This window comes from Diplotaxodon limnothrissa, linkage group LG8, assembly GCF_057381915.1.
Source record: "Diplotaxodon limnothrissa isolate DT_005_m linkage group LG8, D_limnothrissa_male_GT1.1, whole genome shotgun sequence".
NCBI classification, from domain to species: Eukaryota; Metazoa; Chordata; class Actinopteri; order Cichliformes; family Cichlidae; genus Diplotaxodon; species Diplotaxodon limnothrissa.
The window spans coordinates 29,159,694-29,275,189 of record NC_140603.1 but is presented as its reverse complement, the minus strand read 5'-3'; the positions used below and the strand labels follow the sequence as shown (position 1 = coordinate 29,275,189).

Genomic DNA, 115,496 nt, shown 5'->3' with positions numbered 1-115,496 from the left:
AATAACAACAAAGGGACCTTAAAAGTGACAAAAGCTGTAGACAGACAAAGTGGCTACAAGCAGGAGGATTCATGTAATAACCTTCACATAAGTGACCACAAAGAGACAAAAAAAAAACAATCATAAAGTGGCAAAACCAGCTACGGTGAGACAGAAGAAAAAACTATGAAGAGATGTCAACCAGACATAAAAGACACAATAGACAAAAGAGAAATTGATAAAAGGACCACAAGAAATGACACAAAGACTATAAAGCAACACAGGCAGTTAAAGTTACAGACAGGAAGTGACTAAAAAGAGGTGCTGGACAGCTACCAAAGACACAAATTTACAATGAAGAAAGACAGAGGGACTACAAAGAGATATACAGTGCAGACAAAGTGGCTACAAAAAGATAGAAAGCAACCAAAAATGCATAAAGAACAGCAAGAAAGTAGCTCAATGCATCCACAATGATAAGTCATATTACTTAAAAATGTTAGTGTTGCAAAAAGACACGAGGCTACAACATAAAGAAACAAAATGACAAACTTCAGCAGAGATGGAGGACCAGAAATGAAATGGTTCGACACCAGCTGATAGACTTCCTCTATCAGCTGTTTTAACAGAAGTTTTATATGTGCTGCATAATGTAAAAGTTCCTGAGATAATAAACTCATTAACACTGAATAAATTCAAGCACAACGCAATAAGAATTTCCCCTTTATTTTACGAAAAGATAATAACGTTTGTGAGTGCATCATTACAAAAAGTTCTTTGCCAACATAAAAAGGTACATTCATGCACAGTCGTACTGTGGAGTGCAGCCGGCAGCAGACCTTCAGCGTAACCAAATAGCTGCTGCAGTAACCTGAGATAGCGGCGTTATCTAGCACCGCTCTGACACCTCATTGTTTTACTGTTGCGACACTGTTTGTCACTCCGTCTGCGGCTACATTCATACATCACAAATATACTGTTCAGTCACCACTGCATATGTGCCATGAGGTAAAATAACATTTAAATGTAAGAAAAGTGTACAATAAAAAAAACACACATATTAGGGTTGAGGTTTAGGTACATACAGGTGTCGCAGCTTTCCCGTGAAATTGTCATTACTCCACCGACTGTACAGCATCACTGCATATACATCTTCTTATTCAATTACATGAATAATTAGGTAAAATAAAATTACATATAACTGTAATGTGTAATGCCACCAACTAATATTTCTTACAGGCCCATAGATTTAAATTTTAAATTGATATGATAAGTCACCACTAGATGGTGCTGTTCAGGCATAAAAATGCTGTTTTCTGCTCAGGTTGATCTGGGGTGAAATATAAAGAAATAATGCACAACTTAGAGAACTGCTATCATTAAAAGCTCTGACATTTTATTAATACTGCACTAAATATTTTCTATATTTCTTTTTGCTTTTTGTATTTCGAGCAGCAAATTGCATTCAATTCACAAAGCTGTGGTCCTGATTTCAGACATATGGGCGATACTGAGCTTCACAGCTCAGTATCTTCAATGGCCTCTGGTTCATCCAGAGTATCCAAACGTCTCTTACAGGCATCCAACAGTTTTTTCCTGGGCCCTAGAGGGATGTGGATACTGGTGAGGTCTGTATCAGAGCATAGCAACAGAGCTTCCAAGTCGATCTTCTCCCTCCTGAATATGGGCATGAACTCACTGAGACTCTGAGAGGCCAGGAAAGTCTCCAGAGGATTGTTCTCTGGCTCCATGTCCTCATCCAGCCCAAGCTCAGTCTCCTCCCAGGGCAGCTCCTGCAGATTTCTTTCTTGCAGGCTCAAAGCGCTGCCAATACTATCCTCATCGAAGCTGGGCAAGTGTCGAGGCAGTTTTCCTCGCAGTCGGACGTTAGGCGCTCTCCCCACAGGTTCACTCCCTGCAACGCTTTCCTCTACCCCAATTCCAAACATGCCTCCGCTCATATAGTTCCTCCTGAAAACCATGGTCCCGAGCCCCGGTCGAGTGAACAGCGAGTCACGCCCGGAGTCTGCGCTGATCTCGGAATAAGCCGCCTCGTGGAGGCCTGGGTCACTCATGGCTCGGGAGATGGTGTCAGCATCGTCGTCAATGTCACGGGGAAACATATCACGGATGTTGAGCCGCGACCGCTCTCTGGGGTTGGTGTAGGTGCCCTGTTTGAGGAACATCACGTCATTGCCTAGCTGCAGGCCAGACAGCGAGCGCACGCTTTTCCTGCCATCTTCGTAGATCTTGAACGTACCGTCAACCTGCTTCTTTTTCTCGAGCTTCTTCTGTATCTTGGCCTTGCCCTTGGCTGTCGAATGCAGGGTGGCCTGAAAGGGACAAATCAGACACTGTGGATCACCCAGGGGTCTTTCAGATGATGTAAATAATTACTGTAAATGTCAAACTCAAACAGAGGCAAAGTCTTGCAACGTTTTCAAGTTTTTTACTACTCGTGTATCTGTATGTTCTCACTGTGGTCAATTATGGTCACCCACCCTCCCGCTGAAATCTCAGTCTTTACAATTGACTAGTCAATTGGGGAAAGTTAGCTTTAAAAGTTTTGTTTCTTCTGACAGGGGTTGCATTAAAGCACAGCAAAAGATAAATAAAGGTTGTTTTGAATTGGGATTCACGCAAAATTACTCTAGTAGAGTATAATAGTGAAAACATGGATCTGATAATAGATCTTCTTTTAAAAATAAAAAGCTTAACAGTGCCATTTGAGAAGCTAAGTATATTGTTTTCAAATGACTAAGACTAAAAGGTTTTGGGGGTTAAAAGGCTGACCATCAACTGCAACTGAGTCCAGGGACAGTTATTGATCTAAGGTAGAGCTTTAAATACTAGCTAAAATGTTCCCTGCTCAGTAAAGCAGAAGTTAATACTAAATCAGGGCTTTTGAACACAAAACCAACCACCTGCGAGTATGGCATGTTGGAGGTGACAGTGTTGAACTTGCGGCTCAGAGTGCTGCTGCTGGTGTAGCTAGAAAAGCTAATAGCGTCCAAGTTGTCTAAGGCCGCAGACTCCTTCATGAACTTCCTTGACATGCGTTCATGGTGTTTCTTCTGCAGCTTTGCGCACTCTTTGATCCGGCGCTCCGCGGCGCGAAACGCCCGATCCTTGAGCTTGCTGACCAGCTTTGGGTTGATGGTAATCTGCTTGGCGGCGATGGAGTCCAGGTAGCGAACGCAGTCCATGTGGCCCTTGGTGGCAGCCATGTCCAGCGGCGTGTGGTAGTCATTGTCGAGACACCACACGTTGGCACCGAAAGCCACCAGGAAGGACAGGCAGTTATGGTGGCCGTTGGCAGCTGCCAGGTGGAGCGGTGTGTTCCCCCAAATGTCGCATTTGTCCGGGTCACCTCTAGAAGTCAACAGAGGAGACGCCATGTTGAATTTATACACAAAGTTTACACACTTAGACTGCTTCTAACTTTATTTGGTGCCCACTCTAGAACAGGTTCCATCCATTTCCACCAAAGATGACCATATTACGGATATCACCTCTTTATGACATCATAAAGAGCCATGCGTAAAAAATATAGGCTGAAACCAAGTGTTTAAAGGAGTTTGACTACTCGCATACACCTGGTGGTTTTATGAGCATTCACCAATGTAACTGTGCATATGGAAGACACATATTTAAGTCTGTACCAGTATTTCGCTGGAAAACAGCTGTCATATAGATATTAGTGAAGCATCTGAAAAGCACAACTCTAATGTAGAGCAACAACAACAACAACTCCACCTCCTGCAGCTGCTGCAACGGTGACTCGTGTTAATCTGCTGTAAACTCTCCTCCTCTTCCTGTTTTCCCTCCTCCCACACGGCCGGGTCCTGATCAATAATTGAAGCGCAGCAGGTTAAACATGACAGAGGCGACTCTGCATTATTCATCTCCCACACCCAGACTCTTTTTTTCACAGACACCCAGCGACAGTGTTACCACGCACCACAGCAGGGTCACCACCTTTATTGGCACCAACCCTGATTTCAGTTCACATCTGCGGTGCTGCACCCTGAGTGTGGACTTGAAATCACGTATATCTGAGACGAACCATGTGGGTGTTTATTTACCTGCCAGAAAGACCAATTACATAACAAAACTGAGAAATCTCTATGTCTGGACCATCACAGTCACTGCCTCACTGGTTTCCACATCCCGAAGTCAGGATTTAAAACACACATTTCTACTTTATCTGAGAATGTTTTAACTTGGTCTGAAAGGACAAGAAAAGACAATTCTGCTACACAAACTTTCCCTTGCTACAAAGTCTAAGGAAGTCCAGCAAATGCTGAAGTTACACCAGCACAGTTTCATTTTGAAACCATGTTTTTTATCAGGTTTAGACAGAAAAGACAACTATACTAAGGTAGAGTCATGTGGACTCCAGCCAGTCACATCATATGAGCAAGTGTCAGCACGATGGTGGAGGGGTGATGATTTGAGCTGGTTTGTACCTGGGCACCTCACAGTGCCTGAATCGGCCATTAGCTCCTATCTATACCAACGTATTGTAGAGTCAAATGTGAGTCCATCTATCCAACAGCTAAATCTTGACGCACACCGGGTCATGCAACAAGACCAACCCAAGCACAGCAGCAAGTTACAGCAGAATCACTAAAAAAAGAAACGAATGGAGATGCTGCAAAGTCCAGACCTTAACCCCACTGAATGCTGTGGCAGGACCTTAAAAGAGCTGTGCATAAATGAGTGTCTGCATACATCAATGTACTGAAGCAACATTGAAAACAAGCACAGGTCAGGTCAGGGTGCCGGTTTTAGCTCATAGTTGAGAAAGTTGACTGCTGCTGCTCCACGTCTTCTCCTTCTCCCGGCTTTTGTCTCCATCTTCACTTAATAATTATCTATCACAGGTGAAAGGTGTGGGCCAGAATTCCTCCACAGCAATATCAGAGACTGATAAAGGGTGACGGGGTCAGTCATTTGAGAGAAGCTTAGAGTACAGCTGATACTCCTCTTCATCAAAATGAGCCACTTGAGGAATCTGACAGGGATGCTTCCTGGGTGAGGAGTTCTGGGTATGTCCTACTGGGACAGGGGTTTAGCCTGCAAATGCTGGAGAGATTATATTCCTTGGCTTGTCTTTTGAAGCAAGCAGTCACAAGTATCAGAAAAGCATAATAGAAAAACCACCCATATGGGAAAATCCCTTAAAGAAGAGTCAGGTTTCATCTCCAAACAGGTACCACTAGTTCAGAACGTAGAACCCATTCACATTTTGGCAGTTAATATAACATGTTTTGTCTTCTTGGTGTCATTTGTCATTGGTGCTCTCACACAGCAGCAGTAATACTGGGAACTGAACAATAAGTGTCCCATTTTACAGACAATGACAACTCATGACAATCATTATGGACATTCAGAAGACTCTTTGTTCAGGATTTGGGGCGTGCTGACACCAGCTGCTCTCTGGCAGAAAGCATCATGCCCTTCCTGTGTTTTAAATGCACTTGAGAACAACATGCAGCAACACCATATATGAGCGGGCAGAGGGAGGTAAGGGGTCTTCACCCCTTCTCTAGTCGCCATAGGAGCGGGGAGCTGGGAGGGCAAGTTGGCCGTCTGGTCAGTCTGGGATGCAGGGCCTCCCTGCTGCTGCAGGACTGGGGGGTGGTCTGCTTGTCTCCACCTCAGGGAAAAGGGTAACAGGGTCCAGGGAACCTGGACCCGGGGTATAGAGTGTGTTTGTCCATCTGTGTTTGTCTCCACGTTGGGCGAGTGCCCTGTATTTGTATATGTGTGCATGAGGGTGAGAATGCATGTTTGTGTCTGTGTGTGTCTGGTTGTCTGTGTCTATTTTTCAGGTCAGGTCTTAAACTCCACCTCTCTGGGAACATCTCTGTCTCCCCTCACCACACTCCCTGCCGGTGACTGAGGCCCTCAACTGGCGGTGCGTTGGTGGTTTTCGGTGTCCGGGGCTGGGCCCTTAGATATGTACCGTCTCATTCCCGGTGGCTTCTTGGCAGGACCTGGCGCTCGTGCCTCGGCCGGGCCCCTTCCGGGGGTGGGGGACCTCGCACCTTGGGCCTCTGGGCCAAGGGCTTGGTCCGTTCTGGCGTGGCTGGCTGCTGGCTTCTGCACCGTGGCTGCTGGGTGACCCCACATCTGGGGTTCTCCTCAGCTCTTCCCAGGAGGGTGGTGCAGTTGCCCCTCCGATGGTCTTCCTTGTGCACTCATTTAAAGCAACATAGGCACTTACTTTTGCACTTATTGTCTATAAATGTATTTTCATTTTACAGGTCACCAGAACACAAAACTATATTTACATTTGCCCAAAAAGAACGGCTCTAAAAAGCCCTTTTCAACAATGGCAAGTTGACTTCCACCATTACTTAAACAACTGATTTAAATTCTTCATATGCAATGTCTGAAAATCATCACAACCTGCTTAGTGTTTGTCTTAAAGGATTTAAAGGACTCTGAGAGGATGAGGAAAAGCATTTTGTGCTGAACTATTCAGTGTCTGTGTCTGCTGAACAACAGGCTCTACACTTCATCTGCTAACACCATCCTGACAGTAAGGTAAGCCAGTGGCAGCATCCGCAAAAACAGAGACAGGAAACTGGCAAGAACTGAGAGAAGGCCAGTGAAGTGATGGTCATTGGAAGAAAGCTCTATGTCAGGGTGCAGAGACCTAAGACTGAGAGGATGGTTCACCTTACAGCTGCACAACAGCCCAAAGCAAACAGATGAGACAACACTGGAGCAGTTCCAGGACAAGTCTCTAAATATCCACACTTCAATCCCACAAACCTCTGTGGAGAGACCTGAACGTGGCACTTCACAGATGCTTCTCATCCATTCTAAGCTTTGACTGATCGGTAAGGAATAAAAGAAGAAAGCGCCCAAATCCGTGTGCAAACCTGCAGTGGCCCAAGAACCAGAAGCGCATTCCAAAGGGGCTTTGACATAGTACTGAATACGTAGTGCTAAAAGTGCTAAAGTAGTAGCACTAAAGTGCACTAAAGTAGTGCTAAAGCAGAGAGAGATCCAAGTTAAAAAATACAGTATCATTATCATTTATCAAGTGTAAATATAAAGTGAACAAATTTCTCTTTATTTGTGTAAAATGGCAATGGCAACAAAATAAAGTAAAAAGATTAATAAAAGCCAAAAGACAATATAACCAAACATAAATCTGGACTTTCTACAGAAGATATTCTTTTCAGTTCTTTGATTCTAATGTCTGATTTACTGAAGAGTCTCTTGGTCTCCAAAGACTAGTCTCAGTCTTTACATATAAAGAAATACATGGAATTAAAAATGTTCCTATCTCAGGTATTCCTGGCCAATAAACATAAATGAACCTAGAACTCTCAAAGGGGCCCCCATGAGCCCAGGCTTCGTGAGTGAAAGTCCTGTATGTGATTTATGTTATAACCATCTACATGTTTTTTGTTTCTTTATAGAAATGTGTTGCATTTTACAATCAGGAAGAGAGTCCTTGTTCCCTCCCTGATTTCTTCATTTTTTGCATTCCTGAAAAGCTATTTAAACCTACCTGGCCTAATGTGAAAAAGTAATTGCTCCCCAATTCTAATAACTGCTTGTTCCACCCTTGACAGCAAGAAGTGCAATATACTGGTAATGAGTCTTTCTCATTGTCTTTCATGGCCCACTCTTCTTTTCAGGATTGTTTTAATTAAGTCACATTTGATGGATTTCCTGCATGAACGGTCCGTTTGAGGTTATACCAAAGCCTCTCAATCAGATTTAAGTCTGGACTTTGACCAGGTCGCTCCAAAACCTTCATTTTTTTAGACATTCAGAGCTGCCTGTGCTGGTATGTTTTGGATCAGATTTAGATCCCCAAAAGTCTTGAGGGTATTTTTTTTATTGGCTTTTGGGTTCTTTCTTTGAAGCAGTGGTTTTCTCCTTGGAACTCTCCCATGGAGGCCACTTGTGCCCACTCTCTTTCTTATGAAGTCTGACCTTAACTGAGGTGAGTGGAGCCTGCAGTTGTTCAGATGTTGTTCTGGGTTCTTTTTTGACCTCCTGGATGAGTCGTCGATGTGTTCTTGGAGTAATTGTGGTAAAACAACTACTCCTGGGAAGGTTCACCACTCAGATTTTGTCCATTTGTGAATAAGGGCTCACATTGTGAAAGCTTTGGCTATGTCCAAAGAAATGGCTTTGTAACCCTTTAAGCCTGGGCATAGCAATGAAACTGAACTCAGCTTTCAAAAAAAGTAGTTAATCACAGTCAACTCATGATTTAAGAAGAGGGACAATTACTTTTTCACACAGCCCAACATAGGTTTGGATAACTTTTTTCCCCTTAATAAATAAAATCATTATTTAAAAACTACATGTTGTGTTTACTCATGTTATTAAAATGTGTTTGTTTGGAACATTTAAATCTGAAATGATGAAATGATGCAAAAACTCACATCTAGGCTTAAATGCTGTTTTAGCTTGAATAGCACAAACTGGGCCAGTCAGGGCAGTGCAGTCAGGTCTGCATCTGTAATCGGAGCCATATTTGTTCTTTAAATAATGATTTTGCCCACTTTTAGGTACAGTTCTTTTGTAAGCTCAGTGTCAGTGGGGTTGATGAGTGTAGATTTATGACTGTTCCTGTTCCTGCTTCTTAAACTGCCCTCTTGTTGTCTTCAGTGTCGTTCTTGTTGTAATGCCCGCTCTGCTGCTCAGCTTTCTTGTCTCTGCTTCGCATGCACTCGATCCATCACTCTGACCTTTGCAGTACCCTGCACTTCACTGCACGCTTTATAAAGCTTCCGCCAGCTGCATGACACAGTGCACCTCGCCCTGCTGTTAATATGCTCCTTCTTAGAGAGCAGGAAGCAAACACGCTGCTTTGTTTGGGCCCTAAAGCCTCCGCACGGTGCTCTCGGATAGTCTACCTTACTCTATCTGTAACTTATCTGCCCTGAATATAGCCTTACTCCTAAAACCTGTTTGTGATTGTCTCCGTTTTCTCCAAGCTTCCGGTCAGTTTCAGTAACTGAGCTGTGTAAAAATGGCTTGTGTATAATGGCTCAATCAGATTTAAGGCTCTGTTGTGTCACAGATCAGCCCAAGCTTCATCTGTCAGATTTAATATATAGCCAGCACACACAAGTGACCTTTGTATGCAATTAGGCTGTTTATATGTACAGCCTCCATCTCTTGAAGTGCTGATTAGATTAGTGATGGGGGTTGGAGCAGTTTTATTTTCTCAGTTAAACACAAACTAAAGAACGTTCTACGCGGTTAGATATTTTTGTAAACTGTACAGAAACGAATTCCATTTTGTCCAGTATAATACAGAAATAACTTTAGATTACACTGGAGTTTTGTGGACGGTTGCAGCACTCTTGTGTATATATTGAATCCACAGTCACTGTCTTTAATAAAGGTAGAAATCTGGCTGGAATCCACACCTGGAGACCAAGAAGTGATCAGGTAAGGTTTGTTATCTTGTCAAATGAGCAACCCATTTTTAAATATTCACTACCTCAGATTTGGGACTATGTCTCCTTCAACTGTTCATATTGTTCTTACAGTAATTTATAGTAATTTCTTACTTTCAGCCACTAGACTGTGGTGTTTTACAGTGAACCTTGGCTAACAGACTTGAAGCAGTAAGATTTACTGCTGACGCCATTAGGTAATCATTAGCTATTATTAATATCTAACTGTCTTCCGCAGTGTGTTTTTTTTCCTGTTTTCCTACCCTCACTCCCAAACGGTCGCCCCTCCCTGAGCCTGCTTCTGCCGGTTTCTTCCTGTTAAAAGGGAGTTTTCCCTTCCCACTGTCGCCAAAGAGCTTGCTCGTAGGGGGTCAAATAATTCTATAGTTTTCACCTTGTTTTGATTTGGCGCTAAATAAATAAAAAAGAGTTGAATCAAATTGAAGCCCATGGGTAAGTTACATAATGACCAGAATGAGGATGGAAAATTGTTCATTTAAGATAGACAGATGAATGATTAGCTGCTGTGCTTCAGCATCAACTCATTGCCATGAGGTAATTAAAATACAAGAAAGAAAAACATACAATATCCTATAATATTTTGAATTTTATTGAAGTATAAAAATCATATGAAGTAGATATATATCCATCCACCCATCCATTATTTTAAGTGGTTTTTAATATTTTAATTGTGTCGGGTTTTTTTGTATTATTTAATAATTTTAATACTGTGAATCACAATTAAAAATCTTAAATGTATGACCTCCATATTTCCAAAATACATTCTATCTATCTATCTATCTATCTATCTTTCACATATCTATTATTTTTAGACAACTTTTTGAGTACTTTTCTCTATTTTGGTGCTTGTGGTTCTGAACTCACCCTCTGCTCACGATGAGCCGGAGCGCCTCCAGGTTGCCGTGGTAAGCGGCCCATAAGGTCGGTGTCATCCCATCCTCGTCCGGGGCGTTCAGATCCTTCCGTGTGGCCTCCTTTAGCACGTCCAGGAAGCCGTCCCGGGCCGCCCGGTGATACCGGTCGTTCATGGCGACACCTCGGCTCAGTCCCAGTCCGGTTCCATGGAAGCCTGGATGTGGAGGTAACTGTCACTCCGGGAGTCCGGACGGCCTGCAGCGGGACGTAGCGGCGGACTGACTGGTTGCTGGGAGACGAACACCAGGCGTGCTGGTTGTCAAGCGGGGGGCGTGGCCCAGACGATCCTACACACCGCCTTTCCTCATTGCTCATTACGAGCACAGAATTACTTAAAACTGAAATCTGCGAGAAAATAGTTGCCCCAGAGACGTGGCTTTGGGGCAATTATCAGCAATTTATTTATTTTTGATCGAATTTTGAATACATTTTTTTTTTTGCCCTTTCAGCTCATTCATCATCCCCCATTCTTAAAATATTTCTCCATATTAAATATTTTTTATTCTTTTATTTATTTAGAGATCATAAAAGTAATGTATTATTTCTTTAATGTGAAATAACAACAATAACTATATATCAGTATTTAAAAAATAATTATTGATACATTAATAAATAATTCAAATGGATTTTACAAAAAAACATAAGCTCTCAATAAAAGCTAATTTAAAAAACCAATTTAAAATTTAAATTTAGAAAATTACTTTCAAACTCAAAATGGCCATCCCTCCCCTCGGTTTTGGGATTAGCTTCTCCATTTAGCACTTCCTTGACTATGGTCCTTCGAGAAAAACTAACGCAAATTAGCCACGGTGTGTGATGGAAGGAGCTCTCTGATTGGTTACAGAGACTCAGGCTGACTACCTGGGTTTTGTTAAGGTGCTTTTTTTGTACCGATAACTTTGTATTGCTAAACATATATAAAGGGCATTCAGTCTCGGCTTTTACACTCTGAACAACATGGAGATAAGAAGTATATGACGGGACTGCAGAGAAATGGAGAGCCGAAGCTCCGAGTGTTGAAGAAGGTAACATGCTAACATGGCTAACACTAGCATCACCTTAGCTAATGAAAATATTACGTCCCAGCAGTTCTAGATAGGTACGTTTTTAGTAAGCTAATATGCTCTTCACAAATAAAGCTTGACACCGTTCAGAGCAAGCGCTGAGCCCTGTTACATTTATACACATATATAGAGCAATGGCGGCAACCTACAGCCTTTAAACTCGTGATTAAAATGCTGTCTGCCCAGATGTTACCACACACCTTTCTGGTAGTTAAAGTTAATAGAACTAAAACATCTGCCAAGGCAAAGAGTAGAGATGACACGCTGCTGAATTAAGTTCATTTGTTTTAATTAGACGAGTGCACACATTCATTCTAAACTGGACATAGATGATCATCAAGAGCCACGTTCACCTAATCCCAGCCTCTCTGACACAGTATGTCAAATATTCGCATTGAATATTCAGTATATTGCAATGACTAACTGCACCTACAGTACCTATATGCAGTCAAAAATACACATGGGCAAACGTAGTTATTAATAAAATATATTTGTATTGAAAACCAAGGCTGAAATTGATTCAGTCTATTAATTTTCTCTGTATGCTCTGTAGGGACTGTCCCAATAAAGGCCCTGAATGTTGAGAGCAATACAATAAATGATGTGGAAATAATTTTCACAGAGGTCATAAAGTTAGTAAATCCCTGCTGATATTTTGGCTGATGTTTACATTTTCAATTGATTTGTGTTTGTAGGTTTGCTTGTTCTTGACAACTTGGACTCCTCTGGGTGATAAGGACACACCTGCATCTGTTCCATATCATGTTCATGGAGGATGTTATGGCTTTGACAGCACTTGGTGTTAGCTTTTTGGCATCTGGCACCCACACTGGAAAACCTGCAACCTGGACTTCATGCAGGAGAGACCGCCTCAGTCATGTTCGACTCTGCGTCCTCTGCTTTACCTCCTAATGTCTTTCTGCTTTAACGCACAATTAAAAATCATTCAAAAATGATAACTTATTTCATGAGTTATATTTCAGAGGAGTAAAGGTTTTTACATAAATGAATGATTGTTTTCTTTTTTTTTTTTCTTTTTTTCCATTTTGCATTAGATCATACATGTGCAGATCGACCGATCACTAGTCATACTGAATTTTAATGTACAGAGCAGGTGAATGTGACTACTAAACTTTAGTTATATTCAGCAGACATCAAAGAACACCGCTGTCAAGCTTAACTGGCATTTCTTTTCAGCTTATGTTCTCAAACTCCCAAGAATAATGCCTGTCTGAATAATAATTTCTGTGATGATTGGTAGATAGTTTACAGTGTTTGTTTTTCTGCTTGCTAAGGCTGAAAATAATGTGAGAGAAATAAAAAGAAAATCAAAAAATGTCTTATTGAAATAATTAATTTCCAGGTAACAATATGCCCAAAAGTTCAGTTCCTCTGGACATTTTGTCAATGGGAGAGATCACTCATCAAAGAAGAGTGATCAAATGTTTCTACCAATGATAACCATTGACTCCAGTAGAATTAAATCAGCTATTTAAGATTTTAAAAAGAGCTGTTAGATGCTGAAATGCTGCCTAAAGCTGTGGGAAAGTTAAGATTCTTGCAATATATGTGAAAATCACCGCTTTGACTGGTTACAGATCCTCCTAACAGCTAAACCGCGTTTGCTGTTTGTATTTTTAATTTCTGCTACTTGAGATTAGTTGGACCTTGTAAGTATAAGAGCTCAGGATCATCTTTGAGCACAAAGACGTGGTCTCATACGAGGACAATGGGTTTATTTTACAGCATAGTGCAAAGCTGCCATATTGTAATATCCCCATATGATGACACATGGTCTCAGACAAATCATACATGATCCAGCATTTTACAAAGAATGCAAACTTTCTTCCTGTGTGCTGGTTGACCCTGCAAATCTTTACAGCACTCGTGTTACCAAACTTTTGATGACTGGTGTGCACTTCCTGCTTCGAAAGTGTAAATTTTTTATATTCATCAAGATATCTGATTTTGAAGAGGCTGGAAATGTTACACTTGTGTCATCTCTGCTCTTTGCATTGTCAGAGGGTTAATATGATCTAATGAGCTAACAGGAAAGGGACACGCAGTGAGGAAATGGATTTGCAGATGAGGAGTGGACTCACCATTTTTATGTCACAAATAAATCTTTGATTTTTAAATCCATTTACTTATTTCTCTTTTTTAAATTGGTTTTTTTTAAGATCTTGAAGTTCTGTTTCTTTTAATGCTTTATGGAATTAGGTTTTTGTGGAGAGTTTAATTATTTTTTGTGAAATCCGTTTGTGATTTGAAATATTTAGTAATGAGTTAATACATTTGTAGGCTATTGTCTAAATGAAGAATTAAAAAATGTATTTAATAATGCACATGCTTTGGCCCTCCATGCACAGCAAGCAGACAGCTTTGTGTCATTAAACAGTGAAAATAAAAATAATCAGCTGATCGGGTTATCGTTCCCACTCAACCATTACAGCAGCTCGAAGCGGCGAAGCGATAAGAATGGCGTCACACACTTAAGTCAGGTCCTGTTGCGGCTTGTTTGTAAACTCTACTTGTTGGCAGAGGGCAGGTTCATACATTTCAGTTCTGTAATGCTGTGTACTGACAAACACCACTTACAAGCCTTTAGATTAGATTGTTAGTTTTTTTAAATTAATAATTCATTAATTTTTCTATTAAGTAAACTTTGTCCGAATTGCTCAGCAGGTGAATAAAGGACCAGTTTGCAAAGTAAATATGATGCATTTCCTGTGTAGGTGTGTTAAAATCATGACCACACCTACAGCCGTGTGGGAGCCGTGTGAAGGCGCATTAGAGGACTGTCGCGCCCTGTCAGACGCATGTCTCCACGCTGAACTTCAGCTGAAAGGAAAGGAAACAAGTGTCTTTTGAAGACAAGAGGAAGAAGCATGAGCACGGATCGTGATGCTGGAGACTTGGAGCTGGATACTGTCTGTGGGACACCTGAAAATCCCACTAGTGAACCTCTCCAGAGCTCAGACCATCATCAGACTCATGAACAGGAGCTGGACCCGGTGCTGCTGTGGGTTCCCAGTGGGAGACGCCTAATCTCTGGTTTGGTGGGTCTCAATGTGGTTCTGCTGGGAACCGCTCTGGTGATCGGCGAAAACTTCAACCCTGAGGGTCTGAGCCACCAGGAGCCTGAGGTGTTCCTGCTGGTGCTCATGGGGATCAGCCTGATCTGGATGTTCTGGTACCTGCTGTGGGCCAGGAGACATCCGGATATAAGCCCGCACAGAGACCACCACGCCGGGGGGGTCCCTGTCATCCGTAAGTTCCCGTGTTCGATCTTTAAAGCAGACTGCTCACAGGGTGTGCTTGGATTTTCTAACAGCGCTTTCATGTCACAGTGGCTCTCCTGCTCTTTGCTGCCTTCAGCCTGCTGCTGTTTGTCTTCACGGTCGGTTATTTGATGAGTACGAGGGAGTGCAAGCCTGCTGCAACGCTGATTTCACCGTTCATGGAGGCTCCTTTTCTCACTCTGCAGGTAAAATCCGAAGGCAGGCTGAACTGGTGCAAGTTGTTACTGAGAGTGCAGGAAGCTAAGTGCTGGAGCTAAACAGAAAAAAGTGCTTATCTTTTCTACACTTAGACCAATCAGTCATCTCATGAAAATGAATATTTTATTTCATTATCTGATTCAAAGACGTTCAAGTAATTTGATGAAGAGAAACTGAGTAAACGGATCAAATTTCTAAGACTTTCTCATTTCTGTGGCCAAGGCAGCACAGGTCAGCAGGCATTCTAGGGATTATTTCACCTGCGCTTCAGCCAATTTTACCTGTTGACTCCAAATCAAGAAAATGGTGAGATTAGTCATTATATTCCAAATATTGGACGACTGGACAGCATTTGAAAAGCAAGTTTTCTCCAGAAAAAGTAAAGCCAACATTAAGGAAGGTGTTTCTGTTGGTGCTTAAATCCGTGTCCTTGGCGATGGACAGGGATGGGATATTCACGTTTAGAAGCGCAGGTGTTTCGAAACACCGCTCCGACGCGTGGGTCAAAACGCCCACGACACGTGACCTTGGAGTTTCGACAGGTGAATCAATGCCGGGGAGGTGCCCAGCACATCCAGGGGTCACAGGAAGTCTGAATATTTAGTCAGATTGTTAAGAAGTGGGAAGAAATGGTGCGCAAACCACAGTTTTCAAGCTCACGATAGGCGGTGAAAAGTGGAGCTCATAAAAAGTGAAACATAATCTTGTGATGCACAGTTCTTCTGCAAAGTGGAAAAAAGTACTCGGACTTTTTACTCAAGTAAGCATTAAAATCCCTTTTAAGTAGCGTAGCAGTTCACGGGTTGTATATCGAAAGTGACTGTACTCGTGAAATGACACTTCATGTACACGATGGGCAGTTATTGGGCTAAATTTATGAATTTATTGATGTGGGTATATCTTTGATGTTGCAGCTGTGGATTTTTTATTACTTTAATATTGTATTAATTGCACTCAAAATACTTGTCAATTAGATATTAAGACCTGAAACTGATGAAATGAATGATTAAAACTTGATCTCAGGTCCAACATGAAGTGAACATTATGCTCATTTTCTCTTACATGCAGATGGACTTTTCTATCAGGGAATAAAGGAGAAGTGGATTTAAGGCACTTTTGCCTTAGGTTTAACTTTAGAGTAATCATTTATGTACTTTATGTGTAATTTACTGTGCAGTCACAGGCTGTAGGAGACTGCAGCTGTTCCAGTGAGTGAGCAGATATTGCTAATAACCATCTAATTATTTCTGTGACCAGATTTATTCTAGCTCCATATTTTCACTCTTGAACTCTACTAGAGCTTTGCATGAATTTGAGTTCAAAATAATCCTTATTATAAGGAAAGGCTTTTGGGTCCACTGAGTATTCTAGTAGAAGGATGCAGCTTTGACAGCTTTGACTAAACTTTTCTCGTTTTTTGCTGTTCACTTTAAGTCAGGTGCTCTTCCTCGGGCTCATCTTTGTCCCTTTCACGTTAAGATTTCAGATCATATGTCGGCTATTTTCTGTTACATACCTTCACCTTTCCTCTCCACCCTCCCTGACTTGAAAACAAGCTTGCCGTCATTTCGGGTGTGTCCTTTTTGAATAACCAAACTTTTGTTCCTTTTGTAGACATATTTACTGTGGGCTCACTCCAAAGACTGCATTCACAGACACAAGATAATCACAAGGTGCGCATTACTAAATTTGCTATATAAATCATGCATTTTTTTTCATACACCTGCTACTTTGAGAAAGAGATTTCTAACTTTAGGTTTGCAGGTCTGGACTGATGATGATCCTCTCCACTGATCTACTGCTGTGGCTGAACGCTGTGACAGAGGACAACATCCACGTGGAGATCGAGCTGGGAAAACGAAACGGCCTCGCTGATGACGACACACCTGATAGGGACAGCTCAGACTTAGCAGGTAGTTACTGCAAGAAAGGCCACATTCACTCAGGATCCTAAGGTTGTATGGTTGAGCTCACTTTATTCAATTATGACATACGACTTACTAATGTAGCTGCAAGATGGATGCAAAACTAAAAGGAATGTATTTAAAGTTCTCTTCCTTCCTGCAGGGAATTCAACCTGTCAGTGCAACGCGAGCACAGCCTGCCTCGCCTTCAGGAAGGGCTTTGAAATCTTTTTTCCCTTCAACATAGAATACTACCTGATGGCAGGCTGCTTGATCTATGTGATGTGGAAGAACGTGGGCCGCATAACGGGTCCAGATCACCACGTCACAGAGAAGAAGACCCTGTATATTGTGTGCACAGGTGGGATCACATTGGGCCTCGTGTTTGGGGGCCTGGTTCTGGCTGCAGGAGTGACTGCCTTCGTTCTCTATCAGGTCTATGTGAGCCAGCCGGAGTTTCGCCTCACCGCCTTCTTCATATTTTATGGCTATCATTTAGTCGTCATGCCCATCATGTCTCTCTGCTCTCTGGTCGGGCTAATAGTCCAAAGGTTAGAGAGTAGGGCACGCGAAGTGGGGCCTAATCCCTCTCGTAGGCTGGATGTGGTCCTCCTGATGGCGGCGGCCCTGGGCCAGCTCGCTCTGTCCTACTTCTCCGTGGTGGCAGCTTTGGGCATAGGCACCGATGGCCCTCTGGGGGAACTGGATCTGTCCTACTCCCTCTTGAGTCTGCTGGAGCTCATCCTCCAGAACATCTTCATCATTGAAGGCCTCCACAGACACCCACACCTCAGCATCAAGAAGAAGAAGAAGAAGCAGATGAGCAGTATTTTCAAAGTATTTTTTTTCTTCATATAGTAGCTCTGAGGTGTAACTCAGAAGTACTGAAGTTTCATTTTTAATATTGTTACATTGTCCTAAATAACCTTTTCTGAAATATTGTTTTCTCAAATGTCATCTTAGTTTATATATTGTATATTGTGGGGTTTTTTTTGGTTTCCTGTCATGTTTTGGGATTATTTTTGCTGCTTTCTTGTTTTTTTTTTTTTTGTTTTTTCTTTTCTTAAATATGTTCTGAAATGGTTCTTTTTGTGCACCTCAGAGCCCCTGTACATTTTACTGATGTGTTGAAAGGCATTAAAATTTTTCATATTTATATTAAAACTCTTTTACAGATGAAGAAAAAAGCACAAGAGAACAAAAAGACAGATATATCTCTACTGGAGGCCAAAATATCAGCGCCCCCTACAGTCCAGGAGCAGGGGGCAACAAAACCCTGGGCCAAAAGAGTGAGACAAGAGATCTGCGCTTTCCTCATTCTCTCAAATATCATGGTACTACTGTGTTTTATGAACCTGTTTTGAAAGAATATTTTAAAATGTTCAGTATTTGAATAACACGTAGATGTTCCCTCTTCTTTAGCTGTGGCTGATTCCTGCATTTGGAGTCCACCCGCAGTTCGAGAACGGCCTGGGAAAAGAGTTCTTCGGCTTCACCACTTGGTTTATTATGATGAATTTGGGTCAGCCGCTCAGCGTCTTCTACAGGATGCACTCGGTGGCAGCTTTAACGGAGCTGCTCATCTCTGCATGACACGCACAGACTCCATCCCTGTTAGACTACACGATCCAAAAACCGGATTACTGAATACACAAACCAACTCAAGAACAAGCTCGCCCCTCATCATAGAACTTCATGTTGTTTAAAATATGGAGATGACAGCACCTCGCAGTCTTCTGGCCTGTGCGTCCTGATATATGCACGTTTTTAAAAAAAGCATTTTTAAAGTTTTAGGCAGATATATTGGTAGAGCAGCAGATTCAGGACCCCGGGGTCTCTGATGAGATTATTTTAAAGACTTTTACCTTCCTGTCGTCACACATCGGAGCAACAAGCACTCACGTTTTTGGCAAAATAAATAAATGTCCTACAAAACTGCCAGATATTAACATTTTTCCTTTAATTGGACACATTTACACATTCTTCATCTTTACATTACTTGGCATCAAGAATGAGCCGTCCTGATTTTTAATAACGGTTCAGGTGTGAGGAAGATAAACCAGCAGCTCCTCTAAATCCTCTGGATCTCAAACAGCCTGATGTCGGTGTCGTACCAGATCGGAGGGTCAACATTACTGCGGGAAGAAAGAAAAAAACCAAAACGCTAATAGAGGAGTTCACTGAACACATCCCAAAGAATACAGGCAGGTTTATTTACCGTAAGTAGATGACGCCCCAAATGTATGTGCGGAACCACATGGCCGTGCCAGCGTTGGCTTGGTACTTCCTGATGAGGATGGGGTGGGGGACGGGTAGGAGACCCACGAGTGTGCCGTGCTGCAGGAACTTGAGGATTTCCGACTCGTCAGTCAGACCCCTGAGGACGACAATAAACCGCGAGACACTGAGAATAAATCTGACGTCTAAATGCAAAGAATCAATAGTAACTTTTATGTGATAAATCTGTAAAAAGTGCTACTGTTTAAATTAACATGTTTGATGCTCCACAGAAATGAGTTTATTAAAGTGAACCTGTTCTGCAAAAATAACTTTTCAATCAGAAGTGCAACAAATTTCATTTCTTCAAAGAAAAGTGCACGCTCGTTGTATTAAATGTCATACAGACACATAAATGAGGTCATTTATGTTTAATTTATGTTTTCAGAGATCAAATATAGAAGTGAAGCTTACAGGTCAAACAAAACAACTGCAGGCAGAAACGAAAGCTTCACGATTCAATAATTACCTCGAGGAGGAGGTTGTGTTTGCAGGTGTGTGTCTGTAAACACGATGGCTCAAAAAGTTCTGAATGAATTCTGTTAAAACTGTTAACTGCTCATGTTAATCTATTATAATAACATTCCAGGTCACAGACAATAACTTTGCATTAAGACAGTTTTGGTTCATTTCTTCCAACCCTGCCTGGTGCTGCTCATTAACTAATACAGGTATTCATTAGTTATCACATAATGCATCGTTTAGTTTAAAATCTGAGGGATTTCCTACTTGTCGATGCAAATCTTCTCCACCTGAGGAACCAGGACTTGCAGCAACCTCATGATCGTCTGCAGGGGAAGTTTGGCCTTCCACGAGGAGACCTAAATGATGGAGGACGTCACATGACAGAAAATACACCCACGGAGCAGAAGGTAGAAGGTAAATGTGAGCAGATGAAGGATTTGTTCTGACCCAGTCGGAGTTAGCGCTCCACGCAGCCGTTGATGAGACGCTCGACAGTCGACTCCTCGCCGACTCCGACTGCGTGCGGTTAACCTAACACCAAAAAATAAACCACTTTAACTGCAGCAACTAAACTTCTGTGTGTGTGTGAGAGAGACGAGCCATCTGCTCACCTCGTGATCTCTCTCAGACTCGCTGTCGCTGGCTCCGGCTGCGATGCTGCTTTTAGACGTGTGCGGAGAGTCCAAATGTGGCACAGTGATCATCGTTCCATCCTGACTCACCTGAGACTTCTCTGTTATCTTATCGATTCCTACAACACATGATGACATGAAGAAGGCCTTTAAAGGAACAGTTCGATGTTTTTGGAAACCCCAGATATAGACTAAGTAAAAATCCTCGTTATTTGAAATTCTACTTCTTACTTCCTACCTGGAGTGGCCTCTAAGCTGGCTTTGAGTGTGCCGGGCTCGGCCGGTACAGCAGGTCTGGAGCCCTCCATGGACTCATTCTCTACAGAGTTCGCCCTAGAGATTCCCGTCCTCCTCTTCTTTTGCAGGGCCCTCTGAATAGACGTGGTATCGGACGGCAGGTTGGCCAGCTGGTGGAAAACGTTTCGCTTACGGATGATGGCGTACACCAGGTTGAAGTTACCTGTGAAAGGAGGGTTCAGATTGTTATTTGGGCAAAAGCCGTGACCTGCAAACCGATGAGCCTGTGTCTGCGTTCTCACCATCAAACTGATACTGGATGATGTTGTTGCAGACCTCCAGCAGGAAGAAGACCAGGTGGTGGTTCTGCAGTGAGGAGAAGAGGAACCAGGGCGTGGAGAAGGCCTCCAGGAGGTGAAGCAGTTTGTTGGCTGCCACCATGGACAGGCTCTTCAGGTAAGGTGAAACTGTGGAAGCACAAAAGGTCATCCCAAGGCTCAAGCAGCTCTGTTGCTCCTCCACCAGGGGGGAGCATTTGCACTGTAATACTCACTGTTCACTATGATGGTGAGCAGGCAGTCGAACAGAGGCTGGAGACGCTGGTGTCCGCTGGAGATGATTTTGTGGAAGATCTAAACATGACAAAGTACTTGGAACAAACTCAGTGGAGACTGAAAACGAAAGTAAAAACACTCAAGCTTCCATCACAAAGTCAAACCACAAAAAATATCCTGTCTGTCTTATAAAAACGCAAAAAACTATGATGTCCTGAGATCTTTAGGAGAGCGTTTAATTGAAAATGCAAGACCAGAATGTACATGACATTTAGCTACAATTAAAAAGAGGGAAAATGTTTTATTCCAGGTCAAATAAAATGTTTTTTTGTTTTTTGTGGTTGTTGCTGCAATTTGTCTTTCTGCATTAATTAAATACCTGCTGCAGTCACAGGAACCATCCACAGATACTGGTAAAGCTGAAAGTTGGAGGATCGGACGCTAGCAGGCACCTGGGATCTACCTCCCTGCAAGGCCTGAGCTCCATTAACTGGAGCCTCTGAACTCTACACTGCCAACCCATAAATGCTTTTGGTACTTTGTTATCACCAATTAAATATCTGTAAATGTGCATCGTTAACCAAGTTTGCTATCGTTAGCTGATAACTGCATAAGAATCCTGCACACATCCATCTTTTATATCCAGTCTGGACCACAGGTGTCAAACTCCAGTCGTCGAGGGCTGCTTTAATGACCTACTAAAATTAGTAGGTCATTAGCAAGACTCTAATGAAGCTGACTGCATGCTGAGGATGCAGTTCAGCCACTTGATTCATGTTACAGACGCCCAGGAGTGAATGAACATGGTGCAATAAAAGTACTTTTAGAAGTACATTTTTCCAAACTCTTACATCTATTTAAATGTACTTGAGCAGGGTCGGGTGTTGCCACCTCAGCATGCAGTCAGTTTAATTCAGGTGTGCTGCAGCAGGGACACATGGAAGAGTTTCAGGACACCGGCCCTCAAGCACTGGGGTTTGATACCCCTGGTCCAGACACAAAACGGACCGTGTCTTTCTGGATCTACTACAGAGGTTAAAACTTGCCTGACTGAAATGTCCAGTTAGTACTCTGTAGTTCTCAGCACTATCCAGAAAGCCAGTAAAGCCAGGCATGTTTTACCAGGTGACTGATAATTCGCTAACCCAAGAGTGCGCTCCATCCCGTGGTTTCTTTCTGCCAAACACAGGATTTTCTGCCTTCATTCGTAGATAAATGAAAGAAATAGATTCTCTCATTTATTTCACGCCATAACGTCTCACCACTATGAGCAGGTCGGCGTGGGTTCCTGTGAACACAGGAATGTCCATGGGCACACGGAGAGCGTACGGCTTGTTCAGACGGACGCCAAAGTTTCTTTCTCCACTCAGCAGCAGCAGGATGAAGACGCCGATGTGCATGAGGCCGAGCCGGGCTGCAGACGCACACAGGGGAAATGTTTTGTTTTTAACACAGGGAGCGATGACAGTTTATACAGATTTATATTTATTGTTTCACACGCACGCGCATGCACGGAGACGTGACTCACACTGATCCGCTCGGGCATCGTTCAGGTAGAAGAGGATGGGAATCAACATGTCCAACACGTCGCTGCTCTTCAGGACGAAGAAGAGGAATTTCTAAAACACAAAAATAACAAAATCAGGTTTGGCTTGTTTGCTCCACTTCACTCCATCACACATACAACTTCATCAGCCCCACACACACCTACGAACCAGGACTAAGTCCACATTAAGAAAAAATTGAGAAGGAACCAAATTTTTCAATTATTCTTGTTTATTTTGAGAATAAAGTTTTTTTTCACAAAAAAGTGAAATTACGACTTTAATCCAGGATCTTATTTTTTATTACTACTATTGTTAATTTCATTATACTAAAGTCTTCAAGATTAACGTTGTAATAGCATTTTAGGAAATAAAATGGAAAAAATATTTTCAGTTAATTCTCGAACTACTACAAAATTTATCTTGAAATGAACACCAATCATAAAAAGGAAAAACACAGAACCATGATGTGTTTTTGTAATCACAGCCTTCACCAGCAGGGGGCAGCATTTTACCACAGACTGTGTCGAAATGTTCTCATTTCTCCTGATTATTTCCTTTTCCCCATTCTGCCATTTAAACACTATGTTTTGAATGAGGGTTACATGTGAGGGCCACACTTACGCTTGTTTATCTATTTAGCAGTAAGAACTTCAGTCAGCATCAGTAATGTCCCATACAAACACACTGTCCTCTCCACATTCAGTTCACTAGGACCTGACCACCGTGGTTGCACACGAGCAGCTGTTTTTGTTGATGAAATATTCTCATTTCCTGAGAATCCCTTGGCTTCCTGTTGCATTTCGTGCTCGCACCTTGTTGAAGTCGCAGAATTTCCAGAAGAGGATCAGCAGCTCCTGGTGGAACTGGATCTTCTTGGTGGATCGGGGCAGATACGTCTGGATGAGAGGGTTATTGAGCAGCCGAGCCAGACCTTTAAGGACAAAGCTCAAGTCCTGATGAACAAACAAGGAGAACACACACTCATAAACATCCCAGGGGATCATGCTGTTAGCTGCTGAACGGCTGGATGTTTCAATACCTCCTCTCTGTGTATCCTGGAGAGATAATTCACAAACAGGTTGTCAGGTCCACCAGGCTGAAAAATAAATCAGCATCAGTGTTTATATTTTAAATCATAATCTTAAAAAAAATATACTTGTATATATGTGGATTAATTACTCACTGTATGTACCTCTTGCTCCTCCTCCTCAGCTGAGGGACATGTTGAGGGGTCCAGGGCCTGGAGGGCGGCGCTGGCGGCTGAGCCAGCCTCGTGCTCCAGGGTGACGATAAGGATCTGGACCGCCTGCTCCACCAGCTGCTCCCGGTAGTCTGAGAACAGCAGGTGGTTGTACGGGATGCCGTAGCCCACGGGGTCGTAGGCACAAACCACATTGAGCAGGGAGGTGAACAGAGGCAGGGCGTGTCTGCGAAAAACAGGTGGAGGTGAGTCTGCACAAGCTTAACGAGGATGAATGAAAGGCTGTAGTGATGTATACCCCTGCTCTGTATGTCAAATATTACTGAACACAGACCTACAAACACTCCTTAAAATGAATTCCCTGTTTTTAGTTTTTAAGACGGATGAATTCACTGTCACAAAGGTTTTGGATTTTCTAATAAATTCAACGTTAAAACAGAGAAGCAGAGAGTGCAATTCAACAGGAGAGAAGTTATCTCACTCCGTCTGGTGAGGTGTTGTCAGGTATAAAGTCACCTGTTGGCTGTGGAGCAGAAGAAGGAGATCCAGGGGTTGAGGACTTTGTTTTCAGCGGAGGGAGGAAGGTACATGGCTTCAGAGAAGCAGGTGAGGAGTAACTTCAGCAGCTCTGTCCTGGAAAGGGCGTTAGCACAGGATGGAGGGATGTTAGTAGGTGAATTCAGCCTGATACAAACTGAATTTGCGAGATAGCAAAAGAATGATTATAATCAGGAATCTGTAGTGATGTCTAATCTGGGGGTTTCATCATTTTAGAAGATTAAATTCAGCAGCACAGCTTTACTTATTACTGCATACAGAAAACAAACATTGTTTCTTCTGTTAACGGCAATTAAAAAGAAACGGCTCGTCGTCCAGGCTGAAGCTGTTAGAGCACAAGCAGGAGCGCTCAATACTGATTTGTTGTTCACGTGAGGTTTTTTTCTGGTCACATTCATCTTTTTAATCTTCACTTGTCCTGCTGAAACCAGCAAATCTGGATCGGATGACAAAAACAGAGTATAAAGAGAGAAAAACTTTGACGGCCTCTTTGGGGCGAGTGTGGATGCAGAGGTGGAGCTAAGACTGGTTGGATATCGATGTGACTGACTTCAATGAAACAGATTCATCCAAAATTTCAAAAAGACTCCCGCACGGAGACGCTCAGCCCAGGCACATTAATTCTGATTACATTTCTTTTTGCAGTAGTTCCACATGTGCAGGAGCCCAAATCAGTATTGATTACATACATGTAAGCTCAGACATGAGCCAACACTGCGATGACCAGCACTGAAAGGATGCTGAAGTCTCACCTGTTCAGGTCGTGGACGTAGTTCAGAGGAGGTGCCTGAGCGAAGCCCACGCCGGCCTCCCAGATGTACTCACAGCTGTCTATGGCTCGTATGTCATCAGCTGTATCCTGCAGCAGAGACAACAGGTAAAACATTCAGTGACATTCCTCCCGAAGGTCCCCGAGAGCTGAAATTACTAATGAGCTGAACTCACGACAGGTTTGATAATCGATTATGAATTGACTTGAAGCTGAAAGTTCTTTGCAAACGTGACCTCTGCAGGAACGGTCGTTCTCGAGGCGGGGCCACAGAGGTCACTGAAAGGTGGAGCTTGACTCATAGGAATGTATTGTCTGTGTGTTTGTGACGCCAGGAGCTTCTCTCACACACTCAGCTTTCCTCCCCCCGCCTCACACCTGGAGGGAGAGGCGGTGTGTGGAGTGTTAGCCTCATTTACTCACAGACGTGGATTCTTGTCCACAGCTAAAGCTGGAGGTCTAAACAGAGCTCCGGGACTGAGTTCACACTTACTTCTACCATGCAAGTCATCAAATGGACCAAGCTAAGCCCTCCGCTGACAATATCTGCATGTAACACCTCCGCAGAGATAACTACAGCTTTATGAATAGATGTGACAAGGTGCTACCGCTGTAAGTGAACTGACAGCTCCACGTACGCCACACAATGAAGTTCACTGGTGTCAAACGCCAACCGCAGTGAACTCTGGTGTTCTTCTTGAAGCGTGGGATACTCTTTAAAAGCAAAAGCTTTGCATAGCCGTTCAGCACAAGTCACTTTCTTTACGAAAGGAAGTTATTTTAGACCTTTGAAGAAGTGTCCAAACCAAGTATGGGACGGGGACCTACACCAAACATCTGAAAGTGAAACAAAAAGGAAGCAGGTCACTGAATCCTTTTACTCTGGTGAGCATAGGATACGCACAGACTGTATGTGAAAGATGGACATAGCAGCCCTCATGTCACCCACTGATTAGTGTATGCACTGAGAAGCCTCAAGCTGAGCAGTGTTGCTCATTCTTTTTGAAACCTGTGAGACCGAGGGACACTGCAGGCTCACTATACCGTAATGCATACCTTCCTTTATTGTCTTCATTTATTCTAAAAAGAACCACAATAAAAAAAACATTAACTTCTAATAAATAAAGCTTAAAACTCATAATGGAGACCATAAACTCACTAGGAAAGTGTTTACTCAGGTCACAAGACAAGCAAGCTTTCTGCATGAGTACATTTATTTACGTGCTGTGCATTGTTTTAGCCGCTCGTGTCACACGGGAGGGTCTGTGGATGCAAGCAGGGGCTTTTGACCTCTGCATCACTAAATCCATACCAGGAAGTGAAAGCTGAAATTCAAGGCACAAATGAGGTTTCCCTCCAGCCATGTGTTTCTTTGTGCACACGCCTGCTTCACGCCTCAGAGGTCACTGGGGCAGGTGGGAACAAACAGCAGCTGCTGGCTATTTTCCACATTCTCCTGCACAGTTTCCTTGATTTTAACATTTCCTCGTGAGGTAGCAAGGAGTAAGGAGTCATCCGATGAGATCACCTCCCAGTCTCTCAAACGTCTGAATGTTTGCGGAGCACAATAAAGACGTTTCCACCCTTTCCAAACATGGCCCCTCTCCTCGCGTCCCACAGAGTCACTCATTAACTTGAGCTACCGCCCGAGAAGGTTGTGTTAAGAGATAACGGCGCTAAGAGGTGCTGCCACGGGAGCAAATAACAGGCTTACTTCTTTTATATGAGCTGTAAAGTGCTGACACGCCTGTCGATTCAGAGCTAAAACAAAGCAAACAAACCACGACTCTGAAAGGCATAACTCCAAACCACCTTCAGGTCAATATTTTTATATGTCTAATCCTCTATCTACCTGAACTTTTTGTTTTCAGTGTTAATTAACAAAAACCATGTTAAGACCCTAAAAGCCCAGAAAATAAATATTTCAAACCCAACAATCAAACAGCCTCCTGTGAGCAAGTACTCGCTGACAGTGGGAAGGAAAAAACACCCTTTTAACAGGGAGAAACACAGGGCAGAACCAGGCTTACGGAGGGGCAGCTGTGACCAGCTACATAATGAGTAAGGCTACTTTTGCATGGTCAGTGATGCGGGGGGTTGCCAGACTCACCGGGCTGTTCTTCTTGTGGCTCTGGATGGTGAAATCTGGACAGAAGAGCAGGTCAGCAATGGCCAGCAGCAGGGACTCAGCCAGAGGCCGACCTTCGTCATCAGCATCGTGGTCCAAGTGCTGGAGGGAGAAGAGCTGAGGCTGTGACTCTTATGGTACTTTTACTGTATCGTTGCTGGTAAGTCAATTTGTTGTTTTTGTGCCGCTCTGGATCCATTTCAGAGTTGGTTTTTATGTCACTTAAGTCCCAATTAGTTGCTTTAAATCACAGACTGTATATAGAAAGTAACATGTAGCGTAAAGCCAATGGCCCATCAACTTAAAGTTGATTCTTTATTATGGCCAGCAGGGGGCGTATACTCCGGTCAAGTCTAGTCCTATAGAAACCTTTGGGAAAATTACCCTCATTTCCTTTGCTATATCAACTCAGCGATATTATTCCTGATGACATTATAGGGTTAATTGCTTGCTTTACATTTTATTGACTACAGCACAATGATTATCTTTGAAATTATGGTCCCCATAAGAACAGGACAGTAAAGCTTTTCTGTGTGACAGACAGCTCATCACCCCGTGAGTGTAGTGTGTCAAAAAAGGTCTAATTCTTTTGTTTATTTGGTGGACCAGCTTCCAAAAATGTGCTTTTTTTCTCTCATGTCTTGAGTTAAAAGATGAGTACTGCTATTGGTTAACTCAAGTCACTGGCTGACTCAGCAGGATCCCTGAAAATGGAGGAAACACCTGGAGTGTAGCTGCTGTCACTCCAAAAAGCATGCATAATCTACATAACCCAAATAAACCAAAAGTCATTCTTATTACGTCTAACTTTGTGTCCTGGAAAGATCAATTATGAGTTAAACTGACATTTTATGCTATACTTTATTCAAGGCTAAGCTACCTAGCTGCTGGTTTTAGCTTCATGTTGAGCAAACAGACAAGAAAATGATGGATGGGTCATCACATTTAACTCTAAACCACATACACAGGTTTTTCCAAACACTGTCCACTTGTATCTTTCCACAGCATAAATCCATAATCAAATATAAGAGTTCAACCATCCGTTAGCCACACAGAGTCGTTTCATTCATACAATACTGAGTAATCAGCCTGCTCCAACCAGCAGCTGCTCTGCACTTTATTTCAGTCTCCCACTTTCATTAAGAGACATTCAATCCCTTCTAAATTCAACCGCTGGCCAGAAAGAGCAGGAGACACAATATGGGCAGTGTTTGGACGCAGTCCCCTGCCGACCGGGTAACCAGAGACCCAGCAGCCCTAGGTGGGAAACGGGGGGAAGGCAGGGAGAGGAGGGATTTGGACAGACACGTCAAAGCATCAGCAATCTCATCTCACACTGCAGAGTCTGTTCTGAAAATCAGATGGACCCATCGCTTTGAACCGGCGCAGATTATTAAAGGTGGAGATATCAGAGAGGCTCAAGTCCTCAGATATCCGCAGAGCCGACAGATTAAACCTAACAAACTGTCTGCAAGCTAAAAGATTTCCTCCAAATGCTTTTTCTGAGACGTGGCAGGAGTTCTTAAATAACTTTCTCCCTTTTCCCCTCTTCCTCTTCTTCTTTTGCAAAGATCAGTTTTATGAACTATAGATTCTGACTTTTCTGTCTCTACTTTTGTTTGAAAAGTTACTAAAAGCATTTAATCAGCTACCAAACTAATACCTGCAAAATATATAAATATCATCATTTCAATGATATGTGACAATAAAGCTGCAAATATTTGGTGTTTTTACTTGGAATAAATAAAATGGCCAGTATAGGTAAGACTAAAAACAGCCACGTAGATGAATACATTAAAAGATGTCAGTGCCGTACCCCCGCTCGGCCGGGGATGGTGGACCAGAAGAAGCCCCTCCAGTCGGCATCCTCGAAGATGTAGGGCAGGATGCGGGTGAGCAGGCGCGTGCAGTTCAACACGGTCTGGCGCTCCTTCTCAGAGGGGCAGCCGGAGTCTGCTCCCCGGACCAGCCTCTCCACTGCCTGGGAAAAACCAACACAAGTATCGTGCAAATATGAGATGAAATAACCAAGACAGACAAAAGTCTACTCTTATTTATTCACCCGAGGTGCCGGTTTTACCTGTCAATCATCATTTTATTTAAAGGCCACAAAAAGTGTTGGAAAATTCTATTTTCACCAGGCGACTGAAGCATCAAGCTTCTGATTGGTGAGTGGACTCATTAGTTTGAGCTTGTTTTTATTACAGCGGCTCATTCTTCTAAACTCTACGTGACTTCATCGTACTTGTAAGTGTAAAACTATGTCAGCAAATTGGGTTCGGACCCCAACCCCAATCAGTGTGACCATCATGCATGACAAATAAATGCAGAAAATCTTCAATAGCATATCTTCTGACCAGCTAGCCTTTGTAGCTGCACTAAAATACATTAATACTTGCAGCTGTTTCTGTCCAGCAGCTACTTCTTTGAGGTTATGGTGAAAAGCATGGGTCGTTCCACATGAACCAAATAAAACCTCAGGAGTTTTTAAAAGCACATCTTTTTGTCACATGACCTTCAACCAGTCACCAAAGCAGCTGTCTGCCCTTTAAAACCTTAAACTACCAAATGATCTTCAGACTTAGTTTCTCTGTTTTTCTGCATTTCTATAAATGACGTTTGACCTTTGCCATCAAACTGTGGGAACAACAAACAGCTGCATTCCTTTGTCTCCGACTGTATCCAGGATGGACAAAAGCTGCTCTAAAGCAACGTACAGAAGTCCTCGCAGCTGGTGGCAACAAAGATCAGACAGAAGATGTCCTAAGAAGCCTTAAACATGTGAGAGAGGGCTGACACAGGGCAGAGTGTTTAAGGTTTCATTCCATGTGGGAGTAAAACTGATTTATACAGCAGTTTAAGACTGAAAGTAAGTCTGTGCAAAAAACTCTAAACTGACTCAGAAACAAGACGATTACACCCTCAGTCCTGATACTGAGTCACGCTTGCCCCAGTCCTGAGGATGTCAGGTTACCTTGTAGCAGAGGGTTGCCAGGTTTGACGGAGACTCCTCTCTGACGGCTCTGATCTCTGCCGCAGGAACCAGAGCAAAAACATCCTGAACCGTGGTGGAGGAGTCCACCCAGAACTGATCCCAGAACACGTCGTCTGAGGCTTCGACGGGCTGCAGGAGAGGAAACGCACACTAACATCAGTGTGTGTGGGTGTGTGTGTGTGTGTGTGTGTGGCTCATCTGCTGCTAAATACATTGTGTTGATGAGGAGGTACGATCTTTCCTTTTTGCTTCATGGCCGACAGAAAACATAACCAAGGATCAACAAGCTTATCCAAATTATTCACATAGAGTAACACATTTAATTCTCTGTCAATCAACTGAATGAATTAACAACATTTACATTATTGATAACTTAGTGATTTTATTTTCCCATTAACTAATTAACCATTTCAAAGCTAAATAAAAAAAAGCTGGACATAAAAAGATCTCAAACGTTTTGAGTCACCCTTCATTTCTTCATAATTTCCATAGGAAATAGGAGCAGTGACCTATGGAAACATCTGCAAACATGTTATAAGAGGCAAAAACAGAGTTTGACAGTAAATATTTGGTGTTACTGGCTTTATTCCTCAGCACAGCCTGAACTCTCTGAGGCAGCTTTCTGTAATTTATTTCAGGAACAGCTCTCTAAGCCTCTTGCATCCCAAAAGCTCTTCTTTTGTTCCATCCTCTGTCAAGTTTTCCAAGCTCTGGGGAGGCTACTCCATCACTGATAGTCTAGCCAATCAGAATGTACTTTTCTGTGTTCATAATCTCATAAATTCTCAGTTCTCAGTGTACAACACCACAGAGGGATGTAGCTGATGAGCTGTAGCATGAAGATATGGGACAGAGTTGTTGAAGCTAGGTTAAGAAGAGAGGTGACGATCAGTGAGCAGCAGTAATGCCGAGAAAGAGCCCAGCAGAGTGCACTTCGAGAGTATTGATGGAGAAGTAAAGAGAAGTTCACAAGGAGCTTGGCTGTGTCTTTGTGGATCAGAGAAAGGATAAGGATAAGCGAGGAACTGTGGTGCTGAATGAGGAAGTCATGTGAGACAGCGGTGAGGTGTGCTGAAGGAGCCAGAGATGGGATCGAGGTGGGACGACATCACAGATGTGCTCTGAGCCCCAGGCTGACAGACGAGGTCAGGCAGGAGTGTCTGTGGACTCTGATGTCTAAGCAAACAGTTGATTAATCAGACAAAGTCAGTTCTTTAAAGATCTCCTTCAGTCTGACCAACACTGAAAAATAAAGACGATGCAGGTTTAACCCAGGATAAATATACTTGAAAATTGATTCTTTTTTGTCTATTTTAGCTAATCAACCAATCACTTCTGCTTCGAACACAAGAGACCATATGAGCCCATAAACACCCAGATTCCAGCTTTACCAGCAGCTGACCTAACATCTGTTTCACGCTACAGCAAACCACCACCCACACACCACCTGGATCAGTTTCGATCACTCGACCAATCGATTAACGTTGCAGCTGTCCCGTCCAGCCCTGTTACCTTTAAACACACCTGTCAGCCAGAGAAACAACTGCTGGCCCAAAACTGATGCAATCTTTAATATTCCCATCTGCATATTAAAGGATCACGTCACAGACAAAGTCCAAAATGACTGTTTGGAGTCCCTCAGACTGCATAAGAAAAAGAAGAAAATCCGTATTCTGAGAGGCAAGCTTGCTTTCTGTTTAAAAATCCTCGTTTATGAAATAACTCCAATGATTTTTTTCAGGTTTTTCTCTCCACTTTGTGTGACGTACGCTGCCATCTGGCACTCCAACTTTATCTCCACATCTCCACTAACGCTAAAAGCCAAACGCTCAGCGGAACTTTCCTCATGTCACCTTTTAAAGAAAACAAACCCCGACCTGAGTTTTGGTTGTCAGCTGGACCACCGCTTTCCTGAAGTGAAGTTTGCTGTCTGCGTTTCCCATATTTCTGTCTCCAGCCACCTGCTGCCTGCCTGCCTGGATCCACAGGGAGGATAATCTGCCTCACCCACAGCGCTGTGCGGCCACTGCGTTCAGGTGCAGCTCGGAAAAATCACGCTCATGCTGCTTCCAGCGTGTGTTTAATTCAAACACACATTTCATTATTTGTTTGTACTAAAAACAAGTATGAATATTTGTGAAAGTAAATGATACATAAATCCAGAGTAAAAATCAGCCTGTGCAAAACTGGGAGGAAGCTAAAGCCACGTATAAAGCCCCCTCGAAGAAACCCAAGCACAATAAAGTGGAATAAAATAACCTACACTTCAACTTAAATCTTAAATAAAGAAGCTAAGCTGCTTTATGAAGAAACAGGGAGATGCTGTAATATCCGTGTATGCATTTTCGTAGGAATATTGCAATATGGATTTTTTTCTTATAATTTCATGGAAAATTCCCAAACATTTAGTAAACCTCCCAAAAAGAAGAGTTTTTGTAGGACAGACACGAGAAGACAAACTCTTTTATAAGCCGTTTCATAGCAAACTGAACAAATGAATAAAATACTTTATTTAAAAAGTTATTTTAAAAAATGAATAAAATAATAATGAAAAGTTTTGTGGTTAAACACTGAGAGAATTGGAAATGGGAAACATGGAAATTATCCGAATATCTACGAATGCATTACAAGCACGTTAGCTAAAAAAATGCCACAAAACAAGTAAACAAACAAATAAATAGATTCAGTATTAACGAATTAAAGGCACATTAATAATACCAAATAAACAATAAAACAATAAGGGTTTTATATGCTAACAAATATAAATAGAAATATATGTAGATAAAATAAGAGAAAACCAACCGAATATCACAAAGTAAAATAAAAGATATTCAATAACATTTAACGGATAAAACATGTAAAACCATTCTGGATAAAAATGCACATTTAATACGGTATCAATCAAATTATTGTTTATTATTGCGATATGTAATTAAAATCAGGATTTTCCTAAATTAATAGAATCTTTAATTAGCTCCTCTGTCTCAATAAGAGTTGTAGCGATTACCTCGAGTCCCTGAAGGCAACATCAGCCCAACAGGATCCAAACGAGGCGACTTCCGGGATCCTAATGTACATATTTGCTTTCCTGCTTTTCTCATTCTTCTTCAGTTTGCTTTCGTTTACATATGAGGGACATTCAAGAGACCACAGTCACCTGCATCTTCATGTCACCTGAAGGCAGGAAAGTGATGCTCGTTAACGTGCACCGTTAGCGCGCACAGAGACCCTTCAGGTCCAGTCAGGATAAATGAGTTCTGGCGTTTATGGAGCAACAGCGACATCCAGTGACTTCACTACAAAAACAGGCCAATCACATACAATTAATGTCAGTACTGTTTATATATATATCGAGTTATTTTAACTTAAGGTTTAAAAGCAAATTATTAAATTTAATAGCAAAAATGCGTATATATTTATTTGTTATAAATTAGCTTCTGCGCAAATACATATGTTATTTTAACTTATATACTTTAGAGAAGCTGTGACAATGAAGTCAATGCTGTAAATGACTCAGTGACAAACTAGCTCAAGGCCACTTTAGCTGTGTATGATCCAGTTTTGCAGCTTGGTACAGAGCCCGCCACTGTGTTTTTGTAAATCACTTTGCAGTGATGGTACTCAAGTAAAATTTGATGCTATCATTTATTTTAAATTGAGATAGAGCACCGTGAAATCTGACTTTTTTTTTTTTTTTTGGAAAAACGGGTATAGCCCCCTGCTGGGCGTCAGAGGTAGTGCAGGTTTAAGTCTAACTTTGTAACATGGGGCGAATTTGGACATTTTCTAGTTTCAGGTCTTGCTAAATACAGCAGGCCTGTGGTCTGCAACCAGAATGAAAAGAGACAACAACAAATAAACTATAAAACACGACCTGTTTGACCAATGAACCACCAAATAAATTCGTAGTCTTCAGGAATAGTTCTCCAGGCTTCTTGAAGGACATTTAAAGCTCTTCTTGGGACGTTGGTGGTTTTTGTTAATCATCCCATCAAGCTCTAAAACACCACTGGCTGAAATCAACCCATGACAGAGTCTACACCATGTTGAACAGGTTTCACACTGTTGTACTTCTCTTCTGACCTCATCCTTACAAATTTTACTTTTTTTTTGTAAACCAAGAAATGTCAGATTTAGAGTCATCACTCCATAAAACCTGCTGCCACAGGTTTCAGTCCAGTTCTTGTGTAGTTTGGCATAGTCAGCCTTTTTCTCCCAGTTTTTGTTCCTTGGAAGCAAAATGTAAAGAAATGAGGGTTGACTCAAGACTTTAGCACAGCACTGTATACACATATATACATATTTGTGTCAGACCACACCCACTAAAATCCCCAAACCATTTCTTGGTACATCAGTAGTGTGAGTTTCCCAACAGATTATGCTGTATGGAAGCAAACACAGTGCAGTAATGTGATATTCAGACAAATATGAACATGTTTTATTTAATCAAACATCCTGATTCATTTAAATCCAATTATAGTTACCTTCAGCATGTAAACACCTGCAGTTCTAGACTGGCTGACATACCACAGATACTGATATGCTCCCTGAAAACTGATGGTGTGGATTACCAGTGATGACTCATTCACATGTACTGTAAACAGCTATTTCTTCACTCTACATCTAGTGGGTCAGCCAGCCAGCTGTCAGCCAATCAGGACTCCTCCCTCCACTGAACAGAATAAACCCCGAGGAGGCTGCCACTCTGCAAGCACGCTCATGCAAAGCCTTCAAACCGAGCCGAGAAGCATCATGAAAACAATGAGAAGCTTTTTCCTCTGCGCGCTGGCCTTCCTGTCAGCAGCTCATGCTGTGAGGACAATTATTTTTATCTGTTTTTATTTTTTTATTAACTCCAATTTTATGTTAGTCTTCTTTCACGAGGCTTTATTTAACTTTTTAAAATGTTTTCAGGGCCTGCTGGATGAAAGGAGAAGGCGTGAGTTAGCTTTTTTCCCCCACTCCTCCTCTTCCTCGTCTTCGTTCTCCTCGTCCTCTCAGCGTTCAGGTGAGACGCTTTTATTCATCTCCTGAGCATGAAATGTGTAATTTACTTTGGCAGCAAATAAGCAAAGCTGTATTTAGACAGCACACTTCATTCCAGGTGGAAGCACAAAGTGCTGCTCCTATGATTACCTACAATACTGTGCAAAAGTCTTGAGCCACCTGTATTTATTTATATTTTGCCAGCTTGAAAGTCAATATTTGATGTGACTTCTTGTTTTCCTCAGCACAGCCTGAACTGAATTAGCTCTCCAAGCTTAATGTAGGAGATTCAGCGCTTTTGTGTGGCTGTTGGCTGCCGTCTGTTTCATGATCCCACACTGCTTCAGTAATGTTGCATTCTGGGCTCTGTGGGAGGCCAATCCATGACTGTATGACAGGAAGAATGTGAATGTAGGTCAGTGGCTTAAGGGGCTTAACAAACAACAGCAAACATTGTCAGCTACAAAGACTGGACTGAAAACAAATGAAACAGTAGCTTTAAAATAATTAACAAAAGCAATCACTGAGCCTCCCTCCCATCAAAAAAACAAACAAACTAAAATAAATAAAATCACGCAGCAGCAGAAATAAAATGATCATTTGACCCATAAATAGAGTGCTGAAAGGTGAGTCACCTAATGTGAGTCACTGGGTCGTTCCTGTGGTTTGGAGCATACAGCAGCTTCACCTGTACTCACCTGGGAATAACCAGACAGGCTGTTCCAGATTACTTGTGGCTGGTTCACCGCTTACTCACGTATCAGAGAGATAGTGCGTGACCTGGATGTTACTGAGTCAGGTTAGGGTTAGGGTCCAGCCCAGGGTCCAGACTCCCGTTTGCCGTCAGAACTTCCTTCATTTTTGCTGACAAAGATTCAACAAAGCGCTAAAAACATTCCTCAGAGATTTAGTCCGTGTCGACATGATATCATCATGGTGCAAATTTCCTGTTCCACCACATCCCAAATTTTATCTACTCGATCTGAGGATTGTGATATGGCTACTTATCCCCCTGGAGGCACTCGTTATAAGATGGGCACACTGTGGTTATAAAGGGATGGACGTGGTCAGGTAGGCGGTGAAACTGCTGTGATTGGCTGATTAGATATTTCTTCTTTCTTCTAATGAACTGGCCTGTCAGTCTTACTGCTATACCTTGTATTATATGACCTCTTATTTTCCAGCCACATTTCATAATCATAAAATATGCTGTCGATGTGGGTCTCAAAAGTGTCGTCAGCTTTCGTCTTATTTTGTAGGTGAGATTTGTCTCAACGGCGGCACCTCGGTCCCAGCGCTGATTTCTGGTGCACACCTGTTCTGTCGCTGCACTGATGGCTTTGAAGGCACACATTGTGAAACAGGTGAGCAGCTCAACAGCAAACCAAACGTTACTGATAGTTTTCAGATTTTCTAATCGCCCTCACCTGTCATACTGTCACTTCAGTAAAAGCGAGTCACTGCTACGAGGGAGTGGGACTGTACTACAAAGGCACAGCATCTAAAACAGTCAGCGGACAAACATGTTTGCAGTGGGACGAGGAGACCAGGAGGCAGTACCTGCATTTGGACATCAACGCCGGGAAGCACAACTACTGCAGGTCTGAGTTTGGATCTTTGAAGTTTCACATTCCTTTTGCAAAATGTTGGATAGTTGGAAGAAAAAAAATATCAGTGTCTCCCACTAATCAGCTGGGCTCCTTCATATTTTTAAGCGAGTGTAAAAACCACAGCACTTTATCTTCAGCTGTTCTAGCAGTCCGGCTCTTTTAATTCAGGCGTTCATAAACCATAATCTTTAATCGAATAATCTAAACACCAAACATTACAGTTCATGCTACAGATTCCAGTTTTGTGACCAACTAGTCTCAGCAATCAGAGACAGTGCTCATATCAAACCTGTCAGTGTTAGCAGAGACGGTTAGAAAATGTTTTCAGGTCTTTCATGGCCAGATTCCATCATTTATACTCCAACCATTTGCATATGTTCGTCAGGCTGGACTGTTTGTTTACTTGGATGGTTTGTTTTTTATTTTTTTTATTCAGAAATCTTCACTACAGACGTCGTCCGTGGTGTAACGTTTGGAAAAACCTGCAGCTGGTGTGGGAATACTGCGACATGCCGCTTTGCAATTTCAAGCCACGTAAGTGTGTTCTCTGATAGGACTGTTATTAAAGTCAGTGAAGCATTTTTCATTGATGGTGCATCAGTCACTGGAGCAAAAGGAGCCAAATTTATGGGGACCAGGAGGGAGAATAAAAGTCCAAAATCCACCATGGATTCAAAGTATAGGGGTTTTTCCAAATGCAGATGAAAATGTAACTGAATTCTGGAAAATTGGCAAAGAAAAAAAGCTAAATAATCTCTTATTTTGTTTAGAAGGGCATAAATATATTTTCTCAGCAGTTCTTTAAGTCTCACTCTGCTCTGGTGCTGGAGACTTTGAGACTTAGAGTATATAAAAAATCTCCAATGAGAATTTAAAAAATAACCCAGAATTTAAAGGGTTAAATGTTCTGGGAAAATCAAATCTTTAGCATTAAAAAAAACCATTTCTGTCTTATAGTTCCACCTGTGGCTTCACCTGTCCCCACCCAGCCAGAGCATGGTGAGTCCTCACTAACGCCTGTGAATCCCATTCCTCGCTTCTCTCGGCGACACTTTTAAACTTTTTTTCATTTTCCAGTTGCAGAGATGACGACATGTGGCCAGCGCACCAGAAGAAAGCAGCTGAAGATCGTTGGCGGAACAGTTGCCACTGTGGAATCCCACCCGTGGATCGCTGCCATATTTTGGCGCCCTAAATCCAAAGAGAAAGTTTTCCGCTGCGGGGGCAGTCTGATCTCCGCCTGCTGGGTCCTCACAGCTGCCCACTGCTTCCCCGACGGGTAGGAAGTGAGATCATTTACTGGAAATGCAGCAGGTGCTGAGAAATAGCTGTGACTGGACTTGTTTTGTGAATTTGTGTTTCAGAAATAACACCATAGCAGAGCGCTTCACCGTCACCCTGGGGAAAAACGCCCTGAACGAGAGCAACCCGAGCGTGGAGCAAAAATTCAGGGTGGAAAAAATCTTCATCCACGAAGGGTTTGATAATAACGAGGGGAACTTCAACAACGATATTGGTGTGAACACACAAATTAAAACATCTTTTGAAACTAAGTTTTTAATCAAGCAGAGCGTTACTCTAGCCTCACTGCCCACAGTTGCAATGCATCTGCAAGCTGCTTTGCAACCCACTTCCACCCCAGCTGTTGTTCTGTGCGTTTTACTGTCAGGTGCCAAAACAGTCAATCCACCAAATAGAAGTTTCGACAGTTAGAAATAACACTTATCTTTGACTATAATTTAAAATATGGAAAAAATATATATTTATAGCAATACGTGCTGGGGGGGTTTTTCTCAAAAAACTTGAAAAGAATGTTCCGATTTTAGTCTGTTTGCCTCTATCAGTTAATGAAATCTCAACAAAGAGACACTCATCCTTTTTTTAAAAATTGGTTTAGGGGTTAATGTCTTTTTAAAATAATACTTGGCTGCTTAACACCGAGGCTGATACTGCTTCTGATCATTTCCCATTAAAAGGGAGTTCTTCCTCCATACTCTCAGCAAGTGCTGCTCAAAGGGAATCATGTGATCAAGTGTCTCAAATGGTTAAAAGTTTGATTCCTGCCTGAGACATAAATTCCAATTGGGGTTGTGTTAGGAAGAACATCTGGCGTAAAAACTCTGCCAAAATCAAACGTGCAGCACTTTGGTGACCCCTTGTGGCTTTATTTACTTTACTATGGAAACGCTCGGACCCTAAGAAGAATCTTAAACCAGCATCCCACATTAGATGGATTTTAGGATCTAGTTACCTGACAAATTTAGTCATTCTGCAATAAGATTTTAGAATTCTCTTGAATTTCAGAGGCCTTTTTCTTAAAGCTGTAATTCAATCAAAGGTGTGATTGTTGATAATTGTCTTGCAGCTCTGGTGAAGCTGAAGACCAAACTTGGTAAATGTGCTAAGGAGAGCAGCGCTGTGAGGACGGTCTGCCTGCCGCCACCTCAGCAGAGCCTGCAGCCAGGATTCACCTGTGACATTGCCGGATATGGGAAAGAAAGTCACGGTGAGGAGAGTCCTCTGAGCATTGTTCTTACATCTGACAGAAACAAACGTATATCAAGTATGTCTACACTAAAATATTACACCTGTAAGTGAAGCCTGAAGCAAATCGAACATTAACTACTTGCAGATTTATGTGTTCGATCCAATAATAACTTTTGTGCTGTTTCAAGTTGAGCTGATCTGTCCACTGAATGTTTGCACACCGGCTACAAAGTCGGGAATCATTGACACACTCTGAACTTTGTGCTCATTTTTCTTTTGTTATGGGAATATTATTGGAAGCCTTACAAAGACAAGTCACCAGCTATCAGTGTAGCAGAACAAGTGAAGGAAACAGAGGCTTATTTAAAATGCCTAATTTCTGTAACTGCAGCACATAATTATAATTATGTTCACCCTTCAGGGCTTTAACACTCCTCTTCTCTCCAGCTTTGTGGTACAGGTCTCAATACCTAAAAGAGGCTCAGGTGAACCTCCTCGCCGACAACGTGTGCCGAGGGAAGGATTATTACGATAACATGATTACTGATAACATGTTTTGTGCCGCTCGTCCCGACTGGAGTCAGGATGCCTGCGAGGTATTTGCACACGTCTGGTCTCGACTTTGATTCCAGAGGTCGGTTTGTCAGTTTCCTTCAGCGCTGCTTGTCTTTTCTTCCCCCGCAGGGAGACTCAGGAGGCCCTCTGGTGTGCGAAGTCGGAAGCAGGCTCTTCCTGTTTGGAATAATCAGCTGGGGCGACGGCTGCGCCAAAGAGCTGCGTCCCGGTGTTTACACCAGAGTGACCAATTACAACAAATGGATAGAAGCGAAGACTCACCTGGGGTCCATCACCGCTGGAGCCATGTTTCCTCAGAAATGACCTTTAAGGCCCGCCCACATGTAGAGGCATTTGCTGGAGAATATTTCAGGTTGTGGTTATGCATGTAAACCTCATGTTTTGTTTCCACTGGTTGCAGTACAAATTGTTGGTGGTGGTGCTGTTTTTATTGTTCTAGTAGTTGTATAGCAATAATATGTTTATTATTCGTGTGAACAAATCCCAAGACACAACAAAAACTGGCGGTAATTGTAGCCTACGGCCCTATATTTCGGTCTGAGATGTGGGAGTAAGCCACAGTATTAGTACAACATCAAAACATGGAGTCAGAAGACCTGTGAAGCCTTGGACTGAATGCGGTTTTCTAGCCAAGAGATGTTCAGTCAGAAAGAGATCAAACACATTTGTCAAGTGCTGTAGCTGTGGTGTAGCTTTAACACAGCCAGCGTCGGTGTAAATATGTAGCACTCCAGCCAGGTGGCCAGTCAGAGTACTGACACAGAGAGGCAACCATTCACACTCAGAAACCTGTGGGAGTAAGCCACAGTATTAGTATCAACATCAAAGGTCAGAAGACCTGTGAAGCCTTGGACTGACTGCGGCTTTCCGGCCAAGAGATGTTCAGTCAGAAAGAGATAATTTGATACGTAATTTGAATGGTAACATCCATCCATCCATCTTCTTCCGCTTATCCGGGGCTGGGTCGTGGGGGCAGCAGCCCAAGCAGAGAAGTTCAGACCTTCCTCTCACCAGCCACCTCCTCTAGCTTCTCTGGGGGAACACCAAGGCGTTCTCAAGCCAGCCAAGAGATATAATCTCTCCAGCGTGTCCTGGGTCTGCAGACCCCGGGGCCTCCTCCCAGTGGGACATGCCCGGAAAACGCCCAGAGGCGCCCAGGAGGCATTCTTGTCAGATGCCCGAACCACCTCAACTGGCTCCTTTTGATATGGAGGAGCAGCCGCTCTACTCTGAGCCCCTCCAGAATGGCCAGCCACCCTTCGGAGGAAGTCCATTTCCGCCGTTTGTATCAGCGATCTCATTCTTTCGGTCACTACCCACAGCTCGTGGCCATAAGTGAGGGTAGGGACGTAGATCGACCGGTAAATTGAGAGCTTCGCTTTTACACTCAGCTCTCTCTTCACCACAATGGACCAGTACAGCGTCCGCATCGCTGCGAAACATCTTTCTGAAAATTCGGCCATTTACCATGTGGCTTAAACATAATCCAGTGCTAACCTTGGAACGGTCGCCTGGACTGCAATAACTCAAAATCTTACCAAGTATATTTGTCTTATTTCTCATCAAAATTATCTCATTACACTTAAAATAAGACACAATCAGCTACAGAGCAACATTTCAGTAAGATTTCGAGTTAACTCGAAATTTTGAGTAAAGTAAGTCAAAATTTCGAGCTACTTTTCTCAAAATTTCGAGTTAATAAGTTGAAATTTCAAGTTATAGATGCTTTTTTTGTTGTTGTTTTTTTGTGGCAGAAACGGGCTTCCATACACCTGTGACCTGATGGATGTTAGCATTAAACACAAGAGACACTAAAACACATCATGAAAAACATGATTTAAGCCCTACAACAGAATAAAAGAAACAAATATAAGAATTAACCCTTTCACACATAGTGGTCACTACAGTTATAGCTATTCAAAGGCTGTGTTCTTGTATTTGTGTCAGTGTTGATGGTATACTTGCACATAAACCACTACATTGGACACTGATGTGTCACTGCATACCCTGCTACCCACTGGTCATTTAATGTTACTGTAGATGTGTGACGTGTTTCACTGTAATTATTGTTATTATTGTTATTTTTCTTAAGCATTTTTATTCATCTTTTCATGCCTAAAGATGATTAAAAATACTTAAGTAAAAAATCCTGATTGAGGTCGTCTTAATTCATGCATGAAACGGTTAAAAGACAAATTAAACATTAAGCGGTTAAGTTAGCATAACAACACCACACAAGTACACAAGCTAACACCAGTAAGCAGTGTTACTTGCTTCACTTGTCAGTGGTTTTAATGTTGTGGCTGACTGATGTGTCTCATGCAATAGAGTGAATACACACTCTGAGTCTCCTAATATGAAAACATGTTACTGTTTCACAAACACACGAGTAAGCAATGGGCTTCAGACTGAGTTAATGTTAGTATTAAAATGAGAATTCAACAAGTTCATTCTTATCTTAAGAGCCAGTGTTACCAGTGTTTTTGCTGGTTTTATCATCTTCCAGTCAGGTTTACCTTAGCTCAAAGTTAAGCACTTTAGAAATCACTCCTGTGCTTCTGCTAGTAAAGTGTTTTGTGTGGAAACTTTAAATCTGCTGTGTTTAAATGAAATGCTGATGTTTTTAGAAACAGAGTAATGTGTAATGCTGTGTGATGGTTATTGTATCTGTATCTAGTCAGGTCCACACCTACTTATTCACTGGTTTCATTGTAGAAGTTAAGAAATCAAAACTATGTAGTCACACAGATACCGATGACAGACCGGGACACTATTGTTGGTGTGTTGCTCAGGTTCATGAGATCATACCTTGAATAATTTGAACACGGCTCTTCCAGTAGCTGAAACCTGTTAAAATTCAGGAATCTAAAATGCTTCGTTTACACTTGCTGCAGGCTACATCCATGTGTCATACTATATATATTTTGTAATTCAAAGGTCTTCATCTTTGTTCTACACGAGGCTGAAATAAGCAGGTCTGCCCAAACCTGGTTACTGTATCATCTCGAGACATATTTTTGAATTTTTATGGATTCGTCTGCAGATTTTCTTCAGATATTTTCTTCTTTAAATGAAATAAACTTTATTTTACTGTTTTTCTAACATTATTCACTGGATATTATTGAACTTTGGGAATTTCCCTGTTGATGCAAAAACACAACTTTCTGTCTGTCAAACTTTGTTATCTTTAACATTTTCATAGATTTAATCAAAGAAACTGGAACAAATGCTGTGTTTTTCCAACAGACAGATAGTAACAAAGTGCCTAAAGATGCAATTTAAAACTGGTTCTTTGCAGATGGTGAGGGGTTATCAACCAGCGTACTCCTAGTGCTGGTCTGAAGTCTGATAAATGAGGAGCACTGCACCAAGCAGAGCATCGGCATAAAATCTTTACCAAATTAAACATCTGGATTATCAAGAATGGGATTACCTGATCGATCAGGGACCAAGTTAGCAACAACAACTGCTGGCACCAACAGGGTGCCAGTTGGTCAAAGATACAGGTGGAGGAGAGGGGGATGGCATATTTGGAACTAGTGAAAGAACATGCTGGTAGGCTCTTACATACTGTGTGTGCAAGAGCCTACTGTAGGTAGAAGGAAGTAAGGTAGGGAGTATGGCAAGCACGAAGATGCTAAGATTTGTGATCCTGAACTGCTTATCCTGAAGTGGATAAGCAGTTAAGTAAAAGGAGGTCTCAAAATAAAACAGAGCTATGATTCAGGGAATTTCCTGGACGAGCCCCCACTTATCTTACAAGCCTCTTGCATGTAAAAAGCCTAGGAGACACAGTGAGTGTAAGATAAAGTATAGGCAGTACTAACTATAGACTGAGCCTCCGAACAAACCTAACCATGTGTCAAATGAATTTATTTTACAAATTACGGTGGAGTATTTATAATTATACTACATTATTTAACATAAATAGGCAAGAAAAGAAAAAAGGAAAGAAGTTAAGGCCAGGGTCTCCAAGACCAAAATAAGCAACAAATAACCCGACTCTTTAGAGAGTAAAGAAACATATTTCTAGGTTAAAACCAAAAAATACTAAATACAGATAAACTTCCCAGCTGGCCACAAAACAGGAGAAAAATGCGCATAAACAAAAACGGTAGAGAACTCCTCATCTAGCTGCCACTAACAAGTAAAACACTTTACGGACACTTTTTACTGGGGCTATATACAAAGTTACACACAAAGATCTGAATACTGTTCAGCTGTGGCAGTCAGGTGTGAGAAACCTGGAACAGCAGCTCTCTTTCAAAAAGAGGCCAAAGTGTCAGTGAACCTAACCCAGGGGTCCCCAATCCCAGTCCACGAGGGCCGGTGTCCCTGCAGGTTTTAGATATCACCCTGGATCAACACACCTGAATCACATGATTAGTTCATTACCAGGCCTCTGAAGAATGCCAAGACATGTTGAGAAGGTAATTTATCCATTTAAATCAGTTGTGATGGATCAATATAAACATATTTAAAACCTGCAGGGACACCGGCCCTCGTGGATTGGGACTGGGACCCCTGACGTAACCGATTTAAATTTAAATTGAAACACTGGTTTGAATCAGAGCTCCTGTGGTTGGCGTCGTGGTGCAGTGGGAACGATTTTACACCGGATGATCTTCTGCCACCTTTCCTATATGATCTAGCTTTGAACTGGAATGAGAGTACACTGGTGTGTCCCCCCCCTCCAGTGGATGAATTAATGGATATAGTATAAAGTCATTAAAGTTCATAGAATGAGTGTCAGGAACACTGCAAACATGATCAATTATCATTTAAAAAAACTTCTTACTTCAGGACTTTATACACACAGTGACCACAGGATGGTGCTACACACACACACACACACAAATAAGACTGGCAGCAATGCAATTATCATTTATCAGCCTTCCACCTGCCTTCCTGTGTATTATAATCAAATACATAGCTATGTAACCTCCAACTGCATACAGAGAAACTCAATACAAGTCAGCATTAAAACAACTCTTCTAATACATATCGATTATAGGAACGTTAAAAAAAGACTATTAGTACAGATTTCCTATTATAGAACAATAACCATTTATGAAACTTTTTTCTGGTGAAAGCACTACATGTTCATGTGTCACACCTTATCAGTCATTCAAAGAACGCAACATCTGGGGCTCAAGGTGTCTCCTGAAATCTCCAACAGGCTCATTTTTTAGTTTAGCATTCGCTTCCATATAGCAGACCTGCTATAGGCCTCACCTTCGCTATTTGAAGTCACTGAACTGAACCTCACAACTCTGCTTGTGCTGTGTTTTACTGACAGTTCAATAGATCTGTGCTTCTTTCAGATATTTTAGTTCTAGTTTTAATGTTTTTATTAGTTTGTCCTTTAATTAGGTCACACTTGTCTCGGTGCGCTGCAGTGTTAGTTTAAAATAGTTGATAGGTTCTTTTACTATCTTAAATCCAGTAGTCCCACCAGTGGTGACCGCCCCACTGTCTGTCTGTGGTAGAAAACTTAAGAAAAGACATACATGGTAATCGGAGCACTAGGTGCAGTGACTCCCAAGCTAGGCGAGTGACTCCAACAGATCCCAGGAACAACAAAGGAGATCTCTGTCCAGAAGAGCGCAGTCCTAGGTCACTTTGTGCTCCATTTCTATTTGGTTCTCATTGTTTGTCTTATTTGTACTTTTGCATGTTTATGCAGTAATTCTGCTTTTGTATTGTCATTCTGCAATTATTTGTTGGGTCACAGCAATCTGTAATCCCTCTTTGTGTTTTTAGTCATAATATGTCTGAATGTGAACTGCTGGGCTGGTAACTTTTCTGCTTTCTCACTTCCAGTTTTTGCATGTTGGGACAGGCTGCGGATTCAAACATCAAGGACAAACAAATATTTAAACATCCAGACCTTTAAAAAAGGGTGTGTTGAATTCATTTGTGTCCATGAATCATGAAACTGTTGCAAGAATGTTAAATCTCCTGTGAAGAGACAGACTGTGGAAACCCCCCCCAAAGAAAAGCAGAATTTCATGTCAGCTGCAAAGATAGACCGGTTCAGGTGGTTTAAGGATCGTGAGGTTTTGGGTGCAACTCTGCACTCGTTACCAGATTCGCAGGTACATGTGAAGTGATCACATACTGTTTGATTGAAAGCAGAGAGAAAGAGAAAGGCACGCCCACTTAACTGAAGCTCATGTGTTAGGTGTGACAGAGAGGGCGTGACTTTAAACTCATCTCCAAATCGAAGTCCGACCTGTTTTCAGAGGACTCTCTGCCATCCTGTGTGTGTCACCTAACGCGAAGTAAGTGCTCATTTCTGCAGGTGTTTTTGTCAGTTTGTGAAATTAGTGAATACAGATATTTAATAGTGACTTTTTGGCTATATGTAATGTTTCGTGTTTACTTCATCTTCAGTTCATATTCCAGTGTTTATTTCAGCAGGACAGCTAAAACATTTCATGACAGAGCTTTGCTGCACTTTGCACGGCTCACACCTGTTTTTCTTGTAGCCGTTACCAGCAGTCGTCACCATGGCTGAAAATGCAGAGGCCCACTCCACCACTCTTACCACCAATCGCAACTGCACCATGGAAATCACCAACATCACCACCGCCTACTGCCTCGTCAACCCAAAGTAACACAGCCCAAACTATTTCTCTTTTACTCCAGCATAAAGTTTTTGATTTCTTTGCTTATGTAAGAGAGCATTTATTGTTTGCAGTTAAACAAAAAAAAAGACATTTATCTTTTAAAATTTCAATGCCCGTGTGATGCAAAATTATCAAAAGTCAGACAAAAAGACCTGTCTATCACTCTTTAACACAAGTTATTTCTGCCATCCATCATTTGTTACTTTGTATCCTTGTGGTTTCTTGTGTCTGCATTTTAATTGTAACCAATATTTTTTTACTGATGTGTAAAAAATGGCCAGAATGATATTTGCATGTCCTTTGATATTTAAACATTAGTCCTGTTGAGTCTGCAGTTGATGAGCTTGCACCACCTCCAGCAGTGCCAGTGTTAAATGTCTGATGGCATCAACAGTCAGGAGGATATTGCACAGTTGACTGTTTTTACATCGAGGAGCATTAATAAACCTTTGATCGTTTCCTCTGCCCTCCTTCCTTTCAGGGTTCACATGGAAAGTGGCTTCGCCCACAGCCCTCCGCAGCCCACCGTGCGCACCACTAAGACAGAGGTGTGCTCTTTCACCAAGGATGACAACACAGCATCAGGTGCTGCGGGTGTGCTGACCTATGACCTGTTTGACATGCGCAGCCGCCGCTGCGATGGCATTGTGGCCATCATGTTCTCCGTGCCGTTCGACTACAACTTCTACAAGAACTGGCTCGGCGTGGGCGTCCTTGATAAATCGAAAGCTGTCGACAGCAAGTTGTTCAACTACATGTACAACGACAAGAACTGCAGCGACTTTGTCCGCTACGAGGCCAAAGGCTCAGGGCTGGTGTTCAGAGGCAAGACGGTGGATGTGAGGGCATGTATGTCCGATGAGGGCAAAGCTATTGTTAAACTGGAGCTGTATGACAGGATGGGCTAAAGAGTCTGGTTGTATTAGGTGTGAGAATAAAATGTTCGCAAACAAATGTGTCGAGTGTATTTGCTGATATTCCTGAAAACCAAAGTGCAAGTTGTCATCCTTATGGTTTAGAGGTGCTTTAAACAAATAAAAAACAATTCAACTGACTTGTTGTCCTCTGTGTTTCTTTGTTCAATCTAAAAATAAATTGTTGGACATGACTTCAAATGTTTGCATGCAAAAGTGAATAAAAATGTAGCTAATCATTCTCAACCCTTAACCCAGCCTGTGACTTGTCCCACTATTTTCCAGTTATTTACTGAGGAATTTCTTCTAAAGTTAGGGTTTAAGTTCACTGCTGACAACACTTCCTGCTTACTAATGGTACGACGGAACAAAAGAGTATAAAACTGCAAAAAATACTATAAGTATTTTAAAATAATGAGTGTTTTAAAAGAGAGGAAAAGGGAGTTGGGATCATCATTAGTTCTTCCTCAAATTGTAGTCTTTACTTTTATCTTACTATCTAACTTATTATCTCATCCTTAAGACATCGTTTTCACTGTTGTGAGCCATTGTTATGAAGCTAATATAAAAGTTTTCAAATGATATAGTATTGAATAAGTGTCCTAACCTCCCCAAAAGTATTAAGGATGCATGCTTTATTCTAGAGCATCCTAATCTCTAATCTAAATGCTATTTCCCTGTAAAATCATCAGATGTTCATCTCTGACATGCTGCTCCTGTAATCTGCTCTGGACAGTCACACAAATACAGGCCACTAACATTACCCTGCTGTGGTATTTTGTTTGGTCATTGCATGTAATTTTATTGAGTTATTTAATATATCTTTTTAATAAGTTATGTTTAATGTTTAGTGCCTATGGCCACGGTGTATCACATCTTTTCTTATCTTGACAAGGATGAATAACTCTTCCTGTTCTTCCAATGGGATTACACAGTAATATTAGGAGTGCAGGGTCTATTATAAAGTATTATAACCTCTCCTTATTGGAATTTTTTAAGTTTAAAGTTAATTTTCTTGTTGGTTTGGATTGGGGAATAGGTTATTCATCAACCTTTCAACAGACATGTTTCAAACTGTCTAAGCCCTCTGCAGAGACGAAGCATGTTTGTTTCCTCATGCAGACAATGGAAAAACAAAATCACAGACCCAGAAAGAAAAGGTGTAGTGCAGAAAAATCCCACAAACCTCAACAAACCAGTTCGTAGTTTCACAAATTGACAGCAGTGTGAGAACAAAAAGACTACAGTTATCCTGTGCTGTTATTGTTAGCTACACCCTTTGCTTTACACCTCTGCAGACATGCGATGGGAAGCAACATGGGAGGTGGATGCATGCTTATGGGTGGAGACACCTTTGGGTGCAACGCATTCCCCAACGAGACTCATGTAAGAGCTGAACTCAGTGTCTCAAATCTGTCCAAGCACGAGTCAGCTACGTACCAGTGATCCCGACAGGTAAGACGCTTCATTCCTGCTCAGTTATTTGAGGGTTTCAGATGGATTTGCATTTTTATTTCAATTGGTTAAACTCATTCACAGATCTGCAGTTTACACTTCTGTTCTGTCTGTCACAGCCTTTACAAGCCACACCATGAGTGAATCTGCAGAAGCTTTGGCTGCCGCTGTCGAAAGCCGAAGGAACGTCACCATAGAGATCACTAACCTCACCAACAACTACTGCCTGATTGACCCTAAGTATGTCCAAAATAAATACACTTTTGCTCACTTTGTCTGTACAGATTAAAGTTAGAATATGCTTTACGTGCAGCTTGACAAATATCCAGTTAGGAAAATTCATTTTCAAATTTTGCTTCCTGCTTTCATTTTTTCCTCACTTTTGCTGCTGTTAAAAATTAAAGGCTTTTCCTGGAAAGTGGCAGCTGCCGCAGCCCCCCACAACCGACTGTACGTCCACAAAAGACTGAAGTGTGCAACTTCGGCAAGGGCAAAGCCAAAGCCACTGGGGCAGTGGGCGTGCTGACCTACGACCTGTTCAAGAAGGAGCTCAACAGAGCCGATGAGACACTCGCTATAATGTTCTCTGTGCCATATGACTATAACATGTACAAGAACTGGTTTGCCTTGGGAATCTACAAGAAGGGCAAAGAGTGCAATGAGAGCCTGTTCAAAGAGATGTATTACAACAAAGAGCAGGTGGGATTCGTGCGGGTGGAGGCCAAAGGCTCCGACCTCACCTTTGAGGGCGGGAGCCTGGACATCAAGGGTACCATGTCCCCCCTGGGCAGGGCCATCATGAAGGTGGAGATCTGGGACAAGCTCTTCACTCCCCACATGCAGCAATCTTACTGAGTTGTTGATTCATGTTTGTCAGAGTAAACCTGCTTGAAACACCACCGTGTAGCCAATTGTACACCTGTGCTACTGTATTACCTGTAAATGCAATAAATTCTTACTAGTCTGATGTGATAAAACACAAGTGTCAGTGATCATTTGACATGAAATACACACAACGACACACCAGTTGGGTTTAACTTGTGGAGCAGGTGACTGAGTCTGTTACTCATTACTTTGATTGGGGCATGAAGTACAAACAAAACCAGCAGGTTTGGGAAGTAATTCATTACAGTTACTCAAGTACTGTGTTTGAATATAATTTTAAGAGTCAAGCTTTACATTTTTAATCATCTGTGGAATTTTACAACATTTTGATTCAGACAGTGGAAGCTGATTTAGGACACAAACACTGCAGCAATGAAAATCTTTTCTATATTGATTTATTATAGTTACTGTCATTTTCAGGTGCACATATTAACACATACTATGTGCTGTTAGATAAATCGGATATACTTTATGCACCCAAAAGGGAAAATTAGGACATTCCAATTTCTCAATAGTAAAAAATAAAAGAATAATATGTAGTAATATAGATGTTGCATGTAAGAGTTGGAGTCATTGCCACTTTTTCCTTTGGGGCAAAGATATAGAAGTTATAGATCAGGTTATGAAAAGTTTTCTTTGATACTTCAAGTATATTTGGCTAACAAAACATCTGTGCTCTACTTTGGTAGGAATGTGCATTGTTGTTTAGTACCTGAGTAGTTCTTACACCACTGATCATTATTAGTTATTTAGTGAATCAGAATCAGAATATGAATTAGTTTGATACATACATACAACTTCAGCCGAAATGTGGAGCTACATGTATTGCACAAGGACACCACCTAGTGGTTTAAAGTGTTTTGTGCATACTTGAACTCAGCGGCAGCGCGTTGTGTATGAGTCATTTCAGTAGTGGTCATTAATATTTGCACTTTGTGTTATTCTCCTCACAGAAATGTGTATATAACAGCATTTATGTATCATTTATGTATTTTCTGTGAGGTCTGATCCGGTGCACTGCTCATAAAACACACTAACAACAGTATTGAATCTGTCCTTCAAGTACATCTCGAGTGTTTCTAGGGACATATTTCTCACATCATATCCCCTGAATTGTTTCTTAACCGTCTTATCAACAGGCACAATCTCCTCGCTGCTGTTGGGGTCGTTGCGTCCGATGCCCGCGTACGTGGGAAAGGCGTTGGTTAGCTCTTTTGGAAGACTTTGGTTGTACTTTGGACAGCAGTAGGCAGACCACATATACTCAGGCACCGCCACGCGGTGATTCTTGAGCCAGTGCTCGTCATTGCGGTAGGGGATGATGCCCGTCACGACGTAGGCATCTCCGAGACAGTAGGTTGCTAAGGTGTGATTCACACTGTGCTCCAGAAGTTCCCAAGGCCCATCATTAGAACCGTTCTTTTGGGGAACCACGTTGGTGAGGGTGAAGGTGGATGAGCGGGTGTCGTGGCTCATGTGGTGGAGGCTGGGGTTCAAGTGGCCACGGGAGTAGGTGGAGTTGATGTAGTCCAGCTGCACTGCCTGGCTCTCCACGATGTTCTGATCCAGAGGGCCTGGGGGGAACTGTTCCATGTTGCCATCTCCCCCTGGGTAGGCTAGCTGTTTATCAGCAAAGGAAGAAACGGGGTTTTATTACAGACTTTACACTTCACTGATTTCACAAATGACTTTAAGCTGTTCGGCTAAAATGTTGTCGACACTCCTAAAGCTGCATTTGTACTATTATCAGCAATGCTTCAATGGAAGTACCAGGACTATGCTTTAAACTTAACCTCCCGGTCATTACCAGTCCACCTACGGTTGAGAGGGATTTGTCCTAGCCTCATGCTAAATAAGCAAATATTCACAAAATAAAAGATGCTAAGTTATGAAGTTTATTTTGGCATTGCCACTTGATACTGCCTTTAGTCCAAGACTATAAACATGTTTTCAGTGTGGCCTTCACGTATATGTCACTTTTTTTTACTCTGGGACTAGACAGGACATCAAGCAAGTGTCCTGTTAAAAATCCTTAAACTGACCAATCTGCAGAAATGAGCAGAAAGCTAAAACTCCACAAGTTGATTCTGTTCATCTGGATGTAGCGTTTTCAGTGAGAGAAATGTTTCTTCACTCATCCAAGTGACTTCTTCAGTCTCAGCTGACTGCAGGTTTCCCCAATCTTATAAACAGTACATTTGCATAATGACTGAAACCAGCCCACTGAAGAAACAATGGGCTGGGAGGTCCAGCCCTTTGTTTCTCCCACTGAAAACGCTACATCCAGATGAACAGAATCAACTTTTGGAGACGCAGAATGCTAAGGGTTTTTGCACAATGTCAGCGTCCTAATTAGAGAAACTACAGAAGCATTGCTTTATATTATTATCATTGCTGTATTTACTAAAGTAAGATCGTTTTTTTCTAGAAGCAGGTGTAAAAACGTATTTTACATGTTTAGCTCCAATTGCTCCTTCTCATTGAGAAGTGCTCTTGCTAGTGCCCCCTGCTGTTTGTCTGGATAAACTGCAGCCCATTTCTGTACATTCAGAAGTGTGAAATGCAAAGCAGATCATCACACTGAAATCAAAAGTGGGGACATAAATTAGGCAAATAGAGTCACAATTTCATTTCCGCCTTTGACTAATCAGAGGAACAGGGGGGTTTCCGTTTAGGGTGGAGGAGTGGGGTATCTCCTGCTGCACATGTGGCGCTTACTATGTTTATCGTCCAAAGAACTTTCAGGCTTTTCGTCATTTTATTAGTTGGGATGAGAAATCTTAACACTTTTATTTATTCATATCACACGGCCTTTAACAGGATGTCGTGGAAAGTTTTCTTGATATAAACAGTCAAAGGGTTACAACCACCACCCCCACTTCCTTACAGTCTCACATATTGAGCCAGTGTTGGATATTTTTGACATTATAAAAGCGAGAAAGTGTCCTACAAGAAATATGCGGCACAAATAAAGAAAAAAAAAGAAGTGTTATATCCCCTTTCAACCTGTTAACTGTACCGTAAAACAGATATGGCCCAAAGGTTTGGAAGTAGCACAAAATTTGAGTTTCAAACACTTTAACACTTCAGTTTTTATTCATTTATTTCTCTTTATTCACGTTTTTAGTATGGCCAGTCCTCAGAAAGCGATCAGTTTGCAGCACTGATTGAGGCAGGATCAATCAGGGTTTACCCTTGACACAGATCTCAGCCGTGCCACTGAAAAGTGTCCTGTTAAAAATCCCTAAACTGACCAATCTGCAGAAATGAGCAGAAAGCTAAAGCTCCACAAGTTGATTCTGTTCATCTGGATGTAGCGTTTTCAGTGGGAGAAACGTTTTGTCACTCATCCAGGTGACTTCTTCAGTCTCAGCTGACTGCAGGTTTCCCCAATCTTATAAACCGTACATTTGCATAATGACTGAAACCAGCCCACTGAAGAAACAAGGAGAAAGGTCAATACTGCAAATGCTGACTGTTTGCATTAATTTGCTTTATTTGTCAGTAAAAGTTTGACTTTTGGCCTTGACTTTGCTGCAAGTGAAAATAGGATTAGATAAGCGTACAAAGAGCTTCACATAACATAACAAAAACAAACTTCACAAGAGGAAGTTGGGAAAAGCAGCATTCAAATGAAATATTTGTTCTTCTGCTTCCCACTCCAACTCTACCAAACCATCACAGTCATTTTATTTTGCCTTCCCCATTTAACTCTTGTGTGACTCTTATATTTTGGGGTTTTACAGTGGAACACACATTTTGTGTGTATTCCAGTAATTTTATCAAATTTCTCCTTGTGGGACAATTAAAGGATTTACCAAGTCATCTTTTATCTCGTTCAAACATGCAGTGTCAAAAATATTGTGTACCAGCCAGCGCTATAGTAATTATGTCAACAGTCAACTTCCTCCCATAAACCAAATTCCTCTTGACTCACATGCTCGACAATCACATGATTTTCGCTGGCATGTCAACACACTTGGAGCGGTTAACAGTTCTGAGACGTGAAGTGTGCGGCGTGTTTGCACGCAGAGCTGACACAGCACAAAGTCTAAGTTCTGCTTAAACTCGGTTTTTTTCTTTTAGTTTAGTTTAATTTTTGTGTTTTGTTTTTGTTTTTTACTTTGGCCTGTTTCCATTCCAGCTTCAATAATCACCATGATGCATGCTATCTATTACTTTTGTTGTTCTTTTTAATATAAACACACACGGATTATTCAAACTCTCACCTGTGGCTCAAACTTCCAGGATGCTGAGGGTCTCTTTCCCGCAGGTACTGTGTACAAATAGGCGGAAAACCAGGGCGAGCGGCGGGGTCGGCTGTACAGGGTGGCGAACCGATACTTGTTGATAAAACGCTGGCAGATCGGCGTCCCTGCCAGACCCTTAGGGGGCCAAGACCTGTAAAAGAACTGCAGGCACGGAGTGAAGGTCCCGACATCCGCAGCGCACAGCGAGCAGCCTGCAGCAAAGAGCAGGGCGAGCAGAGCGCACAAACGAGGCATTTTACCGGTGGCGAAGCGAGTCTCTTTAACCTCCCAGAGCCTTTTCATACATTCACACAAAGACGCGATGCCCGGAATCCACTCGTGGTTTTTCCCTTTAGATCAACACGTGACCTCCTTAAAGCAGAAACAGTTTCAGTGATAAAAAAAGAAGTAAATAGGATTACAGAATCTGTCCACCGTGTCAGCGCCATCTCAGTAAATTCCAGCTGATGTAGAACATCTGTTCAACCATGTCAGCGTTTATTTGTGACGTTGTATTTAACAAGAAGTACAAAAAATAAAAATAAAAAACATCCATAAAAGCGTAAATTAAAATAAGAACACGAAACACCTCATTGCTTTACACAGGTAGAGAATAGTTTTAAGTGTGTCTGGGTTGGAGGTATGGGATGTTGGATTGGCACATCAAAAAAAAAAAAAAAAAAATTTAGAACAAATTTTAAAGTCTCATTAGAGCCACCATCACACAGTAGAAACAACAGTTAACTTTACTTTGCAAAGAAATCAACAACTCCTCAAGACAGCAAGTGATTGATGTGTAATGATCAGCTCTTCATAGTGATAAACGTAAATATTTTATGGAGTGAGCCCAGTCTGCAGCAGGGACTGCAGGTGTTAAAGAGCAGCTGTATTTGACCCCGTGGGAATCAAAATGGCTCTTGTCATGGCTGACTGAGCACCTTGGGCACTATTCTGTGAAAGTCTGAAAGGAAACCTTAAAAAGTCGGGCCAGGTCTCATTTACATTTCACTTTCAGCAACAGACAAGAGTGGATGGACACAGATTACCTTGACCTTATTAATGCTGTGAGCTGCTCAGTTATAAGATCATCCAACCAAAGCATCAGCATCAGCATTCACTGTCAAATGAGGACAAAATGATCAACCTTTCCAATGAAGAGCTTCGTTAATTGATAAAATATTTTCAACACAGCACTTCTAAAAATACTAGTTTTCTTTCAAAAACTTCAATAATTTGTATTTATTTATACACAATACCAGAATTATTTCAGAAAAACAAAAACTACCATGATCAATATAATCAGGTCTCAGGAGATTGAACCATGGCAAAAACCACTGCTGTTCAATGATGCGCTTTGACTTGGTAATGTTCAAAGCCAGTCTGAGCGTTACCTAAAAATGTTCTCACAGAATAAAAAACCCACCAAGGGTTTGGGCTATAACATTAAAAAGCTTTATGCCAAAAACAAAAGACATCAGTTTAGACTCAAGAAAAAGAATCGTTGACATCCACAAAGCAGAAAATAGATATATAAAATTATCTCAGTCTTTCCAAGTGTCAAGAACTGAAATAAGATGTATCAAAATCAAGAGCCACATAGTACAGAACACACCTGGCAGCAGTGCTTTAAGTGGGCCGGTACGCGCCGGTACTCAGTACCGCCACTTCTAAATATAGCTCTTGAGAGTACCGCCACCTCTCCATGCGCCCAGAACGTGCTTTTAGCGTACCGGTACTCTCATTTGCACATCTGTTATAATCGTTTGGCTGCGCTGCCGCTTTTCAGAGCGCCCTTCACAAGCACGCTTCCTAATTCGTCCCACCGAGAGCAGAGACTACATTACCCATACACCAATGTGTTTTACAAGTGAAAAGCGCATGCGTCGCTTTTGCCGTTGTCATGTCAACAACTCAACGTAGTCCGGAGAGTGTGTGTAAAACGCGCAAACAGCTGCTCGTTAAAATACAAAAACAATGAACACTTAATATGCTCTCCTGGCTTCAGACTCTGACTAGTAAAAGAACAAGGTCAGAATCAGAGGACTCGCTGGCTGACACCCCACCAAGCCAGAATGATATCGCTGCAGGTCAGACGCAAGCTAACGAAAGCTGCACCTAGTGTCGCAGCCGCGGACGACGGCACTTTTGGCGACGACGAGGACGAGAATGACACCATTTCTACCGACGACAACAGCCGCGTTAGCGAGCATGAGTGGCCAGAATGTTGGTCCCAAGCACAAGTCCGGTATTTCTCCACAAATTACAAGTGGCTGATCAGCAGAAATCAAAAGTTGGGTTGTAGTGTGTGTAGTCAAGTTTGTGCTCGCGTGGACATGCAGCAAGGGCAGAGAGTGTCGCAGGAGTGGAGTGGGTGCTTAATCTCGTCTTTTGGAAGGGACAAGGCTGCACAACAAAACTCACCACGAAAGAAAATAAAAGAGCACAGAGACTCAATTTATCACAAGAAAGCAGTTGAAATAAAAGAGAAGGCAACACAAAATACAATGCAAAAACACATTGAAGATATGAGAAAGGCTGACTACGCTTCAGCTTGCAATGTGTTTAGAACAGCTTATAAGATTGGCAAGCATGGGCGTCCCTTTACAGACATGCCAATAGATGTCCAGTTGCAAGTCTTAAATGGTGTCAAGATGGGCAGAGTTTTGCACTCTAATAACTCATGTGCAAATATACTGGATCACATTGCAGCTGAAATGAAAAAGAAGGTAGTCAATGACATAGTGATGAATGAAAGAAAATTGTGTGTGCTCATTGATGAATCCACTACAATAAGTGGAAAGTCTGTGCTTGTCGTGTGCCTGCGGTCAGCTATTTCCAGTGAAAATCCAGACACAATACTTTTTGAACTGATTGAGCTGCAGGGGACCACAGCAAAGGACATCACTGAAGCACTGTTAGGATGTCTTCATAATAATGGCTTTGACCCTCACTACCTACAGGAACATTTGTTGGCATTTGCTTGTGATGGAGCCTCAGTGATGCTTGGGAGGAAAGCAGGAGTTGCTGCACAGCTTTGTTCCAAATTCCCTTACCTGTTTGTCTGGCATTGTTCCAATCACAGACTGGAACTGGCAGTTTGTGATGTTTTGAAGGAGGTAGGAGGAATCAACCACTTTAAAATATTCTTAGATCAGCTTTACTCCCTCTACCATGCATCACCAAAAAACCAAAGGGAGTTAACCGAGAGTGCTCACAATGTTGGACAACGTCTCCTTGTGATAGGCTGTGTTTTATCAGTGCGTTGGGTTGCTTCAAGTGAGAGAACAGTGAAAGCAGTATGGGAGAACTACCAAGCTCTGCAGGTACACTTTACAAGTGCTGCTGCTGATAGCAGCAGTGACTCAAGAGAGAGCAAAATACAAATTAGTTTATAATTTATTTTATGTACATTTTGTTAAAAAAAATTTCAATACCTTTTTGCACATTTTATTTATGTTCAGTAGCTCTTTCTAGCCCAAGCAAATCCACAAACTAATAAAATGATTTATTATTTTGTATAAGGTTGTCTGTTGACTGTTGTATATAAAACCCATTCAATATAGTTGTTGTTACCTCAGGGGAGGCGGAAAAAAAAAATAGAGTACCGGCACCTCTTTTGGGCCACTTAAAGCACTGCCTGGCAGAGGGAGGAAGTACAAGATTTCAAAGACTCTGGAAAGAAAATTAGTGAGAAATGTGTCTAAAGACCCAAGAACAACTTCAGAGACAATGGTGCATGGCTTAGCCCACTGTAGCCTCAAAGATGACAATGATTAGAACCCTGAACAGTAATAGACTGTCAGGTTGCAGACCAAGAAAAACTCAGCTTCTGTAGAAGAGACACCTTCAAGCCAGACTGAAGTATGTGGACAACCTGGAGAAGAGAGTTGAAACTGGAGACCTTTGCTGCTTATTCATGGAGAAAGAAGGCAGAGGTGTACAAGCCAAATAAAAAGGGTGAAACACGGTTGTGGAAGTATTGTGCTGTGGTGATGCTTCAGTAGTGGGATCTTGTAAAGGTGGCAGGAATCATGAAAAGGAAGGATGTGAAAGTTGAACTTTCTTGACTGGCCTACACAAAGCCCTGACCTGAGTCCTACTGAAAAACTGTGGGGTGACTAAAGTCCATGCCATAAGAACTTCAAATATGGAGGAGCTTGAGAGGTTGAAGAAAGAAGAATAGGCTGGGATTGCTCAGTATGTAAGACTTGCTGAAAACGACAACAAATGATTGTGGGCTGTTATCCAGTAAAAAGGTTACACAACTCCCTATTAGCAGCAGGGAGGCTAAGAATTGGGACCCTGGTATTCTTTGTGGAATAATTTAGCTTCTGTCTGCAAAGTTAAATAATATGAGCATCCAAAATAAAACTTGGGTGTTTGGAAGAGCCATTTGCCGCTCATTTGTGAGTTGTGACTGTGAGTCCAAATTATATATTTATATATTTATATTTAAGATCCACACGCCTCCCACCTTATGCAACACAATAATCAGGATTTGGGTTCTTTTCTTATGTAATCTGAAGTTGAGCTCCCCTCTTCCACACTAGTCTGAAAGTACTTTTCTCCACACGCTCGAGGATTGAAGGTAGGTTCATACGCCCTATGCTTCACATTAATAGTTAATTGAGTCAAAATGCTTACTTAGCAACTGTCATGCAGACAGGAAACAGAATACAAGGGTGTGTGTCTTCTTGTTGTTCTTTTAGCTTATTAGAAAGTCCCTGCTACACGCATATGATGAGATTAGAGACTGCAGGCAGGACATACCCCCCACTGGACCGTGATTTGTTGCAACATTTCATGTTAACTGGTTTGGACAGTGTAGCTGTGTGTACAGTGGGGCAAAAAAGTATTTAGTCAGCCACCGATTGTGCAAGTTCCCCCACTTAAAATGATGACAGAGGTCAGTAATTTGCACCAGAGGTACACTTCAACTGTGAGAGACAGAATGTGAAAAAAAAATCCATGAATCCACATGGTAGGATTTGTAAAGAATTTATTCGTAAATTAGGGTGGAAAATAAGTATTTGGTCACCTCAAACAAGGAAAATCTCTGGCTCTCACAGACCTGTAACGTCTTCTGTAAGAAGCTTTTCTGTCCCCCACTCGTTACCTGTATGAATGGCACCTGTTTGAACTCATCATCTGTATAAAAGACACCTGTCCACAGCCTCAAACAGTCAGACTCCAAACTCCGCCATGGCCAAGACCAAAGAGCTTTCGAAGGACACCAGGAAAAGTATTGTAGACCTGCACCAGACTGGGAAGAGTGAATCTACAATAGGCAAGCAGCTTGGTGTGAAAAAATCAACTGTGGGAGCAATCATCAGAAAATGGAAGACATACAAGACCACTGATAATCTCCCTCGATCTGGGGCTCCACGCAAGATCTCATCCCGTGGGGTCAAAATGATCATGAGAACGGTGAGTAAAGATCCCAGGACCACACGGGGGGACCTGGTGAATGACCTGCAGAGAGCTGGGACCAAAGTAACAAAGGTCACCATCAGTAACACACTACAACGGCAGGGAATCAAATCCCGCAGTGCCAGACGTGTTCCGCTGCTGAAGCCAGTGCATGTCCAGGCCCGTCTGAAGTTTGCCAGAGAGCACATGGATGATACAGCAGAGGATTGGGAGAATGTCATGTGGTCAGATGAAACCAAAGTAGAACTTTTTGGTATAAACTCAACTCGTCGTGTTTGGAGGAAGAAGAATACTGAGTTGCATCCCAAGAACACCATACCTACTGTGAAGCATGGGGGTGGAAACATAATGCTATGGGGCTGTTTTTCTGCCAAGGGGACAGGACGACTGATCCGTGTTAAGGACAGAATGAATGGGGCCATGTATCGTGAGATTTTGAGCCAAAACATCCTTCCATCAGTGAGAACTTTGAAGATGAAACGAGGCTGGGTCTTCCAACATGACAACGATCCAAAACACACCGCCCGGGCAACAAAGGAGTGGCTCCGTAAGAAGCATTTGAAAGTCCTGGAGTGGCCTAGCCAGTCTCCAGACCTCAACCCCATAGAAAATCTGTGGCGGGGGTTGAAAGTCCGTGGTGCTCGGCGACAGCCCCAAAACATCACTGCTCTCGAGAAGATCTGCATGGAGGAATGGGCCAAAATACCAGCTACTGTGTGTGCAAACCTGGTAAAGACCTATAGTAAACGTTTGACCTCTGTTATTGCCAACAAAGGTTATGTTACAAAGTATTGAGTTGTATTTTTGTTATTGACCAAATACTTATTTTCCACCCTGATTTACCAATAAATTCTTTACAAATCCTACCATGTGGATTCATGGATTTTTTTTTCACATTCTGTCTCTCACAGTTGAAGTGTACCTCTGGTGCAAATTACTGACCTCTGTCATCATTTTAGGTGGGGGAACTTGCACAATCGGTGGCTGACTAAATACTTTTTTGCCCCACTGTATGTGTCTTATTATGGCAAAATGTCATCCTTAACAGAGCTCCTGCAGCGGGAACCACACCAAAAGGTTTTGAGGGCTTTGCAAGTATTTTGCGTGTCTATGAATAGATTTTGTCAAAGAAAAGAGAGTCCAAGCTACACAATATGCAGTGATGGATCTTGACAACTGCAAGGGTTGTCAAGATCAAGTTTAAGTATCTTGGGGTCTTGTTCATGAGTGATGGGAGAAGAGAGCTGGAGATTGGCTGCGGTGATGCGGACGCTGTACCGGTCTGTTGTAAGAGAGGTGAGTGTAAAAGCGAAGCTCTCGGTTTACCTGTCGATCTACGTCCCTACCCTCACCTATAGATACGAAGTGTGGGTAGTGACCGAAAGAACAAGGACAAGGATGCCTCCTGGGCGTCTCCTGGGTGAGGTGTTCTGCAATGGGAGGAGGCCCAGGGGCAGACCCAGGACATCCTGGAGAGATTTTTATCTCTCAGCTGGCCTTGGAACGCCTTGGTGTTCAACCGGACAAGCTGGAGGAGGTGGCCGTGTAGAGGGAGGTTTGGGCTTCTCTGCTTGGCCTGTTGCTCCCATGACCCGGCCCTGGATAAGTGGAAGAAGATGGATGGGTGGAGACACACCTAATGATTGCCCAGTAGTTAATTAATATATTCATACCTGAATTCATATTCGGTCATCATAATGTACCGTTGAATATTGAAGAAAGGTTTGGCTGCTGAGGAATAATTTCTCCCCACAGTGCCTTGAAAATTCATGTAAAGATGAGGGTTTATATGCCTCGGAGCTGTGCTTAGAGTCCTGTGTTGAGCTTGTTTTTTTTTTCTTTTTGTACAGAAAAGTTGGGCGTGACAGCCCCCTTTTGATAATGGTCTAATCCAGTGGGTCCTGTAGCATAGCCAGGAGTGAAGACAAGCTCATAAAATAACTTAGAAGGAATTCAAGTTCTAATTTAGGCATCATTGAAATAATCATTATTATTATTTTTTTTGTTTTCCTCAGAATTGATCCATGGGGAGCATTCAAGGAGTTTCTCTGTTTCTTCTGGGCGTGACATTGTCCTTAACTGTAAGTCCTGTCCAAGGTGGAAAGATTCTGGTGTTCCCCGTTGATGGCAGCCATTGGGTGAACATGAACCTGCTGATCCAGAGCCTCCACGCCAAAGGCCATGAAGTCACTGTGGTCCGCACAGCCACTAGCTGGTATGTCAAAGAAGAGGCACCACATTACAGCTCCATCACTGTCACCTTACCAGAGGCTGTCTGCATAGAGGAGCAGGACTTCTTTGTAACTTTCCTGGTCAAGATACTGGAGATCCAAAAACAGGGGACGTCTTTCATGGCTGTCTTGAAGTTCTACTGGGAAGTGCTAGGTTCATTATCAAAAATCTACCAACAAGCTAGTCTGTTAGGTGTAGAAATATTTGAGAACAAGACTCTAATGTCGAAGATACGTGACTCTAATTTTGACCTGGTTCTTATGGACCCTGGACTTCCTGTTGGAGTTATAGTGGCCCACAAACTAAAGCTTCCAGTTGTCTTTAATGTTAAATGGATGACCAGTGGGGATGGCCATTTTGTGGTTGCTCCATCACCAACGTCATATGTCCCAACTTCTGGAAATGCCATATCTGACAAGATGACCTTTTCTGAAAGAGTCAAAAACACATTCCACTACTTCCTCAAAACCTGCATTGACAAGTTTATAGCATGCCCACCTTATGATAGAATAGTAGAAAAGTACTTAGGCCCAGATGTGAACTTCTATCAGCTTCTTCAAGGAGTAGACCTGTGGCTCATGAGAGTGGACTTTGTCTTCGAATTCCCCAGGCCTACCATGCCGAACATTGTCTACATTGGAGGATTTCAGTGTAAGCCTGCTGAGGCCTTACCTTCAGAGTTGGAGGAGTTTGTTGAAAGTTCAGGAGAACACGGCTTCATCCTGATGTCTCTGGGGACGCTGGTGAATGGTTTGCCAATAGAAATAACTTCAGAAATCGCAGCTGCCTTTGCTCAGCTTCCTCAAAAGGTCGTATGGAGGCATGCTGGTGAATGCCCCAACAATGTGGGGAACAATACCCTTCTGGTGAAATGGATGCCCCAAAACGACTTGCTGGGTCACCCAAAGATAAAAGCCTTTGTGGCTCATGGTGGCACCAATGGGATCTATGAGTCCATGTACCATGGTGTGCCAATTATTGGCATTCCCCTGCTGTTTGACCAGTTTGAAAACATTTTGCGAATGGAAGTTCGAGGAGCTGCTAAAATGGTGGATGTAACAAAAGTCACCCAGCAGAATTTCCTCAAAGTCCTACAAGAAGTTCTTAACAATCCCTCCTACAGAAACAACATGAAGCATCTGTCTGCTCTCCACCGAGACAGACCAATGCATCCTCTGGATGCTGCAGTTTACTGGATTGAGTTTGTTATGAGGCACAAAGGAGCTGCACATTTACGCACCGAGTCTTATAAGATGCCCTGGTATGTGTATCATTCTGTGGATGTTATAAGCTTTTTGTTGGTCATCTTGTTTATGCTGACAGCCTGTGTAGTGGCAGTCATACGATTCACGTGGCTTCGAATGTGCAGGAGGAGGAAACCAAAGCAAGAGTGACTCCTCGAATGAAGATGGATCCAATCAAAATGTTGTATTGATATTCTAGATTTTTCTTGTTGTCGACCAATCGAAAATAAAATACTAAACTTTAAAGTCCTGGAATACTATTGTTGCTGCAATGCTTATAAGTTTGTTTTTCTTTTTTTTTTTTTTGGGGGGGGGGGGGTTGCTCCAGAAAGAGCATCCACTGTAACAGAAATGTGCCAAATCAAAGATGGGGAGCTTCCTGCTATGGTGAAAAAGAGAGCAGTCAAAATAGCTTCTATTTCTTCAGATTTAATATTTCAAAATGAATTATCTAATATGTACCAGTTTTTCTTTATTGTATTTCAGTCATATCTAAATAACAAATTACTTTTAAGAATTTCAGATAGGACAGCAGGTGACTGACAGGTGCAATAGATTGAAAATAAGTTCAGCAAGACATTCTCAGAAGACTTAGTCATTTAAACATGAAATTTCAATTCAAAACAAACATATTTCCACATTTTGTGTGAAAGGGGCAGGAATTTCTGCATGTGTAGTCTATGAAATTAAAACACATTAAGAAGTTTGAGGTTGCATTGTTGTATGTGTTGCATGGGATTTTAACATATATTATAAGACATTTCTTATTATTAAAAAACTTTATTTACATATTGAACACATTTATGTTTTCCACATGTAAACACACGTGGTTTGTATGTTTTGTCTTTCACCTTGCAGTTAGCTACCGAAATGAGTTCAATAAGTAATTCTCCAATAAACTTAAGAAAAGTGAATAGCATGTCATGCAGTTTTTGTGTTATCCTTGCGTAGACTGTCTGCTGTTATGTGCTGTGCTGCACAGTGATGCATGAGTAAACATATACAATTATCCCATTGATAGTGGGAGGAGGTAAAGGTTGGCTTAATTTGTCTGACTAAGCTTTAAGCACAGCATTTGAAACTTATCAACAAAGGACCAAACCATCAGGAAGCCTAATGCTTAATAATTAAACAGAGTGAGTCTTCAGGCTGAATCCTCCCGTGGTTCCTGTTCTGAAATACAGTCATTGGTTAGGACAGAGAAAAAGGCAGAAAATGTTAGACACATCTCTGCAGGCTTGGACAGGTAACACATTCTCACATCAATCAGGCTGCTGAACAAGAGCATCATAAGAAGCTTTTCATAAGCAATTACTGCTGTATTATTATTTTATTAATTCAGCACCATTACATTTCTCCTAAATATGATTCGAGTTTATTACTGACTTTTTACATGGAGTATTTTTTATTGGTGTTTTACCAAAACAGTAATTCATTTTTTATATAATTGCATAAAATTAAAAAAAAAAAGTCTAATCTGAATTTATGTCAAAGCATCAGTTACACTTTAATTAACAGATTTTGAAACATAAAGCCACTAATATATGATGCTGTAACATTGTAGACAAAGCTAAACAGCAGTATATAAGTAATTATAATCATCTCCAGCTGCAACACTGACATGATATACACACCAATAAATCAATAATTATCATCAGCACAAGGAGTTTTTTTACTTAAAGAACATTTACTGTGGGTATGTAATAAACATTTTGCTAAAGCTAAATTTTGTGTCATAATTTCTGCATTTCGGCTGAGCATTGTGCTCATGGCTACCCATCTGAAATATCCTGGAAACGTCCTCGGTTTCTAAGACCACATTCGGTCATTTTTCACACACAGACTCTAAAAGTATGAATGTTACCAGCTCCATGGTCACAGCTCATAAGAGGAAACCCTTTCATTGTTTGAATGAACTTTTACTGCCTTGATTCATTTCAACCTTATTCCACAGTTCCCTCAAATCTACAGAGTTTTACAGCTGATTATTTCGCTGATATCAACACCATTTTACAAACAAGATCAACATTTAGCCCCTAAAAAACCTGGTACCTTGTATTGATTAGAGAAAAAGAAACCAAACTCTAAATTATTTTGCTGTTTTATTTCATTTGTTTCATATGAAACTCTGGTGGTCTGAATCTGTGCTTTGAATACTGAAGTTGGTATAAGGGAAAAACCCTAAACGGTGGTGTTGACTGCTCAACACTTGTGGGTTTTGATTTGAAATTAAAATGAACACTAGATATATCTTTTAGATATATTTTAATCAATGGGCAATAGTGGTTTACAGGAGTGGGTGAGTGGGAGGATTATAAGGTTCAAAAATGAATAAGAAAGTGTTTACATGTTTACATGTGCAACTTCTGCAGTTCCTCTGCTGTCTCCAAACGCGAGCCAGTCCTCACAGACTTTACAGCAGAAGGAAAGATGTTTACAGCTTGATACATGAAACCTTTTTTTGTTTTCTGGGGGTAAGGTCTACCTTTATAACAACTGCATCATGGGAGACGTTTTCTATAACTTGTATTTTTACATTTTTTTAAGACTCAAAGTTTGGAGAGTGGCTGGCTTTTGACACGTGTACCAACACATGTATCCACTACATGATTATTTCTGACTCCAAGAAACTAAAATGCAAGAGCAACACCGAATAGCAGTCAAAATTCAACGTGAATCTTTCAGCCCCTGCTGCTAGTATCAAGAAAGCTCATGTCTCCCATTTCATGCACACAAATAAATCACATTTATGCTCATATTTTATGGCATAGGTATCGTCTTTGGTTTGATCCATTAGCCATGGCTGTGTGTAAGTAATTATGAGAATTAAGTAGGTAAAGTCAGTAGCGGCTGCGCACCCTGCAGGTGCAGTCTAATCACTATGAATTTCCATTCGAGGGGTAATTATTTGACCTCTAGTAATTTTCCACACTTTTTTCGAGAGCTAAAAAGCTTCACATGTTCCCAGATATTAAAGGATATATATTTATGCTACTTTTATAGATTAAACAGGCATTCATTCTGATGAGTCTGATTCTGTCTTTACCTTGTATATCAGCAGCACTGTGGTGTTGGGATTAACACTGATTACTATACAAATGCAATCATATTAAAAACTGTATAAATGTTGCACCTCTTTAAAATGTTATTTTTTGTATTGTTCCACTAAGGTCACAGGAAGCTGTGAGGGCTGCTGTGTGCATTGCTCCAGTGTCAACCTATTGGTTCTCTCAAGGTTACTTCCTGAGAATGCCGAGAGCTTTTGCAAACTCCCAGAATTTGCAATTCCAGGTTTTTTCTTTTGTCATTGGAATGTTCTTACTTTCTAGGAACAGGGATATCTCACTGGTTGAGCTCATACAGATCAAGACCACACTGGCTTTATTCTGTTTAAGAAGATATTGTGTTACTCCACAGTTTTTGTGTGTGTGCCACAGAGTATGTGCTCTGTAGGAAGACTACTTCCCTTTCCTCTCCCAACCCTAAACTGCGCACATGCATATGAAACCCACGGGTTACACACTCCTCCCACCTTATGCAACACAGTAATTAGGATTTGGGTTCTTTTCTCCTGCACTCTGAAGCTGAGCTCCTTTCTCTCAGAGAGGATCCAAAGTACTTTTGTCCACATTCTCAGGCATTTAAGGTAGGTTACAACACTTTCTATCCTTCACAGTAACAGTTAAACTATTATAAATGCTTACTCAGTGTGATATTCTGGATTAGGCTCTTAAAAGGATCAGGACAGAAGGACGTGGATAGGTGCCTTTATTGAACAGCAGGACATCACACACTAACTTGTTGTTTCTTAGCGGTGCAGAAAACTACCCTTTTTTGTTGTTATATATTGGTCAACCAAGAACTAGCCCTGTAACAGGCACTTCTGTATTTTACCACTGGGGGGCAACAATTCACTCTATTACATTCCTCCCCTTTTAGATTTGTAATTGAAGTAAGCAACCCTTTAAAGAATGTATTTCACTGCCCCCACCAAAAAGAAATATTCTGTGGCCCTTACGAACAATGAACAAATGTAGCCATTACTTCCATTATTAACTCTTCACTTCTAAAATAACTGGCAGTAAATAACTAAAACATAACTCTACATTTTCAAAGATTCAGTCTCTTTGGGGGAACTCTGCGTCTCTCTGGGTATCTGCGTTCCACAGATGGGCTTTGGGTGGTTTCTGGGTTGGATACTGGTGGTTCATCGGTTGTCTGTTTAGGTGGTTCAGGAGGTAAGGAGTGTGATGTTAAAATCCCAGGTGGACTTGGTGGTATCTCTGGAACAACACTGTCCATAATCACTTCTGGCCGTCCCTCTGAAACCGGTGAAAATATAACTGGGGGTTTCTCCACAGTCTGTCTCCATGGTAACAGGTGATCCACATGTATTGTGCGTGTTCTCTGTCCCTCTTGTATCAGGTAAGTAACACTTCCCATTTTCTTCAGAACTGTTCCCTGAGTCCATTTTGTTTCCCCCCCCCCTGAAGTTTCGGATACGCACAGCGTCTCCCTCCGAAAAAACACGAACAGGTTGGGTTTTGTAATCATGGTGTCGCTTCTGCTCAGACTGTTTCTGTTCAATGTGTCTGCTTAGTTCAGGTTTCAGCAGGCTGAAGCGAGTCCGGATCTGACGTTTCAGGAACAACTCTGCTGGTGTACGACCCGTTACAGTGTGCGGTGTACTGCGATACATGATAAGGAAGTTTGCCAAACGATGACTGAGTGGCAATGTGGCCTTACCATCTGCTTCCAGCACATTTTTCATCAGGGATCGTTTCAGGATTTGTACTGACCTCTCTGCTGCCCCGTTTGATGCAGGATGATAGGCAGGAACAGCTGTGTGTCTGATCCCATTTAACTCCAGAAACTGATTGAATTCCTTTGACACAAGTTGAGGTCCATTGTCTGAAACAAGCTCTTCTGGAAGTCCATATGAAGCAAATAACCCTCTCAAAACCTCAATGGTGTTGTGTGAGGTAATGGATGGCATAGGGAACACTTCCAACCATTTTGAATGACTGTCAATGACAACTAAAAAGTACTGCTTGCCTTTTTCAGCGAAATCAATGTGAATCCGTTGCCAAACTCTCTCAGGCCACTTCCACGGATGGAGTGGTGCAACGGGTGGTGACTTCTGTACAGCCTGACAGACTGAGCAGCTTTGAACCAGTTCTTGTATATCACCATCACAGCCTGGCCACCACAGGTAACTGCGAGCGAGTGCTTTCATACGACAGATACCTGGATGTTCATGATGCAGGTCTTCCAGCACTTTCTGTTGGTAAACCGGTGGAATGATGACCCGTTGTCCCCAAAGAACACATCCTTGTTCTGCTGACAGCTCGTGTCTGCGTGTAAAGTAAGGCTTAAGTGATTCGTCTTGCATATAACTTGGCCACCCATTCATGGTGTAGCTCCAGACCTTGCTGAGGATTGGATCCTTCATGGTTGCTCTCTCAATGTCTTTAGCTACTATTGGTAGCTCTTCCACATGTGAGAAATAGAAGATACTTCCCTCAGCGGCAATGTTGTCTGGCGTATTCCGAGGTAGACGTGACAATGCATCTGCATTAGCATGTTCAGCTGATCTTCTATATTCAATGTCATAATTGTATGCCATTAGAATAAGAGCCCAGCGTTGCATTCTTAGTGCCGCGAGTGTTGGGACAGCTGACTTTGGCCCTAGTATAGCCAGCAGTGGCTTATGATCTGTTATGAGGGTGAATTTCCTTCCATACAGATATTTATGGAATTTCTTTACTCCAAAAATTATGGCAAGGGCCTCTTTTTCTATCTGGGCATACTTTCGCTCAGCTTCAGTTAATGTTCTTGATGCGAAAGCCACAGGCCTTTCCTCTCCATTTTCCATGACATGAGAGATGACTGCGCCCAATCCATAAGGTGATGCATCGCAGGCTAACTTCAATGGCAGATTTGTGCTGTAGTGCACCAACACTTTGTTCTGCAGCAGTAGACTTTTTGCATCCCTGAATGCTTTTGCACATTCCATGGTCCAAATCCATTTAGCATCTTTTCTCAACAGGTTATGCAAAGGCTGAAGAATGGTGGATGGATTTTCCAAAAATCGACTGTAGTAATTTAGAAGACCAAGAAAGGACTTCAGTTCAGTGACGTTTGTTGGTTCTGGTGCATTTGCTATGGCTGCTACCTTTTCCTCTAAAGGATGCAGACCATCCCTGTCAATACGATGTCCCAGGTACTCCACACTGCTCTGAAGAAAGTGGCACTTGGAAAGCTTCACTCTGACACCATGCTTCTCCAGACGTGTGAGTACTTCCTCCAACCTCTTCAAATGATCCCTTTCAGATGAAGCAGTGATGAGGATGTCATCCAAAAAGCAGGTCACATGCTCCATCCCCTGAAGGATTTGATCCATCACAGACTGGAAAAGAGCCGGAGCACTGGAAACACCATAGCTGAGGCGATTGTACTTATAGAGACCTTTGTGTGTGTTGATGACCAGATACTTCTCTGATTCTTCATCTAACTGTAGCTGCTGATAGGCATGAGAAAGGTCAAGTTTACTGAAGGATGTTCCTCCAGCTAAAGTGGCAAACAAATCTTCAGTATTTGGAAGTGGATATCTTTCCTCTTCAACACACTGGTTGACACTGACTTTGTAGTCACCACATATCCTAATTGTTTTGTCTGCCTTTGGCACAGTAACAATAGGGGATGCCCACTCACTTTTCTCAACCTTTGAAATAACCTTCACCTTTTTCAATCTGTCCAGCTCCTTTTCCACAGCTTCTTTTAGTGCATAAGGAACTGGGCGAGCTTTACAGAAAATTGGTGTGGTGTTTGGTTTAGTGTGGATTCTAGCTTTAAATCCCTTTATGCAGCCTTGGTCATCCGAAAACACTGCCTGATGGCGCTGAATCACTTCTAGTACTCCTGGCTTTGCTTCTTTCTGCACCAGTACCTTGTGTACTGTGAAAATCTGTTTCCAGTTCAGCTGTAGTTTCTTTAACCAGTTTCGTCCAATCAGAGCTGGTCTGTCTCCCTGAACAACGATCAGTGGTAGGGTGATGTTTTGGGTCCCATACTGTACTGGTAACATAATATATCCACGCACAGCAATGTGTTGGCCTGAGTAGGACTTGAGCTTTAGCCCACTGGCTGGTTTTATAGGGAAATGAGTGAGATGCATCTGATAATACTTGTCTGATACTACCGACACTGCTGATCCTGTATCCAGCAGCATGGTGGTGTTCTTGCTCCCAAGCGCAACATCCACTGTGTATCCCTTCTCACTGGAGGTGATGGAGTACATTGAATAAACTCCAAAAAGTTCAGCTTCATCATTCCTACTTGAGCATTCATCCTCAGTTTCCAAATACTGAGTTTGCTGACTGAATTTTTTATTCCTGCAAGCACGTGCAATGTGTCCTATTTTTGCACAAACATGACACTTTTCGCTCTTAAATTTGCACTCACGTGCTGAATGCTTTCCACCACAACGATAACATGGTTGCTTCATTCCTGTGTCTTTTTTAGGTCCCTTCCAGTTCTTTGGCTTGTTATTGCCCTCTTGCCTGTTCTGTCCTTTCCATCCTTTGTTGAAAAAATTTGGAGCATTTGTCAAGGCATTTACGTGGTGAGGGTCCTGGCGTCCTGAGAACTCCATCGTATTTTTCGAAGCGAGTTCCATGGATACGGCAATCTCACATGCACGTGGAAATGTAAGATCTTTTTCCGATAGTAGCTTGCGCTGCACAGCATCAGAACGCAGCCCACTAACAAAACGATCCCTCAGGGCCTCATCCAAATATTGTCCAAAATCACATGTGGCTGACAACTGCCTCAGGGCGACAACATAGTCAGAAACTGCCTCCCCTTCTTTCTGGTTACGTTTCTGAAAACGAAAACGCTCAGCTATCACCACTGGAGTCGGCTTATAATGCGCACTTAACGCCCCAGTCAGCGCTGCATATCCCATGGTACTCGGTACCCTCGGAGACACAAGATTCTTTAGTATCTGCTCCGATCACAGAGAGAAACGTGCACACTTTCTTCTCATCGGAAACATCATTTGCCAACATCCATTGCTCCAACCGCTCCAAATATGACTCAAAATCTTCCTTCGATTCATTATACTCTTCAACACGACCCACATGCATCGCCATGTTAGCTCACCAAAAGCTGTTCCGCTGCAGCCGTGAAGAAAACGTCTTGATTTGTCTTTTTCTTTACATGTGAACACAACCCTCCTACAGCCTCTGTCACGCTGTGGAAATCTTTAGAATCCTCGTCGCCAGTTGTGATATTCTGGATTAGGCTCTTAAAAGGATCAGGACAGAAGGACGTGGATAGGTGCCTTTATTGAACAGCAGGACATCACACACTAACTTGTTGTTTCTTAGCGGTGCAGAAAACTACCCTTTTTTGTTGTTATATATTGGTCAACCAAGAACTAGCCCTGTAACAGGCACTTCTGTATTTTACCACTGGGGGGCAACAATTCACTCTATTACACTCAGCACTTCCGAAATAAACTCAGAAGACTTAGTTGTTTTTTCTTCAGCAGCTGGCATTCAGAAAAGAAACTGAATACAAGGGCATGTTTCTTCCTCTTTGGTGTTTTTAGCTTGTTAGAAAATCCCTGCTAAATGTAGATGACGAGATTAGAGACTGCAGGCATTACTCAGGACATACATACACCCCCTGAACTTTGATTTGTTGCAACATTTCATGTTACACAGTGAGGTTAGCCTGTGTGTGATCTCGTTATGGCAAAGTGATCCTTGAGGGAGCTCCTATAGCAGAAACTACTCCAAAAAGCTCTGAGTTTGTTGCAAGTATTATGTGTGCCTGGACAGATTCAGTCAAAGTAACAAAGTCCAAACTAAACAATATGCAGTGATGCATCTTTCTAGGTATGATGTCATGATCCAATCCAGTCAGAGTTCAAAGAGGTGTGGGTGTTACTTAACCTCTGTTAAATGTAGCAATAAATAGAGCACAGGTTGGGCATTTAGTGGTTTTTAGTATGGTTTAATTTACAAATGATAGCTGCAGAAAACAACAGGAAATGTGGCTTAAAGAAGAATTAAAATGCTATATTACACAGAACTGTATATTTAGAGTTAATGCACACAGTGTGCATTTATGAGCAGAATGTGACAAACCATTATTTTAATAACCAGAGAAGATCTTGTGGGGGCATCTGCCTCCACAATGATGTCAGCCACATACCTCTAAGATTCTGCGACTTTATGTTACACGATTGTTGCAGACACAAAGTCACTGCACAGAAAGAGAAACAGACATATATTAATCAACTGCTCGAGTTTTAAAGTGATTCAACACATACGCAGAGTAAAAAGCTCCACTGATCTCTGACATCTGGCAAAAATTCTTCTCTTGTTGTTGTTGGTCGCTCAGACAGTGATGTTATTAAACTGTTCCAAGTCATTTTAAATGCAGTGTTTTGAATACACGCAGTGTGAGCTCACCAGTGGCACACTATAGGTGCTTTGTACATTGAATACAACCTTTGAAGTATAGTATGGTCATTTAATAACAAATAGACCACCATTATGATGACAGGGACCTCCAGGCGCAAAACCAGTAATCATCAGTTGTCCATGGATGTTGTTTTTGGACTAAATAATGTTATGATTTGGCCCTGTTTGGCCAAAGTCAAGCTTTTTGGAGCTGTCTGAAGTACATGCTACCGGAAAAAAAACACAAAAACAAAACAAATAAAACTTTAGACAGCTTTGGCAGACAGCTCACAACCTCAGAAAGTCGGCTGAAATGTTCAAGGTGAAATGAGATCTTTTCAAGTTGTGGAAAAGACATTTAGAAAAGAAGACACGTTTACATAGAAACCAATTGATTATTGATTGGGTTATCTCTGAAGAGACGTATTTCACTTTACAAATATCGTTTCCATTTAGTTTTTTAAATGAGTTGTTGCTGGATGTGACTGTGTCATTGCATTATTACACTATCAATGTTCTGTAAGGAGTGACACACTATATATCCTACATTAAGTGTTGTGGAAGATTTTCCACTGATACTGTGCAGATCTTCCAGATGACTCAAAATGTGCATAAAACACCAACTGTAGTGGAAAGTCACTGTGTGCACTAGTTAGATGCATTATACTCTTATAGCTTTGCCAACATTTTATTTTGGCCCAGGGCAAAAACAGCCATGGACTCATTGACACACACCAAGAAAGTGGCATATTTAGACACAATGGCTCTTCTCTGTCTTGCTTATACAGAGCCTTCGGTCCTTTTTTGTGTTTCTTGAGTAATAGTTTATTGTGTTTGTCTTTGCCAAGACACAAGTACAGTATTGGGTCTCTAATAGACACTTGGAAACACCTCCCCCTGTATTTAACTGCTGGATTTCCTCACTGAGAGGCCACCAGCAGTTCAGGTCAACAACAGCACATCAAGCAGGGATGTCTGCTGAGTCGTCTTCTCTTCACTCTGCTGACCCACAACCATACCCCACACTACAGCAATAACCTCTTTATTAGATTTGCAGGTTTATTTATGGTTTATTTATATTTATTTTTGGCGTTCAGTCAAATTAACAAAGTCCAAACTAAACAATATGCAGTGATGCAACTTTATAGGGATATTGTCAAAGTTTGGCACACATACATACATTATTGTGCACATCCTGAAATTGTACATATATTTATTCTCATAATTCTCACATTCCTGCTCTTATAATTGGCTTGTTTCTTACATTTCTTTGTTTTGCACACCACTGTTGCTTGTGAAGCTTGCAGAAAAGAATCTCACTCACATGTGCTGTACCAGTGATGTGACGTGACAATAAAAGTGATTTGATTTGATTTGATGATACAACTATGGTGGGTTTCAACAGCAAAAATGATGAGACATACTACAGAAGTGAGGTATCTCAATTAGTATGTGGTGCAGTGAAAACAATCTAGACAAGTGACAGCCCTAGTACCCATCATGTGCACCTTCTACTGAGGCATGATTGAGAGCATCTTCACCAGCTGCATCTCTGTGTGGTTTGAAGACTCAACCACCTTGAGCCACAGAATATAGTAAATGGAGCAGGGAAGCTATCTGGGGCCTCAATCTTCTCCCTCCCTCTACAAAACTGTTAGTATTGCGGGTGATCCCACAAACCCCTCACACAGCTTTTTTAGTCTCGTGACCCCAGAGAAAAGTTCTGGGTGGTTCCACCAGGTTTCATCAGCCAGGCTGTCGTGATAGTGAACTTCCTCCCTCACCTCTTTACCCACTCAGAGTTATCTGCTCTCAAAAAGATGCTCCATGTCTTAGCCTTTACTTTACATGAAGGACTTTCATTCTGATGTTTCCTCACTTGCAATAATTGATGGAGGCTTTTAATAAATCATTGATACTTTATATTTTTACATAAAGAAATGCAATAGCGTATATACCTTTAAGAATTCTTGTAAGCCTCAAATGTATTTGTGCATAGAAAGCAATAATAGAATCTAGGCTTTAATGTATCTTGTGTAATTCATTTTAATATGCTGAGACCTAATATGTAATTTCGAATCTGTATCTGTATGCACACTGTGGATCAGGAGGATATGACATTTGATTTCTGTGTATGTCCTGAACATAGAGCAGAACTCACAATTAAGTTGACTTTGACTTGAAGTATTTAACCTTCATACATGGATGCATTCATTCATATCAGGTCATGACACAGTGCATGCCTATGTCTTACCATTATATGGTAATACATATCTTACCATTATATTCAAAACTTTTGCAACAGTATTAGATGCTGAGAGACAATTGTTCGCCCAAGACCTACAAAATCCATGTAAAGACATGGTATTGTCTGCCAGGACATTGTGATTAGAGTCCTGTGGGGTTTTTTTTGTTTTGAACTAGTATTTGTTTTTCTTCTCTTTTTATTTTTTACCTTTATTTTTGCACACCTGCCAGGTTTAGGCAATTTTAACTACCTGCTTAGAAATAAGAAAGCTATCTAAGTAGCACCATTCAAAAAGACAACCCTTTCAACTCAATCAATAATTCTGTAATCTGGTGGGTCCTGCAACTTAAATAAGTTTGCCAGTTGGAAGAAATTCAAGATGTCATTTATGCATCACTTGTACAATCATACTTGCAACATTGACTGTGAACTTAACAGTTAAATTATAATTGTTCTATGGTTTTCCTCAGACTTGATCCATGGGGAGCATTCCAGGAGTTTCTCTGTTTCTTCTGGGGGTGACTTTGTCACTACTTCCAAGTCCTGTCCAGGGTGGAAAGATTCTGGTGTTCCCCGTTGATGGCAGCCATTGGGTGAACATGAACCTGCTGATCCAGAGCCTCCACGCCAAAGGCCATGAAGTCACTGTGGTCCGCACAGCCACTAGCTGGTATGTCAAAGAAGAGGCACCACATTACAGCTCCATCACTGTCACCTTACCAGAGGCTGTCTGCATAGAGGAGCAGGACTTCTATGTAGCTTTCCTGGTCAAGATACTGGAAATCAAAAAACAAGGGGCATCTTTGATGGCCTTCATAAAGTTCTACTGGGAAATGATAGGTTCATTATCAAAAATCCACCAACAAGCTAGTCTGTTAGGTGTAGAAATATTTGAGAACAAGACTCTAATGTCGAAGATACGTGACTCTAATTTTGACCTGGTTCTTATGGACCCTGGACTTCCTGTTGGAGTTATAGTGGCCCACAAACTAAAGCTTCCAGTTGTTTTTAACGTCAGATGGATCACCAGTGGGGAAGGTCATTTTGTGGTTGCTCCATCACCAACGTCATATGTCCCAACTTCTGGAAATGCCATATCTGACAAGATGACCTTTTTTGAAAGAGTCAAAAACACATTCCACTACTTCCTCAACACCTGCATTGACAAGTTTATAGTGTGTCCTCCCTATGATAGAATGGTAGAAAAGTACTTAGGCCCAGATGTGAACTTCTATCAGCTTCTTCAAGGAGTAGACCTGTGGCTCATGAGAGTGGACTTTGTCTTCGAATTCCCCAGGCCTACCATGCCGAACATTGTCTACATTGGAGGATTTCAGTGTAAGCCTGCTGAGGCCTTACCTTCAGAGTTGGAGGAGTTTGTTGAAAGTTCAGGAGAACACGGCTTCATCCTGATGTCTCTGGGGACGCTGGTGAATGGTTTGCCAATAGAAATAACTTCAGAAATCGCAGCTGCCTTTGCTCAGCTTCCTCAAAAGGTCGTATGGAGGCATGCTGGTGAACGCCCCAACAATGTGGGGAACAATACCCTTCTGGTGAAATGGATGCCCCAAAACGACTTGCTGGGTCACCCAAAGATAAAAGCCTTTGTGGCTCATGGTGGCGCCAATGGGATCTATGAGTCCATGTACCATGGTGTGCCAATTATTGGCATTCCCCTGCTGTTTGACCAGTTTGAAAACATTTTGCGAATGGAAGTTCGAGGAGCTGCTAAAATGGTGGATGTAACAAAAGTCACCCAGCAGAATTTCCTCAAAGTCCTACAAGAAGTTCTTAACAATCCCTCCTACAGAAACAACATGAAGCATCTGTCTGCTCTCCACCGAGACAGACCAATGCATCCTCTGGATGCTGCAGTTTACTGGATTGAGTTTGTTATGAGGCACAAAGGAGCTGCACATTTACGCACCGAGTCTTATAAGATGCCCTGGTATGTGTATCATTCTGTGGATGTTATAAGCTTTTTGTTGGTCATCTTGTTTATGCTGACAGCCTGTGTAGTGGCAGTCATACGATTCACGTGGCTTCGAATGTGCAGGAGGAGGAAACCAAAGCAAGAGTGACTCCTCGAATGAAGATGGATCCAATTAAAATGTTATATTGATATTCTAGTCAAAGGAGCTTGCAAAGAAAAGTGTCTGGACTTCTTTACGTTACCTTCTTTACGTTTTCAAGTAACTTAAAGAAGTCCAGACGCTTTTCTTTGCAAGCTTCTTTGACTACGATGACCTGGATGACTGAGAACCTTCACAGACATATTGATATTCTAGATTTTTCTTGTCTTTACCCAATCATATGAAAAGACCAAATCTTACTTGAGATTTCTCCTGGGTTAGTCGTTCTTTACTGCTGCTCAGCCTAAAAGGAACAAATAATGAACAAAGCCAGCCCGGACATTCTGTTGCAGTTATATCTCTTGGCTTTCCTGGGAACACCTTGATGTTTTCCTGGACAAACTGGAGGAGGTAGCTAGGAAGATGGAGGTCTGGGCTTCTCTGCTTAGGCTTCTGCCCCCGCGACCTGGGCCCAGCTGTTATAAAATGGATGGATAGAAAGTAAAAAGTAAATATGGAACACAATAAAAAAAACATCCTTACACTAACTTATCCTCCAAAGATCCTGCATCCTAATATAGGGACAGAGTATTTTTCTTTTTGGCCTGTTCCATAAACTACAAAGGTTTTAGGACTGTCTATTTGATTCAAATCACTCTGGTGCTGTCACTGTCACTTAATGCTAATACAAAGTAAGTGATGCAATATTAAACTTCCAATGGTGAGCAATATCTGACTATGAAAAGAAATTTTTCATAGTCAGATTTTCTTCATATTTTGCTAGGGACATATCAAAAGCTTAGTGAAATGTGCAAACAATAATGAAAATACAGAATATACAGCCTGCCTTAGCAGCTCCAAACCGGGCCCATGACTTATGTCTGTGAAAGTTCTCAGTCATCCAGGCCCATGACTGTACCTCCACAATGTTTTACAGTTGGCTGTAGACACTGTTCTACCTTGTTCCACATCCTCTTCTTTACTTACTGCAGAACCAAAAGTTGCCACTGATTTTCTGTCTAATTTTTATGTAATTTGGGACACCTTAGCTTTCATTTCCTGTTTCCCGTCCTTGTACATATATTTATTTATTTATTAGTTTCAGGTTGGCCATTCTTGTATTTTGCTCGTTTGTGTTGTTGTGTTTGCACATCTCTGTTGCTTGTGGGGCTCGCACACAAGAATTTCACTCGCATGTGCTGTGCCAGTGTGCCTGCACATGTGATGTGACAATAAAAAGTGATTTGATTTGATTTGATTTGATTTAAATGGCTTCTTAACAGCCACCCTTCAACTTGGGACCATTTCTGATGATAGATTTTAGGTCTGATACTTCATTGTTTGTCTTCGCTTGTCCAGTTTCTTCAAATTTTTTAAGAACACACTGCACAACATGACAAGATACGTCAGGTTTTCAGCTAATAACTCTTTGGGTAACCCTTTGTCCGTGCGAAAATACTAAACTGGACTGAAAATGAGTGAAAAAGCCGCTGAAGAAAAACACAAAAGCCTGGAGAACTATCAGTCAACACCACTTTAAATTGCAAAAAAGCCTTGCTCCTTGGAATCAAAATATAAAGAAATGAAGGGTGGCTCAAGAGTTTTGGACAGTACTGTGGCAGCCAAACACGAGAGAAAATAATCTGTTAAATGTGAAGATTTGACTTTTATGGATCTGACTGACTTTTAATGTTCTGTTCAATAAGAGTCAAAACGACCAGCTAAGCTCATCACTAAAGGTTTTATAGTAGCCAATCTCTGTTTCCCCACAGAACTCACATTTAAGGCATTTCTGAATGGTCACACATCTGTGTTCAGTCTGTGTTTATAACCGCACAAACAGCAAATGCACCTCATGCTCATGTTTCAGTAATTTTACAATACAGTAGTGTCCAGCTGTTTTAGTAAGTCAATGGGTCTTGTCTAAAATAACTATCTGAAACAAAACACAAGCCTTGCTGCGAGCAGTTGCATAAAGGAACTATATTCTTTCTACTGTTTACATCCACTAACCAATAGAAGTGTGGAGCCAGCTAACATTACAGAGGAAGTACAAGCTTAACTACCCAGAACCATCCTTTGTTCTTGAATAATCACAAGGTTTGTGGATTATTTTTAGTAAATGGGTTATAATTCACTGCTGTTTTTCAAATGTATTTTCAGCCATGTTAGCCTCAGACTGAAGGTAGATGGATAAAAGGAGACGGATATGTACATTTGATTATCATATTTACATTTACATTCAATAAATAAATTCACATTTAATAAATGCTGGAAAGCTGAATGCTCGGTTACTGTTAATGTGGAATTTTGACATAGAATCAGTGAATGTGTAATTTGTAAGCCATGAGTGTGTTTTTAGCACTGTTACTGTGAACTGATGTGTAGTTCTGATGTTTAACAAGCTATGGAAAAACTGAATAATTTACCTTATTTTAATGTTCTTTCAATATTTATGTGATGCAAATGTATGTTGTTTAATAACACTTGAAGACAAAATACTTGATTAAAATTTAAAAAATGAAACTTTTTGTCAGAAGCTTTATTTGTTCTGGAAAGTCCGGCATGAGATAAATAAGGATTCTTTTAAAGTGATAATCATGAAAGGCCACTCTAGCAGAATCTAAGAATAAAAAAATAGAGCTGGAATTGTGTTTCTTTACTATTTATCAATGTAAAAGTTACTTATGATCTGCTTTGCTGAACTCGCAGAGTCTGCAGGAGGCTGAACCTGCAGACAGGCCGTCCTAATATCAGAGACGAGCTGCAGCAGCCATACACAAACAGAAAAGTGCGATAAGCTCAGTTTGAGTCATGTGGACCACAGTGGGGGGCTTTGTTTTTCTGAGCTGAGGGTTCATTAGAAAGAAGAATGCACTACTTGTTTTTCGTCATCAGCCCACACACTCTCGCTCAGACGCACATTTTGCGTGTCTAGACTTGAAATATAGGCAGAACCCAAGAGAAAAAAATAATTTAAAGACTTCCTAACCCACAGAGACAGTGAGTGTGGTTTTCCTGTTATGTATCATAAAACAGTTTCTTTAGCATGACTTTACACGGTATACACGCACAGACAGTTTCAGGGTAAAACAGGTACATTTGGACACTGCATGTATATGATGTGACTTTGGGGTTCCTTAATGCAACGTTAGAGGGAATACTGCCCTTTACCTTCACCTAATTTATCTGTCTCTGATATAATAAAATAAATATTTTAATTATTAGATGTTTATTTAGAATTAATTAGAAACAAAAGATAAAAAGCCTGACTATGATGGCGTTCGTTATCATTTGTTATTGATGGAAATCTTACAGAGTCATAACTTCACCTATAAGAGCGATATTAACATACTGCAACGTATCGTTCACTCAAACATACTTTAAGTTTTAAATCCAATTTTTTTCCTAATGTGAATGAAATAAATTACATTTTTTGTAAGAAGTAGTCAAAGAGAATTGGCTAAATAATATTTTTCTTAATGTATAAAAATAACAAACCAAAACAACATTAGTACATTTTAAAATATGGGTCACTGGAGTAGATAAATGAAACAGAACAGATACTCAAATTCATTTTCTGGGTAAAAAAGAATCAAAACTTTTACTGAATTTTAACCAGAAGGTGGCAGTGCACCCTTCTGCATAGCAATTTAACTGACACACACACACACACACACACACACACACACACACACACACACACACACACACACACACACACACACACACACACACACACAGGTGGGAGCTAAAGGAATAATTTATTTCAAAGATATTTAGATTTATGATACCCCTATTGTTTACTTTTGATAAGGGAGATATTAAAAATGTTCTTATTTCATAAATTATGTTTCTCAATCATTTTTAGCTCAACCCGATCAGCTCAGGCATCAAATCTCTCTCTCAAGGCTTCTGCAGAAACCTTAAATGTCTGTTAGCCAAAACAACACAGTATAGTGGCTCAGAAAAATGGAAAGTGTTAGCAAAACAAAGCTTAAAATGTTTTTAAAAAGAACAAAAAACCCATATCTATATTTCAAACAACTTTCCTTTTCACACCAATTTGCCAATTTTCCAGTGCTCTTTTACGTTTGGCTCTCCTCCCCATCATTGAGGCTCGCCAGAACTTCGAAAAGCTGAGTGGACTGACTGGTGCCTCTTAGCTCACATAAATAAAAAAGTCCCACATGCAGGATGGGTGTCAGAATAATTTAACAAAAGATGAACTTCAGTGGCTACAGAAAGTCAAAGACTCATAGATAAATCTAAAGCACAGCAAGAGAAACAGGAGATTGAAGAGGCGATGTAAACAGCCAAGATAAACTGAAGACATGACTATACACTCATGTGCCACTTCATTAGGTACACCTTGCGAGGACTGAACCCTGTCTTTGCCTTTAAATCTTTGTAGCATTGATTCAACTACATGTTGGAAACATCCCTCAAAGATTTTGGACCATATTGTCATGATAGCAACCAGTGTTGGTCAAGTTACTTGAAAAAAAGTAATCAGTAACTAATTACTGATTACTTCCCCAAAAAAGTAATCCCGTTACTTTACTGATTACTTATTTTCAAAAGTAATTAATTACTTAGTTACTTAGTTACTCTTTAAAAACATGATTTACAACCTGAATAGGTGATAAAGCGATAGATCTTTCAGCCCAATTCTACTTTTTCTGCATAATCCATCATACAAAATGTAATCAAATGGAAAAGTCTCCTTTTAAAACTTGTTTTATTAGTTTTTCTTTTAACTTTATGCATCAAGCAAAAATGTAATTATATGCAACATTCTCTGACTGGAAGAAATTTGTTTAATATTTAAACCTATTTTCTGCACATTCCAGCACATAAAATAAAATATTTTTTGTGTTTACACTCACTCTTTCAAATAGATGCAAGTAAAACACAGCAGAAAATAAAATAAGTCAAAGACTCAGCGGTCCTGTTGCTCTATTTTCACCTGTAAAGCAGGAGTAGAGTAGGCGGAGGTTTACCCTGGTGCAGGTGTGCCGCGGTCAGTGGAAGAATCCGCGAGTTTCTCTGTGAGTTTCCCATTACGTCGTAGCTACTCGGTGCTTGTTGGAAGTTTAGGGGTTTTTTTCGCTGTAAAAAGATGTTTTCTTCCCACGCACAACGGACACTAATGTTTTTGTCACTTTTTATGGAATCAAACTCAAAGTAAGGTCAGTACTTCCACGCTTTAAACGCTGCACGCTCATACTCTCTCCCCACTCGATATATGATCCACTGTTGATCTGCACACAGCTGTTGCCACAAACGTCGCACTCGCTTACGTCACTGTCATGAGACATTCTCGCAAAAAATCACGGTTTTAGTAACGCAGTAACGCAGCGTTCCTACGGGAAAGTAACGGTAATCTAATTACCGTTTTTGCAACAGTAATCCCTTACTTTACTCGTTACTTGAAAAAAGTAATCAGATTACAGTAACGCGTGACTGCCCATCTCTGATAGCAACACACAGCTGCAGTTGTTGGTTGCACATCCATGATGGGAATTTTCTGTTCCATCACATCCAAAATGTGCTCTGTTGGATTGGTCAGTGTGGAGGCCAAAATTAAGATAATTTGAACATCACCGTGATGGATTCCACCATCAGAGGATGGTACACTCTGGCCATAAAGGAATGGACATGATCAGCTACAATACTTTAGTGTTAAATAAGGCTCAGATGTATGCCAAGAAGATATCCCCCACACCATTAAACAGTAGCTTTTGATCCATGCATTTATGTTGTTTATGCCAAATTCTGACCTATCATCCAAACGTTGGAGCACAATTCAAGAGTCACCAGAGCAAGCAACAATTATTCAGTCTTCTATTATCTGTTATTATTATTAGTGGTGCAACGGGTCAAAGAACTCACGGTTTGGATTGGATCACGATTTTAAGTCATGGATCGGATCGATTTTTGGATCAGCAAAAAAAGAAAAAAGACAAGAAAAATGTAACTCGCCATTTATTTATTTACATATTTTTTGCCCATTAAAAAACATTCAACGTAAGACTCATATAAAAACTCATATAAAACAAATTAATGTGCAATATAGGGCAGTACAGAGCTTTGTATGTACCACTCTGCTGTGATATAATGCACAGTCACGGTCACGTAGCTTTATGTTGCCCTGGAGATCCACCCATCTGTAGTTAGGGAAACAGAAGAATCCTGGGACAGTTCAGCCATAACTTTAGACTTTTCCTGCTCATACATGCTTTTTACTGAAGTGGACGCGCAACAGGATATCACAGCGTGGCTCAACCATGTTCATCATATGTTTAAACCACTTGTTTTGCACAACGGAATACGTCCTCATGTCTGCAGCTATAGACCCCAATAGCTTTTGTAATAGCTTTAGCCCGGTCGGATTGGGCAGCAAAGGGCTGCTTAAATGCCGCAAACTCTGCTCCTCGACTTGGACCGCTTTTTTTTCTTTTTCGAATCTTTGGATCACGTGCGTGCCAAACCGTGGAGTGGGAGCGGTTCGGATCACGGATCAACTGTGATCCGTTGCACCACTAATCATCATCATCATCATCATTATTATTATTACTATTATTATTGTGAACCTGCGCTAATTGTACCTCCTGTGTCCTGTTTTTAGCTGCAGGAGTGGCACCCAGGTTTCATGTGTTTGATGTTTGATGTGTTAATAATCTCTGGCTCTCTTCCACAGCATGTCTTTGTCCTGTTGTCATCCACTCATGCCCAACTAATCCTGGCAGATGGCCGCCCCTTCCTGCCCTGATTCTGCTGGAGGTATCTTCCTGTTAAAAGGGAGTTTTTCCTTTCCACTGTTGCCAAAGGAAGTGCTCCTAGGGGGTCATATCGTTGTTGGGGTTTTCTCTGTTTTCTTTGCATTATTGTAGGGTCTTTACCTCAACAATATAAACCCCCTTGAGACAATTGTTGTTGTAGTTTGGCATTATATAAATAAAACTGAACTGGTTCCAGAGATACTTTGAGATGAGTGGTTATTTAAGTTTACTTTAAACCTTACGTTAGGCTCAAAGCAGTCTGGCCATTCTCCTCTGACCTCTGAGATCCACTTCCCCCAGAGAATTGCTGCTCACTGGATATTTTCTCTTTTTCAGACTAGTCCCTGTAAACTCTGTAAAAATTAGTAGGTCAGCAGTTTTTGAAGTCACTTAAATCATCTTCCTTCCCCACCCCAATGATCAGTTTGAACATCAGCAGGTTGCCTTGAGCATGACTACATGCCTAAAAGCATTGAGTTGCTGCAATGTTATTGACTGATTAGATACTTGTGCTGACACATAGCTGAACCTAAGAAAGTAGCAGGAGAGCAAGTGAAAACTAGGAGGCAACAACAGAAAGTGACGCTCAAATGAAAATTAAACCTCAAAGCAAAACAGGAAATAACAAACAAAAAACAGAGGCAAGAAGAACAAGTGGTAGTGTACAGAAGAAACACAGTGTGGAACTGAGAGAGGAGCCTAAAACACAAGAAGCATAGTAAGAAAATCCAAATAGAAACCAAAGCTAAAAAAAAAAAAGCTTAAAAACAGCAAGACAGTAAAGAAACCTCATTTAGTGCTGTGTAATTAACACATTGCAAACCCATATCTATTGGACCACAGAAAGCTGATAATGGCCCCGGGGCCTTATGTTTGACACCTCTGACACTGAGCTGAACTTTCTTTTGTGGGGCACAATGGTATCACTGAACTTCCCCAGAAACTTTCATTAGGATTCTTTGGGGTGAACAGAAAGGGAGGGCCGACTTGATGTGTGGTTTTGGGTGCTGTAGGTGTGCAGAAGGAAACTGTGGTTTTCCTCTGAGATGACCTGGAAATTCATTAAAAGCTGTTAAAGAGAGGTTGTTCCTGTGTGTTTACGATTCCTATCATCATCTGCTGGAGCCAACAGATCATAGCTTTTGAGTATGAGGTTAAGGATTTTGAGTGGTTGATGGAGCTCATTAGTCCTTTTCAAGTCAGTGAATTTTCGCCTGACTGTTGATTTCTTAGTCAGATTAAGTTGCCATAAGGTCACATAACTATAAATCAGATTTTAACAATGCATTGCTTAATATTTTTCAGGACAAAAACAAAGAAAAAGTTTCAGTATTTGCTTTCTTCATGCTTGCAGGTCTCAGATAACTATGTGAACTTTGTGGTCAGAAGTATGTGGACAACTCCTGATTTTAGTGTGTGGTTTTGGGTGGTGCAGTAAATGGTTTCATTCTCAGTGTTAAAATGAATAAACATTTTAGTCAGGGTTAAAGGTTGTTCACACTACTGTGTACTCATAGGTTAGGGACTTGCAAAGCATGGCCTGCTTTATCATAGATCATAATAAAGTGAAGTGATTAAAACACATGTAGCTGCTATTAGCCTCTATTACCGTCTGTTAGCCTCTATTAGCTGCTGTTAGCTGCTGTTAGCTACTGTTAGCACATCTAACATTGTTGAAGTTGGACACTTATCAAATAAGCTCTCATATGATGTGATGTTTTCAGAAGGAAAAAGTGTTTTTTAGAACAGTCAAGTCCAACATTAGCTGGCATAATGTTCGCTTATAACTAGAGATGGACCGATCCGATATTACGTATCGGTATCGGTCCGATACTGACCTAAATTACTGGATCGGATATCGGAGAAAAATAAAAAAATGTAATCCGATCCATTAAATATCACGAAAGCACCTCACAAAACTTGCAACACGCCGTAACTCACCTCAGAACGTTAGCACGTCGGAGCAGTATGCATCACGTGATAGAGCGGCTGTGGCATGCGGGACCTGTCGGTGGTCTGGATAGCATGTGGAGCTTCGCTAGCAACCCGGCATTTCATCTCCGACAAAGTTATCCCCGAGAGAAGTAAAGCAAGTGTGTAAGTCCATCTCTGAATGTTTGTAAAGCATTCCTGCGTTAAGCTTAACAAGCGATATATGGAGCGACTGCCTCTTCTTGCTGCTACTTCAATCATGAAACTGCTTAATGATCAGCTGATCGGCTTTTCTGTCGCGAGTCCATCTCTCTGGTTTGTTTTTGGCCCACTTTGCACCAGAAAGAGGAAACCAGCGGCTAAACAGCAGCAGCACGTTTAAGCTTGATCAGCTGTTGTTAGAATTTATTTATTATTACTTTCTACTCGAGGATCTTTTTCTACGTAGCTGACGCTGGTAACTGTGCAGGGGCGGATCTAGCAAAGTTTAGCCAGGGGGGCCGATAGGGCATTAACAGGGAAAAGGGGGCACAAAGACATACTTTTCTTTCTTATTCTCATTTAAAATGTCTAGCTTTTAATAAATAATTATCCGAATCTTACACCGAAAGTTTTAATTTGATGTAAAATGAATAGAAGTCAATTACTGTATATAGTGACTATTAAGTCTAATATATATACCCTAGTAAGCTATAGTACTTTTTCCTTTGGGAAGGTACCATCTGTACAGTCTGCAATTTTGTTGAAGAAAGATGTTGAATCTATTTAATATTTCTTGAAAAATAATTGATTTCTGTGCATTTTTTTTTCACACTGCATCAAATTAAGGTTGATTACGTCGATTAAGCATCATGAGGTGGAGCGTGAGGGGTGGTTCCCTATTTTTTATTTATTTATTTTTGTTGCTGCTGGGAGTTGGAACCCTATTAGTTAGGTTGCTTAATATTTACGCTAAGTACTCTTTAAAATACCAGAATAGGGAGGATGGTGTAGGTTTAAGTTTATTAGATTGATCAGTATTGCTGAACTATAAATATTTTTTTTTTTGCATATAGGTATAACAGAATAGCTTTAGTGTAGTTGTTGTTTTAAACTTGAGTATGAACTTATACAAAATGCAGCAAGATATTTAAAAAAAAACAGTTTTATTGATTAAAACACACTATATCGGATTCATACCGGTATCGGCAGATATCCAAATTTATGATATCGGTATCGGTATCGGACATAAAAAAGTGGTATCGTGCCATCTCTACTTATAACTAGCTGTTGTCTTCATTTAGATAGCTCATTGTTAGCTCTCCGGAGACGTGAGGGTGATATGTTTCATCTGCTATAAGTATGCATGACAATAAACATGTTTATGCATGCTTTCACGTGTTAGAGCCCTGAAATCAGTTCAGGAGATGATGATAATGCACAAAGGAGTTAGGAGGAGAAAGACATAGTAGACAAGAAATTATGAAAACATCCATCCATCCATCCATCCATCCATCCATCTTCATCCGCTTTATCCGAGGCCGGGTCGCGGGGGCAGCAGCCTAAGCAGAGAAGCCCAGACCTCCCTCTCCCCAGCCACCTCCTCCAGCTTATCCGGGGGAATACCAAGGCGTTCTCAGGCCAGCCGAGATATATAATCTCTCCAGCATGTCCTGGGTCTGCCCCGGGGCCTCCTCCCAGTGGGACATGCCTGGAACACCAACCCCAGGAGGCGCCCAGGAGACATCCTTGTCAGATGCCCGAACCACCTCAGCTGGCTCCTTTCGATGTGGAGCAGCAGCTGCTCTACTCTGAGCCCCTCCCGGATGGCCGAACTTCTCACCCTATCTCTAAGGGAGAGGCCAGCCACCCTTCGGGGGAAGCTCAGTTCCGCCGCTTGTATTCGCAATCTCGTTCTTTCGGTCACTACCCACAGCTCGTAGCCATAGGTGAGGGTAGGGACGTTGATCGACCGGTAAATTGAGAGCTTTGCTTTTACACTCAGCTCCCTCTTCACCACGACGGACCGGTGCAGCGTCCGCATCACTGCAGCCGCCGCACCAATCCGTGTGTCGATCTCCGGCTCCCTTCTCCCATCACTCGCAAACAAGACCCCAAGATACTTGAACTCCTCCACTTGTGGCAGGAAATCATCCCCGACCCGGAGTGGGCACTCCACCCTTTTCCGGCTGAGAACCATGGCCTCAGATTTGGAGGTGCTGATCCTCATTCCCGCTATTAAATGCACATATACAGTTGTAAAAAGTTATTTAGGATGTTTCAATTAAAAGTAACTTATCAAATGTGTAACATATGCGACCGGTCTCTTTCGTCAAGCAGACTGAGATCCCTCAGTTCAGCTCCAACATGAAACAAAGGCCTAAAATCCAGCTTGTGTGTGGGTGATGGAGCACAGAGCAACAAAATGTAATATATGTAATTTTTTTGGTTCCAGATTTTGTTTGATGTCGATTTATGTAAAAAAGGTTTTTGTCTTGCTGCCCCCCAAAATAGAATATTCCAGATATAACCTGAGGCAGGTGGAGTATAAAAGGAAGCCAGTTGCTGTCTGAGAAGTTGGTCTGATTTTGAAGTCAATAAATGTCACAGTTTGGTTCTTGAATTTTATCTCCACTTCAGATCTCTTTGTTTAAACTTTGAAGCTGACTTTTACTTCCTCTTTTATTTTGGAATTCAGATCCTTGTGTGGTTTTCTGTGTGTTCACTTCCCTCTTCTCTTATTTACCTGCTACTTATAGTGTCTGAGTTAATCTATTCCTTTTTATGTGTCCCTCTGTCTTTATAAAGTAGACCGTGTTTTCGTTTTTTTCCGGCTCTCAATGTTTCTGGATTGATCTAATATTCCTGTTTGAGATGGGGGGGGGGGGGGGGGTTCTGCCACACCTTTATGAACAATGAACATATCCTTTATGTTCTTCAAAGTTAGCAGTTTTAGCAGTGCTATATTGACTTGGTCCATAGTCCCATCAGTATTTGAGTCCCCCCCAGAAGTTGTTGCAAGACAAAGACATCAGTATTTCATAGTAGCAGAAGAATGTAATTGAATGTACAAAGTGTCCACTCATTAAGAAGGGCATCTAAACAGCTGCTTTAACCTTTTATAAGGTTCTAGAAACAGTAAATACAAAGTCATCAGGCTACAAATGTAAGGACAGGTGGTGCAAAGGTTCCCTGGCAGACCACTGGTTAATTTTCGGCCGCTGAACTTTCTTTTGTTGGGCACAATGGTATCACTGAACTCACCATAAACTTTCGTTGGGATTTTCTTAGGTGAACAGAAAAGGGAGGGTTGGCTTGGTGTGTGGTTTTGGGTGCTGTAGGTGTGCAGAAAGAAACTGTGATTTTCCTCTGAGATGACCTGGATTAAATTTAAAAAATGTGCTAAAGAAAGGTTGTTCTTGTGTCTTTATGATTCCTAGGGCACGTAAACCACATCTTTAACCTTTTATAGGGTTCTATAAACAAGAAATACTAAATGCCCCAGCAACTCATCCTAGGTGTTATGAACCGAGTGGGTCTGGGTTTTTGTTTTCTTCTTCCCTTTTCCCTTCTCTCTCTCTTCTTCTCTGTCTCTCTCTGGGTCAGCCCTTCCTCACCCATTGATATATTGAATCATCAGGCTACAAGTAAGACTCTTAAGCCTCTTTTCCATTAGTACCTACTTGGACTCATCACGGTTTGCCATGGTTTTCAGGGTTTTCCATTAGGTCATAGTACCTGGTACCAGGTACGTTTTAGTACCTGCTTGTCCCGGGTGCCAAGCAGGTACTAAAACATACCTGCTTGGTACCTACTAAGTAGTAAAATGTGAAGTTGTCACACGGCATGCCACCGATTTGCTGGTCGAGTCAGTTGACGAGTCATGAAAGTGTCTCATTCACAAAAATTAAAACCACCATTTTTGAAACAAAAACAATGGGGCAAATGGTTGCAAAACCCCACTGTGGTCCCCTAGACTGACGAAAAGCCACAGACCAAGCAGCAGGTATATTCTTGCCTCACTGTCCACCATTGTTGTAGCACTCGTGTTGCATATTAATCAATCACACCCAGACCCGTAGCTATGATGGCAAACACGCACACTGGGTTTTAATGGAAAACCAGTCGATCTGAGTTGAGTCGTGTTGATCCACGGCAAGTCGATCCGAGTAGGTTCAAAAGGAAAAGGGGCTTTAGGTCGCCCCAGTTAGCAACCTGTCTGAAGACTTCACAATCAAAGATCACACATAGATTTACCTGCAGTTTGGGAACAACTCCACTCCACATCACCACCTGAACTTCCTAAACATCTGTGATCCACACTCAGCCTGCCTGCTCCCAGTTTCTTAAAAACACTTTGCCACAATAAAGATCAATACAGTTCAACTTAAAACACGTTGTTGAGTCTGGTTTGTGGGTCCTTCCAGTTCCTGAGGAGGCCTCGATGAATCACCACCTTGTGATGGTGCAGGGGGGTGACATATGTTGACCAGCGCAATTTGGTGGAACGATATGGTCAGGTGCTTTGAGGAGTGGTTAGTGGCGGAAGTTGGAAGCCTTAGTGGTTTTAAAAAGTGTCCATAAATAAACTTTTTGGTCTGTGATAAATGACAAAACTTCTTGCAGAACTACACGAGTATCATGTAAATACTTTTTTGTTTGTTATTATTATTCTTAGGGTGACATTTTGGGGGAAAAAATCTGTCTTTCTTCCAGTTACACTGAAAAAAACACAGACTCATATGTTATATATAGACACAAAAAAGATGTTATTTTAGGTAGTATAGTTTATTTGCATATACATTTTCCCTCTATATAGATTACACAGTCAAACTATGCAATTAAATATGTTGCATATTTGTCAGTTAGACAAAAATGAAACAAAATAGCAAACTCAGTGCTGTATCATTGTTTTTTAAACATCATGTTCATAACATCTCAGCCAAATTGTCTTTCAAGCGCTTATGCATAGCTGCTGATGTCTACCACACAAAGTGAAAGTGTTACAATACTCGTAAAAACACAAGATGATTTAACAAAGCACATTTTTAACCACATTTAAATGTATGACTTAAATCTTGTTAAAAAAAATACACACATCAGCCTCTGGAGTAAATTCTTGTGTACAACAAGTGCACGTCTAACTCCGAGCAACCATATAAACCATGATGGGGATGAAGCTCACAGAAAGGAGAGTGAGGCCAATCACCACCTTCTGAGGGGCATCTTCAGTCATCGGATCATTCTCATTGGTGCAGTTCTGGAAAAATTTCAAATGGATGTCGATAAAGAAGTCTTGAATATCAGGGTTTGGGAAGAAACAGCTGGTAATATTAGCCAGAAATTCCACGCAGTGTGTTAGGTCACTGTAAGCTCTGCAATAGATGGAGAAAAGTTAATGATGGGGGGGAAACAACTCCTCTGATAATGAAGAATATTTGCTCAAATGTGTTAATGTACTTGTATTTGTTTTTTCATCAGTTAAAGTATGAAACTTGCAATGTTTGAAAGTGTCTTATTGAGCCTGCAGTCACAATTTGACTTGAATGCAGCAAAAGTACGTAAAAAAGTAGAAACCTCAACAGAGTCAGATATAAAAACAAAAACAAAACAGCACATAAAATATGGGTGTAGCCACTCTTACATCTCACATACGTCCTTAGTTTCCTTCTGTCCCTTGTTGCGATCTCCCTCTATGCTGTGTTTGTCTAGTTCTGGTTCCCTAAAGTTTTAAATTTTTCTGTTGATTTAGTTCCTTTAAAGCTGACGATTTTCTTTCATCATCCAAAAACCTCCCATAACATTTAATTTCTTAGTTTTTATCACAAACATACACCAATAACTTTTAATTTGATATGCTTTTGTGTGGGGTGGCGGCATATTTCATAAGAAATTATAAAAACATAGATTTTAAGATTATGAGATGAAACTGTTGTGCTGGACCCCCAGGCACTGAAACTGAGCAGCAAATCAACCTTGAGAAAAACTGTTGTGGTTAAACTGCTTCCTGTTTGAAATTAAACAGAGGAGAGAGTGGGCTGAAGGAAGAGACCACTGCTCATATTAACCCTTCGGCAGGAGAGGCACTCGTTCTCTTTAAGCCTGTTTGGATGTTGAATATTTCCCTTTGTGACTTGTTATCGACCTAATGGGCTTTTTGACTTCTTTCCTACTTACTTTGTAATTTAGATGATATGATCACTGTTTTACAGTAAAGAACCAAAGCAAACACTACTATATTTGAGTATTTCCACATATATTTAAAAACTGTAGTAGCCAGTCACTTTTAAGATCAAAATTTACACCCAGATGACGCTCACAAAAGTCACATGTCAGGAGTTGTTAAGCACTTCATTGAACAGTCATTCTCTAAAACACATGCTTTCATTTGAGTAAACCTTCAGATGATCTGAAAATTCCAAGGTTGGATATTCAAAGCCAAAAAACTTTTTGCAGTGACTCCCAAGCTAGGCGAGTGGCTCCAGCAGATCCCGGGAACAACATCGGAGATCTCTGTCTAGAAGAGCGCAGTCCTAGGAACTGCTAAGATACTGCACAGGACCCTCAAGCTCCCAGGCCTCTGGTAGAGGACTCGAGCTTGAAGGATTGACCACCCACAGGGGCAAGTGGGGATTTATATATATATATATATATATATATATATATATATATATATATATATATATATATATATATTTAAATACATATATGAATTTTTAACTTCTTAAAAAACTACTACTGCTACTAGCATGCATGTTTCATTTTGTTCTATTTAACAAATGAAACAGCGCCCCTCTGGTTAGAGGTCAAAATGGGTACTGCAGACATTCGTCCGGTATGTCGAGTCAACTGAAAATGACATCAGTTGATCAAAGTTTATCACAAAAATATTGTTTAATTATTCATTTGGTGTCATGTATTATTGTAGGGTCTACCTTAGAATATGAAGCACCAATTGTTGTTGTGATTTGGCGCTGTATAAATAAAGTTGAAAGGAAAAATTTTTGCCACTGGAAACTGAACGAAAGAACAAGCTGCAGAGTAAAGTGAGAGATGAAGAAAATAAGCGAGAGGTTAGCTTGCAGGAACTATGGACCACTTCAGAAGAAATGGGGCTTGAGGTAAACACTCTCTGCATGCTTTCCTTCCTGCACGTGGACAGTTATGGCCTGCTGAGGCCAACTGTTGATGTCACTGACAGGAGTACTTTGATACTAAGGTACATTTGGCATGTAAACTGTTAACACTGACTTTGCACTCTGACAATTATTTTTAATTTTTCATTAGTTCATGATTGTTGAATTACATGTACAATGTCACTCAGCAGTCCATCTGCATCTTAAGGATAAAGGACACTCTTTCGAGGATGCCAATGTTCACATTTTGGACAGAGAGGACAGATGGTTTGAAAGAGGAGTGAAAGAAGCCCTCTATGTCCACTGTGAGCGACCATCTTTGAACAGAGGCGGGGGTTTACGACACCAACTCTCTGCCATCTATAATCCAGTTTTGAGATCCCTTCCCAGACGCCTTAACGCCCACTCACATCCTGGGCCATCTGACCTCAGGAATTCGCATGATAAGGTGGGGCCAGGTTTCACAATGAACACACCCGAAACTCTGGCTGATTGGGACCCACGCCCAGTTTCCCACCTTGGCTCAGGCGATTAGAGGATCATCAGGGGGTCCTTTTGTCCCTCTGTGGGGGGTCACTCCCACTAGGTTTATATCTGGGACTCTCCACCATTTGACCTTAGAACTGAAGAAGCTTCTCGGATGAGAGGTGAAACGTCTTCAAGCAACTTAAAGAAGTCCAGACGCTTTTCTTTGCAAGCTCCTTTGACTACGATGACCTGGATGACTGAGAACCTTCACAGACATACATGTACAATGTACATGTAAAAACACCTCTGTCCTCACCTAGTCTTCAGGCTTGTTCTAATCGGAAGGTTGGCGCTTTGATCCCTCTCTGTTCCAGTCTGCATGCCAAATACCCTTGGGAACGATACTAACCAAGTTGCTCTCTGATGCATCCATCTGAGTATATATGTGTGTGTGAATGTTAGGCTACGTCTAATCCAGATAAATTTGAAAAATGTGTTTTCGTCTAAAAACGCTCAGCATCCACACCATAGTTTTTCCCTCGTTTCCGAAGAGTTCAGTTGAAACGACTGAAAAAAGACGATTTGACCTGCATCATTTCCGTCTGCCGTTTATTTACTTTACGGCTCTTTGAAACGTCGCGGCAAAATGTCGAGAAAAAGCGCAAAATTTTTTAAAAGGACTGACAACGCTGCAAGTAACACAAGAGTACAAAGTACCGAAACCAAGTGAGAATTAAAGAATTTGAAGAAAAGCTATCTGGAGCATGTACAGACTGATATTAATCTTTAATAGGGCTGTCAAAACTGAGAGCAAACAAAACAGCTGCTGTCCACCATCTTAGTTGAATTGGTCACGTGACTGCATCACATGACTAAAATGCTTCATCGTTTTCAAAAGGCTCCATTTTCGTCCCTACTGCGACTCGAAAACTGTCTTTTTAAATTTACCCACTTTGGAGAGCATTTTAAATCTCAGTTTTCCTTGACCAAAAACGCCATCGCAGTGTGGACGGAAGGTCAAAACGGAGAGAAAAAGATGCGTTTTCAAACAAAAACTATTTAGTGTGGATATGGCCTTAGACAGAAAGAGCATAGAAAAAGGTGCTTGGATAAAAGAGGCAAGTTTTGTGCTCAGAGTAGCAAAGCGCTTTAAAACAACCCGTCCATTACCATTTCCTTTTAAAGCTCTGTATGTAAGTATGGACATTTTTTTTTAATTAAAATTGACTGGGTATTGATGTGTTTTCTTATTCCCATAATTACATTCCATAAATATTAAAGGGGGCCCTATAGAGCCCATCTGTGGCAGCATCCCACTGCAGTTCCTCGAGTGGCCACATGGGGCTGGCACCAAAAGTGAGTCAATCCCCAGAAACACTCACGTTCAAATATGTGAAATTTCCATCCAGTTTATGTTTTTGGTGCCTTTTGAAGAATTTTTAATCGAATTGACTCTTTAAAATTGAATATGTGAGGCTGTCCAAAACATTTATAACTTTTGTGAGTGAAATTCTAGTATTTTATTAGCCTGTTATTCAACACTCTATAGACCAGAATTATGGAATATTTTACAGTTTCAGGAGCAAAACTTCACCAGTTTCATGTCTATGACATAGATTTTAGTGAAACAGCACTACTACCCTGAATCTTTGTGCTTTTTGAAGATTTTCTGAAGAATAAAGATTAAAAGGTCACGTCATGTTTCTTTAATACTGAAAATTAATGCAAAGAAGTCCAGAAAAGATGATTACATATTTCTCAGCAATAATTCTAATCATGCTGTTTTGTCCTTCAGAATATTGAGTTTTTAAATGCATAACGAGTATTATTCAGTGTGTTAAACATGGAGGTTTGTGGATATATTTATTCAGTTACCCGATGAAACGTTCCTGGACACACCAGTTATCTCTGCCGATATTCCACATGTCCTGGTGAAAATTTTCACCACAGTAGGTGGAACTGAAGAATTGCAGTGACTTCCAATCACAGTTTTCCCCAGTAATTTTATTTTCCTCATCCTGGAAACTCTCTGCAAAGTAATCAAAGATTTTTCTGACACATATGAACTAAAAGGAGGACACACGTAGAAAACAGAAGCTGACTCTCCGACAAATTTTTCATGTTTAATCTGCACTATATGCAAAGCACGTAAATAATTAACTTACCTTCACCTTCTGCGATAACAGAACCTTGGTTACTTTGCAGTTTTTCCTCGACCGCCTTCTTCTCTTCGTAAAATGTGGATGTCACATTCTTTGGTTTCAGTGTACCTGCAGGCAAAACATTTTGTTTCACTCTAGGTATTATTGCACCTTGAATTCATAATGGTTGTTTATCCAAAGTGGAAAACGTTTTGCATTTAAATTTGATTTATGCATCAATAAGTCCTGTTTAGAAACAGATATGTAATTGGTGGACTTACAACAATACAAAATTCCTTTAAATCTGCATTCTTCCTTATGTTCAGAAGGGGGTAATTCCCTCTGCTGCAAAACAACTAGATGTTTCCAAGTCTATGAAAAAATAGTTCCCAACTGCCTTGATCTGTGTCTCAAGCAGACAATTTCCTGGCTTCCTGGCTGACTTAATCACTTATTTATTCTGTCCATTATGAAGACAGTTGCATGTCATTTATCAAAATCACCGTATCAAAGCAGTCCTGTCAGTAACTGAAGAAGTCACTTGGATGAGTGGCGAAATGTTTCTCCCACTGAAAAGGCTGGAACAAAACGCTCTGCAATTATTTAGACAATCCAAGGTACAGTGCACCAAACCTCTATCGCCCCCTCCTGCATCGTGGGCCCATGCCTCTCTGTTAGGCTGGGTTGGCTTTGTCTCATGGTCTAAGGCCACCAAGTGTTTGGTTTGAGCCCATAAACCTGGCCCAGGGCTGGAGCTTTGTAACCCTGTTCTGAGCAGGATGAACTGGTTTTTTGAATTGCTCTTTGGCTAGCTAGTATAACACACTTTTTGTGATCACTCAAGCATCCAAATCTGTCCAACACAGGATCCAGTCATTACATGTGCTGTGTTGGACAGGTTTCTTTTAATCCTAGTGGCATTTAAATGATTATGAATATATTCTGCAGTTTTGCAATTAGATGTGTTAATCACAGCCCATGTCTTATACAGTATGTTGGTCTGTTACACAGAAAGAAATCAGTAAATATCTGTATTAAATATCCTGGATGTGACCTGTGACATCTTGGACAAGAGCATTAAATGCATAAATGTATGAATGAAAACATTTGTGTGCATTTAGTTTGTATAGATGCCATCTTTTCAGATACACTACTGGAGATCAGTCACTTTCTGCAGTCAGGTGCGCTCTGTCCTCAAAACACATCATCAGTGTTTACAAACATCAAAAAGGGTGTAAAAATATTGATAAGGTAATGAATTTGCCAGACAGCACGTTTTCTTACTTGTTTAATTATGTTGCTGCATTTTATGAGCAATCTGTTTATAAAACACCTCAAAGGTTACAGTCTACTGTCATCAGATTTATGTTACAATTTATAGGCAACAGTTGCATTTTTCTAATGGAAAAACAAGAGTAAACCATTCACCAGAACAAAATGGAGCCTTTGATGGTCTATTTCTGGCCTCCACTTCCGTGTTTGACACTGTTGTACAAAGTATTTTAAGTAAGAAATGAACTTACTGTTGAATGTTTGGTTCCTCACAACTTCATCGAGCTGTCCCGCTGTGCTGTTGGCTGATTGTGATGTCACAGTACCTGCAAACAACAAATTCAAAGATGTTCCTTACGATCAGCTATGCCAGTCGGGCCACTTTTAAAAGGAATGCTCTCACTCTGACTTTCATTTGCCTCTGCTGTTTCCTTCATTACGCCCCCACACAGGGGGAAAACAATTCATGGAAATGTTAAAGCAAATCCAAAAAGCAGGAAATGTCCACAAAATCTAAAGAAAAACTCTCAAGTGAAGGCAAACACATACCGAGGACAAAAGCAGGCAAGAGCAGGTAGAGGATCATTGTGGACAGCAGTCGAGGCAGGTCTGTGACCCAACGTGTCTTTAGAGGCTATAATTTCCCTCCTGGAGCTCAGAGGAAGAAGGAAACCCAGCCCTCCTTATCTCAGCTTGCTGCAGATGCATCTGAGTGTATTTGTGCCAGGGTGTCATTGAGAGATCCTTGTTAAACATGCCTAGTGTTGGAAAACGAGCAGATGAAGATGCTGATCTGACAATGACTTAACATGATCAGATCAAAGACGAACCTACCAAAGTTAGAGAAAGAGCTTACCGAAGAAAATAAATCACAAGTTAGTTCAATTGTTACACAGTCAGAAAAAGCTTTGACTGCAACCATTTCAGCCTTGCGAGTGTCCGAGTAAAACCCCCGCATATATTTTAGTAGCTAATTTTAGACACTGAATGTTGAGAAATGAGTAAAAAGGGAAGCGCAGATTAGCTTATAAAGTGAAATTCACTGATCAACATGTTTAGTTCAGTGGTTTTCAAATTGTGGGTGGAAGCCACAGCAGCTGCAATGTGATAGACAGGGCAAACTTGTGGTGGCTGCTGCTAAAATAATATTAACTTGGGTGATAATTTTGTATTAATAATGGGTCAGAAAGTAATCTTTGTTTAGCTTCTAAAGGTCGGCGCACCAGAAAAAATGTTGAGGACTCTGCACTTATTCTGCTCGAGCCAGTCAACATAACCCAGCATGAAAAATGTGTATGTTGTAAAAGGTTTTAATTGGTAGACTTTTCAGAAGATTCACTTCACAGTTACAGCTGCTCTGCATCACAGAGGCTTTCTAATTAATGCACCATCAAATGCAGCAACCTGCTTGTTTAACTGTTAAACAAGCAGGTTGTTGCATTTGAGTCAGAGTTGGATTTTCTATGATGTGTTCAGTAAACATCATCTGAAAAGTGACTGAACTTCCTTAAGTTTCTTGAAATTGTTTTAACCCTCATTTTTTTTTTAAGTGTTTTCAGTTTTAAGACCAAATGGCAGAGATTCCCAGGAATTTAAAGAAGTCCAGTTGCTTTCTTTCTAAACTCCTTAGATTACTATGACCTGGATGAATGAGAACCTATACAGACATATTACCATGCACTTTGGGAGGAACATTCTTGAACTGCTGTGATATGAAAGGGAATCAAGAAAACTAGCAGATTATGGAAACCACCTCCACTTTAACCTCAAACGCAGACAGAGCAGACTTATTCCCAAGAGTTTGCACCATGGATCCACGGTCAGGGGACATAAAGTGAAGTTGATTCTGCAGAGAGCACAAAACCAGCTTCAAAGTGAAAAGATAAGACACTTCTCAGAAGACCCTTATGAGGAAAACATCAAGGGAACAGTTTACCCTGCCCGGGATAGGGTTACCGGGGCCCCACCCTGGAGCCAGGCCCGGGGAGGGTGCCTCAGGGCGAGTGTCTGGTGGCCGGGCCTTAGTCCATGGGGCCCGACCGGGCATAGCCCGAAAAGGGGACATGGGCCCATCCTCCCGCAGGCCCACCACCCACAGGAGGCGCCGTTGGGTGCATTGTGTGCTGGGCAGTGGCCAGGAGCGGAGGCCCTGGCGGACTGATCCCCAGCTACCAAGACTGGCAATTGGGACATGGAATGTCACCTCTCTGGTGGGGAAGGAGCTTGAGTTAGTGCGTGAGGTTGAGAGGTACCGGCTAGATATAGTCGGGCTCACCTCTACACATGGCTTGGGCTCTGGAACCAGCCTCCTGGAGAGGGGCTGGACTCTCTTTCAGTCTGGAGTTGAAACTGGAGTTGTTCGATCATAAGACTGTCCATAAGTGCACGTGGCACCAGGACGCCCTAGGCCACAGGTCGATGATCGATTTTGTTATCGTATCACCAGACCTGCGACCATATGTTCTGGGCAGTCGGGTAAAGAGAGGGGCTAAGCTGTCAACTGATCACCACCTGGTGGTGTATTGGATCAGGTGGCGGAGGAGGACACTGGACAGACCCGGCGTGCCTAAACGTGTAGTGAGGGTGTGCTGGGAATGCCTTGCAGAGGCCCCAGTCCGCGAGATCTTCAACATACACCTCCGGCAGAACTTCAACAGTATTCCAAGGGAGACTGGGGACATTGAGACCGAATGGACCATGTTCAGCATGTTCTTTGGCGAAGCTGCTGCAATGAGCTACGGCCACAAGGTGGTTGGTGCCTGTCATGGTGGTAACCCCCGAACCAAATGGTGGACACCAGAGGTGAAGGGAGCCACCAGGCTGAAGAAGGAGTCCTATTGGGCTTGGTTAGCTTGTGGGACTTCGGAAGGAGCTGACAGGTACCGACAGGCCAAGCAGGATGCGGCTCAAGCAGTGGCCAAAGCAAAAACTCGGGTGTGGTAGGAGTTCGGAGAGGCCATGGAAAAAGACTTTTGGACTGCCTCGAAGAAATTCTGGCAAACCGTCAGGCGACTCAGGAGGGGAAAGCGGTGCTCTACCTGCACTGTGTATAGTGCTGGTGGAGCGCTGCTGACTTCAACTGAGAAAATTGTCGGGCGGTGGAAGGAATACTTTGAGGACCTCCTTAATCCCACTGAGGAGGAAGCAGAGTCTGGGGATGAGGGGGATGACCCGCCAATTTCCAGGGGTGATGTCACTGAGGCAGTTAAACAAGTCCTTGGTGACAGAGCCCCTGGTGTCCACCCCGTGTTCCTGAAGGCTCTGGATGTTGTAGGGCTGTCTTGGCTGACACGCCTCTGCAATGTTGCGTGGAGATCAGGGGCGGCACCCCTGGACTGGCAGACCGGGGTGGTGGTCCCCATTTTTAAGAAGGGGACCACCACCCCGGTTTTAGTCACGGTTTTAGTCTCGGTTTTAGTAACGCAGTAATGCAGCGTTCCTACAGGAAAGTAACGGTAATCTAATTAGTAATCCCTTTACTCCCTTTACTCGTTACTTAAAAAAAGTATTCAGATTACAGTAACGCGTCCATCTCTGGTTATGACCAGAAAAGAACTGACTTATTTCTGATGTTTTTTAATGATAATGAATGCTTTATTTATGGGTGGACATGTGAGTGGAGAACAACAAGGAGCCAAGGATGGAGCCCTGTGGAACACCCCAGAAATAAACAACTCATTTCAGTAATGACGTTTGAGCTGGAGTGTCATTAACAGTCAGTCCTGTACGTCTTTACCATACAACCCCAAGTTAGTAGTCATACTAAATAATTATGAATTTTTTTTTCTGTTGTCAGGTGGCAGACTGTATAGTCATATTATTCTGGTTTTGCATTAAGTAATTGGATGCACTCTGTCCTATCGACATATGATAGGCCTGCTGCAGTCACAAAGTTTCTAATTGTGCTGGGACTGCCCATTAACTTCCACTGGACTCCCAGTGGAAGTTAATGGGCAGCCCAATTTCCTGATTCTTCATGATCCTTCATGTATGACTAGTAAAAAACACTCATAAGGGATTTCTTCTTTCAGGAATCAGGAAGAATGTGCAGCATGAATGTTAGACAGGAAACCCATAAACTGTGTGCCTGTCTGGACCTATTTACTAACACGACATGTTGTTGTTTTCTCAGTATTGTTGTAGAGTTTACCTTCACTTTACAATGCAAAATGTCTTGAGGCAACTGTTGTTGTGATTTGGTGCGATGTAAGTAAAACTGAGTTGAATTGACCTGAATTGCTCATATTGTCATGATAACTTAACCAGATGTTGGGAAAAATAGGCGGCCTGAAAGTAAGTTTACATTTCACACAGACAAGCTTTTACCCACTACAGATACACACAGAGGTATGAAAACAACAACTTCCTGTGTTTTGTGGTATTAAATGTGCAGGATGTCAGTTTTTTTCAGCTGGCTTGTCGGAGACAGGAAACTAAACTGGCATTCGGGGGTTTGCTGCTTGTTGACAGACATTAAGGGGCAGTCGAAGGGTTTTAAATGGACATCTGCATCCTGGTTACAATCAGGTTTTTAAAGCAGTGCTTTTGTACTTCAGAAACCTAGTTTTGAGGTACACAGTATGACAGCAAGAGGAAAAGTGAGGGTGCTATTCAGGTGTATAATGCTGCAAAGACAGAGTTCCAGCCAGGTGACAACGACTGAGGAAGCATGAACAAGAGTGAAGGTTAAAGGTTACAGGAAGCCAGGATCTTAATGCAAACAAGTGCAAGTTAAATGAACAAAGTCAGATTGATTTCAGATTAACAGTTGCAGGAAAGAGAGCTTGATCGATCTAATTTATACATCACAGGGGCCTGCTAAATTACCACACTGTAACTGGATACTAATATTTATTACGCGTGGTTTTGTATGCATACTAAAATAATTTTAAAGAGCATTTGATCCTTCCCAAAGAGGAATAAACAGAAATAAAAATTTTCTTAAATGTGAGTTTATCATGCAGATCATTTGTGCTTATAGTAACCTGTTAAAGGCCCCTAATAAGCCAAGAAAAACTCTGATCGGTTATACAAAGATATGCAGAACTAACATGTTAACACGTTAAACCTTGTAACAGAGTTAATCATGTTCATCTAGACATACTGTCTTCACTGACACCACACAGGCTGTCCCTTTACTAGATGAAAATCTGGTATGTGGTGAAGCTGTTTTCCCCCCTTTCTTAAAGAAACCACTTAAATGCAAGTGAGACGTTCAGGTGTTTCGAAGCTATTTTTCCCCACACGTCACTTTTCACATGCGTGAAATCTTTCAAAGTCAGTCTTTGGTGGTTGATTTATCAACCTGAGTAAAACAACAACAACAAAAACTCTGCTTTACATTATTTGACTGAAAGATAAACTGACACAAATAAAGGATGTCTGAGTAAACAAACAAAAAAAACATGTTGATTATTTATTTTCAACTCATGAAAAACCCAATTGTGCATTTGAGCTTTATTGATTAAGGAAATGATTGAACTAAGTATGAAATATGATGAGTGGTCACTTTTTTTAATACATAGTTTTTATGTAATTCAAGTTCCTTTAACGCTAACACTACATTATAAATGCATATCTATATTTAATGTACATCACCCACTAATAACGGCCTGTTGTTATTGCATATTGAATTTTATTATTTTCATTTGTTAGTAATAGTAGTTCTACACTACATGAAGGGTTATGCGTGAAAGCCACTAATCAAAGAAATGTATCTGCTTAAAATAATTATATGGGGAACATGAAGGATTTTCTGGCTTAAAATAGATCTTGGGGGCGGAGGTGTGACGTTGTGCATAAGTACCATAGTTAAGACACATTGTCAAGGCAGAGAGTGTGTTTCCTGTTATTTCTAAGAATTCAATACACAGTTGTGTATTTTTGGATGATTTCCCTTTAGTTGAAAGTCACAACCTCTTGTGGAGCACCCACAATTTCTGTATGAATGAAAAAAAAACCCTGTAATGGTGAATGCTCATATTAAACATACAAACCTGTCAGACTGCTCCAAACACTTTATTACACTTTGATTCTTGGCTCTGTATGACATCATTAAAAAGGGTTATCCCAGGCACACTACTCTGTCTGTGAGCCAAGACACCCCATCAATCTGGTGTTCAGATCTTCTACTTGTGACGTGTAGCAAATCAAATATGATCTTAAATGCATTGAGGAAATCAATGACTGGTTGTGCCACAATTTTCTCCAGCTAAACAAAAACAAACTGAGGTAATAGTCTTTGGTGCCAAAGAAAAACGATTACAGGTCACCAGAGAACTTCAATCTATACACCTAAAAACCACAAACCAGGCGAGAAATTTGGGTGTAGTGATGGATGCAGACCTAAACTTAGAAAAACACATTAAGACAATAACAAAGTCAGCTTACTATCACCTCAAGAATATATCAAGGATAAAAGATCTGATGTCTCAACAGGACCTGGAAAAACTAGTCCATGCATTCATCTTTAGTAGGCTTGATTACTGTAACAGCATCTTTACAGGTCGACCTAAAAAATCAGTCAGACAACTACAGCTCATTCAGAACTCTGCTGCTCGAGTCCTCACTAAGACCAAAAAAGTGGACCACATCAGTCCAGCTCTGAGGTCCTTACACTGGCTGCCTGTCCGTCAGAGGATAGACTTTAAAGTTCTGATGCTGGCCTATAAAGCTCTGAATGGTTTAGGACCAAAATACATCAATGACCTCCTGACCCAGTATGAACCATCCAGATCCCTCAGGTCATCTGGATCCGGTCTTTTATCAGTTCCCAGAGTCAGAACCAGACACGGAGAAGCTGCATTCAGCTTTTATGCTCCTTATATCTGGAACAAACTCCCAGAAAGCCTCAGATCAGCTGAAACACTCAGTTTATTTAAATCCAGGTTGAAGACTCACCTGTTCTCAGCTGCATTTGAATAAAGCACCAAATCCACACTTTAAGCTTAAATTTCAAAACTTACATTTAACTACTGATTTTATCTACTGTTCTGATTTTATCTGTTTTGATTTTATATACTGTTGTTTGTTTGTTTGTTTGTTTGTTTGTTAATTAGTTAGTTAGTTTATTTGCTTGTTTTATTCAATTTTAAATCATGCTTTTTATTTGTTCTTGTTTCTAATGTCTCTGTAAAGCACTTTGAATCACCTTGTTGTTGAATTGTGCTATACAAATAAACTTGCCTTGCCTTGCCTTAAAGGGGGAGGAGCTAAAAAAGGTTGTTTCAGACAGAGGATGAACTCTTCTAAATTGTGAATCCTGCAAAAGCTGCTATAGTAGAGTCCTTAAAGGACATATGAAGCTAGAACTGAGTACTAAAGTTTCCCTTTTGTACGTATATACATAATTTAAAAAAATCACCACAAACACAACTTTTCTGTGAAAGTATTCTTTATTATTGTGTTACAGGCTTTATCTGCACAGCACCTGTCACGCAGTTTCATGCAGTTGAAAGTCTTTCACGGATGACTGAACATCTTAAAAACACTGATGGAGAACGTCTGTAGGTGACAAAGATTGACTCATAAAACACATGTGAGGGTTTAGAAAAAACTATCTGTAACCCTCCCACACATCAAATAAACCACTGCAGACTACTACACTGTAGGAGGTACTCAGAGGACACAAATAGACAGTGAGCATTGGAAACAGCGTGCAAAACGAACACACATTTACCAAAAAAACATCACAAAATCAGTGTGTTGTACTATCCACCCATTCTCTTCTTATGCCTATCAGGGTCACAGGGTGTCTGGCGTTTGTGTTTTGTTTTATTATTTCCATAATAAAGCCACAGTACACTTTCATTGGGCAGAATTTTAAAGCCCTTTTGATGCTGGACTCATTCACATGCAGTGGAAAAAGGAAGCAGTTTTTCTAGTTAGTGATCAAAGACTTTATCGTTACATTTAGATAAAAGTAGAAGCAGCTCAATAGCTGCCAGTTTGCATATCTCATGTTTTGTGGTTTTGCACCCTTCTCCTCAGCAGATGAGCCTCCTTTCTTTTAAAATGAGCAAATGACTACTTCATCCGCAGCAGCACTAAGCATCATCGTGATTCTGAGCCCAGGCTGTCCTGGTGTACTACTTACCTCACAGAACTGCTATCATAGAGAATGCTGTAGTGTTCAAATGTAAAATTGGCTTTATGTGTGCTGAAACACTCCGTAGTTCTACATTAGCGGCACCTGTAGAAGCATTTCTATGAAATGGGCCTATCAGTGAAATATTTCAATTTCTTTCAAGTTCAGTTTTATTTATATAGTGCGATAATAGGAAGAAACCTCCAGTAGAACCAGGCTCAGGGAGGGGCGGGCATCTGCTGTGACTGGTTGGAGTCGAGGTTAGGAAGACAGGACAAAGAAATGCTGTGGAAGAGAGGCAGAGATGAATAATATTTAAATGCAGGGAGGTGTTTAAACACATAGTGAGTGACAAAAGGTGAGCGAAGAAGAGGAACACAATGCATCATGGGAATCCCACAGCCGTGTAACTAAGGGTCACCTGATCCAGCCCTAACTGTATGCTTTATCAAAAAAGAAAAACAAGTAAGCCTACAATCTGAGAGCAAAGTGCTTTAATGGGGTGATACAGTACTATAAGGTCATTAACAGAAGATGGGGTCTGATTATTCAAGACCTTCTATGTGGGGAAAAAATTGAGGAATTTTATAATAAATATTAAAACACAGACAGCAGATTTTGTTATGTAGACCTCAGTTTCAGTAAACAAATTCACAAATTCTTCCTCTGGCCTGTTGGAACAACAAATTTGAGTAAATAACAAATTTCTGGTACATTTTCATTTTATTGTAAAAGATAGTTTCTTTCTTAATGTCAAATGTTTGCTTTGTTTTTGCTTTGTCGTTTATGGGAACTAATGTCTTTTCACACCTTAGTTTTGTTTTAGTTAACTGTAATAGTCTTGCTAGTTTCAACTTGCAGAACATTTGATACATTCACACCTTAAATGTGCTATATAAACCTGAACAACATGACATTTCACAGTGCAGTACATATAACACGTGTGTGTGTGTGTCTGTTGCGGCAGCGTTGACATGACTATATAAACAGCTGTGCATAGAAAATGATGTAGTGCAAGAAATAAATGGAAAATATTTTTCAGGTTTGCTGTAAACATGTGTGCAATTTTAAGTAGCACAGACTATAAAGTCACCACGTGATGTTTTGAGGTCAGAGGTGAGAAATGATCTATTGAGTATCCTTTAAAGAGTGTGAACAGAATTAAGAGTAGTTTCTGTGCTGTGTACAAATTAAAAGGCATCATTGCATTACGTGCCATTTCATTATGTACAGTTTACTGAAATGATGATTCAGTTGGGCAGAGGAAGATATCCGAGGATAAAACATTGGACTTTATCAGATGATCAAAATAAATAATCTCCAGATTAAATGATAAATAACATTACTCACAAAAAGAAATGCAAAGAGTAATCTGAATTACAGACAACATGAAAAGAAAAAAAAAATTCTAATTGTCTAGCAAAGTTAGACATAAAACAACAATTATGATACCCAGACAAACCTGCAGGACTAAGTCAGAACCTAAGACTCACGCTTTATCGCTCTTCTCACCTACTGATCCTTTTCTTAGTTTCAGAATTACGCTTCAGACCGAAGACAGTTCAGCCTCACTGCATGGCTGTTTTTCAGTTGCGGCACAAAAATGTTAATTTTTAATAACTGATATCTGTGTTTCAGCAAGAGTGCATTTTTTTCAGCAAGAGTGTATTTAAAAATACAATCAAAGTTTAATGAAAGGCATGCAAACCTAAAAGAGTCTGGGGAATTAAACTGCTGCTTTTTGGCGGATAAAACTGCAGAATAATATAGTATGGGCTAATTATGCAGTGCTAAACATGCCATATCAGCATTTGTCACAGTGTTTCTATCAGTAGTTGTCACATTAAAAATGGAACATTTGAACTGCTGTCATAGAGAATACTGTAGCTGCATGTGTGCTTAAACACTGTGTAGTTCTTCATTAGGGGCACCTGTAGAAGCTAATTCAATTTAATAACATGGCTGTATGATAGGTAAAGTTATAGTAAAAAACACAAACACAGAGTGATTTATAATAAAACATCACAGCCTTAAAGAATACAAAGAAAAAATGCAAAGAAAAAAAAAGGTTTAAAAAAGTCTTTTTCTAATAAAATATGTTGAAGGTTACGTTTTTACAGTTTCTTTAGGAACATCGTATACTGCGCCTTTTGTGGATCAATCAATCTATCATTGTAGAAAATAACAGATGTGATAAAAATAAAACTGAGACTTTAACATCGTTTTATAACTTGAAATCCACTCTGAAGATGCCTGTTTCTGTTTCTCCACCTTTACATTTGTTGAATCCTCCAGAAAGATTTATCTGTACTTATATCACTGTGAGGAATCACAAGGTCAGTCAGCTTATGGAGGTCTTATTCTTGTAAAATAGGTTCGTATCACTGAAATATTTCACACGTGATAAAACCAGGATTGACTCATTTAGTAATGTATTTTCTTTATGCGTGCCAATTTTAATAAACTACAAATATGTCTTACACACATTTACCTGCAGAATTTTTCAAGGCAGTTTAGCAGCATGACAGTGACTTACTTTTATAAAAGGGATGATGTCGGCCTTTAAAAATTTAGAAAGTTTATAATAAATATTAGTGATTGCTGATGAGGTCAGGAACAATTCATTAGTTATTCATTAAAATAAATAATAATGTAATAATAACATGAAAATATAATGTTTTGAAGCTTTGAAAAGCTAGACATAAAAGACCAACGGTGATACCTGGAAATCTGCTGGTTTTGGAGGAAATTGTTTTATATATATATACAAACACTGAATTTCGCCATAATTGTATTCTAATAATCCATTAATGTCTAAATTATCCAAAGTCAACACTGCACTTAATATTATTTTGTTATTGGAAGGTTATTGTTATGTGATGATGTTACGATTTTTTTTTAAATGCATAGTAAATTATGAGACTCAGTTGACACACTTAGCTGCTTAGCTACAGGCAGTTGTTGGGATCCCAAACTTGTTAATGGTCTTCAAAAAATATAAACCAATGAAAATTTGCACATGTTACACACTGACATGGTGTAGATCTTATTATAACACAGTAACAGACAATTAAATGTTCACTTTTTCAAAGTGAGACTGATACAAAAATGTTTTCCTTTCGATTTTTGGTAGATCGTAGTCATTTATTGACCCTTATTGTCACATCGCCAAGCACTTGACTAGACCTGTCTTTAAAGACCTATATTTAAAGACAAGTTAAATTGAGAATATTTTTTACAATTACTGGTCGGATATCATTGGTGAAAAAGATATAAAGTTCTTCAGATATGCAAATTCAAAAGTTGGAAGTGAAGAAAAACGAGCCAATGACTGTTGAGAGGTTGTTCACAGGTTGAGTAGTAGGTCACCACTTTCACATCGTTTGCACCAACCACACGTACAAACATGCATGGAGGTTTGCAATCAGAAGTTAACTAAACCACACTGAGGATTAAGGATTGACAATGTGCGAGCTCAGCTGTCAACATGCCAACAAGTTCCCATCAGCAGAAACAGTGCAGAGAAACCTATTGTACAACTTTCTCATGGCCTGCAAAGCAAACGCTGTGGTCTAATCGCTGTTAACGCCTCCACAGCGATCAGACAACTAGTTTTGCATACCCGTATAAATATGCGTTCCTGCACATTTAAATCAGTCAGTTGATCTGACCCATTTCTCGAATGATGGGAAACGTAATTAAACTGGTAATACTGCTTAATTGGATTCTAGAGCAGCTCGAGTCCAGAATGGAGTTAATGATGTTGCAGCCTGACGTCATTTGGAATAATGGATGCAAGCGCACATTAGGGGTTATTTTGTAATGTCAATATTGACTTCATTTATTTATCCTACTTTACTTACACATAATTCAGAAGATTTAGATTTTACAGCAGCATGAGCTTTGGCATTTCTTCATTTGCACTGGTACAGTGCAGCACAATGCAAACTTCTCCATTTGGCCTACAGAATTTCCACTGAACGTCTTGCTAACCTAAAGCATCAAATGCATCGATACTGAAATAAAGGGTAGGAGTTAAGCTGTGTAGATGGCATGGCTAGGGTGACCAAATTACAACAAATTAAAAGTGGGTCAAAGACTGTGGTTCTGTGGGACCAATGGTTAGCGGTGAAATATTTGCACATCGTGTTGCTCACTGGAACAATATACAGTGTTTGTCTGTTTCCCCCAGGTTTTAACAAACAAACAGAAGCCAGTGATTGCTTTCATAGTCTGCGCCACTCTGTGTTACCTTTGTTGCATTGCAGTTGCAACATATCTATGCATCTAAACAAACGTCTATCTATGAGACATGTTTACTTTTGCAAAATGTCTGAATATTCTTCTATATTAGATAATCAGACTAGCTATGTCAAGGACCACAATAAGGCCTATCACTTTCTAAGTATCACACCTTCACTCAGGGAAACTACGAGGACTGAAAATTAGACTCCGCGTGCTTCAAAGGGTTGTCTTTAAAAGTTTTATTCAATAAATAACCCAGAGAAGACTCCATTACTGTGCACAATATGATCTAGTTGCTAATCTATGACCTAAAACAACTTAATAAAAATCACTTGTATTTGTTGTTAGTGCTTTCATGACTAAAATCTGAAATATTAGGTTGAACATGAAACTTCAACACAAAGTTTGAATATGAAACTTCTGGTGGTTCTGAAACCACTTGAAGTAACAACTTTCAAAAAACAAAACGTAATTGCAAATTTGTATTTTGGGCATGTTGATTGTCTTTACATTTAATATAAATTTAAAATGTAAATTTTGTTTTAGGAAGAGGTGCAGAGAAATATATTTTGTCTTAAACAACTTTTGGAAAACATGAAAGGCAGACTGAAGACTGATGAGTCAAAGCCCGAGAATTGAAAAGTCGTTTGCATACAACATACTTTAAACATACTCTGCTATCATGTATCGAAATAAGATACAAAAGATTTAACACTAGAACATGCTGAAGAGTCATGTAGCATAAGCTAAATTCTAGCTAGCTGGCTAAAACTTTCGTTTTTGCTAATATTATTAGTAGCAAAATTCTAAACAATTGCAAATGCTTATTGGACAGCTTCTCATATTATTTTACCAGCTGATGTGGTCCATGATAATTTATATTAAATGGTATATAACAAAGAAGCAAAGATGTAACCTTTAAAGTGAGGTAAATTTATGTGGCGTATTTGGCTAATGGGTTGTTAATTGCAGGTCATTATCCAATGAGAATGAGGTAGTTGTGTTAGGAAAAGCAAATGAGCTTTTCGAAACTATGAACAGTCATTTGGAAATTACAGTGATCTTTGAAGAAAAGTAGACTAGTTCCCAGTGAATATTGATTATAACTTTTGCTTGGAATAATTGCTGATTATTCCAGCAATTATTAGATCAGCTAGCTGTAACTTGGCTATGCAGCATTCATCAGGTCTAATCACTTTGTACTCGGGGATAAAGCAGGGGCATTTCCAGAGCAGGTAGCAGTGCCACGTACGTTTTTAGGCCTCGGTCACGTAGGCCTAAAACCCTCCTGCAACCACCAGTACTGAGGGGGGAAAGGGTATTCCCTGAATAGTTATGAGTGGTTGCGGGAGGTTGCTAATGTCAAACAAAGAGGCATACAGTGCTGTCCTGAGAACCTCCTTACAATTACTTTAGTCACCTACAGGTTGCTGGGATCATCAGTATGGAAGATGCTAACTTGTCTATAAACGCTTGCAAACTACTCATCAAGCTGCAGTGAAAAGTGGGACGCAAACCAGAAATGAAACATTTTTTCCTTTCACAGTAAACTCTATACCTTTGTTAATGTTTTGGTTTTGGTAAGAAGGCAAAACTTTTACAGTAATCAGTATTTATGTCTGATGAAATTTCTAAAACCCCCAGTTTTGTTTTTGGTCATCTTCCTTTACCACCTCGTCGACAACCAATGCTCTTGGTATAACCTATATATATATATATATATAGCAGTCGATGTACAACGTACATAACATCATCCAACATGCACGGAGTCTTGTGGCTCATCACTTTTTTAGCTGACTGACAGTTGATCTCATGTCTTAAGGTGTCAATAATAACGGTTCTGTGGTGGTTACACAGAGAACCTTTGGTCTCACGAGGGATGACTCTGAGTTTGGTTTGAGAAAAAATGCTTGACTGAGTTCACAAGTTGAGAGACTTATGTGGCCAGGGTCCTCAAATGATCATAAACTCTCGAAACGAAGCAGGCAGAGGTTATGAACTGGTCCTGGCACCAGTATGCAGTCACGCCCCAAGATGTGGTTTGTTACGTTTGACCTGCCAGTTGAACCTACAGCAAAATGCATTGTAATATTCAATCTATAACAAGAACAAAGACAAATTTTGGGAAATAACCTGTATCTAAAAAGGCCAATTCACATTATTTTTTTCTCTACTAACCTACTATCAGGATGATTCAACATGATCATACACAGATTTTCAAAACAGAAGCTTCATTGAGCTTTTATATATTTTATTTTAATTTAGAGCTGAATGAGCATTTATTGAAATAAGCTGCATATATAAGTGAATAAAAGAGAACAGAAAGAAGCCACAGCATGCTAGGGAGTCGACTTTGTATGAGAGAACAAAGCACTGATAGGCAAAACCCATTCTAATGATTTATCTTGATTGCACTGTTTTAATAAAGCCAAGGTACCATAAAGATCTATGTGAATCATCACAGTCGGTTCACATCCTCCTGAGGAAACAAACAGCTGGGGTACGGCGAGGTCAGCAAAACACAGAGTGTGTTTCATTGGTTAAGGTTTACCCCAAAGGCGTGTTTTTAAACATGAGAGTTTCACTGATCTCTCCAACTGCCACAGGAGGAGCACCAAGGACATGCTCAACACCTCTAATAGTACAGGTAAGGGCTCTAAGACACGTAACTATAAAAAAAAAAAAGCAAAATGTAAGCTAAAAGACAATGCTTTCACATGTTTTGATGTGCAGATGCATATATGTAACAGTAACTTTACAAAGAACCAAATTTAGTGATTTTAATCAGTTTGCTGTGAAAAATCCACCAAGTTGAAATGTCTGGGAGTGTGGTTGTGGTTCATAACAAATCTGCAGCCACATATGACTCATAATCACTTGATTTGTGAAAACTATACCAAAGGTATGACTACCAAATTGTCAGAATTATTTCTCCCTAACCATAGAAGTGACTGTAAATTGTAAAGCATAAGCTGGGGGTTTACTCCGTCACAATGCTATTAGAAAGATGTATGCTTCAGTTAAAAATATAGTATTCTTATTTGCTACACTGATGATAAAAATATGAAACTGGCTCTTGAAAGCTGCAGGCCGACATGAAAATGTGTGAAATATACCAACGCCTGCCTACTCAAATAAAGCATTTTTGAGTTTGGTGGGGTTGTTCTCACTTTCAGGTTGATTGTAAGAGGAGGTAAAAGTTTCCTGATATTGTGACGTAAGGCACAGTATTCTGTTGTTGTTAATAAAGATTAAAAATAATAATTTTAGTGCAAAACATATTTAGAGTTCAAACTGAATCAGGGAAAAATCCATGACCAATATAAATGTCTTGTTTTTTAAAATGCAAAGTGCAACAGCAAGAAAAATTTTTCAGTTTGTTTAAAATCCACCCAAAAAATAATTATTCTTCTCTAAATATTTCATGACAAACCATTTGTAGACAAATAGCTGTAGCAGCGGCACAAATGCTGCACATCCTTTGCGGATAAAAGTATATCCGTGTTGAACATTGCATTGTTTTTAAAAATTTATAAACAAGAATTTGATAAGCCTTAAAACCAAAAAGAAAAAAACCCCAATTTTTTGTTTTACTTTTTAATTTAACATTAAAGTTTAGGAACGTTGCCCATAATTCTTTTTATTTAGACGTGAAGTCTTCATCGCCTCATCAACATAAAGAAAATCAGTAGCAAATTGAAAAAGCAGCAAAAAGTACTGCTGTGTTATATCTGGTGCTTCCATGACTAAAATCTGAAATAAAGGGATGAATTTAACGCCTCTAATGTGCCAAGAAACCCACATCCCAATGTTTACAAAACAGTCTTTTGGATGTCCAAGTTCTTCAGATTTTAGTCTTTTAAATTGAATCAAAATTTTAAACCATAAATGTTGTGATATATATAATTTGTCTTTTATGCATTTACAGAGTAAGCCCACTACTGAGAAAAGAATTAGCTCAAAGGCAGATTGAAGGCTGACGTGTCAAAGTCAGAGAAGACGAACAATCAGTGGCACGCAAAGTGCTGTTATGAGTGTTAACCCAGGCATTGAAATGCACAGTAATGTTTTGTATATTTTATAATATTTATAAAATGCTGTCTTATATAAACACATACGTAGAATATGAATTAGCATGGACCAGGAATATATCCAAGTCCGCTCCTTTGTCCATCGTTAGAGAGCGATATTTAAAGTAAGCAGCTTGCAAACCTTACTTTTAGCGGTCAGTGCTGTTAAACGCTTTAATTTACGAGTATTACTAGATTATGTTTTTAAGTAGTTAAATGCGGAAAAAACACATCTACTAGAACAAATTAGTGTGCAGAAAGGGGAAAGTTTTTCTTATTTTATTAAATTACACATGACAAGGTTATTAATGCAGGCTTTTTCTTTCAACCCTGACCCTGTATGAACTAGAGAGAGCTAATATTGCTAACAAATTATAGTGTTCTGTATGTCAGACATCTCCATTCGCCCAGACGTTTCTAATAAGGGAGATTTTCTGTTAAGTATTGCACATGACTTACATTATTTCGAGTATTGAAAACTTTACTCCCATCCTGACTGATTCCACATTTAACTGCAACCCTCACCTAACTCACACTTTAAGAGCAGAAAATCACACTGGCACCAAACCCTCTGACACAAGCCCGTCTACACGTTTTCCTTTTCCTCTTACCTTAATGTGTATCCCCACCATCAAACCGACAAGTTAAGAGAAGAAACAGGATTGCTGTAATAAACTTAACATTGTGAGCAGCCTGTTCAAACAAGCACATCGCTGAAGATGAAATGATAAAAAGGTGATTGTGGAAACTGTCTATAAAGGCTGTTAGCACGCGACACTGACTGATCTGTAAACCTTAAGCTACCCACGATTTCCCCTGTACCAACGACCTGATGCCAGTGTCACGCAACATGCTACGAAATGACTAAAATATCACAGCCGCCTAGTCAGACTGAAGAGCTTTGCTGCAGATCTCTCACTTTCAACCTGATTGTAAAGGGGTTGGTATTTCCTGATATCGTGACGTGCAGGGCAAAACATTGCTCAAAATCAGCCCCGGCTTCATGTAAAAGGAGCACTGCAGTTTTTGAACAATAATAAGTACTCACGCAAGCTGGTCTTTCTGTGGCATTTTGGAGAAGTACAGAATGACTCAAGACATTCATTACAGACATGTCAAAACAGCAGGAAGTTTTTCATATGCAGTCTATTTGCCCACAACTGACTGCTTTAACTTTATGTTGTAAATAAAATGCAGAAGGCAAAGTCTGTTCAGGAAAATTTCAGGTCCAATCTTTAGTTATATGTTGCCGTTGCACTCAACTCCATGCTTGCTTACTCTTTATTAAAGCTTAATATCATGGCCTGAAATGACATGGCCCTGCAGCTGTTGGGGTGTTATCAGTGAATAGTTGAGATGTGCCCTCTACTATATGAAAGGAAACACAACTCATAATGGGGGGAGTTTTTCAAGCAGCACATTGTCGTTAGCTGCTTCACAAGAGGGTCCTGGATCCATAAGAGGACATGCTTGGGCAGGTTTTCTCCTGAAACTCTGTCTTAGCCCAGCACCCTCATGCAAAAAAGATTAGAAATCTTCTTTGCATGAGTTTCACTTCCTGCTTAGATAAATGTTAATAAATGTTGCAGTGGTGCAGCTACAAATAATAGAGGGAGGAGACAAAAACCACAAGTCAGAGCAGCTGTTTAGTAACCAGCTTTCTGGTTGTAGTTTGTGTACATAATTACTGACAAGAGTAAGCAGAATAACTCACTTGATGAACAAACATTTAGAAATTGAATGCATACAGGCTATAAGAACAGCAGCGACTACAGGAATCAACATATGACCGTAAATTTCCTGTAATATCAGGAAATAAGCTAATGTACTGAAGGGCCTTTTGGAAAGACCCAATCAATAGTATACATGTCTGCTGACCATGTCCCTCAAGTACCGACTTTGAATTTATGACCCAAACATGTCCTTATTAATCTGTCATAATAAGTGTCAGTCTTACAATCACAAACCAATCCTGACCTGGTGGTGGCCACAGAGTGTGTCTGAGCCCAGTTTATTCCAATCTGTTTGCTAGTTTTCAAGTTGATTTACTGAAAGGCAAAAAATGTCAGCCTCTTGTTGCTCCAAGAGCAGATGTGGGCAATTATTTTTTCCCTAGGGACCGCATGTGATACTGGGATACTTTAGGCTTAAATGATACAGTTAGCCCCAAATTACATGTGAAAGTTAAAGTGCCCACAGTGTAGGGGAAATGCTGAGGATCACCAATAGTATTTATTTATTTATTTTAATAATTCTTTGACTTACAAGTTTTATTTTCTCCAACAGCAATGCCTGACTTTACTACAGAATATGACTTCTTGAATATAAGTAATGACTCATATTCCGAAGATTATCCTGACAATGAAGACTGGTGTGAAGCTGATGAGCACCAGGCGGACGTCATCAAAACCTTCCAAGCTTGCGCTTTCACCGCCATCTTCCTGCTTGGCGTTGCAGGAAACTCCCTGGTGATCGCCACCTTTGCTCTCTACCGCCGCTTTCGACTTCGTTCCATGACCGATGTCTTCCTGTTCCACCTGGCGCTGGCTGACCTCCTCCTGCTCCTCACACTCCCATTGCAGGCCATTGACACTCACAAGGGTTGGATTTTCTCCTATCATCTCTGCAAGATCATGCGTGCAACCTACGCCATCAACACATACAGCGGGCTGCTGCTACTGGCATGCATCAGTGTC

General features: G+C 41.0%; 9 protein-coding genes and 3 pseudogenes across 14 annotated transcripts in view; 8 read left to right on the top strand and 4 right to left on the bottom strand.

Moving 5' to 3' along the window:
- Positions 1 to 1,496: 1,496 nt before the first annotated feature.
- LOC146627149 (pre-mRNA splicing regulator USH1G-like) lies at positions 1,497 to 10,474 on the bottom strand. 2 transcript variants are annotated; one of them, XM_085361640.1, is made up of 3 exons: positions 10,311 to 10,474; positions 2,901 to 3,351; positions 1,497 to 2,312 (listed from the first exon to the last, which is right to left on the bottom strand). In XM_085361640.1, exons 1-3 carry the CDS (start codon positions 10,472 to 10,474, stop codon positions 1,497 to 1,499), a joined length of 1,431 nt encoding a protein of 476 aa, XP_085217766.1. The 2 variants fall into 2 exon arrangements, with proteins under 2 accessions (XP_085217766.1, XP_085217768.1); XM_085361642.1 differs by having other exon boundaries at positions 2,904 to 3,351.
- A 3,839-nt stretch (positions 10,475 to 14,313) lies between these two features.
- Positions 14,314 to 18,422, top strand: LOC146627148 (proton channel OTOP3-like). Its single transcript, XM_085361077.1, has 7 exons — positions 14,314 to 14,695; positions 14,776 to 14,912; positions 16,540 to 16,598; positions 16,690 to 16,838; positions 16,993 to 17,666; positions 18,005 to 18,163; positions 18,252 to 18,422. The coding sequence occupies exons 1-7, from the start codon at positions 14,314 to 14,316 to the stop codon at positions 18,420 to 18,422; spliced, it is 1,731 nt and encodes a 576-aa protein (XP_085217203.1).
- A 478-nt stretch (positions 18,423 to 18,900) lies between these two features.
- hid1b (HID1 domain containing b) lies at positions 18,901 to 32,141 on the bottom strand. 4 transcript variants are annotated; one of them, XM_085361076.1, is made up of 19 exons: positions 32,070 to 32,141; positions 30,172 to 30,321; positions 29,014 to 29,178; positions 27,176 to 27,299; positions 25,053 to 25,152; positions 24,259 to 24,375; positions 23,734 to 23,968; positions 23,581 to 23,637; positions 23,354 to 23,494; positions 22,523 to 22,613; positions 22,257 to 22,408; positions 20,994 to 21,072; positions 20,743 to 20,907; positions 20,442 to 20,663; positions 20,183 to 20,322; positions 20,019 to 20,102; positions 19,836 to 19,927; positions 19,048 to 19,206; positions 18,901 to 18,964 (listed from the first exon to the last, which is right to left on the bottom strand). In XM_085361076.1, the coding sequence occupies exons 1-19, from the start codon at positions 32,133 to 32,135 to the stop codon at positions 18,901 to 18,903; spliced, it is 2,403 nt and encodes an 800-aa protein (XP_085217202.1). In that variant the 5' UTR covers positions 32,136 to 32,141. The 4 variants fall into 4 exon arrangements, with proteins under 4 accessions (XP_085217202.1, XP_085217199.1, XP_085217200.1 ...); XM_085361073.1 differs by having other exon boundaries at positions 23,725 to 23,968; positions 25,053 to 25,159; positions 27,180 to 27,299; positions 32,070 to 32,135; XM_085361074.1 differs by having other exon boundaries at positions 25,053 to 25,159; positions 27,180 to 27,299; positions 32,070 to 32,135.
- Positions 32,142 to 34,911: 2,770 nt separating this feature from the next.
- Positions 34,912 to 40,154, top strand: plaub (plasminogen activator, urokinase b). The gene is made up of 11 exons (XM_085361072.1): positions 34,912 to 35,004; positions 35,107 to 35,200; positions 36,438 to 36,542; positions 36,626 to 36,779; positions 37,225 to 37,322; positions 37,746 to 37,787; positions 37,866 to 38,067; positions 38,153 to 38,304; positions 39,154 to 39,294; positions 39,723 to 39,871; positions 39,960 to 40,154. Exons 1-11 carry the CDS (start codon positions 34,912 to 34,914, stop codon positions 40,152 to 40,154), a joined length of 1,425 nt encoding a protein of 474 aa, XP_085217198.1.
- Positions 40,155 to 46,363: 6,209 nt separating this feature from the next.
- LOC146627145 (uncharacterized) lies at positions 46,364 to 47,391 on the top strand. The gene is made up of 2 exons (XM_085361071.1): positions 46,364 to 46,467; positions 46,965 to 47,391. The coding sequence occupies exons 1-2, from the start codon at positions 46,364 to 46,366 to the stop codon at positions 47,389 to 47,391; spliced, it is 531 nt and encodes a 176-aa protein (XP_085217197.1).
- Positions 47,392 to 48,988: 1,597 nt separating this feature from the next.
- LOC146627144 (DELTA-stichotoxin-Hcr4a-like) lies at positions 48,989 to 49,707 on the top strand. The gene is made up of 2 exons (XM_085361070.1): positions 48,989 to 49,092; positions 49,257 to 49,707. The coding sequence occupies exons 1-2, from the start codon at positions 48,989 to 48,991 to the stop codon at positions 49,705 to 49,707; spliced, it is 555 nt and encodes a 184-aa protein (XP_085217196.1).
- A 1,014-nt stretch (positions 49,708 to 50,721) lies between these two features.
- On the bottom strand, positions 50,722 to 54,290 carry LOC146627143 (endonuclease domain-containing 1 protein-like). Its single transcript, XM_085361069.1, has 2 exons — positions 53,967 to 54,290; positions 50,722 to 51,357 (listed from the first exon to the last, which is right to left on the bottom strand). The coding sequence occupies exons 1-2, from the start codon at positions 54,288 to 54,290 to the stop codon at positions 50,722 to 50,724; spliced, it is 960 nt and encodes a 319-aa protein (XP_085217195.1).
- Positions 54,291 to 55,887: 1,597 nt separating this feature from the next.
- Positions 55,888 to 58,774, top strand: LOC146627142 (E3 SUMO-protein ligase KIAA1586-like; annotated as a pseudogene).
- A 2,667-nt stretch (positions 58,775 to 61,441) lies between these two features.
- LOC146627141 (UDP-glucuronosyltransferase 2B31 pseudogene) lies at positions 61,442 to 63,054 on the top strand (annotated as a pseudogene).
- Positions 63,055 to 66,449: 3,395 nt separating this feature from the next.
- Positions 66,450 to 76,748, top strand: LOC146627140 (UDP-glucuronosyltransferase 2B31 pseudogene; annotated as a pseudogene). Its single transcript, XR_014906482.1, has 2 exons — positions 66,450 to 66,539; positions 75,085 to 76,748. The product of XR_014906482.1 is annotated as a UDP-glucuronosyltransferase 2B31 pseudogene (transcript).
- A 13,610-nt stretch (positions 76,749 to 90,358) lies between these two features.
- LOC146627139 (uncharacterized) lies at positions 90,359 to 97,044 on the bottom strand. The gene is made up of 5 exons (XM_085361068.1): positions 96,949 to 97,044; positions 96,651 to 96,725; positions 95,152 to 95,256; positions 94,862 to 95,015; positions 90,359 to 90,757 (listed from the first exon to the last, which is right to left on the bottom strand). The coding sequence occupies exons 1-5, from the start codon at positions 96,983 to 96,985 to the stop codon at positions 90,523 to 90,525; spliced, it is 606 nt and encodes a 201-aa protein (XP_085217194.1). The 5' UTR covers positions 96,986 to 97,044; the 3' UTR covers positions 90,359 to 90,522.
- A 14,308-nt stretch (positions 97,045 to 111,352) lies between these two features.
- The window catches only part of ccr10 (chemokine (C-C motif) receptor 10), a 4,861-nt gene continuing 717 nt past the window's right edge, over positions 111,353 to 115,496 (top strand). The window contains exons 1-2 of the mRNA XM_085361067.1: positions 111,353 to 111,377; positions 115,087 to 115,496. The exon at positions 115,087 to 115,496 is cut by the window's right edge and continues 717 nt beyond it. Of these exons, the coding sequence (XP_085217193.1) occupies positions 111,353 to 111,377; positions 115,087 to 115,496 (435 nt within the window). The remainder of the gene's footprint in view (positions 111,378 to 115,086) is intronic.

Excerpts from the sequence above, each read along its gene's own strand:
- LOC146627149 (XM_085361640.1), bottom strand. The coding sequence starts at position 10,474 with ATGAACGACCGGTATCACCGGGCGGCCCGGGACGGCTTCCTGGACGTG. Across the intron at positions 3,352-10,310 it reads CGGCTCATCGTGAGCAGAGG|AGGTGACCCGGACAAATGCG; the intron begins GTGAGTTCAGAA and ends GTTGACTTCTAG. Across the intron at positions 2,313-2,900 it reads ACATGCCATACTCGCAGGTG|GCCACCCTGCATTCGACAGC; the intron begins GTTGGTTTTGTG and ends TGTCCCTTTCAG.
- LOC146627148 (XM_085361077.1), top strand. The coding sequence starts at position 14,314 with ATGAGCACGGATCGTGATGCTGGAGACTTGGAGCTGGATACTGTCTGT. Across the intron at positions 14,913-16,539 it reads CTCCTTTTCTCACTCTGCAG|ACATATTTACTGTGGGCTCA; the intron begins GTAAAATCCGAA and ends TTCCTTTTGTAG. Across the intron at positions 18,164-18,251 it reads TCATTCTCTCAAATATCATG|CTGTGGCTGATTCCTGCATT; the intron begins GTACTACTGTGT and ends CCTCTTCTTTAG.
- hid1b (XM_085361073.1), bottom strand. The coding sequence starts at position 32,135 with ATGGGAAACGCAGACAGCAAACTTCACTTCAGGAAAGCGGTGGTCCAG. Across the intron at positions 27,300-29,013 it reads CCATCCCCGGCCGAGCGGGG|CACTTGGACCACGATGCTGA; the intron begins GTACGGCACTGA and ends TTCTCCCTCCAG. Across the intron at positions 20,323-20,441 it reads CAGCTTAGAGGCCACTCCAG|GAATCGATAAGATAACAGAG; the intron begins GTAGGAAGTAAG and ends CATGTGTTGTAG.
- plaub (XM_085361072.1), top strand. The coding sequence starts at position 34,912 with ATGCAAAGCCTTCAAACCGAGCCGAGAAGCATCATGAAAACAATGAGA. Across the intron at positions 35,005-35,106 it reads TCCTGTCAGCAGCTCATGCT|GGCCTGCTGGATGAAAGGAG; the intron begins GTGAGGACAATT and ends AAATGTTTTCAG. Across the intron at positions 38,068-38,152 it reads GCCCACTGCTTCCCCGACGG|AAATAACACCATAGCAGAGC; the intron begins GTAGGAAGTGAG and ends TTTGTGTTTCAG.
- LOC146627145 (XM_085361071.1), top strand. The coding sequence starts at position 46,364 with ATGGCTGAAAATGCAGAGGCCCACTCCACCACTCTTACCACCAATCGC. Across the intron at positions 46,468-46,964 it reads TACTGCCTCGTCAACCCAAA|GGTTCACATGGAAAGTGGCT; the intron begins GTAACACAGCCC and ends CCTTCCTTTCAG.
- LOC146627144 (XM_085361070.1), top strand. The coding sequence starts at position 48,989 with ATGAGTGAATCTGCAGAAGCTTTGGCTGCCGCTGTCGAAAGCCGAAGG. Across the intron at positions 49,093-49,256 it reads TACTGCCTGATTGACCCTAA|GCTTTTCCTGGAAAGTGGCA; the intron begins GTATGTCCAAAA and ends TAAAAATTAAAG.
- LOC146627143 (XM_085361069.1), bottom strand. The coding sequence starts at position 54,290 with ATGAAAAGGCTCTGGGAGGTTAAAGAGACTCGCTTCGCCACCGGTAAA. Across the intron at positions 51,358-53,966 it reads CCTGGAAGTTTGAGCCACAG|CTAGCCTACCCAGGGGGAGA; the intron begins GTGAGAGTTTGA and ends GCTGATAAACAG.
- LOC146627139 (XM_085361068.1), bottom strand. The coding sequence starts at position 96,985 with ATGATCCTCTACCTGCTCTTGCCTGCTTTTGTCCTCG. Across the intron at positions 96,726-96,948 it reads CTTGCCTGCTTTTGTCCTCG|GTACTGTGACATCACAATCA; the intron begins GTATGTGTTTGC and ends TGTTGTTTGCAG. Across the intron at positions 95,016-95,151 it reads TGTTATCGCAGAAGGTGAAG|AGAGTTTCCAGGATGAGGAA; the intron begins GTAAGTTAATTA and ends ATTACTTTGCAG.